General features: G+C 35.9%; 1 protein-coding gene across 2 annotated transcripts; it reads right to left on the reverse strand.

The window, feature by feature from the left end:
• Window positions 1–12,848: 12,848 nt before the first annotated feature.
• Window positions 12,849–92,639, reverse strand: LOC131157623 (histone-lysine N-methyltransferase ASHR3). Of its 2 annotated transcripts, none has more exons than XM_058111920.1 (11): window positions 92,183–92,639; window positions 66,482–66,628; window positions 65,589–65,753; window positions 47,330–47,356; window positions 44,325–44,442; window positions 43,859–43,952; window positions 31,584–31,677; window positions 31,304–31,382; window positions 30,887–31,058; window positions 25,099–25,179; window positions 12,849–13,287 (listed from the first exon to the last, which is right to left on the reverse strand). In XM_058111920.1, the coding sequence occupies exons 1-11, from the start codon at window positions 92,561–92,563 to the stop codon at window positions 13,131–13,133; spliced, it is 1,515 nt and encodes a 504-aa protein (XP_057967903.1). In that variant the 5' UTR covers window positions 92,564–92,639; the 3' UTR covers window positions 12,849–13,130. The 2 variants fall into 2 exon arrangements, with proteins under 2 accessions (XP_057967903.1, XP_057967904.1); XM_058111921.1 differs by having other exon boundaries at window positions 65,589–65,732; window positions 92,183–92,625.
• Window positions 92,640–144,179: the final 51,540 nt, after the last annotated feature.

Below are 144,179 nucleotides of genomic sequence, written 5' to 3' on the forward strand. Positions count from 1 at the left end.
TTATAGGCAGGTAGTAGTTCTTAAAATACAGGAATTCTCAGAGTTAGTAGATAAAGCCATGGTAGTAGAAAAGAGTGAGCAGGTAGATGTGGGAGTATCGAGCCAGAGGAAGAGGCGCACGCCTCCGAGTTTTTAGATCAGGCCTAGTCGGGGTCCATGGAGAGGAAGCAAAGCTGGTGAGGGTTAGAGGTAGATGACAAGACACAGTGGGTATCAGAGTGGGCAGACTTATCCCACCTGCCCCAGTTGTGGTCGAAGACATCCGAGCGAGTGTCGGTTGGGTGAGAATGTTTGTTATCGATGTGGGAGACCTGGACATATGGCTCGATCATGTCAGGAACCATTGAACTATGCACTAGCTCCCAGACCATTTCGAGGTGGTTACCAGGCGCCCTATGGAGGCCAGCAGAGGAACACAACACCGACGAGGGTTTATGCTTTGACACCGAGAGACGCCGAGGCTATTGGAGATGTTGTTACAGGTACAGTTACTGTTTTACCATAGAAATTTGTTATTTTATTTGACACGGGTGCTACCTATTCTTTCGTATCGACAGATATGTTAAAGTAACTAGGGTAGAGGCATGATTATTAGATGTTAAGCTGTTTGTAGTCACGCCGACAAGATCTATGGTGAGGTCTAGGAAAGTACTTCGGAACTTTCCATTGAGCATTCAGGAGAAAGTACTACCAACTGATCTCGTGGTACTAGTTATACAGGGGTTTGATGTAATACTGTATATGAATTGGCTAGCATCGAATCACGCCAGCATAGATCGCCATAAAAAAGAAGTGATTTTCAAACTCTCGGGTGAGCAAGAATACAGATTTTTCGATTCACGTTTGCGTGCCTCACCACATCTAGTGTCAGCTATTTAGGTGAGGAGACTGCTACAGGATGGTTGTCAGGGGTATGTTGCCTACATAAAGCAATTGCCAAAATTAGAACTAAAATAAGCTGATATTTCATTAGTTAGAGAATTTTTAGATGTTTTTTCCAGAAGAATTGTCTAACTTACCACCAGACCAAGAGATTAAATTTACCGTTGATCTACTATCAAGGTCAGCACCGATATCTAAAGCACCATATCGTATGACTCCAACCAAATTGAAGGAATTGAAAGATCAGTTGCAGGAGTTGCTGGATAAAGGATTTATCAGACCCAATATGTCGTCGTGAAGGGGCCCAGTCATGTTTGTGAAAAAGAAATATGGGACTATAAGGATGTGTATAGATTATAGGGAGGCAAACAAATTAATAGTCAAGAATAAATATCCTCTTCCCAGGATTGACGACTTATTTGATCAGCTCCAGGGGACCCGGATCTACTCTAAAATTAATCTATGGTCGAGTTATCATCAGGTAAAAGTTAGAGCAAAAGAAATTTTGAAAACAACATTCCAAACTAGATATGGGAATTACAAATTTTTGGTGATGCCGTTTGGGTTGACTAATGCACCAACAGTATTTATGGATTTAATGAATCGGGTGTTCCATCAATACCTAGACCAGTTTGTTGTGGTATTCATTGATGATATACTGGTCTACTCGAGGAGTTTGGAGGTGCACGAACATCATCTGAGGTTGGTGTTGCAGATATTGAGAGAAAGAAAGTTGTACGCGAAATTAAAGAAATGTGAATTTTAGTTAAGGCAGGTTACTTTCCTCGGGCATGTGATCTCCAAGGATGGTATATCAGTTGACCCGAGTAAGATAAAGACAGTGGTGAGTTGGGTGAGGCCAAGAAATGTCTAGGAGGTCAGGAGTTTTCTATGTTTGGCAAGCTACTACTGACGCTTCGTAGATGGTTTCTCCAAATTATCGGGTTCACTAACACGACTCACGAGGAAAAATATGAAGTTTGATTGGACCGATGATTGTGAACAGAGCTTCCAAGAGTTAAAGCGGTGGTTGGTTTCAGCACCAATATTGGCTATTCCATCAAGGGAGGATGAATTTGTGATATACAGTGATGCACTATTAAAGGGACTCGGATGTGTGTTAATGCAGCATGGAAAAGTCATCACCTACGCATCTAGACAACTTAAAGAATATAAAAAGAACTACCCTGTGCACGATATAGAATTAGCAGCAATGGTGTATGCTCTGAAAATTTGGAAGCATTATTTTATGGTGGGAAATGCAAGATTCTCACTGATCATAAAAGCTTAAAGTATTTCTTCACCCAGAAAGATTTGAATATGCGACAGAGAAGATGGTTAGAGCTTATCAAGGAGTATGATTGTACTATCAGCTATCATCTAGGGAAAGCAAACGTGGTGACTGATGCATTGAGTAGGAAAATGGTAGGAACAGTAGTGTCAGCAGTGGAGGTTTAGCGCCCCATTTAGATGGATTTGGATAGGCTAGGCGTGGAGCTGATAAAGGGTGATCACTAGTCATTTATTGCCAACATGGTGTTATAGCCTACATTGCAATAAAGGATTAAAGCTACCTAGAGAACTGATCCAGAGCTAGCAAAATTGATAGAAAAAGTGCAAGACGAGCAAGAGGAGGAGTTCAGCATATCAGATGACGGAGCCCTGCGGTTTCGTACTAGATTATATGTTCCTACAGATGTTGTGATCAGGAGGATTATCTTAGAGAAGGCACACAGATCTCTGTATACCATGCATCCAAGTAGTACTAAAATGTATTGGGATCTGTGGGAATGCTTCTGGTGGAGCGGCATGAAAAAGGAGATTACTGAATTCGTAAAACAGTGTTTGATGTGCTAGCAGATAAAAGATGAGCACCAGAGACCCACAGGGGAGTTGCAACCACTCTACATCCCTGAGTGAAAATGGGATCACGTCACCATGGATTTTGTGATAGGGCTACCACCAGTGCGACAGGGAAAAAATATTATTTGGGTGGTCATAGATCGATTGACGAAGACCGCTCACTTTATCCCTATTAAAGTCAACTATACTACTGACAGGTTAACAGAGTTGTACATTCAGGAGATAGTTCGCTCCCATGGAGTGCCGATATCCATAATCTTAGACCGTGACCCCCGATTTACGTCACAATTTTGGAAGAGTTTTCAAGAGGCCATGGGTTCACAGTTAGCATTCAGCATAGCTTTTCATCCTCAGACTGATGGACAGACCGAGAGGACGATTCAGATACTTGAGGATGTGCTGCGAGCTTGTGCGTTGGATTTTGGAGGTAGCTGGACCCAGTATCTGCCGCTAGTTGAGTTCGCATATAATAATAGCTATTAGGCCAGCATCAGCATGGCACCATACGAGGCGTTATATGGTAGGAGGTTTCATTCTCCACTGTACTAGGATGAAATGGGTGAGAGGTAAGTTTTGGGACCAGAATTGGTGCAGCAGGCATACAATAAAGTCCGACTAATTAAAGATAGAATTAGTGCAGTTCAAAGTTGGTAGAAAAGCTATGTAGATACTCACAGCCAGGAGTTAGAGTTTGACATGGGAGATTGGGTATTTTTGAAGGTAGCTCCACTGAGAGGAATTATGAGATTTGGAAAGAAGGGTAAGCCGAGCCCTAAGTACATTTGCTCATTTGAGATATTTGAGAGAGTAGGGTCAGTTACTTACAGGCTAACTCTACCACCAGCCCTATCTAGAATTCATGACGTATTTCATGTTTCCATTTTAAGGAAATACATCATAGACCCTTCCCACGTGATCAGCTATGCAAAGGTAGAGTTCAGAGATTCATTGGCATATGAGAAAGCACCAGAGCAAATCTTAGACAGAAAGGAACAAGAATTGCGTACTAAGAAAATTCAATTAGTGAAAGTTTTGTGAAAGAATCATGTCATAGAAGAAGCTTCATGGGAGCTTAAGGAAGAGATTAGAGAGAAATACCCTCACTTGTTTAATGGAATATAGTAATAGTTAGTGTTATTCAGATAACCATAATTTTATCTTATTCAGTATAGAGTGATGAATGTATAGTTGTATTTTAGATTATAGGATAGATAGTGTTTTGGTTTTGGGAGAATTTTCTTTTATAAGTATATTTGTAATCACCTAGAACCGTAGTTGTAACCACGGTATTCCTCCGCCATAAGTGAGGGTAAGTAATAAAATAAGTAACTTATTTTCCTCAAAAGATTATGTTCAATATGGATATTAAATGTTGAGGAAGAAATTTTATAAGGAGATGAGAATGTAGTAACCCAGCTAATTATAGAAATTAAATAATAAAGAAAGGAGGAAGAAAAGGAAATTTTAAGGGGGACTCATCTACAAACATTCTTCTTGGGCTCGTCGACATGGACTCGTATCTCGTCGACGAGAAGTTACCAAGGGGCTAATTTCACGACCTGAATTTCGTCAACAAAAGTCATGTGTGCATTGACGAACCTCCTTCTTGGTCTCGTCGACAAGATGTCATGACTCGTCGATGAGTCCACGTAGAGATCACACTATATATAGCCAAATTCATGTTTTAGCGAGAGAAATTCATTCTCTCTTTTCATTCTCTCTCTAACTCGGTTCTTTCCTTCTCTTTACGATTCTCGCCCCATTTCTCCCTATTTCGACAATCAAAAGTCAACACGTTGATCTTGGGGAGATTCTCTACAAGTCTGTTGGAAGAGATTGTCGATTAGGGCAACTTGGGCACCATTTCAAAATTTTAATAAGTAGATTATTTATGTATTTTAAGTATTAGCAGGTTTATTTGAGTTCAGATTTTGTATTATACGAGAGTATAATGGTGTTTTGTGGAGTAAAATTAGGGTGTTATGTTTTCAGGGTTAGGGTGTTTATGGGACCCTATAGGCATGGGTTGAGGACCCCAGCAGATATTTTTTAGGAACCCAAGTAAATTATAGTTAAGAAAATTACAGATATGCAGGTTCAAGAAATATGAATAAGATGATCTTCTGGGGAATTCAGTGATTTATTAAGGAATTTGTATATATATATATATATATATATATTATTTCAGGATTTTGAGGATAGTACGTTGAGGGCGTGAGAGTGGAATCGGAGGCAAGCCTCCCAGTTAGTTAGGTAAGTGAAATATGTTATGCTAGTAAATTCGAAAATATTATCAGTAAATTATAGTATTTGTTTAATTAAGGTACAGGGTATAAATTATACAGTTTTACAGATTCTAAAACATGAGTTTTATTATTTGTGTGGCCTAAGCAGATATTTGTTTAGTACATAGTTTGTATAGTTTTTCAAAATATCATGATTTACAATGTTTTTTCATAGAAACATGTTTTACTAGATTTTACACAATTATAAATTACATTGTATATATAGACAGATATATCTTACAAACAGATATTTACTATACAGATATTTTAAAAATATTATACAAACAAATATTTTACAGTATTTACAGAATGCTGTAATTTCTAAAACAATAACACTCAGACATTATAAATTATTCAGTCAGATATTACAGTTATTTCAGTCAGATATTATAGTAGTTTCATATCAAATTTATAGTGTTATGGTTATTTTGGAATCATGATAAAAACAGTAGGATATCTATAGAAATAGTATATACAGTATCAGACCCTGATGAATCAAGTTATATTCAGTTAGCAAAGCACGGTACCGTTACTAGTATAGATCAAAGTGCAACCACACATCTTAGATAGTGTGTGGATGGTTTCTGTTAACCGTGCCTGAAGGGATTGTAGACTTCCCAAAAGACTAGGTTGAGGTGGCCGGTTCGATGAGTTAGTTACCCGTTCCGTGCCTAGGAGAGGTTGCAGTTTGGTTGGACTAAGGATTGGTAGAATTACAATTGACTTACTTGGTAGGCAAACCAGGATTAAGTCCCGCCTACGGGCTGCACAACCCTGTTATGAGGGGTTAAATCATGACGTACAGTTTTCTAGAATAAATATCTCAGTTATGTATATGTATACAAATTTACAGAATATCAGAAAATATAGTATGATACTAAAAGTATGAAAAAGTAGAAAACTCAGTCGCCACACACTAGTATTACAATTATACTGTATAATGATTTACTAGCTTTTACAGTTTTAGATATTGTTTGTATAATATTTACGAAACTCAGTCGCCACACACTAGTAATAGCATATTTCCTCTTACTGAGCATTGTCTCATCCTAATGATTTAATATTTTTCAAGTTATCCAGTTAGGCAAACGGAGCAGGCTCGCAGATAAAGAAATCTTTTGTACTACCCTATTTATAGGGTAAGTGTATTCCGGGGATTGTATTTTTGAGTAGATGATACTGGGATGATATGTAAATATATATGTATGGTTTGGAAACATGGAATTCTGGTATTATAAATATGGGTGCATGACTATATGTTTTCCGCTGCATAGGTGTGTCAATTTGTATATAGGGATACCTCAGTGCCCATCTAGGATTTGATATGTTACAGCAGGTATTACAGGGGTATCAGAATAATTTATATATATATATATATATATATAATTATTAAAAAAAATTTAGGTCGTTACATAAGATGTCAACGGTCAATAGTTAATGGACCTAGGTTCAAATTGGACTTGGGTCTTAAGTCTTCAGGTTAACAATTTAGGACCTGAGTAAATTCACCCAAACCTAGATTGGATTTCGAGTAATCAAATTAGGGTTATTGGACCTAGGGTAATCGGGTATGGATATATAGGTAATCAGGAATGGATGTTTCAAATTCAGATCAAATCCTCTTTGGTAAAATTATCGATTTCTATTCTATTTGAATTTAAACTCTAATTATAGAATCAAAATTTAGCATTTCCAAAAAATTGAATTAAAAATTAAACACAAAACTAACAAGTACCTACCTCTGATTCTGAATTTTGCTTTTGTAGCCTCTTCTTCTTTTGCTAGAGCCCCTTTGAATTCTTCACTACTGCCCTTTCAATATCTTTGCCTTTTAGTATGCCTTTAGCTCTCCAACCCTCCATTTTTATCTTAACGATTTCTTCTCCAAATTCACAACAAAGCAATCCTTCTCTTTACTCTCTCAAACTTTTAGTTTCGTGCCTATCGATGTGTGTCTTTGCATCTTCTGAAGCACACTATTTATAGGCTTTGGGAAAACAAGTGCATTAAATTTGATTAATCAATCAATTTTAAATTGTTCAGTCAAATTTAAAAGTAATTAGTTAATCAAATTGATTTATCAATCTTAAATTCCTCAATCATTTATTAAAAAAAAAAACCAATTAGCTTTCATTCTATTATTTTAACTGACATTCTTGTGTGTGTGTGTGCGCGCGCACGCGTAGATGCAAGCATGGAGAATCCAACCCTTTTATTTTATTTTATTTTTCATTTTTTCCTTTTCTATATTTTTATTTTTAATGTAAAAATTCAATTTTCCTTGTATTTCTATTTTTCTATATTTTCCTCATTTTATGGAATTAATAAATTTTGTCTAATTTTTATTATATAAGCCCTGGATAAAATGGGGTGTCTAATCTGGGTCCTAAAAATTGGGCCTTTCTTTAATATTTATTGGGTAGGCCATGGATCCATATAGTAAGAGCAGTGTCATATTCATTGCATCAGAAGTTTAAATTCATTCAAGGTGACCATTTGATTACTATAGAGGGAGAATAGAACACCAGGGCAATTCAATCAAATGTAATACCTTATATTGTAGTTAAACCAAAGGATGTCCTCTCAATGTAGCAAAGAAAGTGCCTTCCATCTTCGACAATGAAAACTTGAGGATTGTAGAAATTAAGAAGACAACTATTGAACAGATGTTTGAACAAGAAGGTGAAATAAAAGGATAAACCTTGCATGAGTTTGGACTAGTGATCTCAAATATTCACTACCATTTTCTTAAATCATCGCATGTTATAAGGCATGAATTGGAGATCAAACCAAAAGAAGATGTCAAGTTTGAAGAGTTCATTGAACTGTTCGAAAGTAGGCCATTAATTGACCCTAGGGACATTACCTGGATATTCCAACATAAAAGTGATTTGCTAAACACAAATCAATATTAGGTTTGACCTGTAGCCAAAGAATAGGTCATTATTGTAAACAGACTGATCTTTCCAGTTTCCCTTGTACTTGTACCATCTACCAATTCCTTGTATCATACCTTGAACCCTAAGACATTGTTGATTACAATGAGAATACCTTTCTAGTATAAATGGAAGAAATAAAATATTTGAGACATCAAGAAGATTTTTAAAGTGACTGAAGTATGAAGATCAAGTATGTGGAAGATATAAAAGGAAGATTCAAGGCAAAAGACAACTTTTGATGTCTCACCAAATCAGAGTGCAATGGAATTCAAGGATGTATTCATTTGGTTGAGTTAAAAAAGGAGGTTAAAGACAATATGTAACAACGTCAACAAAGAAAGATGGAAAAAAGGCACTTACCTCCCCTGAGGTTTGACAAAAAAAAAAAGACCACCCTTGAGATTTCAAAAATGCTACAAACCTCCTTTGTGAGATCAACCAATAATTTCTTGGTTGAAGGATTGAATGTAGCCATGTCAGCTTTAAAATTGTTAGAAAATAATAAATATAATTCACTCAGTTCACAATCTTTAAGAATACAACATAGGCTCAGTTTCATGTGTAATCATAAAATCAAACTTAGTTGTAGTGTCTAATACCCAATAAATTGAACAAGGAAGAACAATTGAATGCTACTCAAGCAGAAAAGGAAAGAATAACTTATGAGTGTAACAGTCTTGGGCCCAACTCTGATGAGTTATTGTTCACTTTGGCCCACTAACCTCACATGTTTGTCTTAGCTGGAACTAAAATCATCCTTATAAGCCCAAGATCTCCCTAACAGGAAACTATGGGAACGTGACAAGTTCTCTCATTTAATCTCTGACGTCCTCGTTGGAGTGGCTTAAACCTTTATGTAAGATCCACCCACATGATAGTACCACCCCAGGATGGCTCTAATACCAAATGTAATGATCTTGGGCTTAACTCCAATGAGGTATTGTCCGCTTTGGTCCACTAGATTCACAAATTTATCTTATAAAAGGCGCTTCACATAGTTAAAGCCCAAACCACTCTTATAAGCTCAAGATCTCCCTAGTACACATCTTATGTGGGACTATGACGATAAGTAGGGACAGCAGAGAGGAGGAAAGAAGATGAAAGCAGATAATTGGTCGTTATATGCTAGGAATAGATGTTGTAAAAGTCTCTTATAAGTTGTTGAAAGAGTGTTTAGAAATAGTTAGCATATTTAGAAATAGGCTTAAAAAACTAATGACCATTTTGATATTTTAAACTATAAAACATTGAATTTAATGGTAATTTTTAATGTTTTAGATTTAATGGGCAAAACAATTTTGATTGTAATGAAGACAAACAACTCTGAAGAAATTTTAAATTTTCATGTAAAGTACAAAATCAAGCCAATATTCATAAAGGAATATTGGCTTACATGTAAAAGAACCCATCTCTCCAACTATCAAGGAATGAGATTCCCAGCTGAACAATAGATTTCATTAGGTCAGGAGAATGTGCGACCAAAAGCCCAATAAAGAAACACACATACGCATACAGTGAGAGCATACAAAAAACAAAATGTAGAAAAACAAAAAAATTAAAAGGTATGAGAATTGCAACCAAAGATGCGTTGATGGTGTGGAAACATAGCGAGGGACGAAGACTCCACATTATATTCCTTTGGATTACATTATGGGATCTAATGCCCTCACCTCCATCCACTTCTCCAATGGTCAAGATTCTCTGTCCTTTTTCTAGAGGAATAAAAACTATAGAATGCCGTGGGCAAAGGAGGTATGGTACAGTGGGAACCTTCCAAAACATGCCTTCTGCTTATAGCTTGGCTTGAAAGGGAAACTCCCAACATGTGATAAAATAGTTGTCGAGGGAATAGACCAGGAGCTGTGTATTTTGTAAGGCTGGCACTGAAACATTGGGGCACTTGTTTTTTAAATGCAAATATTCTACAGAAGTATGGAATAATGTCAGAAGGTGGTTGGGGCTAAAAAGATCTTTGACTACCATCAAAGCTACAACTAAATGGTCGCACAAAGAAGCTAAGGGAAATGGTATACACTCGCACGAAAGAAAATTGGGTTGGCAGCGAACAGTTTATTTCTTGTGGCACTTAAGGAACAGGAGCAGATTTGAAAATCATGTCATAACCCCTATGGAAATTGTTGTTAGTGTGATTCAAAGACATACTAGGGCAATATATGATAAATTTGAATTGTAGTATTTTGACTAGTATAGACTTGATATATGGAATTTTATATTGTACTTGAAGCTCCGGAACTAGCCATCTTGGCCCCTGGGAATGCCCAGATTTTGTTGTAAATAGCAGGATACCACTTAGTTGTTTTTTAGATGGAAATGTTTTTCCTTGAATCCTGGGGATGCCCAAAGTAGTTGGACATTCAGTACATTTACCCATTTCATAAAATAAATAAATAAATAAATAAATAAAAAAGATTCTCTGTCCTTTTATAGCATAGTTCTCATTCTCACTGCTACTGACCAACAAAATGCTTTTTTATTTATTTTTTTTAAAAGGCTCTCTATGTTTCTAGGAAGCCTGATACTTTCAAAAGCTCATACACAACATTCATTATTTAATTGAAACTAAGAAAGGTTAGCGATTTACTCAAATATATTATCCGCCAGTTTGCTGGTAAAACTAGGTTAAATACTTGAATTGCATTGACATCTCTAAACTTTTGTATATTACACTTGCATTTTCCTTAATTTTGTAATTAGTTGCATTTGAGCCCTTTCTTAATTATTTACAGTAAGGTGGTAGATCTCATATCAGAAGATGGTTTTGACTGGAAGTTGGAATATATATATATATAAGGCTTGAGGAATTTTTTTAACCTTTTAAGGTGAACTTATTCTTCAAATTTGGGTTGTTTATTAGTCATGTTGGTGGGCCTAAAATTTCAATCAAACTAGCCTACTCAACTTGATTAAAAAATAAAAAATATTTCTATCTTGAGTTGAGCCATCAATAATTCAATTTGGTTAGGTTATCTTTGCATAAATTTTGTATTTGGATGGGATGGGTCGAGTTGAAAGTTTAACTTTTCTTTTCTAGAGAAAAAATTACACAAAACAACATGAGTGACATTAAAATTTTGCAAAAGAAACACTAGTCTCATTAAGTAAAATTTCCTATTAAATAACTTTAGTGACATTGTAACAATGTATATGATAATAATTGTTTTGCATTGATTGCCCACAAAAACACGAAAGCCATGCAGTCAATTAAAAAGACATAATGTCTAATATGCATAATAAATTAAAAGACGCCCAAGAAAATGATAACTGTGATTGAGGAGGCTTCGATCCCTAATTTGACATCCCTCCCCTCCAAAAAAAAGATTCTTTTTTTATTAACATGTTTACCTTTAAGCATGAGGCGGGTCAGGTTTCACACTCGACCCATAATTTGATGCATACATTCAGTTTATAAAGAACTGGCCAAAATTTTATTCAAAAACACTTGTAGGTGAGTTAGTCCTAGTTGCTCAAACAGATAAGATTGGACAAATCTTTGAATAGTTATACTTCGAATCTTATTTGACAAACTTATTTGGCATTATGACAAGAGTGAATTTTACACTACTATGAGGAGATTGAAAGTACATAATGAGATGAAGACATTTCTTTGGAGGGAAGAAACGATTATCTACCGAAAAAAGCTCATCTGTGGCGGGGAAAAAAAATCATACAGGATACAATTTTTAATTCTCTGGGTAAAAGACGAGAAGAGGGCATGCATGTGCCCGAACTACTTTATGTAACATATAGATGTGAAACTAACAGACTTCAAAGAACAAATTTTCAATGCATTAGATGTCCTGGAAGAGATGGAATCAATCCATTTGCAATCCTATGTTGGGGCACTTTGCTATCAAAGGGATTTGGAACTTTGGAAGGGCGAGGAATGAGATATTATTCATCTAGTCCAATGTCCTGAGCGCTGGACTACTAAAGGATTATCCCCCCAAATCCAAATTTGACTCAAATCAAGACTCAAGAGTGTTGGAACTATCCTCCTCATGGTGTGATTTAAGTAAATCTTGTTGAAATTATCATTTCACATGTGGGTAGTCAAGAGTGGCAATGAAGGATTGTGAATGAATTTGTCTTGTAGCACAGAATGGATTATGCTATCATTGTTCTGATGTGGAGAATTCACATGGATTGTGGCCGCCGCAGAGCATACTGGGTTAGAATACATCTTCAAATGCAAAAGAAGCTTCGGCAATTGAGGAAGCTGCGTTTTATACTATAAAGAATGGATTAGGAGGATCAATGACCATAGTTGATGTAATATACAGCATTAACAGTGTCTACTGTAAGGGTATGGATATTGAAAGAAAAAACATTATTACCTTAAAACATGGTTCTAGGTCTTTTTAAATCTTTTTTTTTTTCTCCAAGAAATTGTTTCAAACAATTATACCAGTCTACCCTAACAAGTTTTAGTTATTTTTAGCTTGGATTAAAGATTCTCCAATTTTCTTTGATTTATTCGATGAAATTTGACAGTTTTGGATCAAGATACAGCATTTTTACCCTACGCAAATATAAATTAAGTTCAATGACTAAACAGGCATGAAATCAAATTGAGGACGACGCTCATATGTTGCAGCATACTACTAACTGAACCCTTTTCCATCCCAATTTACCCTTTTCCACTCCCATAAAAATTGCAACTCAAGCATGCAGACAATTATGTCTCATGATAAGACTATATTTACAGCCCATCAGCATGAGGCTGCAGACCACGAAATCATTTACTGGGAGGACTGCAATTTCCTTTTAGTTAGAAAAGCAGCCCAGTGGAGAAGCTGGATTGGCAACAGAAATCTTACGGGAATCAGGAATCAAGTGACTAATATAAGGAGTACAGGTGTTTCAAATTCCAAATTAGAATCCTCGGCAAAATTAAATATTAGAAATATTTTAAAATTCCAAATAACAATAATTTATTACAGTTGAAATCCCAAAACTTCACGTATAATCGGGAAATACTTGCATCCATGCAGTCTGGACCCATTAGAAAGTATTTCCAAGTTTAATCAAATGGTATTTTTCATCTTAGTGTAGTAGTTTGAATGGTTGAGGCAATTTGCCTTTCCTACACCGACAATATACAACATAATTGACCAACCTGAAAACATGACACTAATACAAATCATACTGTGATGAGAGCTAAGCAATCTGTCGATGTTCTCTTGCGTTTTAAACCCCATGAAAGGATCACCTTACCAATTTTTCTTTTGGTCCCCAGATAGCCTTGACAATTTGTAGCACCACAATGACATTTTACTTCAGGCCCGAATTGCACAAATCTACAAGGTTAAAAGGACCATATAATGCTTCATCTCAACTTACAGGCCTTCAATACAGTAACAAGTTAGATTATCTACAATATCCTGACTCCTGAACTCAAATGCATGGACCTGGACCTCTGATATAACACGACCAAGCCAAGCATCACTAGCATTAAAATGTTCTCAACCACGCTGATCTAAATTCATTGAATAAGTAAACAATACTCAAAAATGAAATACCAGTCTTAATTTATCTTAGAGCAAAGCCTTTAAACTGCATACTTAATGCAAAGACGGTACAAGAACTATTCAAACATTTCAGACTCAACTGCAACAGTTTCGAGTACAAATAATTACCTTTTTTTTTAATAGATCCATGCTATATACTAAAACAGCCCTATTCTTAGATTCTTCATCTGCCTCTAAATCTATAAACTATTTCTACATGGAAGGTTCCCTCGTGTTTATTAAAGGAGAGGCAGCAAAGAGTTTCTTAAAGTAATTATCAAGAAAAAAAAAAAAAAGGAAAAACACAAATATGTACGGTGGGGGCAAATATTACAGAATCGTACCCTCCCAACTTTTCAAAAATCTGTTGGGTATTAAAATAATAATAAATATATAAAAAACCTGCAAAGCAGTCAGGGCACGGAAACCAAAAAATGAAAAGGGAGAGAACTGACTTTCCAAAAGTCGACTCTCTACGTCAGCACCCGCAGCAGACAAGATACCAAGGACAGAGCAGAGAAAAATAAAAAATAATAAAAAAATAAACACACACACACACACATTAAATAACCAAATTGAATTTTCAAATGTCGGTTTGGTCATGGCACCCAACTCCCCGTGCATGCATGCATGTTTCTTACCTGAAAAGTTGCAAAATCGACTTTCCAAAAATTGGTTTTGACATGCGCTTACCAAACTCATTTACGTATCAAACCATGCAACTCGTGCACATACTTACCCCTTCCCCCTTTGCATGCCTCGTCTCCTATTTATTCTTTCATTCCCACCCCCCGGGGGCAAAACTTTCACTAATCCTTTCTCCTTTCATTTCATTCTTCTTCCTTTATCCTCCAGCCTACTTCACACCTTCCAGTGTTGCGTGAAGTTGTTCGAGATTTATTCTTAGAACTATTTTCTTGCAAGGGTCAGTAACAACGGTATTAGCTAATTCATGGTTTAACTAATTTTCTTTTTTTACTTTTATTTTGTACATTAATTTCATTTCATATTGAGGTATTGAGGAATTAATATATTATGTAAGATAATTGTTTACGTAAATGAAAAAAATATTTGTTCCATATTATTGTGATTTACTCAAAATATTTATTATTGTAATGAAAATCTTTTTATGTTGCATATGTACTCTATTTTTGAAAATTCAAAATGGCATCAAATTCGTCAGCTAACAAAGTTACAGTCTTATTATACATTGATGGTGAGATTATACATGGATCGACCGGTATTAAGTACAACACAGGGCCAACGAAGGTCATTCGAGTTAGGAGGATGAAGTTAGAAAATTTTAAACGAAAAATATATGAAGGATTAAATATTGATCCAAATGAGTACATGTTCGAATTGACATTGAGATATCTGCAACGAGGGGTGATGGAAATTTTTTGTATATCAACGTCCCAATAAAATATGATGCGAATGTCCTAATTGCGTTGGACCCGCAGAGTTCTTGTCCGGAAATGAATATAGTTGATATTTTTGTTAAACACATTCCTCGAAGCAAGAGTATGGGTGGAGCTCCAACTATGCAGGGGGAAGCATTTCTCTATCCTCAACCATATAACAAATACGATACTACTGAGACGAGCAGACTATTTAATCACCTTTCACAGGTGACAGCGGCTTAAGATTTGAATGACGTCCGTAGTATATCATTTCAATCAGAATTCTTGTCAACGGAGCCTGGACGTGAGGAGGCTACTTTGCAAGGATTCATGTGAGAAGCAATTATTATCACAAACCACAACCATCAACAGAGTATAGGCATGACCAAAGCTCAACTGGAGTTGTGTCTATACTAGACTTCCAAACAATTCCATCTTTTATCATGAATGAGAGTGGGGTATACACAGTCCTGACAATGCAACCTGATATGGACTGTGAGCATGAATTATAGGACGAAAAGGATTTACAAGAGGATTTTGAAGAGACAGGCGCAGGGGTAGATGAACCAGGTGGACAGAATGATAATGGGGTTCAGCATGAAGAAGTTGTCATGCCTCCTCAGAACACATCTATAAGTCAGAAAGGAGTACACAATGAGCCGCCATTAGCATACATGGTCGATGTCGAAATTCCCTTGAGGGCACTCGATGAGATGGTGTCTCGAAATTTGGTAAGGGTATGATTTTCAACACGAATGATGATTTGATCCACTCTGTGCGCGTCCACTGTGCACAAACACACCACAACTTCAAGGTGGTGCAATTGAACCCAACAACATTGGTGGTTAGGTGCAATGCAAACGAGAGTTGTGCATGGAGGTTGTGTGCATGTCAACATAGAAAGCATGGGCTCTTTAAGATTACACAATACAAAGGGCCACATGCATGCATAAATGAGACTATCGCAAGACCACCCGCAAATGAAGTTCAGCTTAGCTGCAAATGAAATTATTGAAATTATCAAGAGTGATGCTGGTGCTTCCATTGTAGCTTTGCAAGCATACCTGAGGTCAAAGTACCAATACCATGTATCGTATAAAAAGGTATGGCTCGGGAAGCAAATGGCAGTTGCAAGGGTGTTTGGAGACTAGGATCTTTCATATCAAATGTTTGTGGATGCATGCTATGTGTGAAACAAATCCTAGTACAAAGGTGAAGTGGGTGTGGACAGAAATTCCTGATGCTAACAACACTGCTATATTGATATGTGTATTTTGGTCATTTGCAGCATCAATAGAAGGATTTCGTCATTGTCCTCCAGTTATTTGTGTGGATGGAACGCACTTATGCAGGAAATATAAAGGTAAATTGTTAATTGCTACGGCCCTTGATGCAAATCAATAAATATTTCCTATAGCGTTCGCAATTGTTGAGGAGAGTCTGCGAACATGGTCCTAGTTCCTCAAGTGCATTCAGGATGAAGTGACTGATCGCGATAGTGTGTGCATTATATCAGACAGACATCCCAGTACCATTGGTGTCGTTCGTCAAAATGTTGATTGGCAATCGCCGCGTGCGCACCATAGGTTTTTCTTGCGTCACCTCGTTAGCAACTTCAACAAGAGGGTGCACAATACCATGCTAAAGCGGATGATTGAAATAACTAGTAAGGAGCACCAAGTTAGGAAATTCAATAGCATGATGGAAAGAATCCTAACAGAAGGTGGGCCAGCTACGAAATCTTTTTTCGAAGAGATCCCTCTTCAGATGTGTAGGCAATGTCATGATAGTGGTTGAAGGAATGGAAACATGACCATGAATCTGGTTGAATGTAAAAATGTCGTCCTCAAAGAAACTCACAGTTTACCAATAACGGTCAATGTCCAGATGACATTTTATCGCGCCAAGCAATGGAGTCCAGGGATTGTTACACCCCACATATGTTGTTGCAAATGGAGAGGAGGGAAATGACATATGTTGGACATGAGGTTATCAACTTCAATATTGAAAGGGGATTGTTAAGTATTCAAACTACACGGCGCCAACCAAATAAGGGTTGAAATATTCAAATAGTTGACATAAAGGGACATCAGTGTACATGTGGGAAGTGGCAGAATCTACACTACCCTTGTTTATACATGTCAGCTATCTGTGGCTCAAGGAGACTGGGGTACAGTCGCTATATTGACCCTTGTTTCACGGTGCCTGAGCATTTTGTTACATGTGCGATGGACTTCATCCCCGTCCTCCATGCAGAATATTGGACAAATCCAAAGACGCCAACATCAATTGCTTAAGCATAAAGGACGACCAGAGAGTTCTATACTGCATAACGAAATAGACATACAAGAGGGCAGAAGGATGTGGTGCATGTTTTGTCATAAGGTCATAACCACAATCGGTATTCAAGGAGGACTAGACGTCATGACGAAGCTGGGCCATCATATTAATCTGTATTTAATGTGTATATTATAAATACTTTTTTAAAAATTTGTAAGTTGTACTTGAATTAGAAATGAAACAATAATAAATTATAATAATTTTTTCCATGGCTTTATTTCTTCTATTATCTGGAATTTTCTACTATCCTGAAATATAAGAATTTATAAGACAAGCACCGAACAATATACCTCTTCATCAATCAAAATATTCAAAAACCATTCAAGCTTTCTAGTTATCCTGAGTCTCACTGCTTCTTGAAGTTCACAAGAACTTCTCAGAAGACGCAAAAAGAAAGCAACACGTCCAAGCAACAATAATCGTGACCTAGGCATTGCTTTATAGCCCAGCGAAAAGATTGCATCCATTGAAATCATCCCATCATAACTACTTGGCTTCTCGTGGGTTGAAATTAAATCCATTTCATCAGGGTGGAAAAGCATGCATGAGCCATGCATGCACGAGCCATGCATGCACATGAAGTGTGTGCATGTGTCAACTTCCAATTAATTAGCAATTTATTCCCATTAAGAATAGCCGCAAAAATAATACATATAATTAAGGTTTGAAATTAATCACTTTTAGTATACATTAAAGTGAGGCCAACTGCACGCAGACCGAGTGTCAAGTGCAAATCGATTTTTGAAAAGTCAATTTTCCCACTTTTCAGCTTTTTTTTTTCTCTAGTTTTCGTGATGTCAGCTGCAAACAGACCAAGGTTTGACATGAAGGGGAAAAACAACTTTTAGAAATTTAGTTTTCACCTTTTTAGCCTTTTTTTTTTTGCTCAGGTTTCCGTGCACTGATCGTCTCGTCACCAGATGCCTGCGCTAACACGCAGGTTTTCAAAAAAAAAAAAAATTAAAACCAAACCGACTTTTCAAAATTCAGTTCGGTACATTTATGTATTTGTTATCCTGATCGTACATATTTGTGTTTTTTTCCTTTTTTTCTTAATAATTTTGTAAAAAACTCAGGCGGCAAAGCTGCAAGAGAATATTGATGAATTTTCCCCATCCGTAAAGAATAATTAAGAGTGCCTTCTCTTCATATGACATCTAACGTCACATCACGTCCAAGATTTTGGTCCAAGGCTAAAAAAGACAAATTATATTTCCTTTCAGCTTTCCTTCCATCACTTTTCCTTTCGAAACTACAGAATTAGATCTATGTTCCAATTATTTCCAAAATCAAAACAATGGAACCACCAAGCTAACTAAACAATTCTATTCTTTGATACAACTGCATAACTTCACTTTATCAATGTTAGAAGATTTCTAAGGTCTAACCCTTCTAGTAGTGAAAATTTAACTTTCATTTTAATTTTTTGAAGATTTACACAAAAAAATCAGTAACTACCTTTACATGTTTACAATTGTTATTATAAGAAATAATAAAATAATAATAAAATTTAAAAAAAAATAAAAATAAAAATAAACAGCGATAACAAAAAAGTTGGCATTGTATGCTTGCAGAAATAGTTTTATTTTCCATGTATAATTTCTCCAACATTTACCAAAATGTCATTGTATTTTCCAATTTCCTAAATTATATAAAAAAAAGTTGGAAAATAATAATCTATCATTTTTAAAATTTTTGTTTTCTTACTCTGCATTTAAAGCATGGAATTCAAATCAACGTCCTTGATTTTTGTGAATTATGACTATAATATAATTGCATTGAGTTTATTTCAAATCCACACAAATCCAAATCCAAATTCAAGTCTCAACATTCATTATCCCAAATACTACCCCACATAATTTTTGAAAAATTGAAAACAAGTTGCCTTTTTTGTAATCATTTTGAAATCTAAATTAAAAATGAAAAATTGTTTTACACAAATAAACAACCTCTTTACATTCTAACTTTTAAATGAATCTTGGAAAACAAAAAAATAAGTTAGAATTTTTATAATTCTTTAGAAAACTAAAAACGGAAAAATGTTTTCTAGAACTAAACAACCCTAAATTTCTTCTTTCATATTTTTTATGTGAGTGTGTGTGTGTGTTGTGGGGGGGAAGGGGGGGAGGAGCTATGACACACCACTAGGATTGTGGCCTAATGGTGTTTATGTAAAAGATCCTTTCAGTTTCCTAATGCAATGATAATCATTCCAAATATTGAGAACTTCACCTGTAAGTTTGTCCTACATTGAAAAAGTCAAACGGATGATGGATACTTATATAAATGGTTGGGTCCAAGACTTAAACTTTTGAGTCAACTTGGTACTCACCCATGTATATCAAAGCCCGCGTGAAGATGCAAGAATGTCTACACTCAATCCCAACATTTAGAAATCTTTTATTAAACTTATACTACAGGCAGAAGATGGAAAAGGAGAATCTTTACGAGGATGCCAACATTCAATCCTCAACATTCAGAAATCTTATATTCAACTTGTACTACAGGCAGAAGAGGGAAAAGGAGAAAGGGAAGAGTGCCAGCCAAATTGGTTTTAGCATGATTTTCTTTCATGATTGTTGGGATCTTGTTAAGGATGATTTAATGAGGTACTGAATGAGTTTCTCATCAGCTGTGGTGAAAAAATGTTAATTTGACTTGTATCACCCTAATTCGTCAAAAAGATCTACAAAAGTGAGAGATTTTAGGCCTAGAGCCTTGTGACTAGTATCTATAAAATTTTAGCAAAAGCTCTTTCTAACAGGTTGAGGGCGCCATGGAGGATACAATTCCTTATTCTTAGAGAGCCTTCATTGAAGGTTGACAAATTTTGGATACTGTCTTAATGGCTACTGAAGTTGTGGATAGTGCCAAAAAGACTCCTAGGAAAGGCTTTCAATCTAGATTTTGAGAAAGCACGTGCTTTAGTTTGTCAAAAATTGCTTGACAAGGCTTAATAGAAAGAGGGATTCAAAGTAGAGGAAGTGAATCAGTCTGTTTCTTTCTTCAACATATTTTGAGGATATTAGTGATAGAAAACCTTCAAGTCTTCGTTTGAGCTTCTGAGGGTCTTAGAACCTTCTCTTTACCCTCTTTCCTGATGTCTTGGGTAGGATAATTGATTGGTGCAGGATGGAGGATTTGTGAAGGGTATTCGAGAGGTGATGGAGCATGTATAGGCTTTCTTTTATAGCTTACTGATGATATCATTCTTTTCTAATGGTAGGCATGATTTTTCTAATGTGCTTAATTTATTACAAGTATTTGAGAAGTCATGGCCAAAGATTAATTATTGTAAGAGTGGTTGTCTGGTGTTAACTTAGATACGGATATGCCGTCTCAGTTTGCAGTCATGGCTGGTTGCGTGGTTCAAGAGTGCTTCTTAGGTGTTCCTTTAGGAGGGAATACAAGAGCATGGTCTTTTTGGAATTTATTGATCGAGAAGGTATCTAGGCAACATATGGATGAAGGGGTGTTTACTTTAGGGGGTTTTCATTACATTGATCCAAGCCTGCCTATCTACTGCTTCTTCATGTTTGTTGTCTTTATTCAAAATTCATGCCAAGGTGCTAAGACATTGGAGAGGTTGACGAGGATATTTCTTGTGATTGGGGTATGTGATGTCGAGATATCATGTTAATTGTAGAGTTTGTAGCTTATGAGTGATGTGTTTTGGGATATGGAATCCTATACCCATTAGATTAAGGATCCAACAAACTAGTCTCTTTGAATTCATGTTTTCGAAAACAAAAAACGGTAAGCTGTGTTGCACATATTTTGTATTCAAACATGCAATTTGATAACTAGATTTGAGTTTAGTTCTAACAATGAAATCAGAGATCGTGATTACATGATTTGGAAACAACTTTTTCTTTTTTTAAAAAAACTTTTTGAGGCTGGCATTTGACATGTAGTGTTGACAGTGGTGGCAATCAGTGGTTGCGATTGTGGCATCCAATGATGGCGGTTGGTACTGGAAGCTGGTGGTGGCAGTGGGGCAAGGTTGGGTATGGTGACTGATGGCATGGTGGTGGACGATGGTGAATTGCAGGGAGTGGATTTTGGTCGATCGTGGTTGGCAGCAGTGGGTAGCTGTAGTTGGTAGGCATGGGTGGGGGTAAGCAGTGGTGGCACATGGGGGGTGGGGATGGAGGTCAGTGATGATTGGCGTTGGCGGCCGCCAACAGTGGGCGAAGTGCGTGGTGGTGGAACATGTGATGTGAGCAATAGGATAAGAAAGGGTTGGGAGTTCCGAGGGTTGTATCTGGATTCACGGAAAACATCATCCTATACCATCATAAAAAGTGAACAATCTTTTCATGGTACCCAAAAATATATATATATATATATATATACATATATATATGCAAGAGAAAATCAAACGTGTATTTTTTTTCATATTTCTTGTATCCTCTGTCCTCAGATACAGTTTTCTGTATACGAAAGCTTAACTAAACAAACCTTAGTGTCTAAGACAATCATATTGGTGAATAAATGGTTATCAGCCTTTCCTTCGGAGTCCAAGTCCCTTCGGCACAAATGATCCTTTGTATGGTATCCATAAGAGTTCTTGGATGTCAAAGAGGGTAATAATACCACTTTTGTGAGCCCTTGGAAATACATATCCCAGATAGCCTACCTTTTTTTCCCCCTTTTTAGTCAACTTTCAAGCTGATAATGGTCAGGGTACAATTTGGGGAGGATAATCAAGGATACTCTTTTCTTCTCTTCCTCTCGCTTAATCATCTTTCTAATTGTCATAGTGCCTTCCCTATTTTCTTCTTTTGAAAGGGGCATTGTTTCTTGGATGAAAAAAAGAGAGATGCGTGACTTGTTTGGTTGTTTGAATATTGTTGACTCTATCTGTAGGAGACAGAATAGGGTTTCTGTGTTTGATACTTCTGGACATTTCTCCCATAAATCCTCATTGATCACTTAACACATGCTCCCAATGGAGATATTTTCCTTGAGCTTTCTTATTTGGAAGGGTAAAACCTCCTCCAAATTTAAGCTTTTTAATTGGCATCAGTGCTTAATAGAGTCAAAACTAAAGGTATGCTAGAGAAAGGACCCATAAGAAGTAGCTACAGAGTCAAATTTTCATCAAGCTGCAAACTTCAAAGGTGACTAATTGCTTATGTTTTGTGAAAGTAGCGCAGATCAGTTCTAGGGAAATTACCACAAATTTTCTGTCTGAATCTCTGTCTGAAGCTCCTTTAGACCTTGTTTTTGCCTCACTTTGTGCTGATATGCTTTGTTCACTCCATAAGCTATTCTACCATGTCAGTTATCACATTATGATGTATGTGGATTAGGATACATGATTTTTTGCTTGTTTAAGTTTTGCTTGTTCTTATGGATAAGAAGCAAGTACCTACCTTATGATGGTTTGTTCGTACAACATCATTTTTGGTGCTGCGCTGTTATGGGAAGGAGTCCATGAATCCCAAGAACTTATCCCTCGTTTGATGGACAGTTTTCATCCCAGAATGGAATGCCACCAAGGATATTCATTCCCATATTTGGTTTGATAAAAAAGGGACAGAATGGCCATTCCAGCCAGAATCACATACCTTTAGTTGCCAGATTAGGCATACCAGCCTCATGGGATGAGAATGCCAATTCCATCTCTGCATCAAGCTAAAATTCCATAGTAACAAAAATAATTCTCACTAGGACCATCAGATGTATACATTCCCTGTGATCTGTCCTTTTATCACCCTTGGCTTCCTTTATTTCCTGTATCTGTTTTCTCACCAATTCAGCCAACATAGTCACAAACGGTGGTAGCATGTCGTTTTTGTCAATTAGGGTTCTCTAAAGATTGTGGGCTCTGTGGAAGGTGTTGAGAGTGGCGAATGGCCAAGACCTAGCTATGGGTTGCGGTGGTTAAAAAGTGAGGGTCCAACTATGGCTGCAATAAGGTTTTGATTTGAGAGCCAATGGCTGCAGAAATGTGATGATGCGGCCGAGACAGGCTTCAATAAGTTGCAGACAAAACACTAGTAACCCCCACCCACTCATATTATCTTCTTCATTTTATGAATTTTTTTGTGCTGTGAAATCTGTTTATTGGTGAATGGTTATAGCTATTATAACTACATTATTATTTAAATAAAATTATTATTTGAAATAATTTATTATTTAATTATTGCATTTAGATTATATTTTAATATTTTATGACAATATAAAAATGCGGCTCAATTGAAGCTGTATGCTTGAAAGATAGCAACAACCAAAAAAAAAAAAATTCTGCATATGGGGCATTTTTGAAAAAAAAATTATTCATTAAACTCCAGCCACCATTCATGGGTTCCAATCTCGGAAAGGAATTGGAATTGAGATTTTGAGTCATTCTACTTGAGTAACCAGACAATGGAACCACATTCCAAAGTTGATTCTGGTCCAGCCTCCACTCATTCTTTTTTCAAATACATTCCGTGAACAAAATGTAATGGTAGTTCCTTATCCATTACCAAACATTACAACAAAGAAGTTGAATAGGAACAACTATCTACAGTGATCTAAGGCCTTCAACATTTAGTTGACAGGTGTAATTCAGTTTGAAGATGCCACTTTATTGGGTCTAATGATGACAAGATAAAGATATGGATTCAAGATGCATTACTCATCTTGTAGTCATGGAATTCTGCAAAACCTCATTCTGCTAATATGTGCATGCACATTCATGCATGCAAAGAGAATCTGGATTATGTGAAACTCATGTATTCTAGTAATCTAACTTGCATGTATGATCTCTCCTTTGAGTATTTTCAATTTCAACATGAAGCATGAGTGTTTCTAAGTATCTTGCAGAGATGAATAGCATTAATGAGTTGAATTTCCAACCCATAAATGCTGGTTCTAATGAGATGCAAAAAAAGAGGCAAATAATTGATCTAGCACAACCCAGAGCATTCTGTACATGGTTCGATATCAACAGCAGGAACCAAAGGATAATGATACAGGTGTGGCAGAAAGCTGGAGTTGCAAATGCTACATGGTGGAAGAAAGGTGTAATGGTCATAAATTATTTTTGAGCATATACAACCTTGTCTATATCACTATATTTGCAATTTTAAGCCCTTGTATTTAAAAAGATTATTAAAGTATTTTGGACGCTCTAGTTCAGCTTATTAATGTCGTTTAGTAATATTAATAAATTTTATATTGGCTTTAAAATGCTAGAGCACTGACAGAAAATTGTATTTTTTCCATGTTTGATTAATCATATGTGAGAAACAAAACACATTAGCTTCTAACTTGATATATTCTATTAATATATTAGGTGCATAAAACATGCAATCTTTATGTAAAATATACGCATATTGTCAAACTAGAGCAAATGCATGAACCATTCTACTTCATGTTTTAAAGAGGTTTCAAAAGCAGATAAATTTTATAAGGTTTTCTAGTGTAATGAATTGCCACAATTGGTGGAAAAAATCTTAGAAGAATCCTTATCTTCAGAGTCAGACAGACAGAAAAGCAGTGCAATTAATTTTTCATGCAAATGAACATTACATCACGCATTTCATCCACAAATCCACGTAATTCTCCAATTATACCTTTTGTATTTTTTTTTCCAATTTGCCCAATGTACTGTCTAAGCCAGACATAATGTGGGTTTATGACTAGTTTATTTTTATAAATAAAATAAAGGCAATATGCACAATTATCAGTGTATATAATGTGACACATAAAGCCCGTGCCCAAATGTATACGCAATCATAATTACCAATGCATACTGCAACAAGCTTATTCATATATGAAAATTGAAAATTTAGGGGGTCATAGAGCCAGAAAAAAAAAAAAAATCATTCATTGTAAATGAGCAAGCACAGGTTTGGCACACACATACCTGTAATCATAAGTCAATGGTTCTCCAACTTCTATAGATCGAGCAGCAAACACCCCCACTCTTGTTTCCCCATCAACTTGCCTTAATAAGACGGCAAAATAGAAATTGTTAGAAAACAATAGAAGGTGCATTTACTTGTAATTTAACCCACAGCCTGCACCAAATGGACAAATAATTTCCAAACAAAAACAGGAAACCGCAAGCAGATTGCCTCACTGGGATAACCTAAGTGTTTTTTAGGTAACAGTACCAGACTGGCTAGGGGTCTCCCTACGTTAGGCTAGTTTCAAATTCCTAAAGGAAAAATGTGGAATCATGAAGAAAAATGTCTTCAAATTCAAAACCCATAAATAGAACCAGCTCACCAACACTGTTGATCAAAGAACTCCTTGGAAGAAATGTTCTTCTTAAGGTACAAATCAAAGAAGTTGAGCTAAATCATTTCTTGCTATCAGAGAGTCAGCATCTAGAGCCATTGAAATCCACATGATTCAAATTGTTTACTTTTGTATTTTCTTCCTTTTTTTTTGGGCGATCACCTACCCAGCCATCCTATGAACCATTTTATAGCTATAACATCCTGTTGAACCCAGGGCTCAAAACCCATTTGAGTTCAGAACTCATTCTAGTACATGACTCAGGCTGAAAGAAGAAACGATTGTAAAAAATATTTCTTCATTATTTTGTTCTTACATACAATCCAATATATAATACAATTACCTATTCTAAACAAGAAAACAATTTCCTATTGAATAATATCAAATCTCCCATAATTACTCACTTTCCTAATTTGTATTTTATTTACAAAGATATTCGGGGTTGATATTTTAACACTCCCCCTCAAGTTGGATCAAAAATATTAATCATCTCCAACTTGCTAATAAGATCATCAAAGCTCTGTCGTCCCAAGCCTTTACTGAGGATATCTGCAGTTTGTTCCTTGATTGGTACATAAGTCATACATATAATCCCTTCTTCAATTTTTTCTTTGATGAAGTGTCTGTCTACCTCCACATGTTTAGTCCTGTCATGTTGGACTGGATTAAGAGAGATGCTAATAGCTGCCTTATTGTCACTGTAGAGTTTAATAGGAGGGTTCACCGGTACCCGTAATTCCTCCAATAGTTTTCGTAACCACAATCCTTCACAAATCCCTTGAGCAACTGCCCTGAATTCAGCTTCAGCACTACTACGAGCCACTACATTATGTTTTTTTGCTTCTCCAAGTCACGAGATTTCCCCAGACAAATGTACAATATCCTATGGTGGACCTTCTATCTTCCACTGATCCTGCCCAATCTACATTTGTAAAGATCTCTACTTCCTTGCTTTCACATTTCTTAAAACAGAGTCCTCTTCCCGGGGATCCCTTGAGATATCTAAGGATCTTGTATACAGCATCAAAGTGAACTTCCTTTGGTGAATGCATGTGTTGACTTACTACACTGACTGCAAATGCAATATCTGGTCTAGTATGTGATAGGTAGATCAGTTTGCGAACCAATCTTTGATACCTCTCCTTTTCTATTGGTTTTCCACAATCTTCAACCCTCTTTACTGTTTCTTTCGGGGTTTCACTGGGTTTGCACCCTAGCATGCCAGTTTCAACTAGATCGGTAACATACTTTCGCTGAGAAACACTAATCCCCTTTTTCGTTCTTGCCACTTCCATGCCCAAAAAATACCGCATCTGTCCCAAGTCTTTAACTTCAAATTCAGTAGCCAGAACCTTCTTCAATCTCTCCATTTCTACAGTATCATCACCAGTAAGGATTATATCATCAACATACACTATTAGAATTGTTTTCTTACCTCCTTCAGACTGTTGGAAGAATAGTGTATGGTCTGATTGCCCTTGTCGATACCCTTAATTCTTTAGTACCATTGCGAATCTGTCAAACCACGCTCTCGGAGATTGTTTGAGGCCATATAACGATTTCTTTAGTTTACACACTCTGTTTTCTTCACCTGTTCTACTGAATCCTGGTGGTATAGTCATGTAAACTTCCTCTTCTAATTCTCCATTTAAGAAAGCATTTTTAATATCAAGTTGTTGTAGTGGCCAATCTAAATTGGCTGCCAGAGACAAGAGAACCCGAACTGTATTTAAGTTTGCCACTGGTGCAAATGTCTCAGTATAGTCAATGTCGTAGGTCTGTGTAAAGCCTTTTGCAACAAGTCTAGCTTTATATCTTTCAACTGTTCCATCAGATTTACATTTCACTGTGAAAACCCATTTACAACCTACTAGCTTCTTCCCTTTCGATAGATCTGTCAACTTCCAAGTTCCATTTTTTTTCTAGGGCTCGCATTTCTTCCATGACTGCCTCTCTCCATTCTGGTATTTCTAAAGCTTCCTGAATGTTTTTTGGTACTTTCATCCTGTCAAGATTAGAGACAAACGCACGATATCCCGTAGACAAGCTTTTATAAGACATGTATTTCGACCAAGGATATTGAGTACATGACTTGGTTTGTTTTCTGATTGCAGTAGGTAGATTGATATCATCAGGTGCAGAATTATCAGAGGAAGACTCAATTACCATATCAGGATAAGTCAAGGGCTCATGATTATTCAGAGTCATCACCGGTTCCAACGCTCTTGGTGCCTTACGTATGAGATTGTCCCTCTCCTTTGTTTTCGACTTTCTTGAGTAAACCAGTATGTCTGCATTGCTTTGCTCTCCTGCATCTCCCCCTGAGGGTAGTTTGGCAAGTCGGGAAGTAATGTAATGGAAGACTCAATAGATGGGTCAGGGAATGAAGTAACTGGAGTAACTGTAGATTCAGTAGTAAAAGGATCAAAGAACCGATCTTCACTCTATTTCTCCCCCTAAAGAGAGGGCTTTGTGAAATAAGGAGTGGTTTCAAAAAAAGTGACATCAAGGCTAACGAACAGTCGTTTTGAGATCGGATCATAGCATTTGTAGCCTTTTTGGGTAGGTGAATAACCAATGAAGACACATTTAATGGCACGAGGATCCAATTTATCATGATGGTGTGCATGGACATGAACAAAAGCAGTACAACCAAAAATTTTCAGTGAGGTAGGAAAGTGTTCCTGAAATTTCTAAAGAGGGGTGACAAATGAGAATGCTCGACTTGGCATTTGATTAATGAGATGTGTGGCTGTTAAGATGGCATCGCCCCAAAAATAATGTTTCATGTGGGTAGTAAACATTAAAGCCCGGGCTACTTCAAGTATATGTCTATTTTTTCGTTCAGCAACCCCATTTTGTTGAGGGGTATCCACACAAGAACTTTGATGAACAATCCCATGATCTTGAAGATAAGTTCCCAGGATGGTATTGAAATATTCCGTACCATTATCAATACATAGGATCTGAATATGAGTCTAGAACTGTGTATAAATCATGGTATGAAAATTGATGAAAATGGAGTGGACTTCAGTTTTGTCTTTCAGTAGGTAGACCCAACAAAGACGAGTATGGTCATTGATAAAGGTCACAAACCATTTTGTATTGATGCGATTTAGGGAACGTGAGGGACACCATACGTCACTGTGAAACATAGCAAATGGACGAGATGGTTTGTATATGGATGATGGAAAATAAGTACAACGATGTTTAGCAAGCTCACATACTTCACATTGAAACTCAGAAGCCACTTTATTTGAACAAAGAGAAGGAAACAAACGTTTTAAATATTGAAAATTGGGATGACCCATCCGTGAATGCCATAACAAAAGTTCACTATTTCTAAAAGTAGATGCAAAATCACAAATTGCAGTATTACATAGTTCACTCAAACTTGCCTCCTCAAAGTAGTAGAGTCCCTCATACGCTTTAGCAGTGCCAATCGTCTTCCCTGATGATAGGTCCTGAAAAACACAATGGGAGGAAACAAATTTAGTGGAACAATTCGAGTCTTTTGTTACCTGACTGATAAATAACAGATTGCACGATAACTTGGGGACATGTAAGACTGATTGTAAAGTTAAGGAATCAGATATGCGAATACTTCCTTTTCCAGCAACTGGTGAGAGAGATCCATCTGCAATTTTTACCCTCAAATTCCCGGCATATGGTGAGTAGGATGAAAAATATTGATACAACCCAGTCATATGATCGGATGCACCCGAGTCAATTATCCAAGGACATTTGTAACAAGATGTGGTTTTTAAAGCTGACAGATGATTACCTCGATGAGCCAGAGAACCAGAGGAAGACTGACCCGATGTATGCATTGATGAAATCATCTTATTTAACTGATCCAACTGTTCAGAACTGAATGCACTGCTAGACGAGGTATCGTTATTCTCTCCTTGTGATCTTTCAGTTGATCCGCCAGTGCTGGCCTGGTACCCACGATTTTTTTGGTATTGTCTCAGTTTCCAGTCTTCCGGTTTTCCATGAATCTCCCAGCAGGTATTTTTTGAATGACCTGTTTTTCAACAATGTTCACACTATATTTTTCCTCTTTGTGGTCGTTGACTAGGTCCTCCTGGGCCTTTTAATGCAAAAGCAGAGGCATTTGGCCCAGCATGTAGCCCATCTAATTTTTGGGCCGATACAGATACAGCCGGGTCCAGCCCAGAAGATCCATTTTGAGACCGCAACATCACCCGCCTCCTATTCTCTTCCCTCCTGACCTTTGCGAAGCTTCTCAGGTTGAAGGGAGAGGTCGCCAGCCAAGGATCCGTCCCCTCACGTCGTTGAGTTCTCGATTCAGGCCGGCAAGAAACTCGAAGACCCTCTCGTTTTCGAGCCTCCTTCAGTATCGCGTGCTATCGCCGGAGCACTCCCACTCCTCGTCGATGCTCAGATCGAGCTCCTGCCAGAGATGACTCATCTCCATGAAATACTCGGTAACACCTCTCTCGCCTTGCCGCATCTGCCACAATCGGGTCTTGATGTCGAAGATTTGTGAGTAACTTTCGACATCAGAGTACGTTTCACGTACGGCTTCCTAGACCTCCTTCGCCGTTGGCAAAAACAAATAAATTTTTTCGATTGATGGTTGCATCGAATTGACGAGCCAAGCCGCGACCATGGAGTTTTTGGACCTCCATCTTTGCAAGGCTACAGCGTCGGAAGGATCTGGTTTCCTTCGCTCACCGAGAAGGTAACCAAGCTTTCCTTTTCCCTCAATCACCAGTTTCATGGACTGAGCACATTCACGGAAATTTTTTCTGTTTAGTTTTTCCAATGAGAGTGGAAAGACCGTGTTATCATTCGTACCCCCACCAGACGTAACCTCTGAATCGCCGGTGATGTTTGCAGAGGAGGTAGAGCCTCTGCTGTCAGTCATTGTTTAGCTGGGTTTAAGAAACCCTAGCTCTAATACCATGAAAGAAGAAACGATTGGAAAAAATATTTCTTCATTATTTTGTTCTTACATACAATCCAATATATAATACAATTACCTATTCTAAACAAGGAAACAATTTCCTATTGAATAATATCAAATCTCCCATAATTACTTTCCTAATTTGTATTTTATTTACAAAGATATTTGGGGTTGATATTTTAACACAGGCAAAGGTAATAAACAATAAACAAAAGAAACTTGAAAGATGCCACTAAGGAAAGATAGCCTACTAGAAGTGCTTTAGGCTCCCCAGACAAATATTAGAGAGAAAATAAATAGAGAGATTTGACTCTATAAATAAAGGGTGAAAGCACAACATTAAGTGAGACACTTCAAGCCCATTATACATCCTTCATTGATACATAAAATAAATCTCCAGTCCAAAAGTAAATGGCAAGTTCCTACAATCGCTAAAAACTAGAAAAAAAAAAAAAAACAGCAATTTAATCTCACTAACCACTTTTCCAGTTTACAGTTGGGGTCACAACTGTGGTTTAAAAAGCGAGACGAATTTCCCTTGAAAGTTGCATCAATTGTGAAGTTTTTACGGATTTCACACATGTAAAAGTTCTGCACACCCTTGTCTTTCATGTCCCAAAGCCTTCGTTCACACAAAGCATCATCAATAACTGAAATAAATAGATAACCATCCAATTAGAATTTGTTATCTTAACAAGCATACAAGAAAATGAATTTGATCAAAAATTTTAAATTTTAAGTTTATAAAAATTCTGTATCCCTTAAGCATATCAAAATTAAGACTTCATTAGGAACTGAACAAACTATGGAATGAGCATGTGAAATTTGTAAAACTGAACATTATACACCAGGAAATCCTTAAAGATAATTAAAAGATAAATGAAGACAATTCTACCTTCCCCAATATACTCAATTATAAAATCGCCCTTATTAATAAACTCAGCTGCCTCCACTCCCCAACCACAAAGTTCAGTCTGAGAAGAAAAAACATGTGTAAACTAATAATATACCAAGCAACAACAACAGCACAAAAATCAGGATCATTCCCAAATTTTGGGGAAAAGTTTTTGAAATATAAAAAATAATCAACCACAAAAGATGAAATAATTTCTACTGCTAAATAAGACCAATTTAACATAAAGAAAATTTATAAAATTGAAATTTCAGATTCTCACCTTGACAATTTTAATCTTTTTCTCCTTCCGAAATGGCCTGTTTGTGCACATTTCTGAGCAATGGCAAGCCTTTGAGCAACTTATACTCTGAACCCTATTAGACCACACAATCTTTTCGTAATCCAGCATATAAGCAAGCAACATGCCAAAACAGCTCAAATAACCAAACATTTGCACTTAAATGCAAAGTAATAGCAGTTTATGAAAAGTAAAAAACGTGTGTTCTTTTTTATTAGAAAAAAGAAAATACATTAATGTACAGAAGAATTACAGGGTAAGGAGGATAAGAAATCCTCCTAATAAAGAAATAATACAAAAAACAAAAAAGCAGAAATCAAAATAAAAACAATCACATCAAAGATCCTTTCCAATCTCTTTGAAGATCTGATAACAACATCCCTTGAAAGAAACTAAAGAAAAGCCCAAAAAGAAGCCCTGAAAGTAACTCCTATCCAAAAGGAAAAGCACAGAATTTATGTTAGCATTGAAGATCCTCGCATTTCTTTTGATCCAGTGACCCAAAATATGCAAAAAACTGCACATCTCCATAAAATTTTTCCCTGCTTACCCCTCCCAAATATTTTATATCATACCATTAGGAAAAAACCAACAGTCTTGGGAAACACTTATATTATGTTTGCTTCACAGAATGAAATAGTTATTGTGTAAGAGGATAATAATTTACACAATAAAGTCACTGCTACGGTGCTACTCTTATGTAAATGACAGACAAAGTTGATATTATTCTAACCAATATGGAATAGACTAGGTGATACAGTCAGCATTGAAAGATTTTCTATGGTGAAGCATGCCGTGGCTGATGGGACTCTCAGAATGTTTGGATGAATTTTGATACAACTTTCATTGTTTTTATTTACAATATTTTGATTAGGATCATATCTTCAAGATTCTACAGTATTATTATTTATAGAACTAGTATTTTAGTTTATTTAGGTTTCTAAAAAAGTTTGCTTGACTTTCCCAATATTCTGAGCATTATACGTATATAAAAAGCACCCATGCAGTAGTTTTATTCAGACATGAAATGAGAACTAAAGTTGTCCTTGGTCCTTCGTTAACTGGTATCGACCAGATTTTGGTCTGACATAGCTGTCAAACGTTATTTGACAGAGTTTGCAATTTCTACTCAAATCACCATGGCTGTCGAAGTTTGACTGGGGTTGTCTGGAGTTTCAACTTAAATTGTAGGATTCAAAATTTGACCTTAATCGTGTTGCAATAACACCATCCCTACCACCATCCTCACCACCAAGCCAGCCCTTACACTAAATCTCATCATTCCACCCTTTCATTCTTAGCAGATCAGCAAAAAAAAAGGGGGTGCTGCCACAAAGAACAAAGCGGCAGTTGCAGAGATATAAAACTGTACTGCCACAAAGACCAAAGAGCAAGTATCAAAAAGAAAAAGTTATTGCTGCTGCAACCGGCTGTAATCAGTTCAGTTTGGTTCAATTTCAGCCAAACCAATGACTGAACCAAATGGATCGGCCTTTTTAATTTACAAACCAAAACCAAACTGAAAAATTATGGTTAAAAAAAATTTTCCAGTTTGGAGGGCTGGTTCTGTCAAATATCTGGTTTTCAAAATTTTCAGACTATCCAACCAGGCTAATGGGTAATAAAGACACAAGGGTAAAATAATTGGGTGAAATCATATATTACCATAATTGGGGCTGAGATCCATTACCTTCCATGTTCAATGGGTTGGGGTTTCTATTTATAGGAGGGGGGGCTCTCCTTTTCTCATAATTAATGTAGGAGGGGAGACAACTGCAACAACAGCAGTTGCAACATGTTGCAGCAACACTCCAGCAGGGGACAGCAGCAGCAGGGGCTCAGTCTGGCAGCAGCAGCACTGCTGCGAAGGGTCTGGGCACTGAGCAGGGCAGAAGCATGCCTTCCTTGTCCCACATCAACAAAAATGCACGGTGGGGACTTCCCCAAGTTTAATCTCCACCCCTCCCCACAAAATTCTTATATTTACTCTACCACATTGCTTTAAGAAAACAAAATCAATAAAATAATTCAATATAGAAGTAAAAATATTAATAAATTATGACTAAATAAACACATGAATATGAACGTGTAAAATAACAGACATTGTAGGTATTTGGTTTGGTATTCTTGTAGAACCAAAACTGAAACTGATTTTATGAAAACTAGAAACCAAAACTGAAAACTGAAAAACCAAACTGAAATGTAAAATGGTTGGATTTGGGTACGGTTTTCAGATTTTCAGTAATTTTTGTACACCTACACTGCTGCCATTGAAATCTTTTATCATTTCAAGAATCCTACTAGCCATTGCAGAAATCAAGAAATTTCATCCTTTGTTGAAGGAGGCCATTGTCTTGTCATAACTGCTATGGACCTCTGCAGACGCTCACCAGAGCAAAACTCTACAACATTGTTGGAGTTCGACTTCGCCAAGATCAAAATCCCCCCATCTTCTTAGCAGTTGTCAAACTTCCTATTTGGAGCTTTGTTGCTGCTGTCAAGCTTCACCATAGGTGTTGCTGTCACTCACTCATGCCAATGAACCCCAATCTTTGACATCGCTTCCATTGCCATTATTCAACATTCAAATTATTTCCTGCAAGCCCAAGCAAGAGCATAGTAATTGTTGTCAAGCCTTGCCATAGTCGCTCCTAGGAACATCATATGGAACTGCAACAATGCTGCGCATCATGGTTTAGAAAGCCTTGCATCAGTATTATTTGAATCTCAGAGAGACCGAGCTGAAGTTGTGGCACTCTCAGCTACAAAGCAGCATTGCATTGGTGATCCCCATCCCACACTAGCAGGACAGCATGGCTGAATCATGGCTCGTGAAGAATGAAAGGGAGAGAGAGGACTGCCTTCCATAGAGGAGTTCCTGTAGTTGGCTGGAAACCTAGGGATCCCAGCATGGTTATCAAAACCCTGATCTGGATCTTGTGATCCTACAACCGTAGATCTAGACTTACCTAATAGATACAGATCTAAGGAAGAATCTTAATCGAGTAGGATCTTAATATCGCAATCCTACTTGGGATCTTAACAATCCTACTTGTGCAATGGAATATGGATATTTCCAGTTTAGGACTTTAAAGAAAAGGCCCAATATATATATATTATGGACACAAACACTTTGCTTTGGCAATAGAAACAAAATCTGGTCCGATTGGCCCAAATGCATCAAAATTAAGGCAAACTAATGAGCATGTCCTAGGATTTGTTCGATCCACGTCAAGAGAGCAGCAGAACATCTCTTGAAAGCTCTCTTCCTTTGAAATTGAAAACTCTTTGAGAGGTTAGAGCTCTTGATAGGCAAATCCCCAATTGTTTGTTAGCAGTTTGGCACTACACCTAGAAACAGTAGGGGCCAACTAAAAGCTTTGAGATTAGTATAGAGCTTCAACAAATAGGGAGTTGTACAGTCAAGTTGCGAGCTTAAAGTTGCAGACTTGAAGTAGTTATGCATTACCTTTGTTGTTTTTCCACTTTCTTCCATTTGCCTATCTTTATTTTTATTTTATTTTTTCCAAAGCATAAATCATATAGCTTTATTTTTCTTCTTTTATTTTCAACTAACAAAAAGTTATTCTTCCTTCAACAAAAATCATTTCATATTTTTTTTAGGGTCAAAATTTTTTAAGGAAAAACCTACTAGGTGCTAGCTAGCATGCAAGCTACATTCCTGAAAAATTTAAATTTCTTAAACTTACTACCAAGTTTTTAGGCTAATTTTAGTGAGAATTGTCATAAAATGCCCAATACCTAAGTTTTGACATCATGGTTTTAAATCATGGTTGTGGGTAACATCGCGTAATGGTCACGGGTGTCGCAGGACGCAGGTGTTACGTAAGTAGAAGCGGGCTTAATGGTTGTGAATTCTTTTCACTCAAGGACCACCATGCCAAGATTGAAAAATAAGCATGAAATCCACTAATACATGGTTTTTAATGAATTTTGACTACTTTTATTCAACCTAGAAATTCTTTTTAACAGACAATATGATTCTTATATTAATTTTAGTGACCTATTTACAAAAACAAGCATATTTTTTTATAGTTTGCATTACTTTAAAAGGTAAAAAAATGTAGAAATGTAATTAAAATGAAAATTAATAAATTAAAGACATAAAATTACTAAAATTGAGTCAATACTCAATATATACTTACATGAATTTGAAAAATGATTGGTATCAATAGTTGAAAACATAAATACAATATTACGAATTTACAACACTGCACGTCACCACCCAAAAGACTAACATGGAGTTGGGGTTGGGACCTGCTCTAGGTAGTGTGTAGAAGAAGACTCACTAGACCCTAACCCATTAGGATAAGGATGATTCGCACGATATGGATCATAGTCCTGAGCTTGAGGTGGGGGATATGCTAGAAGATAATTGTTATCATGAGATCCATATGATTGTGATGATGAATCATCTAAACCAAAGTCCCCAAAACTACAAACCACACCATATGAATCTCCAGTAGAATCACGATCTCGATGTTGGTGACTTCTTCTAGATTGTGCACCATGACTCCCACTAGACCCACCACTACTAGCTCTTCTCCTCCTGGGTTGTGAAGATTGGTACCCTGGAGGAATACCCAAGTCATAATTTTTGGGTATATCATGTAGTCCATAATGACTAGGAGGATATGTATCCCCTACAAATGATGTCCCTATGTCATACCCAAAATCATATTATGCACCATCACCACCACCACCATCACCCCTAGCCCTAACACCACTACCACCATCATCATCACTTTGTGGGCTCAAACCAAGATTGTTATCACTTAGTGTACGTTTAGGATTTGAACTTGAATCATGCACATTTATTGGTGGTTGGCCATCTCCTTTTGCAGTACCACCAACCTCTTCATCTAACCAATTTGAGTTGTCCTAACCCTCGTGTAATGGCACCTCTCTCTCCTCCAACCATAGACTCAAAGGATTATCTTCTTTAAAAATATAGTCCTAATTGATAGGGTTGAAACTATCTTCGATTTCTTGTTAGCTTCTTCTAATTGTATGCCTTAACTTTAACCTCATGTTGTAATGCGCGAAAACAAGTTTTTGTAGTCTCATGTACTTCAGTCTATTTCTTGTTTTTGCATGGATGAGGGTCATGAGGCTAAAGGTGCTCCAATTACACTCACAACTCAAAGTTGATGTGATCAAGCTAAGAACTCTGATTGCTATTCTTTGGAGCTCAGGAGCACACATGTTATAATGAATCCATCATTCGGTTACATAAATAATTGAATAAAAACATAAGTCAATATAGAATATTTTTGAAAATCAAATTTGAACATAAAAATGACAAAATAGATTCAATCATCCATTATTTAGCTATATTTAGCAGGATTTGTTTGTTTCACTGCCCTTTGAGCCAACAGGGTTCCAAATGTCTCCTCCTGATCCCGATATAGCAACAACAAAACAGGATGATTGTAAAGTATAATTAATTAATTAATTAATTAGATATATTAATATATATTACATAATGTATTACAGAATACTAAAATAATACAATATTCGATATAACCAATACGTATTTGATTAATAGCCCGAGTTTGAGCATCTACATCGAGTACCAGCTTGGTTACCACTTTTTTAACCTCATTCATGACTTCTCTAGCAAATTTAGGAGAGGGTAGGCACCATAAAGTAATTATGGTTTCAAAAACTATCCTAAAATTAAATTTACAAACATACTAATTAATAATATTGTTGCAATGCAACTATGCATAAATTAAAAGTTGAAATAATAAAAAATTGTATTTTTTTACACTTACCAGTTGTGTGCAAGTTTTGGTGCAATTGAAAACTCCACCGATTATCAAAAATTTTCCAATAATGTTAGTAGAACTGGCAACCTTTCTGAATGACCAACTTCGCTCTATCAATTGCCTCGTATATGAAACACATGGTTGGTTTTTCATCACCATCAACCAATTTAAAAATTTTCACCGAGGGTTCTTGTACTTTGATTATATCAAAGGCCTTTTGCCAAAACTCTTTCCCTAAGATAATCTTCTTCACATCATATGTTGGACCAAATTTTGTCATCCCAAACATTGAGTTTTTCTGAGCATCAGATGTGAACATTTTCCTCGATGTTTTTTTATGCAATGAGCTGCACATGTGTCCAGCAGACATTGGACCTCTTTTGCATTAATAATTTTCTTATTGCCTTCATTGCAACTTCATTATTACTCACTACTTGAACAATATTTTCCTCTCCAATTTCTTCAACCACCTCGTCCATTAATCTAAAATGAAATTATAGATTTAATAATTACTACTACTTAATTAAAAATATACAAATCTCTAATACTATTTGCATATACAATCAAAATTAGAAAAATTCCTGAAATAACATTCAGTTGTTCGGCTCAGCACATCAGAGGCATCAACTGACTTATGAAACATGGTGCCTTTATTACAACTCTAGTTGGTTTTAACCAACCATCACACATAATGGTTACAACTCTTTCCTTCCAAATGCCTGCAAAAGAAGATATATAACATTTCATTTCTCGATACTCTTACTTCAAATAAATTTCAGATGCCTCATAGAGTGATGGATCGTTCACCCCCTTCCCAACCTCTGTAGCAACATCAAGCATAGGCTACAAATGGAGAGTCGGCTACATCCGATTATAAATTAGGAATTTTCCAACTGCTTTTCCTAATTTACTTCTTAAACCTTTCAGTAGCCTAGTATTTATTTTTGATTGTTTTGCACTCTTACTTCTTTCTAAAATAGGATCTATTGCCCTTGGTGTAGCTTCAGGGGCATTGGAATTGATCCATTGTCATCCACTACCTTCAGTTTCTCAAACACTATAAGATCGAGCTCTACTAAAACCACTTACACCACCACTACCAGAGTCACTTCCCTCTTCATAAATATTACCCACTCCAATTGTTCTTACTCGAAATCTTTGTCTCTCTTCCCATTGTTGTTGTGATTGTATGCTTTCTTGTCAAGCAAATCTCATTCTTTCTTGTTCTGAGTCTTCTTCATTGCTCGAATTCTCAAAATCTCCTCTAATTTGAGCTTCCACTTCTTTTTGCCTTATTTGTTTATCTCTCTTCTTTTTGGCACATTGTTGTACATGTTTTCATTATTTGTTTTCTTACTTGTGCGGTTACATTCAAGCATCCAACCTTCACTTGACCTTTTTTATGTATCAAGTGTTGTTTCAAGTGTGTAATGTCTCCTTTAATTATCTTCCCACATAGCTTACACATAATAATATGTTTGTTAACGTCTACTGGAGTGCCAAAATGCCATTCAATGTCCTCACTAAGTAAGTTCTCATTTCCTTTCTCACGTGGCATCTTGATAGACATGATTTCATGATCTCTAGAGAAAACACATAGAAAATACAAAGTTACACTCCTTATAAAAAATGTCCTTCTAATTTTAAATATTTAATACATAAGAGTAAAATATAATTTTTGGTTAAAAAATAATAAGTATCATTTATTCAAAATTTTTAAATAATTAAAATTTTAAAATATTAGATATTTCATCTATTAATAAAATAACAGTCATAAAAATAAGAAAAAATACTAATTATTTATATACAATATATTTATTTTAAGATCATTAAAATTATTTCTCAAATCTTAACAATTAGAAATTTAGGATTTTAGGTATTTACTCAACCTAATTTAATTATTAAACTGCCTAAGTATCAAATCCTATCCCTAAATTTAATATAATATATAACTATTAACTACTCAAAATAACTAAAAGTAAACCTAATATAATATTAATATATAAACAATATAATATATATATATAAATAGTAGTTTAACTATTTAAGACTTTAAGTAAACACTAAACAACAAACAAACAAGAGAAAAAAACAGAACAAAACAAAGAGGAACCTGATTGGAAGATTCAAGAATCAAGACCCAAGAGGGTGCATTGTCGCTGGAGGAGTCTTGACTCTAGAAGATAACTCCAACTCTCCAAGACTCGAACTCTCGGAGATAGAAGACCAAAAGGAAGGTGGGGCTGGCGGCGACTAGCGGAGCTGCTGCAGGGTTGGCAGCGACTTGCGAAGCTACTGGGCTAGCCTGCGATTGCCAAACAAGCTTCAAGCCTTCAACTACTCAAGGAGGGGGGGAATCTAAACCTTCGACAATTCGACTACTCAGGGGCGCGGGCCCGGGGGGGGGGGGGGGGGGTGGTGAGATCTTAGCCTCTGAACTCAAAGAAATTAGAGAAATGGATGAGGGGGTGCTAGCCGACTACAAACTAAGGTTCCTTCTTTTTCTTTCAACTTCAAACAACAAATCAAAGGTAAGATTTCTTGATTTTAGTCTTTGGAATGGTAGATCGGCCTAGGACAAGTGGTGAGGAGAGGGAGAAGTAAGGAATCGTGAGAAAGTCGGGTGGATTTGAAGGATAAAAGTCGAACGGAAGTGTCAGCTATCGTAACAATCTGTAACGCACCCCCCCCCCCCCACGAACATCAATCTGTTACGGTTTTGGCATCCCCATTTTTCGTTATGTAACAGCAATTATTTAAAACCATGGAAAGGATATTCTACGTTTATGCAGCCTATACTTGATATTGCCACTCAAGTTGGGAAGGGGGTGAAAGGTCCATCACCCTATGAGGTATCTGAAATTTAGTTAGAGCAAGAGTATCAGGAAATGAAAGGTTATATATCTTCTTTTGCATGCATTTGGAAGGAGAGAGGTGTAACCACTATGCGTGATGGTTGGTCAAGACCAACTGGAAAACACGTAATAAACTTTTTAGTTTATTGCAATAAAGGCACCGTGTTTCATAAGTCAATTGATGCCTCTGATGTGCCAAGTCGAATAACTGACTATTATTTCAGGTAATTTTCTAATTTTGATTGTACATGCAAATAGTATTATAGGCTTGTATATTTTTAATTAAGTAGTAGTAATTATTAAATCTATAATTTCATTTCAGATTAATGGACAAGGTGGTTGAAAATTTGGAGAGGAAAATGTTGTTCAAGTAGTCATTGATAATGAAATTTCAATGAAGGCAGGAGGAAAATCATTAATGCAAAAGAGGTCCAATCTCTACTGGATAGCATATGCAACTCTTTGCATAGACCTTATTCTTGAAGATATTGATAAGAAAAGTAATATGAGGAAGGTCTTAAAAGAAGCAAAAATAATAACCTCTTTTATTTACAACCACACATGGACAGCGAATTTTATGAAGAAATTCACAAATAATAAAAAAATGCTTCAAGAATGGCTTTGCCCTGTCATCACTCGATTTGCCACTAATTTTATTGCCTTGAAGACCATTGTTAGGCATAAACAAGCATTGAGGTAAATGTTCACATCTGATGCTTGGAAAAACTCAAGATTTGGGATGGCAAAATTAGACCCAGCATATGATGTAAAGAAGATTATATTAGGGAAAGAGTTTTGGCAAAAGGCCTCCGATATAATTGAAGTATAGAAACACTTGTGAAAGTTCTTAAATTGGTTTACGGTGATGAAAAACCAACCATGAGTTTCATATACGAGGCAATTTAAATTGGACGTCGTTCTTCTCCCAATTTCTCTTCTTCCAACCATGCAAAGGAAATTGTAGCGGTCGTAGTCTGTAGCCAACACATTTTGACCTCACGCTGAATGTCAAGTAGGAGGCCTTCAATAAAACTACCCACAAGTTAGCTTTCACTCCAATCTTAGTCTTGTTTGATAGCTACTCAAATCGTGTCTGATACTCCAAAGCAATGCTAGTTTGGCGCATTTTGGCAAGCTTTCCATCAATATTCTTATATCCAGTGGGATCCAAATCGAACAAGTAATCCAAAAACAAATTCTACCCATGAAGGCAATCCATAACGAGCTTCAAACCAATCAAATCATTGAATGGCATCACCATCCAAACTAATAGCAACAATCTCAACTTTAAATGTTTATAAAGTGTGGTGAAAGCGAAAGAACTTTTCAACCCTAAAAACCCAACTAATAGGGTCATCATTATCCCACCGAGGAAATTCCACCTTCATTGAGAAGGACCATGATCACTTTCCTTGGTAACCTCCTTCGCACAAGTATGACCGCCACTTACGATTACCTAATGTAGAGGCATCTTCTCTCTCTTTATGGAAACATGTAATGGGTATTTTAGAGAGTGATGCCTAGATCTCTTTAATGAGACTTAAACATATTGCTAAGTTTCAACCTTTAGCCTAGTTTCCATCCAGGACCCTATTGAAAATTTTGAGGCCATTACATATGAGTGAAGATCAGAATTCCAAGATCTTGTTTTTGTCAATGAGTTAACAGCATCCACAAGAATGTCTACTCTGATACCAAATGATAAAACCCAAGGGTTTTATCATTTGATTTGGGAAATTGAAAGAAAGGATAATAGAAAGAAAAAATAAGGTTGCTTACTTCAAGGGGATCTGCCTCCAAACTAGCCAAAGGCTATGAATTATGTTATTTCTTGAAATAAAAAACCCCACAAGATTACCTATATATATAGGGCAAGGAACCCTACTCATATTAGGAATGTAAATATCCCGATCCAAGTCCTTAATGGACTCAATACTAATTGATTTGAGAATGCTAACACATTAAATAAAACTCCCAACATTAAATAGAATCCTAACATTAAATAGAATCTCAATTGATTTGGGAATCATAACACATCAATTAGAAATCCCAATTGATTTGGGAATCCTAACACATTAATAAGACCAATTGATTAGGGAATCCTAACATATGCAAGTCTCAATTGTTTTGAAATAGTTTCGGTTCAACACATTAGAACTTTTTTTATCTTCTCATTTATACATTTAAGTAATTTTTACCGGGCCTAATTTACTAACCAAACAAACTTAAATTTCACAAACCCAAAATGTGTAAAAGCTCAACCTAAAAGGCATAAAAGCGCACTTGTTGTGCAAATGATTACGCATTGCCATATCATGTGTATGCCTTTTAGGAGTTTGATATTTTATACTAGGCCTTAGGGCATTTAGGCATGCATGTTTTGAGCTGAACCTCAAAGTGAGGCTTGATTAGGCCTATTAAAACATTGCTTCAAAGTTCTCATAAGATTAGAAATAACATTTTGAGCAATATTTGCACTTTTCAAAGGCTCAAATAAATTATTGGAGCCTAAATATTGGGCGGCATTACTCCACACTAAGTTCCCAAAAGCTTTAAATCTATGTACATTCAAAAGTATCCCTTTTGTCCATTTGATGTTTTGTTAACTTGAGTGTGTATTGCTTCAAATTTAATTTTTTAAAAACACAACTTTTATACAGTTACAATTATTGATTAATTAATTTAACACAAACTGAGTAACCTCTACAAGTTCATTTTTGTAATGTTTGGGGGAGAAACACTATTTGAAAAAAGAATATATGCTAAATGAGATCTCATGTCATAATTTTTTTAAGAATCCATAAAACGACACTACTTTCATTCATTCCCAGACCAATTTTAAAAAATAAAATGAAAATATGTTCATTAGAATGAAATACGATATAGGGGCAACCCAACAATTTGACCATGTCACATCCATGTTGGAGGTGAAATTCAAGCTTTGGGAATGGGGGAATGGATAACCACACTATGTAACCAAGGCCTAATAGGCCTCCTAATGAACCTATGTGCCTGCATGTACTATTAAGTATGCATGTAAGCATGCATGCTACAGTTCTTCTAAAGATGTTTTTCAAGCAACATAATTTTGAGTTAAAAACAATCTCATTCTTGTGTTAAGAAAGTGAATGATTTGTTGACACTAATTTCATGTTATGCAATTTTTGCCTTCTAATCATCGCTTCATCATTCTTGAAGTTCTACAATTAAAACAAAATAAAATATTAAGCATCATGATCATTTTTTCTAATTCCCCAATTCTTTTTGGAAACATGTCTACTTCTCTTTGTTTCACCATTACAAATATTTGTAACATATCTTCAGCCCTTATTATGTGGAGAAACAAAATAAAGACCATGAACCATCGAAGTCCCTTCATCATTACTTGAGAAAGAATGCTTGCTGCTTCCTTTTTAACCACTATCCAAAGATGAGCCAAGGGATGCAAAACAGAAACATGATGGTTCAACATTTTTATAATTTCAACATATGCTCAGAGTCATGCAAAAAATATGTATAAAATAGCGCATTAATTAAACAAATGATCAAAATTATGGATTTTATTTTATGTACAATGGAAATGATGGATTATCATTAGGGACCAAAATACCTGCAAACACAATCCTCAGAGCATATAGAAGTGCAGTTTGTGCATCCAATACCATCATCAGCATCGTCACGCTTCTTCTTGACAAGGTACACATCTGATTTTGGTTAAGACCAATGCTGAATATAGAAGGCTATCCAAATATAAAGAGCCACACGGGAAACATATAACATTATTTACTAAGCAGTATTAAGAAATCATGATATATCACAAAGACCAGTATCGTTCCCGAAAAAAAGTACATAATAAATTTAATTATCTATTATTAATTATAAAGGGAACGACACACGCTATCTTCCAAACAAAAAATAGATATTAAAACAGGTGAAAAAACATTTGACTGGTGCAAACATCATAAATACCCAATACCACTTCAACTTATCCGAAGGCAGCTTACCTAATAGTTGCTGCTACTGTTAAATATGTAATTAGTGAAATAAAAATTAAAAGGAATAATTAAAAAGGATACTGCGCCTTATGTGCACAAATGGAGGCGGCTCCATTTTATTCTCCATTACATCTTTCCATGTTACATCAATCCTGAATTCTTCCTCAACATATGGTAGAGGCAGGCGACAAAATACTTTCTAAATTTGATTTAGAACAAAGTTAGACAGCAGTATATGGCAACAAATAAATAAATGTGCAAACATTTATCTCTGTATAACAGTGTAATGTATATGAGGAATGAGAAGTAATTTCTGAGCTTTTTTTGAAATTTTTGAGATATAACTGTAAACATTGTATTCCACTTCTGCCTTCCAGTTTAAAAACTAAATAAATAAATAAATTCTATGTACACCACCAAAATCCACGAATAAACAAATAATAGATAAATTCCACACATATTTTCCCTTCTGTTTTAGCAATCTCTCTGGCTTTCACTTTAACTCCAAATACTCACCCCAAAAAAATAAATAGATAAATAAATCCTTACTCTTAGCTAATGTCCAGAAAATTGACAAAATAAAAAAGAAAGCTATAAGAAGAAACCTCCTCTGGTGCAGCAAAAAAATTTATCTAAAGTGTCATATTTTATTCGAAATCTTTTAGCATGAATGTTCAAAAGACCTTTGCCAGTGTTACCTATCATGGGTCCATTTCTACCTCAAATGGTACTCATATTGTGAGCTCTGGTGTGTAATAGTTGACAAATCAAGATTCGAATTTTGAATTAAAATCTTAATTTTGTGAATTGAGAATTGAAAATAAAACTGAATAATAGGATTTGGAAAAATCCTCAAATTCAGTTGGTACTTGTGTGTGCGTGCATGTAAAAAAAATAACGCTACAGCATGAAATATATTGATGAACACTGAACAATCAGTTGCCCTAAATACATACATGCATATAAATGCATACTTAAAAGTGTACTGTTTATTAGAAAATAAAAAGTAAAGATAACTAACTATTGAAAAAATAGGAAAAAACAACTCCACATATGAACACTTCTAGCTACTAAATAAACTGTTTCTTGAGGAGAAGCAAACAAATGAAGACCAGATGGAATTTTCAAACTCTTTAGAAAAAGTTAAGGCACCTTTATTTTTTTATGACAATTCAAAAGAGAGATAAATGTCAGTAGAGATTCTGTTAAGGCCATAATACTTGAAAAAAATGAATCTTTTACAGCCCATGTGATTAAGGATCCAGAAACTTGTCCCAAATCCATAAAATTTTTTATAGAACCCTAAAATAAGGGTGCTTTCTGTATTGTCTCTGGAAAACAGTTCAGAAAAAAACGATTAGACGAACACTTCTTTTTTGAATTTCCTGTATTCCTCGTTCTTGGATACAGAAAACTGTACTTAAAAACTTTGACCTTAGTTTTTAAATAGTCTGGTTTCAACAGGAAAACACGGATCTAATTGAGAATCATGGATCATAATAATAATTGACTTTGGATTTGGGTTTGGTTTGGATTTGGGTCAAATCTGAATGCTTACTGAACCATGAATCACAATAATTGAATCTAGAATCATATGATTTATGGTCCATTGCATCCATTAGGGATCAGGCCTATAGTCCAAATAACTGTGCTTCAAGGCTTTGGGCCTGAATTTGTTTCCTCCAAGTTAAAGGAGGATACAGTTCAGGGGTCCGGGGGTCATGGTGGCTGAGCTGTTTACTTCCATAAAAAGAGTGGAGATGGTCAAACTTCAAAATAAGGCTCAAAGAAAAGTGGAAATCCAACTAGAGTTTTTCTGCAGTTAGAAAAGGAGTGTTCAGTTGCATCTTTTTCACAAGCAAGGGAAATGCTCCTGTACAGGACAGAATCAACTAAGTCAAATACGGATTTGTTGATGCTTTTGCATCCTCGGTGGGTGAGGATTATCGGTGCAAAGAGAATTTTCCAGCAAGCATCCTTTGGTGACCCTTGTTAGGGGAAGTCTTACAAAGAATCAGAAAGTCTATGGGTATGATGTGCACTGTGCAGGGTAAGACTGAGGCTGGGGAGGAAAAGTGTGGTAAGAAGGGAACTAATTCTGAGAAGACTACGTACAACAAAGTTTATTCATGTTGGATGGAGATTCAGGAGAGTGGTGGAAAGATAATTTTTTTGAAGATGGTAATCTTGATGGGATGATGACAAAATCTTTAGGAAGAAATGCAGAGGGGAACTAGTGTATAGTGGAGTCTCCAATTGTTGAAGAGGTATAGATGAAAAAGTTAACAAGGGTATGGAGTCTAAGGAATAAGGAAAAGGAATGGGGAGATGTGTCAGATGATGAGAGAGATGCTGCCAGCGAGTTTGCTTGTTGATGGTCTGTTGTTGAATGAGTTTGAGGAACAATATGAATCATCTAACTACTTGGGGATATTTACTTGTGCCACCGCTTCCCATGTCATTTCTGGTCTTATGGAGGGAATTCCTTATTGAGAATGATGGACTGGGTAAAAAGCAGCAGTGTGCGGATGGGATATTGCCTATTCTTGTGGAACTGGTTAATGGTAAGGAGTTAGCACCTAAACAAATGATGCAAAAAATGTGTTTGTGGCTGTCTGATTTTAGAGGAAATGAAGTTCGTCTGGAATCCGGACTGTGGTAAAAGGAAGCTGAAGAAAGGATAGTGTGAATTAGAAAATTTGCAGTGCTCCGTCAATTATGATGGAAATGGCTTAAAGAGCAATTTTCTAATTAGTTTTTGCTAAGGTTTTTTTTTTTTTTTTTTTTTTTTTTTTTTTGGATGGCTTGTCCTCTCCTAGGTTGTGTTCTTTTGTTCTTTTTTCTTTATACACTTTCTTTCATTATCAAAAAACAAAAATCAAGTATTGAGGTTGCATTCCAACTCCCAAATATCAACTTTTTACTTTTACAAGCAGGTAAGATTTAAGAGTTCATGTCATGTAATAGGTGTGCTGAAGCAACCACAACATAAATTTTATTCATGTATATCAAACATAAAATGACCACAACATAAATTTTATTCATGTATATCAAACATAAAATGACAAGTTATTGAAAGCACTGACCTCTATATTATTCGCTGGAACTGCATGCTGCTCATTCAACAAATATATGAGTCCTGTCAGCCATCCTAATCAATAAAAAATAAAAATGAAGCAATAAAGGCGACCAGAAAAGTTCAAATGCAATGAACACACTTAAAAAGATCTCATTGTTAAATATTAGAGTTCTCAAAAGCAATTGGTTCTTTTCAGCCAGAACGCAAAAGCATCAGTTGCCCATGATAGATATCATGAATCACAGCCAGCTAGCTATATTATATTATATGTCTTTCTCAATAGAAACACATCCTAATCATGCTTTGATGTATCAAAAAGGGTTAGAAAGGTCTATGCAGAAAATACAACGAGGCATGTGCATGAATAATTCAAGAACCAACCGTATACTGAATATGTTTACTATACAGTATGCACAAAGGGTGTCTGAGAAGGCCACAAGCAGATAAGAAGTTTAAGATTCTCACACACACATACTCTCAAATAGACCAATATATATATATGATACAACTTTCATTATTAACCAATGAAGTGCAATACATTTAGCATGAATAGAACCCTCTCACTAACAAAAAAAAAAGAGGATGATAGAAAAAATTCACAGATAAAAAAAAAAAAATGGTTCACGTAAGCTTATTAAGAATTTGGAGCACTTTCATGGACCGCCTTTCTTTTTCGGCAGAACTATAACAAATTTAGCTTCGCTTGCCAATATGTTAAACTAAAAATTGCTGCACTGCACCCTTCAGCATAAATCAGGGTCAATCCATTCACCCCATCTCAAAACTTTCAATATATTATGAGAGCATACATTTGCGATAGTGGTTCTAAAAGAAAACAAGGCAGCCTGCATAATAATTGCAACTGTGGAGGAACAGTCACAATCATCCCCACTCTGATTCTTTTATATAATGGACTGCCTTTGCTACATCCATGATTCCTTTACTTACTGAATTTGCAATCTTGTTTTAAATAAGCTCTAGCAAACTTCAACAGATTTACATACAAAATTTGTTTGAATTACTAATTAAAAACTAATGAAAAATAAATATATGTCACATCAAAACATAGCTATTTATATGCACAATGGAAGCTCAGACCCTGTGAAAAGAGCTTCCGCCAAGAGTCCATCCTTAATGTTTCATTAATTGTTAAACAATTTCCTCTTCCATCCATAGTTATTAATGTTTAACTAATTCATAATAACAGTTACCTCTCAATTAACTTGTTAAAATTAAATACTAGAAAAAAAAATTCTACATAATATAGAACACGTCTTATTTACCTATTCTAAAATGCGTCTCTTTATTAAGAATTCTAACTACTCAAACACATCTCTTAATCAAGTAAAAAAAAAAAAACAACAGAATAAAAATGCATAACAAATACCAAACAAAGAAAAGAATAAAAAAGCTTCAAGAATTAACCATCAAAAATTATTGTCAATTGATGTTAATAAATACAATCCTGCATTTATTTCAAAGTCAAATCGGAAAAACAAAAGGAACTAGTATATGTTACTATGTATCCAATTCTTGCATTTTCTTCAATAAACAAATCACAACAACAAACAATTCGAAATATAAATATAAATATAAATAAATAAATATAAATATATATATATATATATATATATATATATATATATATATGCAACAATCAATACATAAGAACAACAAAATATACACCACTGAACAATAAAAGGAGCCTGTGCATTGCAATAAGGAACAACTAGTTCAAGGCCATTTACACATCTCATAAGATATCAACTCAACAGCTCAAAACTATAGTGATAGATAACCATTATTTCAAATGAAAACTATATAAACTAAAAATCTCACAATTAAATGTTCATAAGAGAGCAAACCTGTAAAGCTTACTCCCAAATAAAAATTATTGCAATAAATTTAACAAGAAATATTTTTGAAAAGGATGAATGCCAAATTAAATACTAAAAAAAGATAAGGTTTCATTTAAATAAGTAAACCCACACAAAAAGGACTTGTTTCTACAATGTATCGTAATATAGTCTAAGCTTTTGAAGTAGACCCAAAAAATAAAACCCATACTAAACCTATACCATAATCCCAAATTTTTTTCTCTACTATCATATTTTAACCTTAAAGGAGTTGGCATCTAGACTGAACATTATTTCTAATCTTAAACAAGTCAAAGTCAAAGAAAAAATTGGAATGATGTGTGCAAAAAATTTCCTTAACAGGAAAGTCCCATTGCTCCAGTCATTTTTGTAATTCAAGTCTACCTCATGAATTTAAAAAAAAAAAAAAATGAAAGTAATACAAGGCCATTCTATCCAGAAAAAAATAAAAGTAAAGACCATCAATGGACTGCCTCTTAGTGCACGATGTATTTGTAACCTTGTGACCTGTAATAGCCAGACAATCAATAGAACAAATACCATTCCAGTTGCGAATCAAATGGAAGTTCGCAAATCCTTTCAGAGGAGATTAAGTTGAGGAAGGCTGATATGGGTTTTGAGAACCAGAATGTGAGAGACAAAGCTGTAGGATTCTCTCTTCTTAAGTCTGATATTAATTATGAATGAACAGCAAGGTGGAAATTAATGCTCCATTTGCAGGTAAGAGCCATACAAAGTCATCTTAAGAAAGGCACGTCTCCATCTTCAGATTGTTCTCTTTTACCTAGCTCTCTACCTCTTGCACCCACTATAAAAAATCAGAGAAATGATTATCCAAGATTTCATATGAAAAGTATAGATGCTTCTGCACATATTCTTCCTACTCCGGTGTTAATTAATATTAATTGTGTTGCCTTTGTTCCATGGGGAGCTCATAGATGAGAGGAGTGTAAATTGGCCAGTGATGAGGATAGGGTTAGGAGGGTCACCTTTGTAGCGAATTGGATTTGTTTCTTTTTGGGGAAAGAATTAGTTGGAGACAGAAATCTAGGGTTAAATAGGTGAAGGAGGGAGATTGGAACTCCAAGTTGTTCCATAGGGTAGATAATGGGAGACAAAGGAAAATCTTTATCGAGGAACTAAAGATACTAAGATAGACTCGGAAGATGTGGTGTGATATTCCAAAAGCATTAAAAGAGGATATTATGGACTTCTACAGGAGTTCGCACCCTAATAGTCACAACTCACAAGCATAGATTGATTTTAGAGGCTTTAGTTGGTGTCCTATTGAGGATGACCTTGTTCTTTGGTTGGAGAGACCGTCTGACATAAAGGAGGTACAAGGCCTTGTTCAAGATAGAAAGAGATAAGGCTCTATATGGCTTTACTATGGGTTTCTTTCAGGATAGTTGAAACTTGGGAGGTGAATCAGGAGGACATCATAGAAATTTGGGTACAAGGCATTGACCTCCCCTGAGATTTGGCAAAAAGACACAAACCTCCCATGAGGTCTCAAAAATCCCAAAGACCTCCCTAGGGGTTTTAAACACTCCACAAACCTCCCAAGGGGTTTGTCAAAAAGACACAAACCAGCCCCTACATTTGACAAAAAGACAAGTCTTTTACCCAATACAAGTTATCGAAAAATGAAATACGAAGGGAGCTATGTGGAATTTTTGAAACCTCAAGGGAGGTCAGTGGAATTTTTGAAACCTCAGTAGAGGTTATTTTCTTTTTTGCCAAACCTCAAGGGAGGTTAGTGTCTTTTACCCTATAAATTTTACAAGTTTCATTGGAATGGGATGGGGGGAAGAGTGTTGCTTCTACCTTTATTGCCCTTGTTCTTAATAAAGAGCAGTCCAAGAAAGTGAGAGATTATAGGCTTAGCAGTTTGGTTACTACACATTATAAAATTATAGTTAGGTGTTGTCTAACAGGCTGCAAAAGGTGATAGGGCGTGAATTACCTGGGGTCTTCATTAGGGCTGCAAATGAACCAACCTGCACTTGAAAGTTCGGCTCAATAAAAGCTCACTCAGGCTCGTTCATTATGTAAACGAGTGATTCACAAGCCAAATTTTACGAATTGTTTCATAAATGAGACGCACCTGAACATGAATGGGCTCAACTCGTTTCAGCTCCCGAGCAGCTCGATTATAGGCTTGATTTTGACTAGTTTAATAGGCTTGAATTAGAAGCATTTCTAAACTAGTTTAAGAAGGTCGAACTAGCTTGATAGATTATAGTGGGCTTAAAAGTAAGAACTATTTTTGCATACGATTATTTAGCTCAAACTCCATAACCTCTATTGAGTGATAAGGATAATGTTCAAGGCCAATATGCTAGTTTATTGGGGCAAAAAATATTTAAAGCAGAATTAGTAAGAGTCCCTTTCACCTTTTTGCCTAACAAAGCCTCTTATCTCTTAACATGAGAGGTTCCAACAGAATCAAACTATTAGTGAGAATCTCGATAGCTCAGCTCAATAAGGTCTCGCAAGCTTACTCATTTGCATAACAAACAAGCTTGAGCCAATATATTAAAACTCGATCTAAGCCCTGCTCGAGCTCGAACTCGGTTAAAAATTTAATGAACAAGCTTGAGCAAGGCAAAGCTTGGCTCGTCTAGTTTGCAACCCTAGCCTTCATCAAGGATAGATAGATTTTACATGATGTTTTGGTTGCTAATGAAGTGGTAGAGGGTGTGGGAAGGAGGGGAGGGTGGGATGTTTTATTTAACCTAGATTTCGAAAATGCCTATGACATGGTGAGTTGGGGATTTTTTGACCATGCGATGGCTAAGAAGGGAATTGGAGGAGATGGATTAAAAGGTACTTGTCCTCGGTGACCATGTATGTCACTGTGAATGGTCAACCAAGGGAGCGGTTTAAGGCTTCAAGGAGGCTGACGTTTGTGTTGTTGTTGGTGATTTTTTTATATGAATTCAGCAAGCCATCCCCCTTCCTACAGATTCCCATACCAAGCCAATGACACACCAACCATGCCTTATCCCTTTCTCTAGTCTTAAAGCCCCTTGATCCTTTATTTGTCTTTCATCCCTCCTAAATAAGTATGGCCTCATTCTTTAAGACATGCTCAAAGCCTTGATGTAATTCAAGGCCTTAAGGTTGGCAAAGAGGAGATTGTGGTTCCCACCTTCAATTCACTGATGCTACCTTTCTCCTTCTTAAGGAAAATGTTGTGAAATTCTGAAACATTTTAACCCTTCTTGCTATATTTGAGAAAACATGTCTAAGAGTGGGGTTGTAGGTTTGAACATCGAAGGGGATGAACTTAAGGATTTCAGTAATTTAGCTGTAGATTGGCCTCTCATTCTTCTACTTTTTGGGATCTAGTGGTGGAGAGAGCAGGGAGCAGATTGGAAGATTAGAAGAGGGCGCATTTTTATCTTTAAGGGGCTGCATCACTCTCCACTAGTGTTGTTCATTCTAATCTCTCCATTTATTTGCTTTTCTAGAATTCAAGGGCTGTGCGCTGCCTATATGAGAATTATGAGAGATCTTTTGTGGTCAAGTATAGAGGAAGAGAGGAGAGATCACCTTTTTAGTTGAAAGAAGGTTAGAAGACCCAAGTTTGAAGCGGATTTTGGGCCTAGGAATTTGGTGTCCAAAGACTACATACATCTCACTAGTTGAAAAATTGTTGTGGAGGTTCCCCTTGGAGGTTGATTCCTGATGGCACATGGATATCAAAAGCAAGCATGAATTGCATCAAAATGGTTGGGATGCTAGAGGGAATGGCAATGTTTCTAGCACAAGCCCTTGGAAGTTTGTTTCTCGGGCGGCTAAACTTCTTGTAACCTCTTATCGTCTCCAAGTTGGGAATGGGAATCTTATTTGCCTATAGAAGGATGTCAGGTGGGTGATATTTTGTTTCAATGTTTCATCTCTCATCTTCTCACACAATCTTCCACATATATGCACCGATTAATGCTTTTTATTGTTTTAAGGGAGGTTCTCTCTATTGGGATTTTCATTTTTTCAGAATCTCAACGAGAGAGGTTGATGATATGACCATTTTGTTAATAGTTCTAGAATCCTTTGCTCCTTCAATGTGTAGTGCTTGGAGGATTTGGTTTCAGGATTCTTCTAGTTCTTTCTCCATAAACTCCTTTCTATCCCATTTTGTTGAGAATTCCAACCCTTGTTTTTTCTTTGAAACATTTTATTTGTAAGGCTAAGTTTGCATTCAAAATCAAGGTTTTTAGGGTCATTAAGACTCCTAATAGGCTTAATACCAAAATTCAACTCTCACAAGCACATACACTCAATACACCTTAAACTAAGAATTCAGTTTTCCAAACATAAACCCAATAAATCACGCTATATTTCACCTATTCAAAGATCTTGAAAAAGTGTATGATGTTGTTCAGAAATAAGTCCCAATTGATTCTTTCACAAAGGAATCAAGTTAAATGCGGAAAAGATGCTATTTTAATATATCAAGAAAGTAGTTCAATGTTAGCAAGCAATATTCCAACAATTGATTTAGATTAGCAAGTAGTAATATTAAAAGTCTAAGGATTCAGATATGCTGTTCAAGTTTTGGAATTTCAGAATTTCAGGCAAAAGGTTTATCAAATATGAAAGTGCAGAATTTGAAACTAAGGTTTTAGTAATAGCAAGGATTGTAAGATATAACAGAGGTTCAAATAGAAACTGATGTTACCATGAAAGTCTATAGATGCTTGACGTTGTTCAACACACAGTGGGATCACACCTAGAGTCATTTGTGCAAGCTTGTGAGATATCAATTGAACGCAGCAATGCAAAGGATTGATGGTGTCTGTGTGGTGATATGAAAGTGTTGGCAGTGTGGATGTAACTTTGGTGGTGGCCGTGTGGGTGATGGACGGAAAATCGTGAAAGTGGGATAAGGATGGAGTCGCTGGATAGGGTGGTCAACTCTCACCACTTGATCTCCAGAGAGAACGCATAGCCTCACACTACACAATCGAAATAATTGGACAAAGCTAACAAGCTTCAACAAAGTAATTTCCTTTCAATATTTCAATATTCAAAGTTAGCTTTTGTTCTTACAATGAAGAGATATATATATAGCTAGCATGGGGGGACAAAGCATTAACCAGCTTAGCTAGCATGGGGGATAAAGACATTAAACAACTAACAATTCCCACACAAACATGGGAGACACAAATAAACTTACTAGACACATTAATTACTCTAACAAGTTATGTTGGCCTTACAAGGCTTAAAATCTTGTTATCTTGTTTTGATACTAACAAACAAGTGAAATTTAATGTATTTGTGAGTAATGATATTTCAGGGCTCATATATGAGAAAGCAAGGTCAAAGTGCTCACAAGGATCAAATGAAGCTATTCCTAATTTCAATTGGTATCAGAGAGGGGTTATAACAACTCTTAACTAGAAGCTATAAAAAGATCGTAATGGCTAACTTAGGCGTAGCTCCCTTTGGAGAGGGACAATCTTCAATTAGGCCACCAATCTTTTGTGGATAAAACTATACATTTTGGTAAAAGAGAATGCAAATATACATTCAAACCATGGATTGGAAAGTTTGGGAGATTGTCACGGATGGTAATCTAATTCCTACCACATTAGTAGATGGAAAACAAATACCAAAGGAAAAGAAAGACATGACTGAAAGAGATTATAAAATGTTGCAAATAAACTCTAGTACCATGAATGCTCTATATTGTGCCTTGGATGCTAATGAATTTAATCGAGTAATGGCTTGTAAATTAGCTAAGGAAATATGGGATAAGCTAGAAGTTACTTATGAAGGAACAACGGATGTTAGGGATAATAGGGTTAATATGCTCACAAGCGAGTATGAAGCCTTTAAGATGAACCCTGATGAATCAATTACAAATATGTTTACTAGGTTCACTCACATAATCAATTCCCTAAATGCCTTGGGAAAAACTTACACTACTTATGAGATGATAAGAAAAATTCTAAGAGGTCTTCCCTCCATGTGGGAACCAAAGGCTACTGCTATCACGGAAGGTAGAAATCTAAAAAACACATCTTTAGATGAACTTATAGGTTCTCTTCTCACATATGAAATGGCAATGAATGAAAAGAGTGGGAAAACCAAAGCCCAAGAAAAAATAGCCTTTAAAGCCTTAGAAGAAAACTCAAGTAGTGAAATGGATGAAGATGAAGAAGTCTTCATATCTAAAAAGCTAGCAAGGATACCAAGAAGGATAAACAAATTTAAAAGAAGAAATCAAGACTCCGAATCAAAAGAAGAAGAAGTTAGCAAAAAGAAATCAAGGAATAAAACATCTAAATGCTATAATTGCAATAAAGCTAGACATTTAAAACCAGAATGTCCACTATTAAAAAAAGAGTCTAAAAAGAAAAACAAGAAGGTCATGAAAGCCACTACTTGGGATAGTACAAGTAGTTCGGAGAATGAAATAAGTGACCAAGAGGTTGCTTACATGTGCTTTATGTCATGGGATAACGAAGAAAGCTCATCAACTTAATCTTAAAATAATTCTTGTAGTGATGATTCAAGTGATGAGAGTATGCCATCTTATGATGAACTTCAAAATGACCTATTCAAAGTACATAAGATGCTGATAAAAGCAAATAAACAAAACACCTCATTGAAGAATAAGAATGAAAGTTTAATGAAAGAGTTAAAATTCTTAAAGAATGCTGAAAGAGATAAAGACTCAAAACTTAAGCAATTAGAACATAAGTATGAATCAGCAATGAAAGAAATAGAATCCAAAAATCTTGCTGAAAAAGAAAACAACTTGAAAATTGAGAAACTAGAAAGCAAGAATGACCAAATGATAGAAGACCTTCGATCCTTATCCTCTACCGTGTATGAGAAAGATATGAATATTTCTGAATTAGAGGATAACATAAGAAAATTATCTCTAGAGTTAGAGAAATTACAAAAGAAGGTTGATAACAAGAAAGAGATAGAAAATCTTAAGAGTCAAATTGAAGATAAAGATAAGATCATTCATAACTTCACAAAAGGAAAGGAAAACTTTGATATGATGATTGGCTTACAAAGAATGTCTCTAAATAAAGAAGGCATTGGTTTCAATGGAATTGAAAATAAAAAGAAAAAGAATTCTTACATGGGATATTTCTTGAAAGAATCCAAAGACTATACTTGCACATCTTCTAATGCCTACACAAACACCATATGCTATCAATGAAAGAAAAAGGGGCATATAAAGTTTGAATGTCCGTTTAAGAGGAAAGGTGTTAAAACCAAGCAAGTATGGAAAATAAAGGAAACCTTCCTTCAAAAATCCTCCGGACCCAAGAAAATATGGGTACCAAAAATGAAATAATGACTTCACACATATATAAAATAGAAAATGGCATTGTTGGCCAAAATCATAGGATGATTTTTTACAAAACTTAACTTAAGAAAATATAAAGAAAATATCAAATCTGAGCTTATTATATAAGCGCCTTGATGTTACATGCTACATGCTTACTTGCCTACATGTGATGTGTTGATATGCTATTTGCTACATGTGTATTAATTAACTTGACTTGATTTATATTGAAAAGTATGGGTTACTATGTTGAAAATTGAGAATGAGATTATAGAGCTTAAACATAAATTTTTGATATAAGGATAATTCTTGAACATGCATGATTTTAAATGAATCACATGGATAAACATACTGCTCTTTATCTATGAGCTATGAAAGTTACAGTAGTTATATTGGTATCCATGAACTATGCATTATGTGATATTATGCTTTGGTATCTATAAAGTATTTTTTTTGTATCACATGTTAAAAAATTTTCAATAGATATCAAATCTAAAAGCTCACTTGGTATCACAAAGTCAAATTATTTATGAGCATGATTATGTCTATGAGCATGATGTGACACTGATGATCTTAGCATGATATTGGTATTTGATACATGATATGATTCAATATTTTACATAGGATGATAAAAGAATAACAAAACTGAATGTATTGAATTCAAGGCAAGTGTCATGAATCATTAATCAATTGATATCATGAATTAAATTTTAAATTGGTATCATAAAAACCATCAAATTAATATCAGTTGGTATCTTGAATAAATGCTGTGAACTACACACTACCTATGCTACATTGAAAAACAATAACTTGAGTGTGTACATATGTTTGGAATATATGGTTATTGATATGTTTAAAATGATTTGTTTTTAAATTTAAATCATTTCTTTTTTTTTTTTTATTGATGTCAAAAGGGGGAGATGTTGTGAAGCAAAAATTGAGCATAATTGAGCAAGAGCATAATTTCTATTCAAAAGAAGTATTTAAGTATTGATGAGCATGATTGATGAAATTAATATTGATTTTATTAAGATGAAGCTTATTGAAAGGGGGAGCCTTTTTAAGGCTTACTCACATTTTTGCTCCTTGTTTGTCATCATAAAAAAGGGGGAGATTGTTGGCCTTACAAGGCTTAAAATCTTGTTATCTTGTTTTGATGCTAACAAACAAGTGAAATTTAATATATTTGTGTGAGTAATAATATTTCAGGGCTCATATATGAGAAAGCAAGGTCAAAGTGCTCACAATGATCAAATGAACCTATTCCTAATTTCAAGTTACTAACAAAATAAATGCTCCAACTTTCCAAACATAATAAATTCTAACACAATTTACAACACAGACAACTTATTAAGACATGCACATGCAAGCAAGCAAGTTATCTTGCAAGGTTATACATTAAATATAAAACAAAAGTCAAAGGGAGGCCCAATTCCATGTGGGGCCCAATGGAGCCGTGTGCGGCCCACAAGACCGTGTAAGCCCCACATGGGTCTTGAACTCGGACTTGCTTTGGCATCTCTACTGGAGTCTTTCTCACACTGAAAAGTCTTCAATCATTATCAAAATAATCATGAGCTAATGTGGACATCTGGAGGTCATCCATGTGTCACAACATCTGAAAATGACATAGGTAAGGCATGCTGATCCTCATCATCCTTCCATTTGAGGTGGTGGCACATATAATAATTCCTCATGCAAATCAGATGAATCAAAAGCATACCCACACTGCTCAAAAATCCCGTCCAAAAGCAAACCACATCACATTCAAAATAACTAATGCTTTCACTCTAATCAACGAATATAAACTACATCTTTGAAGAACCCACATATAAGCAAATATATAGAGCTAAAACACTATTATCAAACCGCAAGCCTTGTTAAATCTTGAAGGAACATTCAAAAAGAATGTGCAAAGGATGAAATTTTTAGTTATGTATGATGGTTGAAATTTTTTAGGACATGGATTTAATTTGGTACATATTCTTGGTTTTTTATCCTAAAAAATATGATTATTCTACATATATTGTTCCACACACAAGTCAAGGGCACCATAGTAATCTTCTTAACCAGGATGTCGACATTGAACCAAAGACTAACTTGTATACATTCCATTAACTCTTACAAACCAAACAAAATATCCAATGAGGCAGGCATCCTATTCTAAGGAATGGGATTCCCACAAGAACATTTTTTATCCAATGAACCAAACAACACTTTAGATTGAGGCTCCCTCACAACCTCCATATTCCTACCCTCTTAGATCAAAGAAAAATGTGCACCAATATTTCTAGTCTCTCAGCACTATAACATGGATCTTAAAGAGTCCATAAATAGGATTACTAGACAACCAAGTTGGGACCAAGGACTCGACATTTCAACCAAAATTTCGAATTTCTAGGGGTCCCGTAACGAAATTGAGATACGAATTTGAGTTCGCATAAATTTGACAGAAATTTCAAGATTTTGGTAAATTTCAAACAAAATTTCAAAAAGTTTGAAAATTTCGACTGTTCTTCCTAAATTTTCTGGAAATCATGAGAAAAAAAATTGGAGGGGGGAATTTCAGTGCTATTCTTTGACTTTATTTTGTTTTTCCCACATGATTTTTTGGCACTTTTTGTGCAAGTTGTGCAACCCATGAGTATAAAATGGAAAAAAGAGATCTTGCAGAGATGCTCTGCAGATTCAAGCCAACAATTCCAAAAATTCATCAAAGGCTTAAGACCCAACGAGCTACCACTACCAGTGAAAATATCAACATAATTTTTTTCTATAAATTAGCTTCATGCTTGCAGTAAGTACATACCTCAAGGACCTTGAGAAAAGCCTTCTTCTTCCATCTTCCATCTTCAAACTTCAAAAAAACACCCCTAGATTCCAGCTACCTCCTGCCTCCACCTTCGAACTCCAAAAAGCCGTAGCCTTCGGACCCCTTCCAGTGCTCCACCCCTTCGACTGTCTGCCTCTAGCCTTCGGCTTCTCCCTCCACCTCCATCATCGTCGCAGACTTGCAGCCAGCAACAATAACTCCTATCACTAGAATCTTCCTCTCAGCTGAGACTCTCGCAGAGCTAGGAACAAGAAACGAGTCATACAACCCAGTTGAGAGACTCAAGACTCAAGTCCACCTTGACGAGCAGCAGCAAGCAGCACGAAGGGCTGAAAGCCTAAACGGCAAATTGTTGGTTTAAGTTTTAAATTTCATGTTTTAACTTACATTTTTGTTTATTTACTCAAAATCTCCCTTCTCCCCAATATATTTACAAAATTTCCCTCCGTAGAACTTAGATACATTTTCCACATTAACCTCTCCCATTTACCCCCTTAATCCTACATTGCTAGTAAATATAGTAAATAGTAATAGTAACTAAATAAAATTAGAATAATTTACTAGTTATTATCTTATTATAGTATAAATTAATAAATTATTTCATTTATCTGAATATTTTAATTTCCAAAATCTATTACTTAATAGTAATTTTGTGAAAATTATCATTAATTTTGTAATTTTAATTTAATAATTTAATATTTCTCTTAGTTATTAATTTACCTTTGTTTAGCATCTAAATATTTTTCTTTTAAAATTGCAGAGTAACATTCAAATAATTTTTTTTTACAAATTTAGAGTAATTTAACACCTAATCATTATAGCCTAGTAATTAAATAAATTATAGTAATTTACTACTTATTAGCTTAATATAGTTTAAATTATTTCATTTATTTGACTAATTTAATTTTCATAATTTATTAGTAATTTTATACATTATCATTAAATTTCATAAATTTAATTTCATTTTTTAATGTTTGTCTTATTTATAAATTTTATATTGATAATGAAACACCTTAAATAATTTCTTTTTAAAATTGTTGACTAATTTAATACCTAATTTTTGATTCATTGTAACCATGTAGGAAAATAAAATTATTTGCAAAAATGTCTGAAGGGAGAAAACAAGATACAACATAGGTACCCGATGCCCAACGTAAAGAATGGAATTATTTGCAAATATTGTGGAATACAAAAGAAGAGTGGTGGTGCAACAAGATTAAAAATGTACTTGGCAAATTATGACCCAGAGCATAAAATAAAATTCTGCGACAAAGTACCTCTAGAAGTTGAGCAGAAAATGAGAATTGTTTTAGAAAGAAAAAACACAGATAAGGCAAAGAAAATAGAAAGAATGGAGGAAATAAAAAATGAATTGCGTGGGAACTTGATGCAACCACAACAAATTCATGAAGAGGACGATGCTGACGATATTGCATACTTGCTTGACATTTCTCCCTATGAAAGGTCTACATACCGTCAAGCATTATATGCTTCAAAACAGACGGAATGGGAAAGAGATCAATCTTGTAGGTTTGCAAGTATCCAACAAGGAGGCAGTTCTAGGGCTGATAGTAGTGGAGGGCAACCTCCGATGAGGCGATCTCAAAGTGTAAGAGAACTAGAAACAGAGTCATATATTTCAAAGTCTTCTCAATATTACAAGTCAAATAAAGCAAAACAAAAAAACTTAAAAAATTTATTCAAAAGAGGTAAAATAAAAGAAGAAATGAAAGGTTGATTTCAAAGTTTTTTATATATGATAATGTTTCACCTAAGAAGGCAAATTCACCTCATTTTAAAAACATGGTATGGGGTTGCCAATTAGCTAGAATGGGAGTCGATCCACCGACACCCTATGAAATTAGAACAAATACCTTGATTTAGAGGTAAAAGAAATGGAAGGCCACGTAGAATAAGTGAAAAAAAAGTGGGCCACATATGGCTACACTGTAATGTGTGATGTATGGACAGACCCTACAAAATTATCCATCATAAATTTCATGGTTTACTCGAAAAGAAACACAATTTTTCTAAAATCAATAGATGCTTCTGACAAAATAAAAGACCATGAATACATATATTCCCTACTAAAACATGTCGTGCAAGAGGTACGAAAGCAACATGTTGTCCAGGTGGTGACCGATAATAGCAGCGCCTACAAGAAAGCGGGTCTAAAATTAATGAAAAAATTCAACTTGAATTGGACTCCTTGCGCTGCCCATTGTATTAATCTCATTTTTTAGGAGATCATAAAACGAGAGGCAATAAGCACAGTGATCTTGCAAGGGAGATAGATCACTAATTTTATAAATTACCATGGATGGTTACTTGCTAAAATGAGGGAGCATTTTCAAGGGGATATTGTGCGTCTAGGAGCCACACAATTTGCTACAAACTCCATTGCCCTTGATAGCCTACAAAAAAACAAAAAGTGTAGGTTTAAAATCTCTATTCACATTTAATGAATGGGTTGAGCATGCTCTTAGTCGAACAAAATTGGGTAGAGAAATTGAAAGCACGGTTCTTAACCATCAATTTTGGGATAGAGTGGAAAAAGTTTGTAACATTTATGAGCCTATATATCGAGTATTGCGTATAATCGATAGTGAAGTGTGGCTAAAATTAGGAGTTTTTTTTAAGCAATATGGGTGATGAAAGAGACCATCGAAGTAGGTGCAAGAAGTGCAAGATGGGTTCTCAAAGTAATCAATGACCGATGGGAAAGAACCCTACATCCTTTTCATGCAGCAAGTATAAAATATTTATAAATTTCAACAAATCCATAGATCAAATTACCTATTACATATTTATATTTTACGTTAATTGATTGACAGCTTATTTTTTAAATCCAAAATGTCAATACAAAGAAGGTGTTGGGGAAGATCCTTATTTTCTTAATGTAGTGCATAAAGTTTTTAACACCCTTGAGCCACATTCCTCTCTGGTCTGGATCAAATTGTAAATAAGGTATATTTTTAAAACAAATATTAAATTAAATAAATCTTAATCCGTGTTCAATTATTCAATAACAATTTTTTTTAGATTATTCTATTAAGAGATGCTAAAAGAAGCTTCGGAGAAGTAGCTGCTAAAATAGCTAGGGCAACCATGGCACCTGGTAAGTATTTATATATAAATGTACAATACAAAGTTACAAACTTCAAGTACAATCTACTAAGTACTAACTTATATTTTCAAAATATCTTGCACAGCTGATTGGTGGATGATGTATGGATCAAGTGCTCCAATCCTAAGGAAGCTAGCATTGCGCATTTTGTCACAAACTACATCTTCATCAGCTTGTGAGCAAAATTGGAGCACACATGCCCTCATTCACACAAAGCAAAGAAATAAACTAGCCTACACCAGACTTCAGCAGCTTGTTTTTTGTTATTACAACAAGAAGCTTCGAATAAGAGATATGGAGGCCGAAATGGACAAAGTGGCTAAACAAGATCCCCTAAACCTTCTTGACATATCAGTTGAATTGGGTGATGAGAATGAGTATCCACTTTTCCAGTGGATTAGAACATCCCATCTTGATGAACGAGACGAAAGTCCCCACCATGGTTTTAAATCGCGGTAGCAAGTAGCATAACGTAACAGTAACGGGTGTAACGGGAAGCAGGAGTAGCGGATGTTACATAACGGGAAGCGGGTATAACGGCCGTGAATTTTTTTGAAGCACGCACAACCTTGTGCATATTAGCATACTTGCATGTTTTAAACTTTTAGCCCTTCTTAGAAAGAGTTTTAGTGTATTTTGGATCCTTTAGTTCGAGTAACTAAGTTATTTGGTAAGGGCAACAAGTTTAGTTTGTTTTAAACCACCATTGATAGAAAAATTACGTGTGTGTGTGTGTGTGTGTTTATACTTCTCATTGTTCTTATCTGTGATGAATTCTTATGTGTGCTAAATTAATTAATAAAACAAAGTACATTATACACTCCATTATTCTATTAGACACATAAGACATACAAATAATACAAATATAAAATAGCTAGAAAAGAAAGAAGGTTGAAGTTGAAAAATATAGAACATAAATATTACATTACTAATATTATCAAAATAAAATATTTTCCTAACAAGTTAGTATTTTAAAATTGTTAATTAATGCATCTATTGTGAGTATTTAAAGAAATAGTAAATTTTGTATCATTGTCATCCTCTTTATAATCTTTTCCCCCTCTTGCACTTGGTATATTGAGAATGATATATGAAAGAGAGGGAAAAAGTGAGAAGAAAAAGTAAAAAATAAAATAATTTTTTGGTGTAACAGTCCTATAGTGGTTACGTAAGGGCTGTAGCGGCCTTTACGTAATGGTCGCGATCCGTAATGGCCGCTACGGCCGTGATTTTGCTTCCTACCGATTTCGCGGTGTGTAACGGTATCAGTACTCCAAAAAACCGTTACGTAACGGTCGCGGCCTTTATTTAAAACCATGGTCCCCACCCACAAAGGGTCAAGCATGCACGAGATGACTTTGGCATTAATGTTAATCAAGTGATGGTAGAAGAAGTAATATCTAGTAGTGATGATTCGCTAATGTATCTTTGGTCTAGATATGGAACTTCATTCACTATGCCCTCTGGTGGTGGAGATGATAATGACGACGACAATGCTGGTGGTGACGGATCTAATCCCGGCAGTAGCAGTGGGCAAGGTGGTGATGGTGGGGACTATGGAGGAAATGAGTGATGGCAAGATTATAGACCATAAGTGGAATATACACGTCCTCCCCAACTAAAAGATGAGGGTCCACAAAGAGAAACGCACCCAATTGAAAGGCAGTCCAATCGTAGAAAGGGTAAAGGGAAGATGTATCAAATCGAAGAGGATACCTTTTCCCTTAGTTTGGAATCTACAAGTATAGGAACAGAGCATGACTCTAATAGTTATAGTGGTTATAAGTCTACATAGAACAACTCCTCACAATCTACATACGGCCAACAGTTTTCGTATGCATATGAGCAGGCACGACAATATGGAAATTGGCAACCACATGGCTATGGGTATGTACAAACAAGCCAAGAATATGGGTATGACCAATATGCAAATGCAAAACAATCCTATGGACATACACAACAAGTAGAACCAGCAAGAAGACATCCTAGTACATGAAGATCTTATGGCCAAGTAGAAACTACCATGAACTTGATGACTATGGAGGAGTATGAACAACACATGTACACCTATGCTCAATATTTTGGAAATTATATGACATGGAGTGATTATTGTAAACAATATATGTCATCTCGAAATCCCAATGATAGGTATAGGAGAGATGACTTTGAGCCACCAAGAAAGTCCATGTGGTATTAGATCATTAAATGTACGATATTTATTGAAAATATAGTCATTTAAATGATAATTTATTGCCTTAAATCATTAAAGGAATAGCTTCAAAACTTTATAATCATTTGAATGTTCTTCACTTCATAGTTTGTTTCGCAATTTGCAGTTTAATATCCTACACACTAAAAACTTGTCATATATGCCTTTTTTTAAATATATTTTGATATCATATTAAGCATAATAATCTATTTTAATATTTCCTCAAGTTTTATTGTAAATTTCCATCATTTACTATAAATTTCCGTAATTTCTTTAAATCAAAATTTCCATCAAAATTTTTGTAAATTGATACCCATTGAAATTTCCATCGAAATCGAAATTTAAGTCCTTGGTTGGGACAAAAGATATTGGACCACCTAAATAAAAATAACTACACTTCCACACATCTAGCATCTTATCAACATGCAATACAAAAATATCCCAAAAAGAAGTGGCGCAAGGATTACATCCCAAAGGAAGACCAAATGACATCAAAGGTCACTCTTGAATAGCTAAAGAAGTAAACAATAAATGACATGTGCACTTAAATTCAAACAAATCAAACCAGACTTAGCAAATTAACCATATGACCAGAATAACCTTAATCTCTAGAAAAGTTAAAGCATTCTTAAAACCCCAATACCCACCTTTCAAAAAAATAAAAGAATAGCATCATTAGCAAACTGAATATGGGAACCACCAACCTCTTCCCTACCCTCACTAATCCCCTCTCTCAAAGTCTCACACTAAGTAACATACTACTCAAGACATCAACCAAACAAGGGGAACAAAGGATCACCTTGACACAAACCCCTCAAAGCTGAAAACTAAACTCTAGGTATAAGAAAAAAAATAATATGAAAAAATAAAAACCATGTTGCTCAAGGAAAGAAGAAATTGACCTTATTATCCAGCCGCCAATCACCTGGATGCCTCCAGCAAACGGCTCGTCCTGGCTGGTTTCTCAAATGGATCACTTTATCTGGCCATGGTGCACACTTATCATGTGACGCTTTTGTGCACCGTACACACCGCCAATGTAACCTCTGTTTGCATATGAAGCAAGCCTGTTTAAGAAAATATTTGACATAAATAAGCACCAGTGCAAGTAACAACATGTGATGGTACCCAAATTATTCGTAGAACACAAAATTGATAAACCATAGTTATCAAAAAAAACTACAGTTCCCAAACCAACGGGTGTTAAAGAAAGGAAAGAGACCAAATTTGAAAAAAAAAATGCAGAAAAGGACCATTAGAATCTAATTAACTGCAGGGTGAGGGAAAAGGAGACAAACAGGAAAAAAAAAGGTACAATTCCAGAGAGGTAAAATTACATACAGAAAATAAGGAACAAGAAAACCATTCAGAATTACAGCAAGGGGACTACTCAAAGTACCTGCAATGTCAGCATTTGATCAAATCCTCCAACAGAAATTTAAGCAACACAAACTAGTCAGTGAAAGTATTTCTGTAAGCAAAATAGAATCCAGAATAAATTCTAACAGGAATATATATATATATAAGTTCAAATTTCCCAGGCATCAATCTGTGATAAACTGATTCACAGTAAAATAGCAATATTTGTCGCCTATGAGGAGACTCCACTAAAATTTCAAATTCAGTAATGGATGTTCCCCATTCCGATAGTCAATGAAAAATCAAGAAAGCCTGTTTCCTATATAGGAGTACACAACATAACAAATCATATATGCCAGTTATATAGAAGCATATTAAAACAACACAGAGATGTAAGCATTTTTAAAACAGGAAATAGAAACAGAACGAGTTTTACATGTTGAGGACACTTGAATTTTCTCGAAATGGAGAAAGCAAGCCTTCTTTTCGCACACATTAAGTGATATACACCTTGACAACCACGAACAGAGCATAAAACTTCCTCCCCAGGGTAGATAAAATTATGGCAAACAAGACATTCAACCTGAAATGAAATAAAAACAATTTAGATGATGCAGCATTGTCAGTTCATTTTAACAAAAAAAGAACATCAAAATAGGAAATATTAGGTCACTAATTATCATAAAAGCTTAAGATATTGGGAATTGGGCTCAAAATGAACATAAAACAACCAACTCTCACCTTTAGTGCAACCCCATCTCACACATGAAGTGGTGAACAAATTGAACTTCTATGGACACAAACAATGTTGTTAGCATCATATGAGATGCATAAGTATCATATAATCCATATCCTATCGAGGCCACATTGATACAAATCATACGGCGCATTGATTACGTCTTTGTATACAATACATGGGCGGCACTATATCACCTGATATCAAGGTCATAAGCGGGCATGGCTACCAATCAGCTTGTCAGCCAAAAAAAATCATTTTTTTTTCATTTTTTCTTGGATACAACAAATCTAAAGGTTATTTAAGACCTTTTAGGTTTATCATATTGCATTTAACCCTCCTTTCTTCTATTCTTCATCACTTAAAACTTCTGGAACTCCTTACCATAGAAGAAATATTTTTCTACCTCACTCTACAAGGATTTTAGTTTTGTTTTTTCCCCACATGTTCCTTAAAGTGAATTGAAGTTGTTGTGCATGGTTTTGTGGGGAATTTTTTGGCTCCTTTGACATTGGGGATTTTGTCGCAGGTTATGTAAGCTTGTGGCATAGCGGTGCATGAAACTCTTCAATTCTCAGCTTTTTATTGAAGAAGGGGGTTGACCTCACATGGGGATCATCACATACATGTCAAAGATGGTGGGGCTCCAAGAGTGCTAAAGTCAAAGTGCAAATATTGTGGGAAAATTAGCAATAATATACGTTCAAAGGAATGAGCCAATTTATAACTCAATTTCAATTTGCTATAGGTATTTTTTTTATTAGTAAAGAAATTATATATGAAGAGGGCATTAAGGGAATGCCAATCGGATGTACAAGAAATCAACCACCCTGATCAAAAATTACACTGAACTCATTCGCTACAAGTCCACTATGCTAACTAGTAACCGCAGTAAACAACTGCTCTTTGCTAAATTGAAGCGTCAGGATTGAATTTTTAAAAACTCTTTTGTTTCTATAGGTATGGTTTTCACATAACCAAAATGCAGGTTGTATATGGCATAATGGTTCAATTATCATAACGGTAGTGTTTGAGAAGATACAAATCCGACAATTGGCAGTTTTCCTAGTTAAGGTAGGGAACTCCTTCGATTTGAGATTGGACAAAGTAGGGAATGTTGGAGCGCTGTTTGTTCTTGAGAAGAATCATAAGTGCAATCAATGGGTACGACTCTCTTCAGGAGCAATTTCATGGTTTTCTTAGGGGTTCCCATCTCTTACAAGGAGGTTGCGCAAGGGATTTCAAATATTTCGGGTGAGTTACGTTGATTTTTGGATGGGGATTCATGCTAGTGTAGTGACATGCATGGAAGTAGGACAAGGATAGAGGGGACGAATATGGAATGGAAGACGAGAAGAATAAGGTAGAGTCAAAGGTAGGCAGGGTTTCTTGCATGGAAGATAGGATGACAAAGCTAAAGTGTGTTGGGCTTGGCTTATTGTCAATAAACATTTATTTGGGCTGGCTGTTCGAATAGTAAGTCTATTAAACTCTTTGATGGGTTTATTGGTTAAGAAGGCCCAAAAGCAATCTTTTGATTTAAAAATGGGTTTGGGTAGTGAGAAAGCTTCTATAGAAGTGCAGACAGGCCACTTATTTGGGCAAGCCCAAAAAATTCTTTACAGCCCCTAACCACGAAGGGGCCTTTCTGCCCATGACTTGTGCGAATAAGGGAGTTTAGTGTCCTTTAGAGCAAAAGCAAGTCAAACAGTGCCCATGTTCAAATGAAGCTCAAGGTGATCCGACACTAAGCTCCTTATCGAATAACACCCTTGGAGGTCATGACGAGGGATGCTCCTATAAAAGTAAAAGGCAGGGAACAAAAGTAGGAATGCCTAATACATATGATGCTTCTCCTCGACTAGAAGAAAATGATATTAGAGAGTGTTACAAGAATGCAAGAGAGGAGGTTGTTTCTAAGAAATTTAATTCTTGTCATTTTGAAAACTAGGTTTCATTTTTGGTTCGATGGAAAATCAAGCAAGGAAGTTTATTCAGATAACTCGAGTAGCGAGGTGTACATTCACTATAAGCAAATGCAAATGGGTTTTGAAGGGCGACTCAATGAAGATAAGCCAAAATTATCTAGTGAGAAAACACATAAAACTATAAAGAGGGATTCGAAATGTGTTTCGAGTATAGTGGAAAAGCTAATCGATGAGAGAGCCAAATTGAGCAAGGAAAGCAAGAGATGCATAGGGAGTAGTAATTTCGAATGCAAAAAAGGTCTAATTTTGGACCGTATTCGAAAATAGTGTGGATATTCTTTCGATTCTTCTATTGATCGTCTCAGGGATTTACCTTATTTGCAGCCTCCTCCTTTAGAAGGATTAGATAGTATTAATACGTCTGAAGACCCCAAAGATGAAAAAAAGGTTAGGGATGGAATTCTTCCTACTCCAGTTCAAAACCAAATTCTCTGGACGGACATTGAAACTCAAAGTTTGTTGGATGATTTGGGCCTCATGTTGTCAGATCAAGGAGATAATGAAATCAAGCTTGATGGTGGCAAGTCCAAGGTGAAGAAGTGTCAAAGGGAATTAACTAATTTGGCATATTCAATGAACTATGATGAGAACGGATTAAATAGGAAATTTCTTGGCTGATCATAGCATTTTTTTTTTTTTTTGCTTTTATTTTTCATTTTTTCTTTTTGAGTTTTTTCTTCTTTTTTTTTATTTTCTTTTTTGAGAATTTAGTGTCCTCACTATGATTGTACATTCTCTTCCTTAGAACATCTTCTATTATCAAAAAAAAATTCAATGCAATGTTTTTGGTTTACACAATGATGCAAGTGCATGTGCCTTGGGGATGATTGTCAAGGCTCAAGAAAAAGTTTTTCAACTTTTAAGAACATGAAGATTCAACATGGAGCATCACAATTCCTTCAATCATGTGATGATGTCAGAGCTCTGGCAAGGGACAAACATTGACGACCTAATACTTATGCGACATCCCCCTACAAATTCATAGAGGAGTTGAGCATCACTACCAACAAAAAACAATTTTTATGTGAGGAGAAAGGCAGATTTTTCATCATCACAAAGAAAAATATGATTCCATTTAATCACGCTTTTGGTTGAAGAGAGATGATGGTTATTGGCAGAGTTACAATCTTCCCTTTTTCACAAAAATGGTAATCCCTCGTGAAGACTGCCACCAATCACTTTATCATGGTTCATTTAGAGTCAATGCCTATGTTGCTTTCTCTCTCTTGAGAAGATTCCAAATAAGGGTGCAATCCAATTGATTCTTTCCATCCCATTGCATCTCTCTTGAGATGATCCCAAATAAGGGTGCAATCCAATAGATTTGAATGGCAAAGAGGCAATGGGATGAAAAGAAATTTCAAGAAATGACATAAGCGTGCAAAGAGTTGCAGCCCTACCACAGACCCACAAACAGGCACAAACAAGGTGAGATGCCTAGACTACAACTCTACAAATGTGCACCAAGGAGTTAGGAAGCTAGAAATGCCCACCACATGTCAACAGCAGTCTGCCTTTACATGATTCAGTGTTCCATTTCAACTGTGATGGCTGAACTCCAACGAGGGCAGCCAGGGGAGGAATAATCTTGAGAATGGAAACTTTGACCAAGGCAAAGACAATGGGATTTGACTAGGAAAGACACTTTTCTCTTTGGGTTGTATTCCAAATTCCTCCCGATTCAGGATGAAGAATGAAGGAAATCAAAATGGTAGCTCATTCACAGCCATCTTGATCAGCCCAATCACAGGAAGGCTCAAGGTTTTAAGCATAAGAGTGCAAGGCCCAATGATGGGAGGGCTTTGAAAGTTAAAGAAAAGAGTAAGAAAAGAGTGTTGGGCCATTCAAGAAAACCCACAGCAAAGCCCAATATCCTTTCATGAAGGCTCGAAAGGTTTGTTCTCTCAGCAAGCCTAAGGAAGCAGCAAATGAATTGCAACCGCAAGGCCTTCATGTTTCACAAAAGCAGGATCTCAAGGGGCTCATGGGATAAAGAAAAGCAGCATACACACACCAAATTCCACACTACATGCATTGTGTGCAGCTCCAGCAGAGAAAGAGAGAGCATTTGCAAGCCGCAGTGATGCAGGGGCAGCATCAAGGTTCTGCAGCCATGGAGAAATTAGAAGAGATTAAGGGGAAAGGAAGAGAGAGGAGATACTAGGAGCGAAACTCACGTTCAATTCAATTCAAATTCATCAACAACTGCCTACATCATGGCTTTCACACACTATTTATAAGAAAGCCTCTTTACATAAATTACACATAAACCCCTAAAACTACATTACGTTACAAACATACCCCTACTTTACACAAATATTGCAAAATAAAAATTCTAAATTTAATTATATGTATGTGATGGCCTATAAATTTGCTATTACTAAAAAAATAAATATGACTTCAATGATCTGTCAATATTCGTGCATGCAAAATATTACTCAAGTCAAAGCCACGTATATGATACGACTTATCTTTTATACCATTTGAATCTCAACATATAGTTGCCCTCAATGATAATAATGAAGCTACTAGTTATCACTTATCACCCCTTTTCCTTAGTCAATTGAAACTATTTTTGATTGAAGGATTCTGAAACCTCACCAAGTTGTCTTGACCTTCTACTTTTCCTGGAGAGTGAATGTCTGGTCTAGGTCCAAGACTAATTTATCAATTAGCATTGAGATTTTACTAAGTTTTCTATCTCTTAACGAATATTTTTAGGGATGGACGATCCGAGATTAGGCAATATTGCAAATATTTTGGAGGACCTAAAAATGAGCATATTATTCTCCTAGATGCCATTGTGGTTAGATGTCTCATTGAAAAATTACCAAAATATTGAGATAATTGTAAGTCGCAACTAAAATACAAAAGGAAAATCAAATGTCATTATAGGATGTCACGGTGCACATTATTATAGAGGCAAAGAAACCAGAAACCCAATCCCATACCTTTTGATGCGAATTCACGATTAAAGAAGAATAAAGGTGACAATGTGGTAGCCTTAGTGGCTACATAATCCTAATTGTTGTATTTTGATGATAACAACCCATTAGTGGTTCTAAGTTAAACTAATCTTTGCATACTAAGCTGTGACAGATATAAGTGGTGAAATCATACAAATACGGGTTTAAGTGCAAAGATCAAGAAAATACTCTCATAGGCAAAGAATGAGTGAATACTCAAATAGGCAAAGATCAAGTGGACACTTACTCGGGAGATCTCAAGCACATACCGATGGAAGCTAATGTAAAAACATATGTAATGGGGAGTGTTTGAGGTATTATTTATTGTAACTCTTGTAGTTCTGATTCATGCATGTTTATTAAGCAAGAGTTGAGCAAATTGCGTATACATACTAGTATATAGGATATCACCAAATCATAAGGTTCATACTTATGAGTTTTCAAAGACAAAACAATGAGTTTTATGAAAATATCATATACTCAAATATATTTTATGGGACAAGTTTTAAATGATCTTAGTATTGTAAACTTTTATTTATTTGGTCACGGTTGGGTTAAAACCGTGATTATGCACCTAAATATCAAGTTTGTGAAGAAACAGGGCAAATCGTTGATGGTTAGGCCCAGGTGCATCGACGATTTCAGGCAGAGAGTTACTTGGATTTTGTCCTAGAGGAAACCGTCCACAGTTTAAGGAGAAACCGTCCATGGTTTTGTGAATCCGTCGACGGTTAGTTTTAGGATTCCAAACCCAACGGCTATAAACGGATAGTTTTCAAAGTATTAAATTACTTTCTAAGCCCAGCGGCCATAAAACGGCTAGTACTCCAAATAGCCTATAAACACAAGGCAAAAGACTTGTTCTATGATCAATCTTAGTAATTTACAAATAATGAATATCATTTCCAAGCATACTACATTTTAGTTCATCATTTTTGTGCTCAATATCTCTCTTGCTCTCTAATCTTGTTATGATTCATTACTTGAGAGATTAGGGTGAGGTTTTCATTGTATTAGATATCAGCTCATTCAAGGAGCATTGTTTTTGTAAATCATATTCATCTTGTAAAGGTTCTTCGTGAACCAAGTGTTAAGGGATTTGTTCCCTTGTAAAGTCTTTGTGTGAGCAAAAGGAATTTTTTCCCGTGTGAAGACTCTGTGTGAGCATTAAGGGACTTGTTCCCTTGGAAAAGCTCTATGTAAGTGTAAAGGCATTTATTCCCTTGTGGTGTAAAAGCTTCTCCGTCCTTGAAGGAGATCGTGATAGTGGATTGAGAATCCTTGAGTGTGTCTCAAGGCGTGGACGTACGCAAGGGGCTGAACCATGTTAATATTGTTTGTTGAGCTTTTCTTCCCTACTTTTTAATTTATATCTTGTGCATGGTTTATATTATATATATTGTGATATAATCATTTGTATCTTACCAAGATATTATATTTTGTAGAAAAAAGCAAAAATACACAAAAGAGTCTATTCACCCCCCCCCCCCCCTCTAGACTCGACTCTAGGGCCAACACAATATAGCACGATCTGAATATGCTAAAATAATTGGGAGATTGTTGCATTTAATGAATTATACTCATCTTGATATGATATATGATAATTGGGAGATTGTTGCATTTCATGAATTAAATTTGTCTTGATGTAGTATATGCAGTCTATAGACTGTAAATAAAATCAAAATCCTAACTAAGACCATTAGAATAAATTGAAAGACTATTAAGATATTTGAGAGGTACCATGATCATGGTACTACCTATAGTGGATTTCCCGTTGTAATAGAAGATTACAACAAGGGTAACTATATCCCTGATTTAGATGGGACAAAATCCACTAGTGGTTATATCTTTACCCTTGGACGGGGTCTATGTCTTGGAAAACATCCAAACTTACTTTTGTAGCTCAGTCCATCATCGAGTCTAACTTTATTGCCTAAGAGATGGCAAGAACAAGAGCTAAGTGGCTAAGAAATTTCTTAGCATTTATCCCTTTATGGATGAAACCAATTACATCTATGTTTATGCAATGTGATTTCCAAGTTGCAATAGCTTGTGCAAAGAGAAATTTATAATTGGAAAAATAGGCATATACACCTACAACATGATGTTGTAATGCAACTACTATGAGGGAGTAATATCCCTAGATTATGCGAGGCCAGAGATGAATTTTGCAAATTATCTAACTAAACCAGTAGGTAAGAAAGCTACTGTGTAATTCGTTGACGAGAATGGGGCTTGCCTATAACAAAGGGCAAAGGTGATGGTAACCCAACATCTATGATTAGAGATCCCGTGAAGTAGGTTCACATGAGTAAGAACAAATCATCAATTGACCTAGTATATACTATCATTGAATTTATAATATCCATTCCCATGGTGAGAATAGTGTAAGACTACAACATGTGAGGTTAAGCTCTTGCTATAAATGAATTCCATAGCCCTTATGGGCGGTGTGCTTAATTGTAATGCATACTTAATGGTTTCACCTGTATGAATGTGGAGTGGAGCTACTCCTCCGTAATCTTAGGTAGAATTGCTAAAGCACTGATGAAATCCAGGCAAGGAACATGGCCTATCACACCAATCCGCGTTGAGCAGCTAGGGTTAAGATTGTATGTTGATGGTAGGCCTCTTTGACTTATAATAGGAATTATGGTTCATAAAGACTTATTGTCTCACCATACTTCCATGGATCACAACTTATCTTCCAAGGTCTCATTAGCCCAAAAGGCACCAAATACAATGCATTACATTCTAGTTGGTTAATCTAGATATTCTTTAATCTTCTAACAAAGAAGATTGTTGGTATTTCATGTAAAGGTATTTCAAGAGTCTTTTTTGCTTCACTCCTCTAACGATTGTTTCAAGAATTTACTCAATTTTATCAACTATTTTTAAAATGTTATGACTATTTTTGTGACCATTTTATGATTGTTAATGTTCGTTAACCCAAATATTTTTTAGTCTTTTGAAATAGCAAGGGATTGTTGGTATTTTGTGTAAAGGTATTTCAAAAGCCTTTATTGCTTCTCTCCTCTTAATAGTTGTGTTGGCCTTACAAGGCTTAATACCCTATTTTGATGCTAACAAACAAGTAGGACTTAACATGCTTCGGTTGAGTGTTGTATTTCTCAGGAATCAATGTTGAAAGTACTCATATAGCATAGATCAAAATCTGATAGCATGGATCAAAGTCTGAAGTTCATAAGAGCATGAGGATTAAAGAAGATCAACATGAAAGCTCAAAGTCTGAATCAATGACGAAATATCAAAAGGGTTTAAAGAGATGAAAGTTCAGAGAAGTCTGAAAGATCAGAGACTAGCAACAAAGAAAGTTCAGAGCAAAGAAGAATTTTTAAGTCTTTAGGACAAGTCTTTGTAAGTACTTTAAGTTTATTCAAATATGAAGTTTTCATTTTGAAGCTCATTAGGCAAAAGAGACTTAGAGACCTTAAGATAAAACTTGGAACATGTTTTTAAAGTTAAAACAAATCTATATTCCAAGCAATAATGAGAGAGAAATAAAAAAAATTGACTAGAGAAGAAAAATAGTCAGTGAACAGATGACTGTCTGTTAATAGACAGACGACTGGCCAAATTAACAAGGCTTAAAACTTAAACACAGAAGCCTGACAGACAATTGTCAAGGCTCTGATAGACGACTGCCAGTACAAAGTGAGAAGACTGTGAATGTTTCACCAGACGACTGTCCACAATCTGTGTTATTAAAAAACTTAAAATTACTCATGGACAGACGACTGTCACCATATGGACAGATGACTGTCACCATATGGACAGACGACTGCCACCTCATATTCTGGTGACAGACGACTGCCACTCAAGGGACAGATGACTGCCACCTTTTTGCCTATGTTTTCACAATTATATTAAATGGACAGACGACTACCAGGACTTCACAGTCGTCTGCCTCACGGCATTTTTCTGATTTCCAACGGATATAATTTTTGAAATTCAAATATTTGGAAACTCAAATAAATTTAATATTTGGAAACAACTCTGTGTATCCTTGGGGAACAAGCAAGAAGGTTTTCTACATCTAAAAATACCCCCAAGATACATTGATTTCAAGACACCAAGATCATTACGAAATCATATTTTGCTGTCATACTCTCTCATTCTGAAATTCTGAAAGTGCTTCAATTGCTCTCATCCTTGTTCGAAGTTAAGAGAAGTTTTGCTTAATCTCTCACTGTGTTTGAGCATTGAGTTGTTGATTCTTTCATTTATTGAAAGATACCTACAGTGATAAGTTTCTAAGAGCTTCATTCTGAAATTCATATTCTGAATTTACTGAAGTGCATAAGTGTTTCAAATTTGACCTAATCAGCTCTTTGAGGAGCAAGTTCCTATATGTCTTGTTCTCTATCTTTGTAACAGGATTAGTTGACGGTTCGAGGATTAAATCGTTGGACCAAACAAGGGGATATTGTTTGGAGAATGCGGGCTCTAACCTTACCCAAGGAGTGCTTGTAACTGGTCTTGTTCCGGCTGATAAAGGAACGATAATAGTGAATCCTTTGGCGGTTTTTCCAAGGGCGAGTACGTAAGCTGTGTTGAAGCCGAATCTCGTAAAAATCCCTGTGTTCTTCTCTCTCTACTCTACTCTTTATTTCTCTTTTTACAAAAGGTAGAATCTGCATGGTTGCTTTAAATTTCAATTTTGAATGTTTGGTCATTAAATAACCGGAAGGTAATACGTTTTGGATAAATCAGCATTGATTGCGGAAACCGAAAGGGACTACGTTGGTTGATTATCCTTGACCTATTAATCTGAAAGTTTATTTAAAAACTGAACATTAGGAAGAAGAATAATTGTGATACAGGGCTTATACTGAGTTCAGCAAATTTTCACATATATATACAGATTTATCATTACTTAAATTGAGTGTTCAATCTTGCTATATTGATTGTGATTGTTTCTAAGTATTACAACTTAAAAGAACTAATCTTAAAGGGACTAAATTTTTTTAAAAAACCTAATTCACCCCCGCCCCCCTCTTCTAGGGAAGCTATTCCAATTTCAAGTTGTTTTAAGAATTTACTCAATTTTATCAATTGTTTTAAAACTTTTATGACCATTTTTGTGATCAATTTTGTAACTATTATATTTTCAGTATGTGACTACAACTATTCTTCGTCTTATAAATTCTTCTCTCTCTGAAAATTCTTGTATTTTTAATCCAATCATGGTTTCTTTCCTATGATCAATTATATTTGTATGGGTTTACCAAGTTGTGTAGCTCCTGTCTCCCAATTGTTGAGTGCATGCAAATTGAAAGGGTTGTCTCCTGTGGATGGATGCCAAAGAGACTGTTGCACCATATTGCAGGGGAAAAATCTTCCCCAAGTACAATGCATATGCACGCCTCAACTAATAAGTCTTTTCATATTCATTTTTTTATACACCTTCTACCCCTAGTTTTTTTTTTTTTACCTTTGTATTATGTCATTTGGAAGGCTAAGGTTCCCTCTTAAGATTTGGGCTATCATTTTCTTTGGTTATTAAGATATTTGGCCCTCGACTCTTAAGAGGATTAATACAAATGACTTGTTAGTTGTTATAGGTAAGAAGGCCCCAAAAGGCCATCAACCAAGATATTTAAATTATTTGTCAAGACTATAATGATATTAATGAGCACCTCTTTCTACATTGTCAAATGACAAGCCAAACACTCCTTCTTCTTGTTTTAGTACAACTTGGGTGGTCTCTCAAAATGTGAGTAATTTATTTTTCATGAAATTTTTGATTTTCTGAACATGAAGTGTATGTTATTATTTTGACTCTGACTCGAGCATAGCGTGAGAATTATCAAGGCTCAAACAATTACTTTCCATTTGACTTGTGATAGAATTGTTTCTCTAACTTCCTTTTTGGCACATTCGATTTGAGATATTTTCAAGGGTCTCACTATCCAAACTTCAAAGGGATTAGAGGAAAAATTAAAATGAACAAATCTCCAAGAAACATGTTCTATGGTATTAAATGATGAGGTTTTCAAATGAATGATAACCTAATTATCAAAATTCCAGTTTATTCAAACAACATCCTTGTGGCATCATACAAATAGGGCAAATGGTTCCTTATTTTGTTTACGCAAGAAGGTCAATTCTCAGGGGATTTCATGTCCTCATAGAAGGCATCTAGTCAAAGAAGTTGAAACCCCTATCCAAAGGGGAAACAAAGTGGTGGTAGTCTTTCTTGCAAGCATAATTGGTGGGGCAAGTCATCATCTCACAAAACAATACTTTGCATGTCATAAACGTGGCTCAAAGAACATGGTTCACATGGTAGATGTTGATCATCAAGATGCTCCTAAAAGCTTCGAGTAGTTAACAATTCAAAGCAAACCATCTTATGAGAGGATTCAAATATCTAGCAGCCATGATGATTTTCGAGGAAATTCTTGAATTCATTTTTTCATTAGCAAACTTGTTAAAACATATAGATTCACATGTTTTGATCCCAAAATCCTATATACTAATGCTTTAAATGAACTCAGTAAATTTTAATCAACACAAAATATACTTCAACTATGTCACCTGATGCTTTAGTCACTATTGGCAAGAAGAAGCATGCATTTGCTATTTTTCACTACTTTATTGATTACAAGTGATGTTTAAACTAAAAAATATAAATATAAATAAATGTATAGAATGCCATATTTTGTACTCTTTGGTCTTTACTAGAATTTTTTTGGTTATCCAAACAATAAAATATAGAATGCTCATATGTTAAACAAGAACAAAAAAACATAGCAATGGCACATATTTTTGTTTATAAATTAGGTGTTATAAAATTCCAAAAAAAAAAAAACAAATATCATTCTTATATGTTGTTCATACACATGTCAAGGCTTTAATGATAACATTTTTAAAACACATGATAGGATTCACATGCTAAAACAAACAATGTAATGGGCATCTTGTACACATTCTCGTGAATTCTATTAACCAAAATAAAGTATTCCATAAGTTGGGCATCATATCTCCGATGCAGATCTAAAGGAACATTTTTATCTTGCAAACCAAACAGCAACTATGGGGGAACTTAAATTTCCACAAAATATTTTCCACAAGATGTTTGAGGAACGAATCAAAGAGGAACTAAAAGATTTACTAAACATACTAAAGGCGTCTAAAATCCAAAACCAACAACCCCCTTCATGTGAAAGAGAAAAAGGATCCAACTAAGGAGCACAAAGAGCTCCTCCACCTTCCCATCATTGACATCCCAACAAATTGAAAATCTCAAGAAACACTATTTTCTTCAAGAAAAAAAGAAAGAAGAAATAGAAGTATTCAAGAACAAAGTAATTCTAAACAAGGGAAATCATCTCAAAGATATTGCTGTCTTACACACAAATCCTGTTGGCCTCACAAGGCTTAGAATCTTGTTTTGATGATAACAAATCAAAGGAACTTAACATATTTGGTTAAGTAGGACTCAAGTGTTTTAGATCAAGATCAAGTGCTTGACAAGTCTTTTGAAAGCTCGAACTCAAAGATAGAAGACATAGTGAAGCTAAAGACTATTGAAGCTTGAAGTCAAGATAAACATGAAGAATGAAAGCAATGCATGAAGACTTAGTGATTAGAAAAGTCATAGTCATTAAGAAGTCTTATATAAGTATTTCGCAAATTTCAATATAAATGTTTAATGCTCTTAGGAATCATTATTGACTTAGACACCTATTTTTGAAAACCCCAGAAAATATGTTAAAGTCTAATTTAAGTTTTCCAAGATTAAAGTGTTGAAAATCAAAGTTTTTGGAAAGTTGTAAGATTAGGTGATTGACTTGATTCGATCAGTTGACTGACATATTTATACTAAATAAAATGATTACACAGAACAGGATCAGGCAACTAATGAAACACCATCAGGCGACTGACATTTTTACGTTGTTAAAATCTGAACATAAAGAATATAGACAGGCGATTGACCTCATTCTGTGTTTTGAAAATCTGCTAAATTATAAAGAATCAGGCAACTAACCCTGTGAATCTCAGTCGACTGACCTTCGTATTTTTAAATTTAAAAGAGCAAGGGAAAGTTTCCAAATCTGATAACTTGGCTCCCAAACTTTGAGAAAACTTGGGAAACACTGCAAGTAACTTAGGGAATACGAAAATTTACTTTTTCTATCTATAAATACATGTTAAACCTAAAGATTAAACATACCCACAAGCACCAATCAATCAAATTCTCATACATTCCAAGCTATCTTATTGAATACTTTTGCTAAAAGTTCTTGCTGAAATCTTGCTGATTAAAAGCTCACAGTTCTTGCTCTTTCACTGAGATTTTCAAATCTAAGATAGAACCCTAGTGATATCTTCTTGAGCTTCATTCATTATATTGTTATTTTGCTTAAGTATTTTGATCTTTAACTTGTACAAATCTGCTCTAATTGAGAGTGTTTATTGTACGGCACAAAGTTTGCTTCTTTGTATTGTTCTTTTTTATGATTAAGAGTTGTTAGATCATTGCCTAGCAAGAAGGGGTATTCTTGTTAGAGAGGGATCTCCACCTACAAAGGAGAGAGGTTGTAACTTTGCCTAAGTTAGAAAGTTGGAATCCTCGCAGCGGTTGCTTGGGGCAAGGATGTAGGCTGCAGGCCGAATCTTGTAAAAAATCTGGTTCTTAGCTCTTCTCCTTACTCTCTTTAATTTTCTGCAAGACTATTATATGCATGTATGATCTTTACATCTTGCTGAATTTTGGGGATTGTTGGAGTCTTGTTTTTGATCAATATTTAAAATCAGCATACTATAAATTATTGGTTGGTTCAATATTTTAAATAAAAGACTGATTTTCGAAAATAAACAGCTAACAGATAATTTGAACTAAAAGTTTTACAAAATCAAATCTCTGAAAATTGTATTTCATTAATTGAAGTAAAAAAATAAATTCTGAGTTTAAGTTTAAAAGATGAAGTTTGTTTCTAAACTATCTTAACTTGATTCTTGAAGTTTACCAGCTGGATTTCAATATTAAAAATTGAATTTGAGTTGAATATAAATTGATTATCAATAGAATAGTAATTGTAAAGGCTGATTAATTACTAAAAGTAAATATTTCTAAAATTAAAATCAACTAAGGAGTTTGCAATATAAAGCAAATAAAGAAATTTTAAAATCCCAATTCACCCCCCCTCTTGAGAATATACCTAGATTCTCAATTGGTTTCAGAGCGCTAGGTTGTAGTAAATCTTAAACTAGAAGCTACATAAAGATCCCTATGGCACACCTAGGTATCTCCTTTTGCTGAGGGTCAATCCTCTTCTAGACCACCCATCTTCTGCGGTGTTAACTACACCTTTTGGAAACAACGAATGAGAATATACCTGCAAACCATGGATTGAAAAGCTTGGAAAGTTGTCACACATGGTGACCTCATCCCTAGCAAAACCATAGACAATAAAGAAATACCAAAAGAAGAAAAAGAGAATGCAGATAATGACTTAAAGATGCTGCAAATAAACTCTAGTGCAATGAATGCATTATATTGTGCTCTAGATGTGATTGAGTTCAATAGGATTATGGGATGCAAATCAGCTAAAGAAATTTGGGATAAACTTGAAGTAACTTATGAAGGAACGGTTGATGTAAGAGATAGTAGAATTGATATGCTCACTAGCGAGTATGAAGCTTTTAGGATGAACCCTGATGAGACCATCACTAGTATGTACACTAGGTTCACCCACATAATAAACTCCCTAATGTTTTAGGGAAATATGGGAACCTAAGGCCACAGCAATTACGGAAGGAAGAAACTTGAAAAACACTTCCTTTGATAAATTGATTGAATCGCTTCTCACGTATGAGATGGCCATAAATGAAAGAAATTCTAAAAGTAACAAACACAAGAAATCAATAACCCTTAAAGCTGCTAAAAAAAGTTCTAGTGAAGAAGAAGAAGAAGAAGAAGAAGAAGAAGATAATGAATTAGACGATGATGATATAGCTTTAATTACTAGGAGACTTGGAAAATTCTTCAAGAAAAATAAGAATTTTACTCGAAAATTCAGAGGCTCGAAATCTGATAAAGGAGAAACAAGCAAAAAGGAAATCAAGAATGAACCTCCTACGTGTTAAAATTGCAAAAATGTTGGGCATATAAAACCTGATTGTCCACAGCTTAAGAAAGACGCCAAGAAGAAGAAAAAGAACGCGATAAAAGCTACTACATGGGATGACACAAGCTCAAGCGAATCAGAAAACAAATCAAGTGATCAAGATGTGGCAAATCTCTGCTTCATGGCTAAAGATGCTGAGGTAAATTCCTACATTAGCTCATTTGAAGAATCTAGTGATGAATCATGTAGTGACTTGTGTGAAAGCATGCCTTCATATAGAAAACTTCAGGCTAAACTATTTACTTTGCATAAAAGGTTCATAAGAGTAACCAAAAGAAACTTAGCTTTGAAAGAACAAAATGAAATACTCAAGAACCAACTTGAGACTTCAAAATCAGCTAGAAAAAAAAAGAACTCACACATTGATGATCTCATGGATAAAATAAATAAGATGTCTTAAGACTTAGTAAAGCTGCAAGTAAATGGTGAAAGTAAAAAGGATTCAGAAATAAGTAACCTTAAAAGTAAAATAAAGGATAAAGACAAAATCATCTACAATTTCACAAAAGGAAAGGAAATTTTTGAAAAGATGATTGGAAAACAAAGAATGTCATTAGATAAAGAAGGAATTGGATACAATGGAGTTGAAAACAAGAAGAAAAAAAATCTCTATATGGGTACTTCGTAAAAGAATCAAAACATTATGCTAGCACATCTTCCACAAATGCTTATGAACACACTACTTGCTTCTTGTGTAAGAAAAAGGAACATATAAATTTTGAATGTCCATTTAAAAGGAATAATGTTAAAATCAAGAAAGTTTGGAGAATCAAAACTGAAAATAAACATGAAATAAAAAAACCTAAGGTTTGGGTACCAAAAGTAACACCTTGAACCCTTCTTGTAGGTGTGCTTTAGGACCACTTCATCAAAAAACAAATGGTACTTGGACAGCGGATGTTCAAGACACATGACCAGAGACAAATCAAAATTTACCATAAAAATGCAAAAAGATGGTGGATATCACCTTCAGCGACAATGCTAAAGGAAAAATTATCGGTATCAGAAAAGTAGGTAAAGAACCCTCCTTAACCATTGATGATGTTTTACTAGTAGATGGGTTAAAACATAATCTACTTAGTATAAGTCAATTAAGTGATAAAGGCTTTGACATAATCTTTAAATAAGACAAATGCATAGTTGAAAATCAAGAAAAACATGATGTTTTATTCACCGCTAATAGTGTTGATAATGTGTATTGTATAAACTTTGAAAATCTAATATCTCAAGAAATCACATGCCTAAAAGCCACAAATGAAGTTAGCTGGCTGTGGCATAGAAGACTAGGACACGCTAGTATTGATTTGTTATCTAAATTAGCTAAAAAGAACTTAGTCAAAGGTCTACCTAGCATAAAGTTCATAAAAGACAAAATTTGTGATGCTTGCCAACTTGGAAAGCAAACTAAGACTAGTTTTAAAAAGAAGAAACACATTTCCACTAGTAAACCCTTAGAACTTATTCACTTAGATTTATTTGGCCCTACTAGAACACAAAGTCTAGGAGGAAAGCAATATGCTTTCATCATTGTTGATGACTACTCCAGGTTTACCTGGGTACTCTTCTTAGCCTCCAACGATGAAGCATGCAAGATGTTAATAAACTTATGCAAGAGACTCCAAAATGAAAAAGGGCATGGAGTTCTAAATATAAGAAGTGGTCAAGGAAGAGAATTTAAAAATAAAAAAGTTGATAAATTTTGTAATGAATATGGAATAAATCACAATTTTTCAACACCTCGAACTCCTAAACAAAATGGAATTGTTGAAAGGAAGAATAAGTCTCTTCAAGAAATGGCTAGGACCATGCTTAATGAGCATAAATTATCTAAGTATTTTTGGGCTGAAGCGGTAAATGCCACATGTTATGTGATGGATAGAGTTTCCATAAGATCAAGCCTAGATAAGGCCCCCCTATGAACTATGGAAAGGAAGGCGACCTAACATATCTTATTTTCATGTATTTGGATGAAAGTGTTTTGTATTGAATGATAAAGAAAACTTAGGAAAATTTGATGCAAAATCAGACAAAAGAATCTTCCTAGGGAATGCATTAAATAGTAAAGCATTCAGAATCTACAACAAAAGAACACTCACAATCATAGAATCAATACATGTAGCCTTTGATGAGGCAAATCCATTCACTAAAACAATTGGTATTGAGGAAGCTAAAGCAATACAAAAACTAGAAGACTTAGAAATTTAAGAAATAAAAGATGAGATCAATGAATCAACCTCAAATGATGGACCTACAGATAAATCTAAACTACTTAAAGAATGAAAGTTTGTAAGAAATCACCCAAAAGACCAAATCATTGGTGAACCTTCACGTGGTGTGTCCACTAGATCCTCATTGAAAATTATGCATTTCTACCTCAAGAAGAACCCAAGAATATAAAAGAAGCCTTAAGTGATGATTCTTGGATAGTAGCTATGTAACAAGAATTAAATCAGTTTGAAAGAAATAAAGTATGGAATTTAGCTCCTAGACCCGTTGATCATTCAGTAATTGGAACCAAATGGGTATTTAGGAATAAAAAGGATGAAAACGGTATAGTAGTACGTAATAAAGCTAGACTTGTAGCTCAAGGATATAATCAAGAAGAAGGAATAGACTACGATGTGACCTTTACTCTCGTAGCTAGAATGGAAGCCATAAGAATGTTATTAGCCTATGCATCTCACAAAGAATTCAAACTCTTATCAAATGGATGTAAAGAGTGCATTCTTAAATGGATTTATAAATGAAAAAGTCTATGTTGCACAACCTCCAGGTTTTGAGGATCCTCATAACCCTAATCATGTGTTTAGATTAACAAAAGCACTATATGGACTAAAACAAGTCCCTAGAACTTGATAAGAAAGGTTGAGTGGCTTTCTAGAGGAAAAGTGGTCATTACATTATTTATTAAATCTAAAAATGAAGATATGCTTATTATTCAAATCTATGTGGATGATATCATTTTTTGTGCTACAAACAAATATCTATGTAAAGATTTTGCACAGTGTATGCAAGATAAATTTGAAATGAGTATGACGGGAGAATTGACTTACTTCCTAGGACTTCAGATTAAGCAAGCTAAAAATGGAACCTTCATAAATCAATCAAAATATATAAGGGATATGCTTAAGAAGTTTGATATGGAAGGTAGCAAACCTATACGAACCCCAATGAGTACATCTATAAGTCTTGATAAAGATGAAAAAGGAAAATTGGTAGATATGAAATATTACCAAGGCATGATAGGAAGTTTACTATATTTGAAAGCTAGTAGACCAGACATTATGTTCAGTGTATGCATGTGTGCCTGGTTTCAGGCAACCTGTAAGGAATCACACCAAATAGTCGTCAAAAGAATTTTAAGACATTTAAGAGGTACTATTGACTTGAATCTATGGTATCCTAAGGACACTGGCTTTGAGATGATCAGCTATTCGGATGCTGATTAAGCTGGAAGTAAAATTGATAGAAAAAACACAAGTGGTACTTGCCATTTTCTAGAAAGATCTCTTGTGTCTTGGTTCTCCCAGAAACAAAATTTCGTAGCCCTGTTTACTGTTGAAGCTGAGTATGTGACAGCACGTAGCTATTGTGCACAGACTCTCTACATGAAGCAACAATTAAAAGATTTCAATTTGGAATATTCAGTTATACCTATAAAGTGTTATAATACCAGCGCCATAAATATTTCCAAAAATCCCATATCACACTCAAGAACCAAGCATATAGACATAAGGCATCACTTCTTAAGAGATCATGGGCAAAAAGAAGACATCTTACTTGAATTTGTAAATACAAGTGATCAATGGGCTGATATATTTACAAAACCTCTTCCAGAGGATAGGTTTATCTCTATAAGATGGCAACTAGGCTTATTGCACAGTAGAGAAGTTGTTTAAATAGACAAAAGAATGTGTAGCCAAGAATATATTGAAAGGCAAGTGAGGTCATGCGACTGAAAAATAAGTTGCAGTTGACTGAACTCTCTCTGACTTTCTCAGTTTTCAGGATTAGTAGGGTTAGGCGACTGATCCTTTGAGCCTCAGTCGATTAATTCTCTACTGTCTGGGTAAAATTAAAATGCGCTAAAATTGTCAGGTGACTAACCCTCGATATCAATCGATTGACTGACGGTAATTTAAATACCGAACATGCGCAAAACCCTAAAACCCCAGGCACTTGACCCTGTTTCTCTATTCACCTCCACCTGTTCTCCTTCGATCCCAAGTGCTCCTTCACTCAAAATCCTCCGTTTAATCTCTAAAGAACATCATCCTACTTCATTCTCATCAGATTTTAAAGGATTTCACTGTTCATATTTTCTAAAATCATCATGCCAAGAATGAAAAATACAGCAACAAAAGGTTCTACTTCGGGAAAGGATGACAACAACAATATCAAGAAATGGCTTGTAGCTCCTCACGCAAAGCGGCTATACAGAGAGCATCTTCATTCAACTAAACCTATTCTTGGTAAGGTCTTAAACACGACTTTCTTTGAATAAGACTTTTCCAACATTTTACCCATGTTTAGAACCTTAGGATGGAAAAAGTTTATTACTTATCAGGCTAAAGGACTATATCCGAACTTAGTCAAAAAAATTTATGCAAATATGGTTAAAAGAGACACAGTAACCACTACTGAAGTCATGGGAAAAGCAATTACCCTTACATCACAGACCTTAGCAACAATTTTCAATATCTGACAAGGTAAGTTTGAGTGTCCATCTTTTGGACAATCTTAGATTATGGCACAAGATTTCACCCCTGAAGAATTTCTACCACTGGTCATGACTGAGGAACCTATCTATTTTGGTCATCCTCCATTATACAAACAACTTAATCTTCAGGCACAAATCCTACAGAAGCTGATTACGTACAACATTTTGCCTCAAGTAGGATCGCACGACTACCTTTCATATTTAGATTGTTTTGTCATGTGGTGCTTACTCAAAGGGAAAAAGCTTGATTTACAAAGCTTAATTCTCAAATGGATGATCTCTAGAACAGAAGCCCGCAGAGTAATTCTTCCATATGGTGGCATTCTGAATCTCATATTTGCTCATTTAAACATCACTTCTTCATCTGAACTCTTCATTAAGCGAACCCATTATGATCTCTTTTCATCCACTACTCTTAAGCAAATGGGTTATAAGAAACATATGCAAGGCTGGTTTCCTAAATTGGGAACAAGACAAAGACAAGTTCCTGATCCACAACCACCTATTCAACAACCTGCTCCTCAAGCTGGTGATGCACCTTCATGGTTCCTTGCTTATCATCAACAGTTCATTGATTTTAGTGGAGAAATGAGATCTGGACTTAGCACACTTCAGGACAATTTTGCATCTCTTCACATTAACTACTCTTCATTGGATCAACGGCTAGGTCGTATTGAACAGCATATAGCTAGTTCTTCACGAGGTAAGGACCCAATGGAGATAAGTGAAGCTGGAACTGAAGAAGACGTAAACAAAGACAATGATGCTGAAAAAGGAGATGAAGAAGGAGAAGATGAAGATGACGAAGATGATGATGATGTAGATACTGGAACTGCTTAGATTTACTTTTATTTGAACATTCTATGTTTGTATTACAAACAAGCTTTGTATTATGTTCTTTTTACATGCTTTTTGGATTTATTGCTTATTTGTTTAAGCATGCTTCATCATATTACTCTTATGTTTTTTTCACTGCTTCTTGCCTTAGTATTTATATATTTTTTCTTCATATCTTACTTTTTTTTATTCATGTCAAAAGAGGGGGGAATTTTTGGGTAAAAATTGAGCATTAAGCATGATCCTAAATATGATGTGATATTAAGCATGATATTATTGAGCATGATCCTGAATATGACATGATATTAAGTATGATATTGATAGTAATCTTGATATATGAGCATAATATTGAAATTGATCTTTGAAATATACACTGAGTTAGTATGCATTCATGATATATATGTTTAAATACTAACATACCTTACAAATATTGTTGAGTTGATGCTTATTGTAAGGGGGGAGTCTTATAAAGGCTTACTCATTTTTTTCTCTTTGTTTGTCATCATCAAAAAAGGGGAGATTATTGGTCTCACAAGGCTTAAAATCTTGTTTTGATGATAACAAATCAAAGGAACTTAACATATTTGGTTAAGTGAAGATTCAGGACTCAAGTGTTTTAGATCAAGATCAAGTGCTTGACAAGTCTTTTGGAAAACTCGAACTCAGAGATAGAAGACATAGTGAAGCTAAAGACTATTGAAACTTGAAGTTCAGATAAACATGAAGAATGAAAGCAATGCATGAAGACTTAGTGATTAAAAAAGTCAGTCATTAAGAAGTCTTATGTAAGTACTTCGCAAATTTCAATATAAATGTTTGAAGCTCTTAGGAATCATTATTGACTTAGAGACCTATTTTTGAAAACCCTGGAAAATATTTTAAAGTCTCATTTAAGTTTTTCAAGATTAAAGTGTTGAAAATCAAAGTTTTTGGAAAGTTGTAAGATCAGGCGACTGACTTGATGCAATCAGTTGACTGACATATTTATGCTAAATAAAATGATTACACAAAACAGGATCAGGGGACTGATGAAACACTATCAAGCGACTGACATTTTTACGTTGTTAAAATCTAAACAGACAGAATAGAGACAGGTGACTGACCTCATAGGCTCAAGCGACTGACCCCATTCTGTGTTTGAAAATATGCTGAATTATAAAGAATCAAGCGCCAGCATAAAATTTGTCAGATCACTATGATATGTTGTATAAAGAATCAGGCGACTGATCCTGTGAATCTCAGTCGACTGACCTTCGTATTTTTAAATTTAAAACAGCGAGGGAAAGTTTCCAAATCTGATAACTTGGTTCCCAAACTTTGAGAAAACTTGGGAAACACTGCAAGTAACTTGGGGAATACGAAAATTTACTTTTTCTATCTATAAATACATGTTAAACCTAAGGACTAAACATACCAACAAGCACCAATCAATCAAATTCTCATACATTCCAAGCTATCTTGTTGAATACTTTTGCTAAAAGTTCTTGCTGAAATCTTGCTGATTAAAAGCTCACGGTTCTTGCTCTTTCACTGAGATTTTCAAATCTAAGATAGAACCCTAGTGATATCTTCTTGAGCTTCATTCATTATATTGTTATTTTGCTGAAGTATTTTGATCTTTAACTTGTACAAATCTGCTCTAACTGAGAGTGTTTATTGTACGGCACAAAGTTTGCTTCTTTGTATTGTTCTTTTTGACAATTTAGGGTTGTTGGATCGTTGCCTAGCAATAAAGGATATTCTTGTTAGAGAGGGATCTCCACCTAAGAAGGAGAGAGGTTGTAACTTTGCCTAAATAAGAAAGTTGGAATCCTCACAGCGGTTGCTTGGGGTAAGGACGTAGGCTGCAGGCCGAACCTTGTAAAAAATATGGTTCTTAGCTCTTCTCTTTACTCTCTTTAATTTTCTGCAAGACTATTATATGCGTGTATGATCTTTACATCTTGCTGAATTTTGGGGATTGTTGGAATCTTGTTTTTGATCAATATTTAAAATCAGCATACTATAAATTATTGGTTGGTTCAATATTTTAAATAAAAGACTGATTTTTGAAAATAAACAGCTGACAGATAATTTGAACTAAAAGTTTTACAAAATCAAATCTCTGAAAATTGTATTTCATTGATTGAAGTAAAAAAATAAATTCTGAGTTTAAGTTTAAATGCTGAAGTTTGTTTCTAAACTATCTTAACTTGATTCTTGAAGTTTACCAGCTGGATTTCAATATTAAAAATTGAATTTGAGTTGAATATAAATTGATTATCAATAGAATAGTAATTGTAAAGGCTGATTAATTACTAAAAGTAAATATTGCTGAAATTAAAATCAACTAAGGAATTTGCAATATAAAGCAAATAAAGAAATTTTAAAATCCCAATTCACCCCCCCCCCTTTTTGGGAGTATACTTAGATTCTCAAATCCTCCTAAAAATGGACTCAAGAACCATTTCCCAATTCCCACTTTGTACATAATATGAGGAAAGAAAAGGGTGAAAGATGCAAGATAAAAATTCTACAAGCTCTCATAAGAAACCTATTTCCAATATTAGCATCCCATCCATTCACAGGCACACCAAATTGATTTTGATAACTTTATGCCAACTATAGTTTGTTTCAAAAGGAAAACATCATAAATAGTTACTCATAAGAGCTATGTCTTTAGACCAAATTCCCTCAACTTTAAGACCTATGGACAACCTCCCAACTAATAAGATGTCCCTATTTTCCCGATACATTGACCAAAGGAAGTCCCTCATAATCCTTCCCGATCTAGGCGCTACTCCTACAAGAACCTTAAACGCACAAAATTTTATAAGCTCCCTTCCTACCATCTAAACCAGTAGAGACCTCCTTAATAGTTCAATACCAAATTCGAACAAAAATGCAAACTGCTCCAAAGGCACACCTAGAAAATTCAAAGGCAACTGCATAATACATAATCCACGAAAGTAACAAATCTAAACACCAACCGATGATACTTACACAAATTAAGTTTTAGCCCCAACCATAACTCAAAAATATGTGGGATGGCAAAAATATAACAAAATAAAAAGACAAAAATTAAAAAAAAAAAATGGTATCATCAAAGAATTGCAAATGTGAAATCAATCATAACATCACTCCCCATTGAATGCCCTCTAAAATAGACCACTCTATTAGCAACCTTACTCAAAACATCAGCAACAAGAATAAATACAAGAGGATATAATGGATCCCCTTGCCTCACCCCTCTAGAAACCAAGAACCATGCCCAAGCTACCCTACTAGTAATTACTAGAAGGGAAACTAAAGAAGACAATCCCTTATCCAACTTCTCCATCTCAACCCAAAAACCTTTCGATCTAACAATATATCCAAGAACATCCAGTTCACCTATCAAAAGCCTTCTCAAAATCCAATTTAAATATAAGACCTTACTTCTTACTCTTCTTCCATCAACAAACATAGGCTGAAAACTAGAAATATATGAGGACATCTTATTCTCCAAATATTACAAACATATGAAGACATCTTATTAAATATTTTATCTCTTTGTCCCTCTCCCCATACACTTTAGTTACTAGGAATCAGGCCAAACAGCATATATCAAACTATCCCATATGCAAATGTCCCAAAAACATGGGAGACCTCTCTTTTTCTCCGTTTTATGCTTTTGTTTTTCCCACCAAATTTACAGAAAGCAAAATAGGAACTTATTTTCAGTGGGCTTAGTTTTATTCCACTGCCAACTAAACAGATAAAAAACTCCCATGTCATATGTGTCTATTGGAGATAATCTTGCTTTCATCCTAGTTTGAGTCCAAATAAAAAATTTGAAGTCTTTCTAATTCAATCCAAACAATCATAGAAGAATTTCTTTTGGCAATAGTTTACTCCAATCCCATAGATTCCCTTGAATCATGGAGTTTGCAGTTTTACCTCATTCCCATTTATCTATATTCAGTTGTCTATCTTTATCCACTCTTCACATGTGATAGCATCAGAGTAACGAGTTAGCATAATATACAGTGTTGGCTGATTCCCCAACAACTTTACCTCTAGGGGGGTATTCAAACCACCACCCTGGGGGGTGTGGGGGAGAAAAAAAAAAAGCAATAACATCACTAACAACACCCTTGAACCATATTGTATACCTGCATGTGGTCAAACCACTTTATCCAGTGGAAGGTGACTATGCATAACAGTAACAGCTCTTGGAATTGATATTACCCTCACTGATGATAAAGTAAATAATATAAGTAAAACACCTGCCATATATAACAGTTTGCATTTGACTGGAAACATGATCTCAAGTTCAAATCGATGCCCAAAGAACTAATTTCACCATATAATGGCCGAGAACAATCTAAAATACAATTTCAACAAAAACGTTACATGCATGTACATGTTGCTTTGGTTCTAGAATTCCATAGTACGATCCACTCTCACTGTGACTAACTTCAATCACAAACCTAACCAGGCATATATTGCTCTGGGTTTCAAATCCCATAATAGAACCCCCTTCTAGTGTGACGCCTCAGTAGGCATGGTATTCTAAGTTTGAAATTCCACAATCAATCCAATCCCAACCTGACAAGTTTTGGTCGACAACCTGCATCCGTCCATTACAAATAAAAGGGGTACTTTTCATTTTACAGTTACTTATGGTCCGATTTTCAATTCAAAAATTTTCCAAAAAAATAACACTACAGCTAATTTAAAAAAATAAAAATTTGGGAAAAAATAGAAACTACCAATCGTGGAGCACCGGCGAGGAACGGGAGGAAACAACGTAGCTCAGGGATTCCAGATTCAATTTTCTTCTCAGCCCAAGCCGTCACGTGATCCTCCAAACTCTTAGTCGCCAATGCCTTCTTCGACCGATCGACAGCCCCTGGGTTCCGCCTCAAAACCCTTAAACCATTGTCAGTGCAGACGTCGCCTTTGAGCACGTCAGGGAAGCGCATCCCCTGGTCCCAACTGTGGCACCATAGGTCGTCCCTGCATAGGGCTTTGACGGAATTAGCGTACAAAGAAGGATTCGAATCACATGGATCGAGAGGTGATGGTTTCAGATTAGGGCAGAGGGAAACTGATAGAGAAGATGAGTTCAAGAGATTGCCGAGGTCAGGCATGGAGGAGTCAGAGACCTCAAACCGGAGAGAGAGAGAGAGAGAGAGAGAGAGAGAAGGGGAATGGTGCTTTGGGCGGGAAAAATGAACTTTGGAGCTGGGCTTAGCTCCTAACTCTACCAAGTGGAGGGCTCCGGCCCCTCCTATCTGGCGACACGTGGAGAAATGGCACGGATGCCCACGATGGTCCCACCTCGTCTGCTTGCAGAAAGCCGGAACGCTGCATCCGTGCAACATCATTAATATGATTCCAAGAGTTTTTGAAATTTAAATTTATTTTAATCAAAAATAATTTTTAAAAATTCTGGTAAACTTTATTTCCAAAATTAATACGGACAGAAAAATGTTAAATGGTCCAACATTTTTTAAATAAAAAACATTAGATCATCCAGCGTCTCTTAACAAAAGACGCTACACCAAGTAGTATTTTGTTGAAATTGGCGTCTGATGCTAATTATTGATGTAAATGCGCAACGAAAACCCACAATTGAATCCGGAAATAAATAATGCAAGCACTCAATGATAAAAAGTACAAAAAATAACAATCAACTGAAAGCAATAAATCAAACACAATACAAGATTTTGTGTGATTCGACAATTTTCCTAATTGATTAAATCCTAACCTTGTGCATACATAAGACTTATACTATAACTAAAACACTTCTATAACGATTCCCCAAAGGAAAATCCTCCAAAATTTCCCAATTTATTGATCTCCGTTCAAATTCTGTGACTTGCGCCGAACGAAACCATCGAAGGTTTGATGCTGAGGGCAAATCTTCTCTCATACCGTTGACCAATCCATCAACGGTTTGATCTTGCAACTAGCCTCCTTGTTCTTTACATCATTATGCTTTTCCCTGATGCATGTGTCCTAGTCAAATATAAGTCACATCTCCAACAATCTCCACCGTGACGAATATTTTCCACTTAGGAGAAATCTAAAAGCATAACCCCGTTGCTCCACCCAGACCAATAGATTGGGACCGTCTTCCATCTAACGCTTGGAGATGTAAACCAAGTCCAAACGATGCTTGAACTTGTTCGTGGTAATAGGAACTCCACCTAGTTGAATACTCGACTCCTTGAACGATCATTTAAACCACAATGCTACCTTGGCAGTCTCACCCACTACCAAGTACTCTAACTCAGTTGTTGAAAGTGCAACCTGAGACAATACCCTGAACTTCCAACAAATAGGCTCTCCCACAACATATCCTATTGTAAACCTCCTATCATTCAAGTGTCTTGTGTAGTCTACACACGTGAATCTCACAACTGACGGATCACTTTGTTGAATGCTAAAACACCCCACTGCATTGGCATGGAGGACCTTTGACATGACTCGAACATTACCGTCTGTCCTTGGGTACTGAGCAGTAGACAGTTTATGTGACGCCCCGATTTTTTTTCGTACAAATTTTTTTTTCCACTAATAAACAAATAAATTTATATTCACTCTTCATCCACAACACTCACAAATCGGCCACATCAATAACCCTACTACCATTCATATGACCCGACCCGCATTGGGTACCGGGTAAAAAGTCATTTCATTATTACAACCTAACAGCAGAAGACAGTATAATTACATTATCCAGAATACAATACCTAGAGTATCTACACACACATATATACATCACCATCACAAACTCAAATCAACCCAACTCTAGGAGAAATTACACATCTCATAATCCAAAAACTCACCCTGTGTGTCAAGGTCCCAACTCCCTATGATCACAGAGCTTTATCACCTAGTATATCCATGTTCCCTAAAAAATTTATATAATTTGGGTGAGACACATTTCAGTAAGAAGGAATAAATTATTTACAGTGTGTGACCATATAAGTTCAGTTATAACATGCTTTATTTTTCAAAACAACATTTCATCTGAAAAAATACACTGATATTCACATTCACATAATCATATAGATATACAACACAAGCTTTTATAAGCTTTAAAACCATTTCTCAAGTTTATTCATTTCCAACACACATAATTACCCGCGAAGTTCCTGAAAATAGGGAAGATTACCCGCCCATACAGGTAGCTTCCCTTTGCCCTAACACATTACGCAGCCAGGAATGGCCACATCTGATACCTATCAGGGTACTCACTTTACTCAGTAAGCCTTTAGGCAGAGAGTTTCACTTCACCTCAATTATTTATTTTATAAAATACACACTCTTTCATTTTTCATAATCATTTCCCATTTTAACTCATTACATATCTATGTATACATAAATTCACATTTACATACTTTACATAATACATTAGTTCACATAATTCTAATTCTTAACACATTTATGATTTCCATACTAAGCATACCTCCCCAACGGCATCAGTAGGAATCTCACAACACAATTTTCATACTAAACTTACCTCCCCAACGACATCAGTAGGAACTTCACAACACAATTTCCATACTGAGCATACCTCCCCAATGGCATCAGTAGGAACTTCACCACACAAATTCCATACTGAGCATACCTCTCCAACGACATCAGTAGGAACTTCACACACACACATAGTCTCCATATTGAGCATAACTCCCCAACGGCATCAATAGGAACTTCACACACACACACACAGTCTCCATACTGAGCATACCTCCCCAACGTCATCAGCAGGAACTTCACCCACACACACACACAATCTCATACTGAGCATACCTCCCCAACGACATCAGTAGGAACTTCACACACACACACACAGTCTCCATACTAAGCATACCTCCCCAACGACATCAGTAGGAAAGGAATACCACACACCCGCAATTATTGTGTGGTGTTGGCATATCATCAATCATATTTCAGTATATCTCAATTCAATTTAATATAAATATTCTCATCATTTTCTATGCACATTTCATCATCTCATAATAATATATATCATATTTCACATGTATCCACATTTCCCAAAATACTCATATGAGTAATTTGTACAAACTCATTTTTCTTGCAAATAATTTCTACTCATGTATAAATATCATATCAGTCATTCTCATTTCAATATTTTCTCAAAAAATACACATCATTATATTTCACATTTTTCAACACGTATCATGTGCCACACAGTTTTCATCTTATATTCATAATATATTAGTTTTATACTCCAAAGCATCACAAATTAATATTACTCAAATGCCACACAATTTATCTGATATTTATATCATAATAATTTTCAGGGCAAATACAATATGCTCATTTTCATATATCAATTCAAAATGTAATTCTAGAAATACTGCTATAATTTATTCCTTTTACTTTGCTTACTGAGAGACTCGTTAACACCTAGATTCTATGCCCTTGGCGCTCGAAACTCAAATCCTGAAATTCACATTTTTCCTAAATTATTTAACTCATTTCTCCCAAAACAATACTCAACTAACCTTCCCTAAACTCCATATACCCCAAATTATCATTTGAACTATTATTTAACACCCCCACTTAATTTTCTGAATTTTTCTTGCAAGTCCCGAAATTACACCCGTGATGCTCACCCAGGCCCTAAATTTCAGAAATCCTACTTCAACCTCAGATCTTTAATATTTTAGCATTTCTAAATTAAAACTAATTAATTAAAAATAACCCTTTACTAACCTCCGTACCCCAAATTTGGAATTTTTCCCACGACGACCCCACGAAAATTTCGTCCTGCTAGACTTGTAGAGAATCATCCATAGATTCTTGTGGTGGTGTCCGTTCTTCGATTGGGCTTATAATTTGCAAGAAATTAAAGAAAAAGAGAAAATTGGCTTACCCCAGGAGATACGTCTATGCCGCTCCTACCACCGATCTGCTCCGGTAGAAATGACGGCAGCGGAAAATGAAGTCCAACGATATCTTTCGATTTTCGATTGGGCGAAAATCTACCATGAAATGGAGGAGAGAGGGAGAGAGAAAAAGAGGAGAGAGAGAGAGAGAGAGAGAGAGAGAGAGAGAGAGAGAGAGAGAGAGTTCAGGGGCTGCGCAGGCCTCTGGATCTTCTTCTTCTTCTTTTTAACTTTTGAAACCTTCTGAAGCTTCTGCTTCAGGAGGGATAATAATAATAATAATAATAAATTTTAATTATTTTTTTTTTATTTTTTTAAATTTTTTTTTAGAATCACCCCACTAATCTTGTATAGTTCTTTTTGGGGTTATTACAGTTTACATTGATTTTCCACTAGCGTACTACACTGAGATAACCACCATCTCCCAGCAGTTATGACCACAAAGCCACCATAAGATAACTCTAATCTTCCTGTAGCTTTATACTTGCGAATCTCCAACCCAAGAATCCTCTTAACCGCACCTAAAACCTTCATGTTAAATTTTCTTTCTCAATAGAGTTACCGACTGATTAACCTTGGTCAAAATCTTCCCAACAATTGGCATATCATTCACATAAAATTATAGAATAATTACCCACTTGCATCTTATCACCCCCTCCCCTCTAGAAGCTCCACCAACTCCCACACCTAATTATTGTGTAATAACTCCATCTCCTCTACCATAACACTCGTCCATTTATTTTTCCTTTTATTGTGCGCTGCATCTTGAAAAATAGTAGGAACCTTGTTGGCAGTGATGAATACATGAGACATCAAGTCATCAAATTTATACTTGGGTGGTGCCCTGATAGCGCATTTGGGCCTATTGTGATCATGCTAGTTTCTCGAGCTAGAACTCCCTACAATATGAACGATGTCACCTTTGCCTTGAGTTTGTAACTCCATCTGCCTCATAATCTCTTTTTTGCTCTAATTTATATTGTGATACTGCTGGTCTCCTAAGCTAAAGCTCCCTACACTTTCGCCCTGAGTCTCCATCTCCACTAGCACAACATGCTCATTGCTACTGCAGTTTTTTGGCACCTATTTCTCTTCATCTACCTAAGTGCGCTCCACCATAGCTTTAACAACAAAAACTATGTTTCCACCAATCGCCACCTTATTTGTCATTGGATCCCATGACTTGAAACCATCTTTCTTGTACCATATAAAGATGTACCATCCGGATATTGCACCAAGCTTAGATCTCACCTCACTAGAAACGTGCATGGCTGGACCTCCAACCTCTTTCAAACTAGAGAAGTCTACCACATAACCTCTCCAAACCTCTCATACAACTCTCACATTTGGTGATACCCATGTGTAATGACTCAGAAAATTAAAACTATTAAAATAATTAGAAAGATAATAAATAGAATAGATAAATAAAGAATAAGGAAAGAAGGAAGATTTAAAAGAGGAAGAACAGCAGACCTTGTCAACGAATATCTTGTCTTCGTCGACGAGTGTTCTTCAAGAAATCATCGACCAAGTTCAGTCCCTTGTCGATGAAGAGATCTAGAGTAAGTGAATTTCGAACTTTAAGTTTCATCGATGAACGCATTCTCTCATCGACGAAGTTCCTTGTATGACTTATCGATGAATCATGTATTCTCGTCGACAAAGCCACGTGGCAACATCGTGAATAAAAAGATCCAAATGTGCTTCCTCATGAAGAAATACATTTTTCTTCATTTTTTCTCTCTCTAGAATGTTTCCTTTGCATTCTCTCTAAGAATTCGGCTCGGATTTAGCCCGAATCGACAAACGGAGACCGCTACGATGTTCTAGGGAAGATTTAAATGCTTATTTGAGGTTTATAAGTTGAGGCAATGTAGAAATAGTATGTTATTTGGGGTTTATCTTATTAAAATAGGGTTTTTGATTCAGATTTCGGGCGAGCACCACAGGCATCATTTGGGGTTCCTGTTGGCATAGTTCAAAAAAGCAGGTAAGGGGGAATATATATTAAACCAGGTTTTTATGAATTAAACGAATAAATGGATTATGTTATGTGTATGTATGTATATGTTTCTGTATGGGTTTAAAAAAGCCAACCTTTTATGTGACGCCCTGATTTTCGTAAAATTTTTTTTAACAATAATAAATAAATATTCACTCGCCATCAATAATATTCACAAATCGGCCACGTCAACAACCCTATTACCATTCAAATGACCCGACCCGCATCGGGTACAAGGTAAAAAGTCATTTTATTTATACAAGCTAACAGTGGAAAATGGTATACACATAACAGTTAGAATACAATACCCAAAGTATCAACATACATATATGTACATACCCATCACATACCCAAAAATAACTTAACTTTAGGAGAATTACACCTCCCTAGTCCAAGAACTTGCCCTGTGTGTTAGGGTCCCAACTCCCTATGATCATGGAGCTCTATCACCTGGCCTATTCCTGTTCCCTGAAAAATTTAGATAATTTAGGTGAGACATATCTCAGTAAAAAGGAACAAATTATTTATAGTGTATGGCCAAATGAGTTCAATTATAATACACTTTACTTTTTAAATCAACATTTCAAATGAGGAAAATACACTGATAAATATATTCTCATAATCATATAGATATACAACACAATCTTTTAAAAGCTTTAAAATCATTTTTCAAATTCAATCATTCCAACACATATTTACCTGCAAAATTTCTAAGAATAGGGAAGATTACCCGCCCATACAGGTAGCTTCCCTCTACCCTAGCACATTATGCAACCAGGTATGGCCACATCTAATACCTATCAGGGCACTCACCTTACTTAGTAAGCCCTCAGGCGGAGAGTTTCACTTAACCTCAATTATTTATATTATTAAATCACATGGTTCCATTTCTCAATTTTACCATTCTCTATTTCCCAATTACCATTATTTCTTTCATTTCTCATTTTAGCCAATTTTATCATTCTTTCACTTTCTGTTTCCATTTCACTATCCAGTTCATGAGTATCCTTGGTACCTAGTACCAACATCGCATCTGTAACTCATGGCTACCTTGAGGATCTTTCTTCACATGCCATGCTTCCCCCCATGGTCAAGCTTGTGCGGCCCCAAGGCTGGGTCTAACTGTGGATGGCCGACCCGGTTAGATCAAAATATCATACCATATATCACGTCTGTAGTATGACTGGCCGGCCTATAGCCCCAATCCGGACTTAGGGGGCACAACAACTCTACAAAATGGCACAATCGGTTGTCACGCCACACGCTACAAGAGTTCGTGTGTTTGCACTACACCACTAGCGACGGTACCGTGCTCAATATCACAACCATTCATCAGGGTTCACTACCACATACTTGCAATCATTATATGGTATTAACATTTCATCAATCATATTTCAATTCTATATTACAGTATTCATATTTCCCATTTTCCCATTTCAGTACTTCCATATCATTATACATTATTATTCTCATATTAGTATATCTAAAGTCATCTCAATATAAATGTTCTCATCTTTTTCTATGCATATTTCATCATCTCATAATAGTATATATCGTGTTTCACGTATTTCAACATTTCACAAAATACCCATTTCAGTAATTCGTAAAATCTCATTTTTCATGCAAATCATTTTTTTACTCACATATAAATACCATATTTTATTATTTTCCACTAATCACAACAATAATTCTCATTTCAATATTTTCTCAGAAATTACTCATCGTTATATTTCACATTTTTCAACATACGTCATATGCCACACAATTTTCATCTATTATTCATAAAATATTAATTTCACACTCCAAAATATCACAATTGAAAATTACTCAAATGCCACACAATTTATTTGATATTTATATCATAATAATCTTCAGAAAAAAAATATCATATGCTCATTTTCATATATTAATTCAAATAGCAACTCTAAAAATACTGTTATAATTTATTCCTCTTACCTGACTTACTGAGAGTTTCGTTTGAACCCCAAATCCTATGCTCTTGGTGTCCGAAACTCAACTCAACTCCTATAATTTACATTTTCCCCAGATTAATTAACTCATTTCCCTAAAATAATATCCAATTAACCTTCCCTAGACTCCATATACCCCAAATTAACATTTAAACTATTATTTAACACCCTTACTTAATTTTCCGAATTATGCTTGTGGGTCCAAAAATTAAACCTGCGACGCTCACCCGGACCCTAAATTTCGAAAATCCTACTTCAACCCTAGATGCTCAATATTCTAAAATTTCTAAATCAACATTATTTAAATAGCAATTAGCCCCTTAATAACCCCTTTATCCCAAATTTGAGGTTATGCCTATGACGACCCCACGAGAATTCCACTCCATTAGATTTGTAAAGAATTATCCATAGATTCTCGTGGTGGTGTTCGATCGTCCATTGGGCTTATAATTTGCAAGAAATTGAGGTAAAAGGGGAGATTTGGCTTACCTCAGAAGATGCGCCTACGCCACTTCTACCATCAATCCGCTCCGGTAGAAATAACAGCAACGGAGAACGAAATCTAGCGGTATCTTTCGATTTTCGATTAGGCGAGAATCCGTCACGGAACTGAGGAGAGAGGAAGAGAGAATGAGAGGAGAGAGAGAGAGAGAGTAAAAGTGGGGGGGCTGCTCCTGCGCAAAGATGCCTCTCTGCATCTTCAATAGATCCTAAAGCTTCAAAGAAGCTTCAAGTATTATTGATAATAATAATAATAATAATAATATAATATTTAATTAATAATAATATATTTTATTAATAAAATAAAATAAATTTTAATTATTATTATTTTTTATAAATTTAATTAATTAATTAATTATTTTTGGAATTACCTCACTAATCTTGTATAATCATTTAGGAGGTTATTACATTCTCCCCTCCTTATAAAAAATTTCGTCCTCAAAATTTTCTATTCATCACCTTTTCATCCGTAAAAGAAAAACACCCCAATTTTATTAATTACCCTCACTTATGGCGGAGGAACACCATGGTTACAACGAGGGTTTTGAGAGATTATAACTATTCAAAATTATCCCAAAGTCATTCACGTTCCAAAATTAAAAACTCTATCTATCCTACGTTACACTATATAAATAAAAATATACAATATTATTCTCTTTACTCTGATTGGCTCAACTCTAAATTCAACTAAATAAGTGTGGATATCTCTGGCACATCTGATCCTCTAATTCCCAGGAAGCCTCCTTAATGATATGGTTGCGCCATAAAACTTTCACCAGTGGAATCTTCTTCGTGCGTAGCTTGTGTTCCTTCTAGTCAAGAATTTGCACTGGCACTTCCTCATAAGTTAAGGTATCACCCAACTCCAGTGCTTCATAACTGATCACATGGGAGGGATCTGGGACGTATTTCCTTAGCATAGAAACGTGGAATATATCATGGATCCTAGATAGGACCAGTGGTAATGCCAACTGATAGGCAACTGGACCCACTCTTTCAAGAATCTCGAATGGTCCAATATACCTAGGGCTCAGTTTATCCTTCCTCCCAAACCTCATAACTCCCTTCATCAATGCCACCTTCAGGAACACGTGATCTCCTACGTCAAACTCCAATTCTCGTCAGCGAGTATCAGCATAACTCTTCTGCCGGCTTTGTGTTGTTCTGATCCTATCCCTGATAAGTCTAACTTTATCCTGAGTCTATTGTATCAGCTCTGGCCCTAATATTTGTCTCTTCCAATCTCATCCCAGTATAATGGGGATCTGGCACCTCCTACCGTACAATGCCTCATATGGTGCCATCCCAATGCTAGCCGGGTAGCTGTTGTTATATGCAAACTCAACTAGTGGCAAATACCGTATCCAATGACCTCCAAAGTCCAGTACACATGCTCGCAGCATATCCTCCATAATCTGTATTATCCTCTCCATCTGCCCATTTGTCTGAGGATGAAACGTTGTGCTGAACGACGACTGAGAACCCATGGCCCCTTGCAGACTCTTCCAAAAATGAGATGTAAACCGTGGGTCTCTGTTTGAAACTATGGATACTGGATGCCATGGAGCCTAACTATCTCCTGGATATATAACTCAACCAATCTGTCCATAGAGTAGCTAACTCTGACTGGTAAAAAGTGGGCAGTCTTTGTCAGTTAATCCACTACTACCCAGATAGCGTCCTGTCCACGCAATGTCGGCGGCAATTTTGTGATGAAATCCATTGCTATATGCTCCCACTTCCACTTAGGAATGTGGAGTGGCTGCAATGATCCCACCGGTCTCTGATGTTCAGCCTTCACTTGCTGGCACATCAAACACTGATCCATATATTGGGCTATCTCTTTCTTCATGTTGCTTCACCAGAAGGACTCTCGAAGATCCCTGTACATTTTAGTGCTACCTGGATGTACAATATATAGGGACCGATGTGCTTCCTCTAGAATAATTTTCTTGATCTAAGGGTTGGTAGGAACGCATAACCTAGTACGAAACCTCAAGACTTCATCATCTGAGATGTTGAACTCTATTTTCTAACCATTATGTACCTTCCTTATAAGTTCTATTAGTTCTGCATCATTCCTATGAGCTACTCTAATTCTTTTCTATAGAGTCGGCTGTAAAACCAAGTCAGCAATAAATGCCTGGTTATTTCCCTCTACCAGCTCCGCACTGAGCCTCTTTAGATCCATCTGGATCGGATGCTAAATCTTAACTGCAGATATAGATGAATCCACTGATTTCCTGCTCAAAGCATCAACGACCACATTAGCCTTTCCTAGGTGGTAGCTGATAGTGTAGTCATAATCCTTTATTAGCTTCAGCCATCTCCTCTACCTCATATTTAATTCCTTCTACGTGAAGAAATAATTTAAACTCTTATGGTCAGTAAATATCTCACACCTACTCCCATATAGATAGTGCCTCCAAATCTTCAGTGCGTAAACAACCGCTGCCAATTCTAGATCATGGGTAGGGTAGTTCTTCTCATATTCTTTTAATTGTCATGAGACATAGACTATCACTCTCCCACACTGCATCAACATGCATCCGAGCCCTTTATAGGACTCATCATTGTAAATTACGAATCCCTCTTCTCCTGAAGGAATCATTAACACAAGTGCAGTGATGAGTTGCTGTTTCAATTCTTGGAAGCTCTGTTCACATTCATCAGACCACTTAAACTTCACTCTCTTCTTGGTCAATCTGGTCAATGGAACTGATAGTCTAGAGAAGTCTTCAACAAACCTGCGGTAGTACCCAGTCAATCCGAAGAAACTCTTGATCTCGTGCACGTTCTTTGGTCGTACCCAGTCTACTACCACCTCAATCTTACTCAGATCAACAGAAATACCACCCTTGGATATAACGTGTCCAAGGAAGGTAACCTGTTCCAGCCAGAACTTGCACTTCTTGAGCTTCACGTACAACTTCTTTTCTCTTAGCACCTGAAGCACTATCCTCATATGTTCCTCATGTTCCACTATACTCTTCAAATATACCAGTATATCATCAAGAAATACTACCACAAACTGATCCAAAGACTGGTGAAAGATCATGTTCATCAAATCCATAAACACTGTAGGAGCATTCGTTAACCCAAACGGCATAACTAGAAATTCATAGTGTCCATATCGTGTTCTAAATGTTGTCTTCGGAACATCTTCAGCCCTGACTTTCACCTGATGGTACCCGGAGCGTAAGTCTATCTTCGAAAAGATTTGTGTCCCTTGTAACTGATAAAACAAATCATCGATATGCGAAAGCGGGTGTTTATTCTTGATAGTTACTTTGTTTATTTCCCTGTAGTAAATACACAACCTCATCGACCCATCCTTCTTCCTCACAAATAAAATTGGTGCTCCCCAGGGCAACATACTCGGCTGAATAAACCCCATTATCTAACAGTTCCTGCAACTGCTCTTTCAATTCTTTCAGCACTACCGGTGCATTCTATACGGCACCTTCGAAATCAGCACTGTCCCCAGAACCAGATCAATAACAAACTCTACCTCACGATCAGGAGGTAGTCCCGAAAAATCCTCAGGGAATACATCAAAAAAATCCCTCACTACTGGGATATCCTCCACCCTCAGCTCCCCTTGCAATACTGCCTTCACACAGGTTGAATATCCCTAACAGCCTTTTGATAGCAATCCATGTGCCTGAATAGCAGATAGTAACTGAGGTGGGGTGCGTACACGTGATCCCATGAATCTGTACTCCTGTCCCTCTAAAGGTATGAACACTACCTCTCTCTTATGGCAATCAATGCTGGCATAATAGGTAGCTAGCTAGTCCATTCCCAAGATTGCCTCAAACCCATGCATATTTAGAACCACCAAATTAGTTGACAAAGACCTCCCCTGAATACCCACTGGACAGTCTTTGGGTACCTTTCTACATATCCCTACAGCCCCATTCGGCATAGCAACAGACAAACTAATATCTAACTAATGAGGTTCAAACCCACACAACTTAACATACTCCCGGGTGATAAAAGAATGAGTCGCCCCAAAATCAAACAAGACAGTAGCTTTAAATGACAGCATTGAAACAGTACCTGTCACCACATCTCCTGCCACCTCAGCATCTTCCGGCGTCAGTGCATAAACTCATGCCAGAGCAGTATTCCTCTACTATCCACCTTGAGGTGCCTGATAGCCTCCTCCATATGGTCGAGGAGCAGCTGCTACCACTAGCAGTGCCTGACAGTTCCTCGCGATATGCCCCGGCTGGTGGCACTGATAGCAAATAACCTCCCTCGCTCGGCACTCTACTGGATGCCTCCTCAAACATCTGGGAGAAGGAGGGGGCATCTTTCTGCCCTGTACTGCTCCATCTCCTCCTCCCTGTCATTGTCCCCCTCTACTATCATATCTCCTCCATGGCCCTCGACTAGACCTTACCTGAAAATCAGAAGGCGCGGGCCTCTTCCTCCAACTTTGTGCTACTGCGCCTCTCTGTAGGCCGCTCTCAATCACTGCAGCTCTGTCCACTATCTCTAAGAAGGTTTGAACTCGGAAACCTACCACCTGCTCATACAGGTTCTGCCTCAGGCCCTCCTCAAACTTCCTTGCCTTCCTCTCCTTATCTGGCACCAGATACAGGGTGAATCAGGACAGCTTAACAAATCTCGCTGCGTACTGCTGCACCATCAAAGACCCATGTGTTAGATACTAAAACTCTTATGCCTTTACACTCCTGACCGTAGCGGGATAGTACCGCTGGAAGAAAATTTCCCTGAAGGGACTCCGCGTCATCACTATAGGGTCTGGTCTCTGCTCCTCCAATAACCTCACCGACCTCCACCAGCACTTTGCTTCCCTAATCAACTTAAACATGGCAAATAACACCCTCTGCTCGTCTGTACATGAGAGGACTGCTAGTATGTCCTCTATGTCTTAAACCCAATTCTCTGCTACCAGTGGGTCCGCTCCTCTAGCAAAAGACGGGGGTTGCATATGCGTGAACTGCTTGATCATGCAGCTCCGTCCCCCGAGCTCTTGGCCATCTCAACCATCACATGCTGAGTGATGCTACGCAACACTGCATCAGGGTCTCCACCACCCATACTGGAAGGTCCTACTCCATCACCTACCACATTCGTGTTACCGTTCCCCGGATCCATCCTGCAAAGGGGTAACTAATCTCAACATACAATTACTATCACACAACCCATACACTAATATAATTCATAAATTACCCTTCTACGACCATTTATCTCCACATCCATAATCCTCATTTAAGATTTAGTCCTACCACTCAAAAACAAGACCTAGCGATAGTATCCATGGTTTTCTTGAAATCGTCACCCTAGGAAAAACACAGAAACAACCCCAGTACTCCTGTCTCTAGGCCACAAGATAGAATCCTAAATTCTTACCTCATCCTCTAACAACCACTAACTCACATTTCAATCCACCCATCTCCTATTTCCCTCAAAATCCACTCCTATACTTTGGTATTGTATTTTGCTGTTTACCAAAGTCTACAGAACCTAGCAACCAAGGCACTGATACCAAACTTTGATACCCCGATTTTCGTACAATTTTTTTTAATAATAATAAATAAATATTCACTCTCCATCAACAACATTCACAAATCGGCCACGTCAGCAACCCTATTACCATTCAAATGACCCGACCCGTATTGGGTACCGAATAAAAAGTCATTTTATTTATACAACCTAACAGCGGGAGACGGTATATATATAACAGTCAGAATACAATACCTAGAGTATCAACATACATATATGTACATACCCATCACACACCCAAAAATAACTCAACTTTAGGGGAATTACATCTCCCTAGTCCAAGAACTCACCCTGTGTGTCAGGGTCCCAGCTCCCTATGATCACAAAGCTCTATCACCTAGCCTATCCTTGTTCCCTGAAAAATTTAGATAATTTGGGTGAGACACATCTCAGTAAGAAGGAACAAATTATTTATAGTGTGTGACCAAATGAGTTCAGTTATAATACACTTTACTTTTCAAATCAACATTTCAAATGAGGAAAATACACTGATAAATATATTCTCATAATCATATAGATATACAACACAATCTTTTAAAAGCTTTAAAATCATTTTTCAAATTCAATCATTCCAACACATATTTACCTGCAAAATTTCTGAGAATAGGGAAGATTACCCGCCCATACAGGTAGCTTCCCTCTACCCTAGCACGTTATGCAACTAGATATGGCCACATCTAATACCTATCAGGGCACTCACCTTACTCAGTAAGCCCTCAGGCGGAGAGTTTCACTTAACCTCAATTATTTATATTATTAACTCACACAGTTCCATTTCTCAATTTTACCATTCTCTATTTCTCAATTACCATTATTTCTCTCATTTCTTATTTTAGCCAATTTTATCATTCTTTTACTTTCCGTTTCCATTTCACTATCCAGCTTATGAGTATCCTTGGTACCTAGTACCAACATCACGTTTGTAACTCATGGCTACCTTGAGGATCTTTCTTCACGCACCATGCTTCCCCCCATGGTCAAGGTTGTGCGGTCCAAAGGCTGGATCTAGCTGCGGTTGGTCGACCCGGTTAGATCAAAATATTATATCACATATCGCGTCTATAGTACGACTGGCCGGCCTATAGCCCTGATCCGGACTCATGGGGCACAACAACTTTACAAAATGGCACAGTCGACTATCACGCCTTACGCTTCGATAGTCCGTGTGGTTGCACTATACCACTAGCAACGGTACCGTGCTCAATATCACAATCATCCATCAGGGTTCACTACCACATACCCGCAATTATTATGCGGTATTGGCATTTCATCAATCATATTTCAATTCCATATTGCAGTGTTCATATTTCCCATTTTCTCATTTCAGTATTTCCATATCAATATACATCATTATTCTCATATCAGTATATCTCAATTCATCTCAATATAAATGTTCTCATCGTTTTCTATGCACATTTCATCATCTCGTAATAGTATATATCATGTTTCACGTATTTCGACATTTCACAAAATACCCATTTCAGTAATTCGCAAAATCTCATTTTTCATGCAAATCATTTTTTTACTCACATATAAATACCATATTTCATTATTTTCCACTAATCACAACAATAATTCTCATTTCAATATTTTCTCAGAAATTACTCATCGTTATATTTCACATTTTTCAACATACATCATATGCCACACAGTTTGCATCTATTATTCATAAAATATTAATTTCACACTCCAAAATATCACAATTAAAAATTACTCAAGTGCCACACAATTTATCTGATATTTATATCATAATAATTTCCAGAAAAAATACCATATGCTCATTTTCATATATTAATTCAAATAGCAGCTCTAAAAATACTGTTATAATTTATTTTCTTTACCTGACTTACTGAGAGTTTCGTTAGAACCCCAAATCCTACGCCCCTGGCGCTCGAAACTCAACTCTTGCAATTTGCATTTTCTCCAAATTAATTAACTCATTTCCCAAAAATAATACCCAATTAACCTTCCCTAGACTCCATATACCCCAAATTAATATTTAAACTATTATTTAACACCCTTACTTAATTTTCCGAATTATGCTTGCAGGTCCTAAAATTACACCCATAGGTCTCACTCGGACCCTAAATTTCGAAAATCCTACTTCAACCTCAGATGCCCAATATTCTAACTTTTCTAAATCAACATTATTTAAATAGCAATTAGCCCCTTAATAACCCCCTTATCCCAAATTTGAGGTTATGCCTACGACGACAGCACGAGAATTCCACTTTGCTAGACTTGTAGAGAATTATCCCTAGATTCTTGTGGTGGTGTTCGATCGTCGATTGAGCTTATAGTTTGCAAGAAATTGAGGTAAAAAAGGAGATTTGGCTTACCCCAGGAGATACGCCTATGCCGCTCCTACCACCAATTCGCTCTGGTAGAAATGGCGGCACCGGTAGAAATGGCGGCAGCGGAGAATGGAGTCCAGTAGTATCTTCTAATTTCCGATCAGATGAGAATCCATCACGGAACTGAGGAGAGAGAGAGAGAGAACGAGAGGAGAGAGAGAGTAACAGTGGGGGGGGGGGGGGCTGCTCTTGCGCAGAGATGCCTCTCTGCATCTTCAACAGATTTTGAAGCTTCAAGTAGTATTGATAATAATAATAATAATAATAATAATAATAATAATAATAATAATAAAAAAAAATAATAATATAATAATATAATAATAATATAATATTTAATTAATAAAAATAAAATATTTTATTAATAAAAATAAAAATAAATTTTAATTATTATTTTTTTCTTTTTTATAAATTTAATTAATTTATTATTATTATTTTTTTGGAATCACCTCACTAATCTTGTATAATCATTTTGGGAGCTATTACAATTTAAATTATAATTTCTGCGCTTAAAGTTGTTTATTAGATATGTATATGTGAAAATGGACTGATGAAGGTGAAAGATTTTTTCAAGTTAATTGTGTAAGAAATTAAAGGTATCTTTTTAGTATAAGAATGATAAATGAGGGTTGACTTATTTTATAGAAAATGTTTGAAATATATATTGCTAAATTGTGTGGCATGAGTAAAGATGGAAATTTTGTGTTGAATTATGTTATATGTATAGGATACAGGTTATACAAGGAATGCAATGAGAATGAAAATGTTATATGAATTATGTTGCATGTGATTGTTAATGCAGCTATAGATAAATGATGAACAGTTAAAGGAAGCTGTAGACTAACTTATGAATAGCTAAAAGGAGCTGTAGTAGCATAATAGCGCATATCTATGTGGACTAATTGATGTATAGCTAAAAGGAGCTGTAGTACGAATGTAGGAAATGAAATGAAAATAAGAATGAAATGGAAATGAAATGTAAAATGTGAACAATGTAAAATGGGAAAGATTCACGCAAATTGAAATGTTATGAAATGTCAAAGCTGAAAACATGAACAGATGAGAAATGCAGGATAAATGACAGACAGAGTAATGTATTATTGTAGTATCAATATTCACACTAGTATGATATGTATTTATATGGGTAGGGAAAACTCTTCGCCCGAGAGCTTGCTGAGAAAGGCGAGTGCCCTAGTAGGTATCAGATGTAGCAGTAGATTGCATAACATATTAGGGTAAAGGGAAATTACTTATATGAGCGGGTAAATTTCCTTATTCTCCGAAGCCTTTGCTGGTAAACCTTTGTATGAACTATGTGAGTATGAGATTACTTTTTCACCTGAGGGCTTACTGAGTAAGGTAAGTGCCCTGATATGCTTCAGTTGTGACCATTGGTTTCCTAAAGTATCAGAGCAGAGGGGTGCTACTTGTATGGACGGATAATCACCCCAATCCTTAGGTATTTTCGTATCATAGTTTCTAAAATCATTTCCTGAGCATGATCAATCACATGTAAGGTATTTTCGTGGGTAAAATACTTTACATGTGTTTGATCATGCTCAGGAAATGATTTTAGAAACTATGATAATGATATGCAAATGATGAATACATATACATATGTTATTTACAAACCTTATGTTGGTCACACGCTAATTTAATATATTGTTTCTTTCCTTACTGAGATTTGTCTCACCCGAATACAAATTTATCTTTTTCAGGACCTCCACGTGATCAAGCTTAGAGAATTCGATGTTGTTATGACATTTTTGGATATAGAAAGAGAAATGGTATAAACTTTGATGATACTTTTGGGATGTATAAGTTTATGTTTTATGTTTTAAGTCTTAAGTCTTATGAGTTGTGAATACTGGAAGTTGTAGATTATGTTTTTGGAGATATGTATATATGTGGATACAGGTGGATGAATGGTTTATTTTGGAATGTAGATAGATGTAGAAAACTCTGGCATTATATTGTTGGAGGATTATATTTATGTTTTTTGCTGCATAAATGATCATAGAATATCAGGTATCAGGTAAATGAATGGATGACATGGCACCCGAGTCCCACCAGGGGAGTTCGGGGCGCCACAAAGCATGGTTTATTCAGGTATAACGCACCGAACTGGGTTTTCGGGTTTCAGGGCGTTACACCTTAGCTATCAGTTAATCAAGAAACATATCATACTCGCTGACTTTACTAAGAAGTTCCTTACAAGCCCTGCATACAATCTGCCATGCTTACAAAACTCCTTGAACACTAGCATACTTAGTTCTAATGTCTAACTTAAGGAACTCTCTCTAGTATGGTATACCACCTCAGCCACTAGTTAAACCTGACAAACATCTCCAACTTGTGCCGCATGAGGTACCCTTAGACCTTTCGTGATAAACTCACAAAGTACCCATGTCCAACCCATGATACTACCCTCATCAGTCCCCAAACATCCAAAAAAAATGTGGTTAAGAATACCCTCCATTTTGCGTGTGGTTATTTTATGCAAAACGGTATTATCTGACTCAGAACTTGAGCTTCACCTACAACTATGTTACCTAGTAGTGCATAGAGATTCCATACTAACCTTTGTCCCTTCATCACCATCAAGATGCTTTTACACACCTTCATTGTCCCACTTTTAGACTTGTAACTATACCCGTTATAATCCAAAGTGCCCAATGATATCACATTATTTTGTAGATCAGGTACATGTCTTACACCACATAACGTCCTTACCACACCATCACACTTCTTAATTATGGTATCCCTCATTTCAACAACTTTGCAGAAAACATCGTTTCCCATCCGAATGGAACCAGAACTCACCAATCTGTAAGTGATGAACTAGGATTTGTTGGGTGTTATGTGAAAAGAACATCCCGAGTCTAATGTCCAAGAATCCATGAGGCATTTTGAACCTGATGAAACTCTAAGCATATCACAATCATTGCTCATTGAGTCTCCTTCTTTCACTACATTCACAGGTTTTGATGAACCCTTTTGAGTTTCCGCATTCTCCTTCCTCCACTTCAGACACTCCAATTTTATGTGCCCAATTTTCTCACGCTTAAAATAGCAAACGTCCTTCCTCCTCTTGGACAACAACTAAGTTTTATTACCACTCGATCCACTCCAAGACTTTCCTCTCCCACAATCCTGATTACCTTTCGCCATGAGCCCTTCACCTTGTGAACTCTCATCACTGGCCTTCCTTATCTATTAGAATCCCAACAATGTACTCGTGATATCTTCCAACTCTAGGGTTTCTTTCCCCCATGTCAAAGTTGTAATCAGATTCTCGTATGTTGGAGATGTAGATAGGGAATTAAGCAACATCAACGCTTTGTCTTCTTCCTCAAACTTCACATCAACTCGCTTTAGATCACTAATGATCTGATTGAATACGTTGATGTGCTAAGTCAGATTCAAACCCTCTGCCATCTTAAGCTAATATAGTTTTTGCTTAAGATACAACTTGTTCGTCAATGACTTGGACATGTACGCGTTCTCCAGTTTTAGCCAAATCCCTGCTGGCGATTCATCATCCATGACGTGACACATCACATCATCGGCTAGACAATACCTGATAATGGACATAGCTTTTGCTTCCAACTCGTGTTGTCTATGCCTTCCAGTTTCTTTATGTATAATGTCTTCACCATACCTTGTTGCACCAGCAAGTCCTTAACCCTCATCTATCAATGTCTGAAATTTCCCATTCCATCAAACTTCACCAAAGAGATCCCAACCATAGCAACCTGGCTCTAATACCAATTTTCGAAATTGGTGCTTTGATACCAATTGTTGATGCGAATACGCAGCGAAAACCAAAATCAAATCCGGAAACAAGTAATACAAGCACTCAACTATTAACAACACGAAAATTAACAATCAGCCACAATGAATAAAGGAAAGCAATAAATCAAACACGACACAAGAATTTACATGGTTTGGCAATTTAGGAGCAAACGACTGTTTTTCACTATCATAATGTGAAACTTACAAAGCTTATCAATAAGGGTTACCTAATATTGATAAAATACTGACCCTATGCGTACAAAGACTTATACTGTTGACTTTGGTGCAATCCCAAGAGGAGGGGGGGTCAATTGGAGATTTAAAAAATTTCTCCCCTAGGTTTAACTAATCCAGCAACAGTATTACACAACCTAGGGTCTTTCTAAAATAGACTCAATTCCCCAAGCAAATATGTATGCAAATACTTAAAGCAATTAAAACATTCACAGCAGTTCAAGTACTAGCATACATGTGCGGAATTGAAAGTGCGAAAATTAAATAGAGAGCTGACACAAAATATGTTATCAGGGTTCGGCCAATACTGTCTACGTCCTCGCTTTGGTTCACAAGCACAAGGATTCCACTACGACTCACTTAACGGGTTGAGCGACGCCTAATACAACACCTTATCAGGATGGTACACCTAACTTTCCTAGCCGGGTCAAAGCCAATCTGGGACTTTTCACAAGGCAAGTTTCCCCCTTCAAGCCACGCCTGGAATTCAACCAATTCAAGATATAAAATGTGTACAAAATGAATGCTTCTCCAGCAAGTAGATTTGTACCAATATAAATCAATGCACATCAACAAGATAGGAACTATAAGCTCAGTGCTATATGTGTGCAACAACACTTAAAATACCGTCTATATTAAATCAAGCACAAGATTGTATTAACAAGTTAATCTCTGAAACAATGTATAGGTGTAAATCTCAATAACAATTTAGGGTTTCAAAGATTTTCACCAATAGTAATAAAAATATCTCTAAAATATTTTCTCAATATTCAAGCGCAAGAGATATTCGAAAAATGAGTTTATAAAAAGATTTTTGCACACTCAAAAATACAAAGCTCAATGAGTCTTGGAATAATGATGCACAGACTCACTAGCTACAAGATTTTTTCCATACACAGATTTATTAAAAAAAATTGGGGGAAAAACCTTATGCTCAACTCTCAATTCAAAAATCAAACATATAATACAATGAGAGTTTCTAAGAAAATGAGAATAATGTATAACCATTCAAAGAACTCTCACAATGATTGATTTAGCAAAGGAATGGTAGTGTGTGAGGGTAGGCTTTGTATTTGGAAAAAGCTTTCTAAAAAATACAGAGAATATTTTTGCTAATCAAAGTTCTAATTACATATTAATAAGCAAATGAACCCATATATATAGAGAAGACCTAAATTATAACCGTTGGGGATACATAGGGAATAATTAAATTTGTTTTAAATGAGTTTAAGAAAATTAACCCAGTTTAACCCTAATTAACTGCAGTAAAATTTAAGCCAACCCGAGAGTTTCGGTCGATCGAGCCATAGGTTCGGTTGCCTAAACACTCACATACAGAAAAGATGATTTTTGAAGTTCGAGTGCCTAAATGAAGGTTCGGTTTGCTGACTAAGGTGATTTTCCAATTTGTTCGAGGTTCAGTTGCCTGGTCTCAAGTTCGGTCTGCTGAACTTGAACATTCAGTTGCCCGCGGGTATTTTGAACGTGAAGTTCGCGTGCCTGAGTTGTTGGAAAATGTTAGGGCTTGAGTTTGGTTGACCGTGGACACTCGGTTCATTTGAGTTCGGTCGCTCGAAGTCAGGTAAACTTTTTGACCATTCAACGGTTCGGTCGACTGAGGTGTTTTGAACACCAAGGTTTGGTCACCCGAAACCTTATTACTTTAGTCCTTTAAGTCTTATTTCAATTCAATTGTTTCCCTTGATAGTATATGTGATTTTGGGAACTAACTTAAGTGTAAGTGCAGGGACCTAGGGCCAATTTAAGGTCTTGAGCTTATAGATCCTATATGCATGATATGCACCAATTATTACAGACCTTTGGAATTAATAATATTATAGACCAAGAATGAAATATAAATTACAAGAAATAAACATTGTTGACCTTACAAGGCTTAACATCCTCTTTTGATGCTAACAAACAAGTAGACCTTAACATGCTTTGTTTAGTGATGTCTTTTTAGGACTTAATGATGAATGCAAGGTTAAAGAATTCATGAAAGCTTATATTTCAAAAAAGGATGATTATATCAAGCTTAAGGCATGGATTAAAACTTGAAGATCATAAGAGCATTGATATTAAAGAAAAAGCTTCAAGAATAAAAGCTCAAGTGATCAACATGGAAAGCTCAAAGATCAATGAAGCTCAAAGTTTGAATTAGTGATGAGAGAGAAAGAGAGATAAAGAATTGAAAGCTCACATCAAATTCAAGATCATTGAAGCTTAGCAATAAAGGGAACTCAAAGCAAAGAAGAATCAAATGAGTCTTTAGGACAAGCTTTGTAAGTACTTCAAATTTGATTCGAGTATGATTTTTCATTTTGAAGCTCATTAGGCAAAGAGACTCAGAGACCTGATTTTTAAAGTCTTGGAACATATTTTTCAAAGTTAAACAAGTTAATATTCCAAAATAAATTAAGCAATGAAGAGAGAAATTAAAAATGTCTTAAAATGATAAATGAGTGTTTGACAGGCGACTGATTGTCAATGGTTAGTCAATTGGCATGTTAAAGGACTTTAATTAAGTAGACAGAAACATGACAAAACAACTGTGAAGTATTCGACAGACGACTGTCAGTGACAATTGAGACGACTGCGTGTGTTTTGCTAGTCATCTGACACCCTTCTGGTTAGTTTTAAGAAATTGGTTGTTCAGTGATAGGCGACTGTCTCCCTTGATGATAGATGACTGCCACCTTATTGTTTGTGAAATTTATACTTGAAATGTATGGATAAACGACTGTCAGAGACCACACAGTCATCTGTATCACGAAAATTTTAAAATACTCAACAGACATATTTTTAAAATTTCAATTACTTCGGGCTCAAACTAATATAAAACTTGGACCCTACTCTAAGTAAATTTGGTGAACAAGTTAAATACCTTTCTACATTTATAAATACCCTTAAGTTACATTGATTTGATTACCGAGAATTCAATTCAACAATCGAATTTCTCTCAAGTATTCTGAAATTCTAAAAGCTCTCTATTGTTCACATCTTGCTGTAAATTGGCATGAAGTCTACTGAAGTGTTGCTGATTTTCTCACTGATATTGTGCTTCAACTATCAACTCTTTCATCCATTGAAAAAATAATATGGTGAAAAATTCCTGGAGCTTCAATCTGAATTTCGCATTGTGAATTTTATTGAAGTATATAGTTTTGAACTGTACTAATCAGCTATTTGAGGAGCAATTCTTTGTACATCTATTTGACTTGTATTTTGTAGATTGATTATTCCAAGGATTGCTTGGATCATTGGCTAAGTAAGGGGATATTGCTTAGAGAGGCGGGCTCTAGCCTATTTGAAGGAGTGACCGAACGAGGGTACATCGTTTGGAGAGATGGGCTCTAGCCTACTGAAGGAGTGTGTAAAGGTTTGTTCCGCCCGGTAAAGGAACAAGTTTAGTCCTTTGGTGGTTTGCCAAAGGGGAGGACGTAGGCTAGGTATAAGTCGAACCTCGTAAAAATCCCGGTCTCATTCTCTCTTTCCCTTACTCTTTATTTTCAAAAAATTTAAATTGCATGGATGGTTTAATTTGTAATCATACAAACTATGTAATTTGGAAGTTAAATAAACTTAAGGTTTAATTTTTGACTTGGGATTGCGTAATTTGGAAGTTAAGTAAACTTAAGGTTTAATTTTTGATTTGGGATTGCGGAAACCGAAAGGGTGTACGTTGGTTAAACCATTCTTTGCGGAAACCATACGAGAGTATGTGACTTGGTTAAACACCCAAATACAAATTAACTAAAGAGTTTATTTAAATTCTGAGTTGTTTGGAAATTAAGTTGAGGTTTGCATTGAAGGAACAATTTCACATTCACTACAGGGATTGGTTCAAATTCATATCCACAAGGCTTATATAAACAAACAAACCATCTCAAGTTCTTATATTATCAAAGTGTTGTATATTTTGGTTTGGTTGTTTGTTTTCAAATTGTGGTTGATTGGTTTGGTTTAATTGATTAATTAATTACTTGTTTGGTTGAGCAATTGTATTGTGAATTAAAAGAACTAAGTTCTTGTGTGATTGGTAAATTAAACAAACAAGTGTAAAATTAATTAACTAAGAAGAAGTCCTCATAGGAATTAAAAGAAAGTTTTAAAATCCAATTCACCCCCACTCTTGGGACCACCATGCTTTTCAATATGTTGGGTCCTCATTGCCTTCAAGTCATCATATGCCGCCATATGATTTTTCCAATATGATCCTGCACACAAACTTGGCAAACATTAAATACCAAAGTATTTATCATAATTAAAACGGGATATGACCTATAAGGTCAACAATCTTCCCTTTTTGTTGATGACAAATACCTTATGCAAAAGTGGGTACAGCCAAGAAAGACTCCCCTTAAAAGTATGCATAAGGAAATTTTAAACATATAATGATTACCCAGTTTTGCTTACTTCTCCCCTTTTTGGAAATAGAAAAAATGGCCATACAAGAATAACAATTGAAACATATAGGCAAGCAAAGGATTTTTGTCATTTAAATACAAATATGATTTTGGGTAAAAGAAATTTCGGCAGCATGCTGTTTCAAAGTGGAGCATTTCCCAAAAAAAATCTGTATTTCAATGACCTGATTGAGTTCAAGTATATAATTATCCACAATAATCAACTCAAATAGTCTAGTATGGATCGAAATAATAAACAGAAGTATAACTTTCAATCATCCAGGAGATAGAATAGCTATACAATGCAAAAGAATAGCCATACAATGCAAAAGAATAGCCATACAATGCAAAATGAATGACAAAGATAACCTCATAAAATATGAAAAACAACAATTAAGCATGCAAACAATATAACTAGTCATTTAAGTGATTTAAATGACATGAAAACAAGGTTAGACCATAAATATACACAAACCATTTGTCTAAATATATAAATAATAAGACAAGACATAAAAATTTTAAGCTTTGAGAATATTTCTTGCCAAATATATATATATATAAATATCCCCCTTATGATGTTTGCTTAAAGTACTGGGGGTTGCTTGCCAAAAAATTTAAAGATCATGCAAGCAAGTAACATTTTTTTGGTTTGTTAATTAAACACACAAACTGTAACAAGAAAAGCACAACCACAATGATCCTAAAGATATAATCAATCAAATGTGAGGTAGTGTTGGACTTACAAGGCTTAACATCCTGTTTTGATGCTAACAAACAAAAGGAACTTAGCATATTTGGTTGAGTAATGATATTTTAGGATTCAAGTTTTTGAAGCTCAAGAATATGTATACAAGGATGATCAAACAATGCTTAAAGAACATTAAAGCAAGAATTCAAAGATGATATCTATTAAAGCTTGAAGATTATGAGAGTATGAATATTAAAGAGAAAGCTCAAAGTATTAAAGCTTGAAGACAAGATAGAGCCAAAGCAAGCATGAAGACATAAGTGCTTAGAATGTCAAAGTCTTAAGAAGTCTTTATGTAAGTACTTCATTCGATTTCAATATAGATACATGAAGCTTTAAGATTAATTACTTGGACCTAGATACCTTTTAAAATACTTGGAAAATATTTTTATAAGGTTAGAAGTTATTTCAAAAAAGTGAAAATTGTTTTTGGAATGAAAAGCACTAAAACGAGATTTTCCAAATTTCGTTATTTTTTCTATATCTGTATTGATGAACATTTTTCTTTATCAAACATTCCTTATCTTAAAAAGTATTCAACATGAAAGTTATGAGATTTTATATTAAATTTCTATTGATACTAAGAAAGTTTAATTTGGAGTTATATAAAAAAAGTAATGACCAAAATACTGAAGGGTGGTCGAAGTTGACAGCACCTCAACCAACTGACTGGTCAGCCAACTAACCAGAATGAACTGGGTTTTGTCAGCCAATTGACTGGTCAGCTGATTGACCAATTTGAACTATGTTCAGTCAGCCGATTGACCATTATTTTTTGAAAATCCTGGACTGACAAAATGGACTCAATCGCTTGTCCAACCAACTGTCCCTGTATAAACTTTTACCTAGTTATCTGTCTAGCCAACTGACCCTACAGGAATTTAAATTTTGAACTTTAATGAAAAAATTCTAAAAATTAGTTTTTCAAATCTAAATGTTATAAAAACTCATGGGACACTCCAAGTAACTTGGGAAATAAGGAAACTTACTCTAAAAACTCTATAAATACATGGTTTTGCAAATCAAATTATCCCAAGCAATTGAAAATCAATTCTTAAAGCTGAAACTCTCAAAGCTCTCATGCTCTCATCTTTGCACATCTGAATTGTTGAGATTTTGTGGAAGCAACTGATAAATCTTCTCTATGTTTCTGAATTGTTGATTCTCATCTAGAAGGAAAAATTGGAGAAATCTCTTTTGAGCCTCAATTGTATTTCATATTGATATTTTGATTGAAGTATATAGTATTTGAAATTGTACTAATCCTCCCTATTTGAGGGTAATTCTTTGTACATAGATTATTGATCTTGTTCTTGTAGATTTGACGATTCAAGGATTGTTTGGATCGTTGCCCAAGCGTGGTGTATCGCTTGGAGGGGCATTGCTCTAGCCTAGTGAAGGAGTGTTTGAGCGTGGGGTATCGTTTGTAAGGTTTTGTTTTACCCAGAAAGGAACTGGTATAGTGGAATCCTTAGGTGGTTTGCCTAAGGCAAGGACGTAGGTTGGGGATAAGTCGAACCTCGTAAAAACTCGATGTCACTCTCTTTCCCTTACTCTTTTTATTTTCAGCATAGATTAATTGCGTGGTTGTGTTTTTATTTTTGATCATATACACTACGTGGATTAGATATTAAATAAACTTAAGCTTAATTTTTTTTTTGGGATTGCGGAAACCGAAAGGGAGTACGTTGGTTGATCAATAAGTTGCGGAAACCATAAGGGAGTACGTTGATTGATTCAACACCCAAGACTTATTAACTGAGAGTTTGTTTAAAGTCTAAATTCTTGGAAAGAGTGTTGTGCTTCATATTGAGAAATCAATTACCCACAGAGCTTGCATTAACCATAGGGCTAACATAAATTCATATACATAGGGCTGCAAACAAACAAATACTTTGAAATCGAGAATTGCCATAGAGTTGCATATTATATCTTGAGTTGGTATTTTTGGTTGTTTACTTTAAAGTTGATTGGATGATTGTTTGAATATTGGTTTACTTATATTAAGTTTTTTTTAATTGTATGGTTGTAAAGAAATAAGGTTTGGTTGTGTGATTGCTGAATTAATAAGAGGTTAAGAATTCTCGCAAAGAATTAAAAGAAAATTTTAAAAACCCAATTCATCCACCCTCTTGGGACTACACCTTAGTTTTCAATAAGCACAAAGAACACGTGGCCAAGTATTATATTTTTCAATTAAGATATTCAATAAGATCATCATAATTAAGCACGTGCCACATTGAATTCAAAATAGATATAAGCTAAAAATATTTGTGAGCACAATATGATAGGGATTTTAATTTTTGGACGCTCCCCCTATCGATTTGAATTCTAACTTAGATACAGTGAATTGCTTATACTAAATAAAGATTAATTTCATTAAGTATGCCAAGAAGTATAAGCAATCATTTTTTAAGTCTTTTAAAACGAATATACTGGATTAAGATTTAATCATTTTACCATTCGACCAGTATAATCATCCCTATAGGTCATACATGCATCAGAAAATATATATTAAGGCATGAAATAAAGCACATAACTGAGAACAATTCATATCGAAACAAAGAGCTTTAAAAGCGGGATATGTTGTTCAAGGTTCTTAGAAAAGCCTTAATATTCAAAAAGTAAAGCATGATGCATATGAGTTCTTTATGCTCTTTCTCTAGGGATGGAGCTGGGCTCCCCTAAATGTTAGACGATTATGCATGAATGAAATTTATTATTCAATTAGTTTTCACTCATTCATTCAAAAATATTTTAATATTTAATTTATCATAGTCATCTTTGTACAAGGTTTTACGTTGGGAAAATTCTAACGAAAATTTGGCAGCATGCCGTTTGTAAATTGGACATTTTCCCATAAAACTTGTACCTGATAGATGGTTGTTCTTAACAAAATATTCATATAAATCATGCAACAATCTAAATTCAACTACCGGCATGCAGTTCATATCCACTGCATCCGTCATGCAGGAGGCATTCTAGACTACGCATGCAATTTGGTAGCACAATTAACAATTCACATAACATATAAATCATCTATAAAAGAGATTCAATCATTTAATGCATTATGAATATCAGTATGCAATGTTGTTTATAACGACATATGAGTATAAATGATATGATATCAAGAGAGCATTTCAATTTATAACCATGAAAGAGTAATGCTCCCCCTGAGTTATGCACTTAATCATTTTATGCCTTTTTCATCTCAAAATATCTTAGGCAAGGTTCTTAAAATTAGAAATGATTTAATCTTGGCGGTGAATGCTTTAGGCTTATCAGATTAAATAGTCACAATGAATATTTGTTAAGATGATAAGCCAATGTCTGTCTCTTTTCTTATGAATCTCAATGTGTGTGAGAGGCACATGATTAAATACTCTTAAGGATTAAAATTTATGTTAAGTTCGAAGAGTATTCATTATGAGTGGACATTTTCCAAAATATTTTCGTGCTTAGTAATCATGTCCAGGAATGAGCAAAGAGCGTCTAGGAGAATATGAATTTTTGAATACATCTCTTTGGACAGTGGTATGAATCCTTTAGATATAATTATAATTATAATTATGAAGCAAAGGTACAACTGGTGAGTAGAAAGAATGTCTTATGATGAGCACTCAATATATATTAGTCATTTATGATCAATAGTGCTTCAAGCCTAGAGTGATGGTTAAACATTTTATTAGGTATTTTAGGCTTTCAAGATGAGTTTAGGACAAGATGTTTAACTAAAAGGATTCATTTCCTAAAACTCAAACTTGTGCAATGGACAAAGTATGTTTAACTTTAGATGATTATATTTAAGCGTGAGTTAAGCAATTTGACTTATGTACCAAGCAAATAATGCTTTGTCCATTTGGAAGTGGATTTTATTCAATTATGTTATAGCCAATGTTTTCATATTTTGTCTAATCATCATGATATTTCTTCATTAAGTGATTAGATTGGATATTTTACTTGACTTTTTATATTGGCTTAATTATCTAGGATTCTTAGTATTCAATATAGTGTATAGTGAATGCATCTACTAAGAATTTTCATTTTAAGCACCAATCACTTCCCAAGCCTACAGTCATCACTACCCTTAAACCTAGGAACTAAGGAAGAATTAAATAATTATGCAATATTAATTTAGATCCATTTTTCCTTAGGTCTTATGGGGTTTGCTTTGCTAATTATCCATTTCATTTCTCTTCTAAGCCTCTGGCACTTCTGAGTAAACAATTAAACCATACATGCCACATGGTTTTGCAAAATAATCAGGTATTGAATATACATAAAAGATTGTGTTTATCTATTCTATTTTTACTCAATGAGGCATGACAATAAGTTTTGTAAGATAAACCCATTTTGAAACATTCACTTCTTTTAACTCCTAAGGGTTTACCATTATTATTCCGTTCATTCTTAGCTTTCGGTGTTATGCTAGAATAATCATCCATGACTTCTTCCAAGCAGATAATTTTCAATATTTTCTTAATCTTTTTCTTTTTAGGAGTGGCATAATATTCTTTGAATTCTTTCAACTGATTTGCCACTTTCTTATTTTCATTATTCAAAAATGTTTTCTACTTAGGCATCCTTTCTAGAAAATTATGCATTTTAAGTAGAGTCTTTTCTAGTTTTTCCATAGAGGGCATGCTTTCATCAATAAGCTTATAGCATGATTCATCACAAGATTTATTACAATAATTATCATATGAATCATTGCCTGCATTATCAATAGTTTTATCACAGGAGATATTAGATGATTCATAACATGATGTATTACAATATTCAACAAAAGAATCATCAAATGAAGTAGAGTTAAGTACATATACCTCTCTGTCGGCTAATGATATTAGCTCATGATTTACCACCTCCTGAACATTTGAGCTTGATATTTTCGGAGTGGTGGTTTCCTTCTTCTGGGTCACACCATGTTTCTTTTCGAGTTCATCCCATATTTCTTGCGCACTCTTACATGCCATAATCTCAAGACGAATATTAGAACTTAAAGCACAATATAAGAAATCCATGACAATTGAATTTGCATGCATCAAATTAATATCATTTTCATTTAAGGGCAAACGAATTCCCTTAACAATCACTTGGCAGGCCCTCTAGTCAATTGATTTTAGAAATATGCTCATTCTTAATTTCCAGTGGGTGTAGTTAACACCACAAAACAATGGATGACTAGTAGGTGACAGTCCCTCTTCGAATAGGGATACACCAATGTGAGCCATCTCGATATTTAGCTAAAACGTTTAAGTTAATGCTACAAGGCTCTGATACCAATTGTTGACTTTGGTGCAATCCCAAGAGGAGGGTGAATTGGAGATTTAAAAAATTTCTCCCCTAGGTTTAACTAATCCAGCAACAGTATTACACAACCTAGGGTCTTTCTAAAATAGACTCAATTCCCTAAGCAAATATGTATGCAAATATTTAAAGCAATTAAAACATTCACAGCAGTTCAAGTACTAGCATACATGTGTGGAATTGAAAGTGTGGAAATTAAACAGAGAGCCGACACAAAATATGTTATCGGGGTTCGACCAATATTGCCTACGTTCCTGCTTTGGATTCCACTATGGCTCACTTAACGGGTGGAACGACACCTAATACAACACCTTACCAGGATAATGCACCTAACTTTCCTAACCAGGTCAAAGCCAATTCGGGACTTTTCACAGGGCAAGTTTCCCTCTTCAGGCCACGCCTGGAATACAACCAATTCAAGATACAAGATGTGTACAAAATGAGTGCTTCTCCAACAAGCAGATTTGTACCAATATCAATCAATGCACATCAACAAAATAGGAACTATAAGCTCATTGCTATATGTGTGCAACAACACTTAAAATACTATCTATATTTAATCAAACACGAGTGTATTAACAAGCTAATCTTTGAAACAATGCATAGATGTAAATCTCAATAACAATTTAGGGTTTCAAAGATTTTCACCAAGAGTAATCAAAATATATCAATATTCAAGCACAAGAGATATTCAAAAAATGAGTTTATGAAAAGATTTCAGCACACTCAAAAATACAAGCTTAATGAGTCTTGCAATAATGATGCAAAGACTCACTAGCTACAAGATTTTTCTGACACATAGATTTGTTAAATAAAATCGAGGGAAAAACTTTATGCTCAACTCTCAATCCAAAAATCAAACATACAATACAATGAGAGTTTCTAAGCAAATGAGAATAATGTATAACCACTCAAAGAACTCTCACAATGATTGATTTAACAAAGGAATGGTAGTATGTGAGGGTATAGGCTTTGTACTTGGAAAAAGCTCTCTAAAAAATACAGAGAATATTTTTGCTAATCAAAATGCTAATTACATACTAATTTGAGCAAATGAACCCATATATATTGAGAAGACCTAAATTATAACCGTTTGGGATACATAGGGAATAATTAAATTTGTTTTAAATGAGTTTAAGAAAATTAACCTAGTTTAACCCTAATTAACCACAGTAAAATTTAAGCCAACTCGAGAGTTTCAGCCAACCGAGCCATAGGTTCGGTCGCCCGAACACTCACATACAAAAAAGATGATTTTTGAAGTTCGGGTGCTTGAATGAGGGTTTAGTTTATTGACCAAGGCGATTTTCCAATCTGTTCGAGGTTCGGTCGCTTGGTCTCAAGTTCAGTTTGCTAAACTAGAACATTCGGTTGCTCGGGGGCATTTTGAATGTGTAGTTCGGACGCCCGAAGTCAGGTCACCTTTTTGACCATTCAATGGTTCGGTCGACCGAGGTGTTTTGAACACCACGGTTCGGTCACACGAAACCTTACTACTTTAGTCCTTTAAGTCTTATTTCAATTCATTTGTTTCTCCTGATAGTATATGTGATTTTGGGGACTAACTTAAGTGTAAGTGCAAGGACCTAGGGTCTTTTCGTGTTAGTCCCAAAAACTCGGCGTCGGTTGACCTCCCTAAGGTCAATCTATGATCTTGAGCTTATAGATCCTATATGCATGATATGCACCAATTATTACAGACCTTTAGAATTAATAATATAACAGACCCAGAATGAAATATAAATTACATGAAATAAACATGTTGGGTCTTCATTGTCCTCAAGTCATCATACGCCACCATATGATTTTGCCAATATGATCCTGCACATAAACTTGGCAAACATTAAATACCAAAATATTTGTCATAATCAAAACGGGATATGACCCATAAGGTCAACATATACTTTAACTAAAACACTTTTGTAGCGATCCCCTAGAGGAAAATCCTCCAAAATGACCCAATCTACTGATCTCCGATTCAAATTTCGTGACTTGTGCTGAACGAAACTGTCAATGGTTTCAGCAAATCGTAGACGATTTGATGCTAAGAGTTGTTCCTACTGTAAACTGAAACCATCGACGGTTTGATGCTGATGGCAAATCGTCTCTCATACCGTTGACCAATCCGTTGATGATTTGATCCTACAACTAGCCTCCTTGTTCTTTCCATCACTATGCTTTTTCCCGGTGCATGTGTTCCACTCAAATATGAGCCACGTCTCCAACACGTTTTTAATTAAAAAAATGATATTTGGAGTAGCGTTTTTTTTTTTAGCCCATGCACACCACTCGGTCTTCCTTTTGCTAATAATAAATTTATTATATATTATTGAAATACCTTTTCTCCTATTTTATTCAAATTAGGAGCTAATCTCATTAGCCACATGAGATAAGTAAGAGCTCACACATAGTGCCACCATTTGGCTGGGATTTAAAGCAGTTTACCTTCTTCCAAAATGCAGTCCCCAAACTCCAACTCCTACACTTTTAAAAACTATTTTTCGTGAACTTTTTCAAGATCAATCTTCAAACAAAACACATCATAAGTAAAATCCAGGAGCGTAAGATTAATTTGTTATTGCAAGAGAAGAAAGAGTTCTTAGTAATGGAAACAAGAGAAATTACTCAAAGAATAGGATGGTATGAAGTAAGCTTATCTAAAGGAAACCCTAAAAGAGCATCCCTAAAATCATCCTCCATCAAAATTTCACCTGTTAGGCTCTTATGTGTGTTTACATACTGATTTCAAGAGTCAAAACATATAGCAATAAGGAATCGCCGCACAACACCACTTCAAGAAAGTTTTAACAAGTTAATCTTCTTTTCTTTGCCTTATTCCATAGGAGTTTAAAATCATCAAATATGAGTTTTGTTAGCCTTGGTGGCTACATAATCATGTTTTCTATGTTTTGGTGATATTAATTTATTTGTTGTTCTTAGTGTATTCCATCTTTGCAAATCATATTAAGTATAGGTACAAGTGACATATACATGAATGTACTTGATCAAAGGTAAAGATCGAATCGAGTAGACGTCAAGTAGGAAAGACCAGATGGACACTCACTCGGAAGGACCGAAGCACAACCAAAGGAAGCTTATTGTATAATTATATGTAATGAGGTGTGTTTGAGGTAGTTTATTCTGTAACTCTTGCGGTTTTAATTCTCGTATGATTTTTGAGCAAGAGTTGAGCAAAATGCACATGCATGTTAGGACACAAGAGTATTAGGATTTCATTAAGTTGCAAGCTTAACATTTATAGTTTTCAAAGTTAAAACAAAGAGTTTGTCAAAAGAATCATATACTCAAATATGTTTTCATAAGGGACAAATTTTCAATTGCAAACATTTTCGCACTTAGTCTCGGTTATGTCAAAACAAGTTTTATGTCCTATAGACTCAAAGAAAGTCAAGTATATTTTTATAAAGGACATACTAACTTATAAGATATAAAAAGAACTTTCAAATGTGTTTTCATAATCAAGATATCTTATATTCAAGGGAAAACTCATTTGGACGAGTTAAACTTCATTAGACTTAATAACTTTCATATACTTTTGTCCAAGATTGTTCTAAGTCATTAAAAGACTGTTTGGTATGAAAAAATAGAGCAATCTTCGACTAATTAGGTGTAGTCATCGACTAATTGATCCAGCAGCCTAAATTGAGTTTCTGCCTAGGTCAATCATCGATGAATGACATAGACTCTTCGACGAATTGTAGTGACTCGTCGACAAATAAGTATTGACTCGTCAACCAATTTTTCCAGTAGCCTAAATGAGTTTTCAGCACAAGTGACTCGTCAACGAAAATGCATGATTTGTCGATGACTGAGGGTGACTCATCGACGATTGGGGTAGACTCGTCAACCATTAACATTGGGATCAGAACACCAACGGCTAGAAAATGGCTAGTTCTTGTGCAAATCATTTGGGATTCACTCCCAATAGTTACATAACGGCTAGAGTGGGGTTTTTCCTATAAATACAAGTTCTTAGACTTGTTTAAACATGATTTTGATCATTTTATTGAAAAATATCTTTTGAATACCAACCCTAAGCACTTCGCATATAGTTTATCATCTTTAAGTGCTCATTCTCCCTTGCTCTCTAATCTTGTTTGAATCATTCCTTGAGAGAGTAGTGTGAGGTTTGCTTTGTATTTGATAAAAGATCAATAAGGAGCATTTTATTGTAATTATCTTCTTGTTGCAAAAGGTTCTTTGTAAACCAATCGGTGAAGGTTCTTGGTGAACCGACTTACAAGGCTTCTTGGTGAACCTTGCGGCTCTTGAAGAGCGCGGTAGGGATTTGTCCCGAGTGTAGGGATTTGTTCTCGAGTGTAAGGCTTCTCCGCCAGTGAAGGAGTTTCTTAGTGGATTGTGGAATCTTTGAGTTGGTCTCAAGGCGTGGATGTAGGCTTGGTGTCGAACCACATTAAAATGCTGGTGTTAAGCTTTCTCTCCCTATACTCTTTATTATTTGTCTTGTGCATGATTTAAATTTCATATATTATGATATAATTTATTGTATCTTGTCAATAATTTTATTTTGTAGAGAGAGTTGTAATTACGTGAAAAGAGTCCATTCTCTCCCCCTCTGACTCTATATACTCCTGGGCCGACAAGTGGTATCAAAGCATACCACCACTTTCAAGTTTAGTATAAATAAAAAAACTAGTAGCCACATGAAGCTTAGGATAAGGACAAATCCATGATCTTTCTATGAAAATCCTCTCTCTCTCTCTCTCTCTCTCTCTCTCTGTGGGCATCTTCTCTAGTCACCAAAACTTCCTACACTGCATCTTAAGACCTAAACTATGTTCCAACCCAGTTATACGTGACTCCATCATGGTAAGGTGAATAGGTGGCAATAGAAATGTTCTTTATGTTTAGCAAGCCTTTAAATTGGGACATCTAGTAGGAGGTTAAAAAGCCTTCTAGTTTAACACTCATTATCAGCACTTTTTTCTGAAAAGCACTTATGCATAAGTGGTTTCAAACGATCCTTAATTCACATGGCATCTTCTTGTATTGTGTTGTTCCATGCCATACCTAAATCAATATTGATGGTGTTTAAAGCCTTAATTTGACAATTCAAGAGGTTAGGGACACGCATGCCTCCATATTTTAATAATTTCTGAATATTCAATTCTTTTTTAGTTTCATATTTCATGCCGTATTCTTTGTACTTCCTGCCAATTTTGTGCCCTTGTCTTTCTTTAGTTTTAGTTTCATTAAGTAGGCGCATGCACACATTCACTCTTATAAGACAAATCTTATGATACCTTGGCATGTATATATTTTTGTAACTTGATTTATTTGAAGAACTTTGTCATATGATACTATTTTCGATTTTATAACATTGATCTAATAGCACTTTTTTGAGGCATTTTCGGTAGAAATTACTCCTAAATGCTTTCAAAGAAATCCCTCCATTGTCTCTAATTTTTTTTTATTAATTTTTGTTTTTTTTTTTTGTTTGTTTTTTTAGAGCAACCAATTTTCTTTGAACATTCTTTGAAGAAGACATTAGAAAAATCCCAAACAATTGTGAGATGGTTGGCTTGTGGGTGAAGCTAGACAACTACTCTCCAAGAAAGATGAACACAACAAGACACCAATCTATTATTCAGGTCTCCCATAATCCAGTTGATCTTACTATTTTTTAATCCTTCCTAATCCTGCAAAATTGAATTGAATGCTCCTAAGATGGCTCTTGTGTAAATGCATAGTTTAAAAACATTTAAAATAATTTGGTAAGCTACACTCAAAAAGAAGATGGCTTTGAAAGAAGAAAGTGGTTTTAACATTTCCCACAATTTTGAAAGCTTGCGACAAGAGCTACCAAGAGCTTTTTTCTCCATCACTTGATCTAGATTTGAAGTTTCGTCTTCACAACCAACTACAATACAAAACGTTGCCTCACTATTCATGACTTACCCCAAATCCACAATACTAAATTCCTTTCAAATTCATACGAATGCAAATTTAAAGTCTTAGACTCATGCTCGCAGTTACTATTTTATTTTATTTTTTAAATTTTAATATTGTGATCGAGCATTAGTCAAGCATCAATTCTTACGTCATTTGATTTTAGAAAAATTATATTCGCTAGGGTAAGGAGTTTTTCCATTCTTTCAATAAACATGCTAAATGCCCTTATAAGAAATAATAACTTATTTCAGTCATGATACGAGCACCGCAAATTAACTGTTGCACCTTTAGTCGTCAAAAGTTTATTAGTCCAAGACCTTTAAAAGTCTAAAGTTTAAACCTTTAGTCATTTTCTAACTTTTTTTTTCTTAGTACTTAGAATAATTTATTATTTCATATTATTATTTTTTATTTAGCACAAGGTTAATAAGAAACATTGATTTAATTAGTCTCATAAATTTCTATATACTTTGGCGAAAGATTTAGTTTTAAGCTCAAAATGTTATATGTACTACATTGTTAAAGTAAAAAAATTCATATTAGAATAATATATATTTCGCTTCTCTTAATCACAAACTCAATTTTTTAAAATCTAGGCACAACAAGCACCTTAAGTTTTACCACAAAAATTAAAAATTCAAATCATATAATCTAATTCCATGCTATCAAACATGTTGTTGTAACCAAAATAAAAGATAAAAAAAAATACAAATCGTATAATATAATTCTATGCTATCAAACACAAAATTTCATATGCATTCGTTATTTATTCAAATAAATTTAATATGCAAAAATTCAGACATGAAAAAAACTCCAACCTCAAATTAGGGGTTCTAAAAGGATGCTTCAAATCACCAAATTGATTTCTATATAACCAAGTACAACATACAAAATACCAATTTCTACTACAAACTAACACAAATTTCAATTCAAATTTCAGAATCTCGGCAAAACAAAAACAAGGTTTAATGTCGGAAACCATACCTCATTTCCTAGGAAACCATTCCTCATTTCCCTTCCCTATATAATATCTTCCAATCGTTCATATTGTTTTTGTAGAAGAACGTTCAGATTGTACAATCTGAACCCAATGTTCACCTGTAACTTCAAAGAATCGTTAGGTCGCCTTTCCCCTCTTGACTCTCTACGTGCTTGGCCTCCTCTGCAAATTGCAGAGAGAGAGGAAGGAGAAAGAAATGATATATGAGAGCAAAAAAAATGCTACTTGGGATAGTATTTTTTAGTTGTCATGCGTTAGCGGGCGATGACCTCTCCCAAAACAAAAGATGTTGGATGGTCCACGTCTTTTATTCAAAGGCGCTGGTAAAAAATGCTAGAAGGGCTAGCATTTTTTGGGACGCATGAATTCAAGAAATAAAGTCCCACCCAAACTTTTGTCAAATATTCTTATTTAAAATAAATTTAAATTTGAAAAAAGTTCTCCCATACACAGCCAAAAAATATGAAATATCTAGTAATACATAATTCTGTAAACATAAAACACAATGTTGGTTGTTGGTACAGTTTAAATGCAGCTATTTTCACATCGTTGTGAAGGGTCCGTGCAGCGCTAGCTAAAGCACTCTTGCTTAACTAGCCAGCCTATCATTTACCAACATTTATCCACAAAGCACTTTCATTAACATTCATTCAGATAGCAGCGGAAATAGTAATCAATTCATGAAAGCCGTGGCAACCAAGCAGTAAACATTGAAGCAAACGTAATTCATTAACAAATCCTCCGTTGACATGTTGTACTTAGCGAGGGAGGCAAGTAGGCTAAGCACGTTGACAATTGCTAGTGAGTTTTACAATGACTGATGAACACTCACCCTCCTCTAAAGAGGTTTTTATGTAATTATCATCCTGGCACTAGGAAACATCAAAGTGACCGAGGAGTCATACTGCCATATTTGGCTTACAAAGACTCTACTAGTAGAAAATAACCCTACACTAGTATTTACATGATGGAAACGCATCCTAAGCACACGAGATAAGCGGTCACAGGTAAGCATAATGCCCTGAACAAGCTTAGCACATGACATTCTCCCCCACTTATGCGGTCGACGGCCTCGTAGACTTTTGGCGGTAGGTACACTTCAACTTTGTCCACGAATGACTTCAAATCTTTCGCAGAAATCCAACTGATTTCTTTGTCATCTAGGCACTTCCACTTCACTAGGAACTTCTGCCGCTTCTTCCTTGAGGATATGAACTTTCTATCTATAAGGATCTCTTCAACTTCATGTCTATCAAGTTGCACTGTCTTCAACTCTGCGCTATTTGACTGACTTCTGCTCCGGCCGTTGGTGTTGGCGTTGAATGGCTTGAGGCGATTGACATGAAACTGCGGTCTTCTCTCCTGATCTGCCCACTTCTTCATCTGCTTAAAAGCTTTCTCCAGATAGGCTTGGGAAAACTTTGCATTTTGTCTCCCTTCACTGGTGAATATGTACGCCCTAAGACTCTTTCGTCTGTACGGCAAGCCCACTGTGTGAGGTAACAGCGACAGCTGGCCTGTAACAAGCTCAAAAGGGCTCTTGTGGGTTGTTGAGCACCTTTGGGCGTTGCCACAGAATGGAGCCACATCAAGTAGTTGCACGCCATTCTTCCGATTGTCGTTGGCAAAATGACACAAGCACTCATCTAGTAGCTCTTTGAATCTCTTCATCTGTTCGTCTGTTTGTCGATGATAACTTGAAGAGATGTCAAGGTGTGACTTGAATATCCTGAAAAACTCTGTTAAGAAGTTATCAGTGAACATTAAATCTTGGTCACATATAATAACTTGGGGAACACCCCAATATCTCACAATAGTCACAAGGAACAATTGTGTCGACCCCTCTGTCGAACAGTACTTTGGTGTGGCCATGAAAGTACCATACTTCTTCCGCTCCCCTTTGTCTTGTTGGCAAGTGAGACAAGTTTTGGTATAATCAACCACATCATCCCCCGTGTGCAGCAATAATACCTCCCCAGTAGTTCTGTCATTGGAGTCATTCTCCGTGAATACCCCTCAACGAACTTCCTGCAGTATCTAGTAAGGCCAAGAAAGGAATGTAACTCCTTCACTGTCGGGGGGATCTTCCGTTCTTGAATCATCCTTACCTTCTCCATACCCCTCCAGATACGACCTTGTTCAACGACTTGACCAAGGAATTTGTTGCTCCGTCGAGCGAAAGAGAAATTCTCCTTCTTCAAATCCAGACTGTTTCCCCTCAGCCTGTCGAACATCTTCTGTAGATGCTCTTCATGTTTCCTCTGAAATGACACCGATGCTCCCAACGGTGTTTTGGAAGGGCGAACACATCCCGCTTCCACTTCATCAAGCTGTTTCCCCAACTCTACTATCTCAAGAGGCGCAATCCGATATAGGCCTTTAGCAGGTGGTTTCACTCCTGATAACAACTCGATCTCTTGCTCCACAGTCCATCGTGAAGGCAAATTTTGAGGCAGCCTATCCGGCAACACCTTCTTATCTTCATCCAACACCGCTTGGATGCTCGTAGGCTCCATCTCTTGGCCTACTTCTTTGTCTACCACCACCGTGGCTAGACGTGTTTGCTCACCCTGACCCAATCCTTCATTGAGTTGTATGGCTGAAAGGGACTTCCCGTCATCTTCTTTTGTTGCAACGACTTGCACCATGCACGAGTGATCTCCCATCAGACACAGGGAACCAGCCGAAGGCATCAGCACTGCCCTCGTCGCCATTAGGAACTCCATTCCAAGAATGACTGGATAGTCATCCAATGGCACCGCTGTGAAATTCGCATGACCTTTCCACTTTCCAAGCTTTATAGCCACTTGCTTGGCTACTCCCAGAGTAGGCTGGGCTACAGAGTTAACTGCTTTCATGCGTCCTGTATCCTTCTCTAAGGATAAGTTGAGTCTCCCAGCTTCCAAATGCGAAACAAAATTATGAGTAGCCCCTGTATCCACCATAGTGCGAGTACTCTTCCCATTTATCCTCAAGTCCACAAACATTAACCCTTTTGCTCATGTAACTTTCGGTGTTTTTGCCTGCTTTTCCAATGCGTTCACCAACCACACTGAACCCACCCTCGGGGCATCATCCTCTTCCCCATCGTCTTCCACTGCCTGTTTTGTAATGGAAGCCTGTAAAGCATTGAGTTATGCTTTGTGAGGGCACTCAAAAACTCTATGAGGACCTCGACACAAGAAACATTCAAGTTTACCTTTTCTTTTTCCATTGGGTGTGTTGAACCCTTGAGACGACGAAGCTTCCTATGAGTTTGATGATTTAGAGTCGGCTCCCCCACTCTTGGGTTTGCCATTCTTGAAAAACTTTCCACTGTTTCCCTCTCCGCCAAACCGTTTGGATGAAGCGGCATCATCACCAGCGTAGTCAGTCAAACATTCTGCAGCCGCTTGTGCAATTGACAAGTCTTGAACCCTTTGCCTATGAAGTTCAGTTCTTGCGTACGGTTTCATCCCCTCAAGAAAATAGAACAACTTGTCCTTCTCCGACATATCCCGAATATCCAACATTAAAGCAGAAAATTGTTTCACATACTCGCTGATTGACCTCGTATGCTTGAGATCTCTCAGTTTTCTCCTTGCATTATACTCAACGTTCTCAGGAAAGAATTGGGCCTTGAGCTCTCTCCACAAGTCTGCCCAACTATCAATTACACAGTTTCCATTTTCAATTTCTCTGTACTTGGTACGCCACCACAGTTTGGCATCACCAACCAAGTACATGGTCGCAGTATCCACCTGTTTTGAGGCCATCTTCACAACGCGAAAGTACTGCTCCACATCAAACAAGAAGTTCTCTAACTCCTTGGCATCTCGGGCACCCCCATATGTCCTGGGTTTTGACACCTTGGTCTTGCTAACTCCTGGAGTGTTGGAGTTCCCCATAGCAAGAACCATCACATTCATCTTTGCATCCTGATCTACCATCCGAACTTGCAAAGTTTCCACAGTGTGGCGAAAGTCCTTTGACATGTCGCCTATCAAACCTGCTTGACATTTTTGTGATCCCATCACTTCATCAACAAGTTCTCTCATCTGGGCCACCTCCGCAGCCATAGTGTTGGTTGTTGTCTCAACCTGTGCTTCCAGCACGCTGATTCTCTCAACAGTGTTTGGTGCCATGGTCACTTACCAAAGCTTCCCAAATCCAACAATGAAGGCAATCGAATTCACGTAGCAACTCAACCTTGGGCTCTCACCAAGTGTCACCGACTTGGCTTTGACTATTTTCAACTAAAATCAACTTAGGGATAATTCGCTATCACTACTAAAATTATATAAATAAAAAATTAAAATTAAAATTAAAAATTAGAAATAGAAATTAAAACTCATAAATCAACAACTTATTTAGTTAATATTTATAAAATTAAAATAAATTAAAAACTTAATTATTTTCATCTTTAAATCAAATAATATTATAAAAATTTGATTAAAATAATAAATTACAAATAATACGCATTAAAAAATATAATAATAAAAATGAAATTATTATAATTATTTTACTTAATTTTTATACTTTCAAAATTACTTTACCATTAAAATTTTATTGGAGATGACAATTGAAAAATAGTAAAAATATTTTGTAATTAGTAGGGGTGGCAAAATGAGTTGACGGATCAGGTTTGGGTAGGTCACAAATGGGTGGAGAGTAAACGGGTTTTGGTTCGGGTTGACCCTTTTATTAACAAGCGAGTAATCTATAACTTAAACTCGTCCGTTAGATAAACAGGTCATAAACGGGGTACCCATTAAGCACCTGTTCAAAAATACAATTAATTAATTTTTTCTTTGATATTTCATCAAAATTGACTTAATTTTTTCGATAAAAACACAACACTTTAAAAAAGGAAAAAAGAAAAAAACCACAAACACACACAACCTAAAAGTGGATGGCTCAATGGCCAGAGGGTCCAAAAAAAAAAAAAAAAAAAGAAAGTAAAATGGGTCACCCAATGAGTACTCAACCCAAACTCTCCCAACCCGTTTTTTAAACGAGCTAGCTTGGGTTGACTCCACCTCCTCCCAAATCCAAACTCGGTTTAAATGGACATGTGACGAGCCACTCATTAGGTTTTGATCTGTTTTGCCACCCTTAGTAATTAACTTTATTTTTTTATTGGAATCTATATATGTTTTTATTTTCATTATATTTAAATTCGCGTGATCATTTTTTTTTTGTTTAAAAGTGTGGAAAATGAATTATTTGAACCAAAAGAACTATTTCCGGACATTAAAATTTCACACAACAGGTTATCAAAACAATTAAAATTCATAAAATCTGATTTTTAATTTTTTTTTGCAAACAACTCAAAACGAATAATGGAAATAGAAAACTAGTAACATAAACAAGCATATTTTTATAATCTGTTTCTTCATGAAGCAAATTGTTGGAATTGCTGTATTCCCAATAAGGGGGGGGGGTGTGAATTGGATATTTAAAAATTTATGCCTAGGTATAACTATCTAGCAACAGTATATACAACCTAGGGTCTGTCTATGCAATTATAAGTCTAATCATTCACAATAATAAATCACAAACATTCAAGTGCTGAAATTTAAATTTGCAGAAATTAAAAGCAAGTATAAGAAATGTTATCGGGGTTCAACCAATACTACCTACGTTCCCGCCTTGAGCTCACAAGTAAGAGGATTTCCACTACAACTCACTTAACGGGTGGAACGACACCGTTTACAACCAGGTCAATTAACGAGGCTGAACTCAACCTACCACTACACCTTACTAGGATGGTGCACTTAACTTTCCTAATCGGGTCAAAGCCAATTCTGGACTTTTACCAGGGCAAGTCTCCCTCTTCAGGCCCACGCCTCGAATACAATAATCAGCTCAAATTTGGCAAACAATTTAAGCTTCTAAATACAAGCAAATTTGTACCGACACAGCATAAGCAATAATCAATGCACACCAATAATGTAAAAACTATAAGCTCAATGGTATATGTGTGCTGACAACACTCAAAGTAATGACTATCTCAAATTAAGCACAAGAGTGTATTAACAAACTAATCTTTGAAACTATGTATATATGAAAATCTTAATCATAGTTTAGGGTTTCAAAGATATTTACCAAGACTAATTGGAATATCTCAAAAAGTATTTTCTCAATATCAAAGCACAAAGAGATATTCAAATATGAGCTTATAAAAATATTTTGCACACACAAAATACAAGCCCAATGAGTCTTGCAATGATAAAGCAAAAACTCACTTAGCTATAAAATTTTTCTGGCACAAAGATTTATTAAATAAAATTGGGGGAAAAATCTTTGCTTAACCCTCAATCAAAAATCAAGTATACAAGAAATATATGAGGGTTTCTAGCAATAATAATCAATGAATAGAACACACAAAGTTTGATTTCTCAAAGGAATGGTAGTATATGAGTGTAAGGGATTTTTGTTTTGAAAAAGATCTCTCAAAATTTTAGAGGAAATTTTAGCTAATCAAATCTCTAATTGCTCTCTAATTTTTGCAAATGAAGGTATATATATAGCCTTCAACAAAAACGTAACAGTTAGGACACAAAGGGTATTATTAAATTTGTTTAATGAATTTTAAAACCATTTTACCCTTAATTAACCCGAGTTGTAGCGGTTAAAAATTAAGCAACCCGAGAGTTTTGGTCGCCCAGACTCTAGGTTCAATCGCTCGAATACTCACAACATGAAAAGACAATTTTGAAGTTTGGGTGCCCGGTGAGAACTTCGGGTGGCTGAACCAAGGCGATTTCCAAACTGTACAAGATCTGGTTGCCTGGTCTCAAGTTCGGTCTGCCAAACTCATGTATTCGATAGCCCAAGGCAATTTTGAAAGTGAATGTTCCAGCTGCCAAGTTGGTGGAAAAGTAGAATTATAAGTTCGGTTAATTGGAGACGCTACGATCCTTTTGGTTCGATCACCCAAAACCAAGTTAACACTCTAACTGATCAATGGTTCGGTTGCCCAAAGTGTTTTGAACACAACAGTAAGGTCATCCGAAGCCTCACTGATTTATCCCTCTAAGTCTTGTTTTACTTCAATTAATTCCCTTGATAATATATGTGCTATTGGGGACAATTTTACGTGTAAGTGCAAGGACCTAAAGTCTTTCTAAGGTTTTAGACATTTTAAATTAGCCTAAAAAACCTGGTGTCGGTCGATCAAAATCCTATCTAAGGTCTCTCGATTTCAATGTAATGACCCGAATAATAATAATGTAATTTAAATAAAGAGGAAGGGAAATTATCAGGGCCTCATCGATGAACACAAGGGATTTGTCGACAAGGGTATAAGAGGACCTTGTTGACGAAGACAAGATTCGTCGACGAGAAGATACCGAGAGAGGGTTTTGGGGAAGTTTGAAATTCATCGACGAAGGAGCAGGTTAGTCAACGAACTTTCTACAGGACTCGTCGACGAGGTGATGTGTCTCGTCGACGAATCCAGTCCTATAAATATCAAAAACCCAGATTTAAATGTCAAAATTTAGAAAAATCTCACTTTTGCTCTCTCCCTTTGGCTCCCTCCTCTTCTCCCTTCGATCTCGGTCTAGATTTTCGCTGGATCGACGATTTGAAGCCACCATGATGCTCCTGGAGATGTTCTCTGCATATCTACTGGAGCGGATCGTCGGTGGAACCTCGTTGAAAATCATCCCTGAGTTGAGGTAAGATTTTTTAAGCCAAATTTGGTCCTACTGTAGTTATAGGAAATGATATTCGCATGAAAATACTGAAGTTTAGTACTGAGAATTTTCATTTTCAGGGTATTGATCTGGAAATCCTACGGGTGTGAGTCCAGAATTTATAGGGGCTTTTCTCAGTAGCCAGGTAAGGGAATAAACTAAAATAGTTATTTTTCATGCAAATTAATATTATGTATAAGCAAACTTATTTTCAGGAAAGCATGTATTATATTTGTATATTACAAAGGAAATACACATTAGGGAAAATACTGCTATTATGTTGAAATGTATATATATGTATGAGATGCTAGAAATTATGATTTTTAGAATACAATGTATGGCTTTATATAGAAAATGTGTGGCATGAATATTACTTTACGTGAAATGTATTATGATATGACTTTGTTACGAATGAAGTATATTTTCAGGAATATGAAATGTTACAGTACAAAATGATGTTGAAAATACATCATAATTGATTTATTTTCAGAATGGTATTTATGAAATGATTTTAGTGAGAGGCCGTATATATATGAAATAATTTCAGCACGAGGCTGTATTTATGAAATGTTCGGTGCGAGGCCGTATTTATGAAATGTTCGGCGCGATGTCGTAATTATGAAATGTTCGACGCGAGGCCGTATATATGAAATGATTTCGGCGCGGGGCCATATTTATGAAATGATGAAAAATGCTATAATATCATGAATTATATGTTATCAAAATCCGGATGTTAGTTTAGTTTAGTTTCAGGAGCTCAGTACCGTACCTTATTGATTAGATATCTATGATCAGATTGGTACGAACCACCCCACGAGGGGGTGGGAGATGGATAGTCGATGTGGCTTTCAGTAGAGTGTGGACGTCCAGTTGGCAGTCCAGACCAGGGTGTGGTGGGCCTATCGTGCTTACAGACATTTTTGACTCGACAGTGATTGGCTAGCCATTGTCGGGTCCCGTCTTTGGGCTGTACAACCCGTCATGGGGGGTAATACATGACATCAGTTATCTATTCATTCTGGGTATGTTTTCAGTATTATCAGTTATAACAAACGTTTTATGAACGATATGATTTATTTGAAAATATGGAAGTGTATGATTATTCCACCATGTTATGATGTATGTTTTTAGATATATGAAATGTACTGAGTATGTATAACTGCAATAAATATTCATGTTACCACACAACTGTATTTAGTTTATTTTCCCTTACTGAGAAGTGTCTCACCCCCGAACATTAAATGATTTTCAGGAAACCCCGAGAGATTGGCGGGTCAGGGCCGCCGCTGAGTGAGTTGAGCTTCCCTACTAAAAGGGTAAGCGTTGATCTAGGATTAGGGGATTTTGTTGTATGATCCTAGGGTTATTTGATGTTTTGGAGGTTATATATAAATACAGTATTTTGGTGATGTAGTGAACTCTGGTATTATGTATTTTATGATTTTGAGAATGTGATTTATATTTACTGCTGCTTAGGTTTTTGCTGTGAATGAAAGGTGTCCTTGTTACCCACGAGTTCGGGTTGACTTTTCTATTTATTATATTTCATTTTATATTAAGATAAGCAGGTCGTTACAGTTTGGTATCAGAGCCTGGGATACTAGGTTCTGTAGACTTTAGAATGTAGCAGTAATAATACCAGAGTATAGGATAAGGGGATTCGAGGTTTGGTTTTGTAGTCTAGATGTAGGACTTTCGTGGTGGTTTGTGTGATTTTCTTGGGGTGACGATTTCAGGAAAGTCATGGTAAACTATCGTCGGGTTGGGTATCTAGGTTGTAGGTTTGAACCTTAAATTTGGATCAGGAGGGATGAATTAATTAGGAGTATATGTTATATTGGTTGGGCGATATGAATAGAAAAAGGATTCTGAGTTAAGTTACTTGTTTTTTCGGACGGACCTTGGTGGCTGTAGTGCCCACGCTAGTGGAAGTGAGGGTGCTGGACCCTCAGGTGCTGCAGGTGGTGATTCAGATGCAATTTTACGCAGCGTGGCATTGCAAGTCATGGCAGAAATTGCCAGGAGTTCGAGGGAGCAAGGTGGTCCATCGGCAGGCCACGATTGCTTGATAGAGAAATTCATAAAGATGAATCCTCTAGCTTTCTTAGGAGGGACATATCCTGTAGTCACTGAAAACTGGGTACAGGAGATTGAGAAAATATTTGCAATGCTGCAGTGTTCTGAGGAGCAGAGGGTGCTGTTTGCTACCTACAAACTGACTGGGAGGCCGAGAGATGGTAGTCGGCGGTGAAACTTTTAGAGCAGCAGAGGACTATAGCTATGAAGATGACATGGGAGTGGCTTAAGGAGACATTTTTCGATAGGTATTTTCCAGCCTCGTCTAGGGAAGTTAAGATTGAGGAGTTCCTAAACCTAAAGCACGGACAATCGTCAGTGCAGCAGTACATGGTGAGGTTCATTGAATTATCTCGCTTCACCTCGTACATTATACCAGATGAAATAAAGAAGGTACGGAAGTTTGAGAGAGGTCTAAGGAGGGAAATACATAGGCAGGTATCGATTCTGAAGTTGCAGGATTTTGCTGAGCTAGTGGATAGAGCCACTATAGCAGAGATTGGGGAGCGATTAGAGGCTGAGGAGCAGAGATAGAAGAAGAGATCCGAACCTTCCAGTTCCCAGCAGGGAGTCGGCCGTGGTTCATGGAAAAGAGGTGGCTATTATTGAGATCGAAGGCAGGAGACTGAGAATCGCAGTTTTCAAGGTGTGCAGCCATCTCCAGCATGCTCGTCTTGCTGAAAGAGGTGCTTAGGGGAGTGTCGTGCTGGGCGAGGTGTTTGTTATCAATGTGGGGAGCCAAGGAATGTGATGAGGGATTGCCAGACTCAGATTGGTGCTGCTCTTGCTCCTAGACCAGCTCAAGGAGGCTACCAGGCACCACGTGGAGGCCAGCAGAGGAATATGGCCCCAACCAGGGTTTTCGCTTTGACCTCAGGCAATGCTGAGGTGGCCGGTGATGTGGTGACATGTACGGTTAATATGTTTTCATTTAAAGTTATTGCACTTTTTGATTCTGGTGCCACACTCGTTTGTGTCGTCGGGGTGTGTTAAATTGTGCGGGGTTAAAACACAATCACTAGATGTCGAGTTATTAGTGGCTACACCGACCAGATCAGCAGTGAGATGTAGTAGGGTGCTTCATGGTTTTTAAGTTGATGTTCGGGGGAGAATTTTATCTGCTGATTTGGTGGTGCTGGATATGCATGGGTTTGATATCATCTTCAGCATGGATTGGCTAGCAGCTAATTCTTCTATTATCGACTATCGTGCAAGAGAAGTGATATTCAGACCTCCAGGGAAACCAGAATTCAGATTTACAGGGTCACGAGTGCAATCTTTACCTCAAATGGTCTCAACTGTTCAGGCGAGTAGGCTGCTCCAGAGTGACTGTCAGGGATTTGTGGCTTCTATGAAGGAAATGTCAAAAAACGAATTGAAGCTTATCAATACGCCTGTGGTGAAAGAGTTTACTGATGTGTTTCCAGATGAATTACCAGGTTTTCCACCTGAACGAGAGGTAGATTTTCCCATTGATTTACTTCAAGGTATATCACCGATCTCTAGAGCACCGTATCGAATGGTGCCGGTAGAATTAAAGGATCAATTATAGGATTTACTTGATAAGGGCTTCATACGTCCTAGTGTATCTCTATGGGGAGCTCCAGTTCTATTCGTGAAGAAGAAGGATGGGTCTATGAGGATGTGCATAGACTATAGGGAGATTAATAAAGTGACAATCAAGAACAAGTATCCTCTACCTCGTATCAATGACTTGTTTGATCAACTCCAGGGTACACGGGTATATTCTAAAATTGACCTCAGATCAGGTTACCATCAAGTAAAGGTGAGGACTAAAGATGTATCAAAGACGGCTTTTAGGACCAGGTATGGGCATTACGAATTCCTGGTTATGCCATTTGGCTTGATGAATGCTCTTGCAATATTTATGGATTTGATGAATAGGATCTTTTATCCATGTTAGAATTGGTGTATTCCCAAGAGGGGGGGGGGGTGAATTGGAATTTAAAACTTTTTCACCTAGGTTAATTTATCCAATAATGGTAAATACACAACCTAGGGTCAGTCTATACAATTTCCAAATGCGTAGATAAGTATAACGTGGAAATTAAGTCATACACATCATCCATCCATAACATACATATGCGGTAGATATAAACTGCATGAATATAAACAAACACACGATATGTTATGGGGGTTCGGCCAACTGTGCCTACGTCCCCACCTCTAGCTCGCAAGCCGGAGGATTCCACTAACAGCTCACTTAAGGGTGGAGCGGCACCGTTTACAACCAGGTCAAATTAACACAGGGCTGACCTCAACCTTAACTAGGTTAATTAGCGGGGCTAACCTCAACCTACACGCCTTAACAGGACGACGCACCTAGCTTTCCTAATCGGGTCTAAGCCAATCCGGGACTATTCCAGGGCTAGTCTCCCTCTTCAGGCCCGTTCCTGGAAATACAACCAAAGTGTATTTTAGTCAAATGATACAGTGATTGTGCTTTCAAGTAAAGCAGATGTATACCCAAATTCGCGCAATAATATACACCACAAATATGATTTAATATGTAAGCTCAATGTGGTCTAGATGGTTCAACTCTCAAAAGTATTTTCTATATGTGTAATGCGTACATGAAAGTGGTAAACAAGCAATCTTTGTATCACAAGATATTCACCAAATAAGTTCACACAAAAATGCAAGCCAGACAATATATATGTATATTTCAATCAGCAAGATATCTCAAGCATGTTGGTATTAAATGATGTATATGCTTGGTTTGCAAAAGATGTGTAATCTCTGTATTTAGCAAATAATATATGAGTGAATGAATATTGCTACAAAGACCACTATCACACAAACAAATATCTTTTCAAATTTATTTATCAATATATAGCACACTAGATATTTGAAGATGATTTTGAAAAGATTTTGCAAACAAAATACTATACGATCTTCTCATTATATTGCAATAAAGGTGCAAGCTTGGAAGATCCAACAAAGTCTTCTTAGGGTAGACATATCAACAAAGTCCCCTAAGAATCCTCAGGTTTTGCTCACAAATAAAATTATGTCTAACAAATAAAATATGGAGAGCAAACCTTCCCAAACACAAACTCAATCCACTTACAAATGATGTAGACCATAATAGAAGGTAAGCTTGAGTGATTTGAGTAAGAAAATGAGTAGTATAGGGTTTTTATTTTTCAGAGAATTCTTCCTTAATCAAGGTGGCTAATCACTCTTAATTTTCTCAAATGAACTTATATATATAGACATGGGAGAAAATATGACCATTGGGGACCTATTGGGTATTATTAGGAAAGTTTAATGATGTTTAAGACATTTTAACCCTGTTTAAAAAATATTAACTGCGGTAAAAAATCAGGGCAACCCAAGAGGTCCGGTTGACCAGAAATTTTTCAGTCGACCAAGTCTCAAATGGTTCGGTCGACCAGGGAAATATTGAATTGAGGGCTCGGTCGACCAGGAGAGGGTGATTTCCTAATTTTCTGAGTTTCGATTGACCAGGACATTTTGAACTACCTGGTTCGGTCGACTAGACCGCTGGGAATTCTCCCGAGAACCCTCCGGTTGACCAGGTAGTTGTAGTACAAAAGTGGTCAAACTTTTGACCCCAGGGGGTTTTGGTCAACCAGGGCCTTTTGAACTACCTGGTTCGGTCGACCAGGTCGTCAAATTTTTGACCTCAGGGAGTTTCGGTCGACTAGGGCCTTTTGAACTACTTGGTTCGGTCGACCAGGTGGTCAAACTTTTGACTCCAGGGGGTTTCAGTCGACCAGGCCAAAATGAACTGGTTTGGCTGGTCGACCAAAAGTGCACCATGTGTGCATTTCGGTCCTGTATCAAAACAAACAAGCCCTATTCAAGTGCCTAACAAATATATGTGAAAGTGTGTGTCATAAGGTCACTTGGGGTCCAATTTGAAGACACCGAAAGAGTCCGATGTCGGTCGACCGGGTCAACCGAAGGGAAAACCCTAAGGTCTTTCTAAAGTCCATTCTCATTCATGGTTTGTTTGAGCTTACGTAGGAAATCATACATGTGATGTGTGTGTGAGCTTATTACAAACCAAATGCCTACTTACTATTACAGACCAATTAAATATATTACAATATGGAATAAACTTTGGTCTTCGGACTTTACTTGCTTTGTGCACATCTTGATCTTATCATTCTTAGTTCCTGCACAGAAACTCAAACACTAATTAGATTGAATGAGTATTTGTCATAATCAAAACCGAGCATGACCAATAAGGTCAACAATCCATATTTAGATAAGTTTTTTGTTGTTTTTATTGATGATGTACTGGTCTA

The sequence above is a fragment of the Malania oleifera genome, chromosome 6, assembly GCF_029873635.1.
Source record: "Malania oleifera isolate guangnan ecotype guangnan chromosome 6, ASM2987363v1, whole genome shotgun sequence".
NCBI lineage: Eukaryota > Viridiplantae > Streptophyta > Magnoliopsida > Santalales > Ximeniaceae > Malania > Malania oleifera.

Coding starts and splice junctions, on each gene's coding strand:
- LOC131157623 (XM_058111920.1), bottom strand. CDS start 92,563: ATGCCTGACCTCGGCAATCTCTTGAACTCATCTTCTCTATCAGTTTCC. Junction 65,754..66,481: donor AATTCAAGTGTCCTCAACAT/GTAAAACTCGTT, acceptor TTTCTTAAACAG/GCTTGCTTCATATGCAAACA. Junction 43,953..44,324: donor ATTTGTGCACATAAGGCGCA/GTATCCTTTTTA, acceptor AACCAAAATCAG/ATGTGTACCTTGTCAAGAAG.